Source organism: Gymnoscopelus microlampas, assembly GCF_963454915.1.
Source record: "Gymnoscopelus microlampas genome assembly, chromosome: 10".
Lineage (NCBI taxonomy): Eukaryota > Metazoa > Chordata > Actinopteri > Myctophiformes > Myctophidae > Gymnoscopelus > Gymnoscopelus microlampas.
In genome coordinates, this window is record NC_139947.1 from 34,099,043 (window position 1) to 34,243,221 (window position 144,179).

Consider the following 144,179-nt stretch of genomic DNA (forward strand, 5'->3'; position numbering starts at 1 on the left):
TAGTGGAGTAGAAGTAAAAGTACTGAAAATTGGAAATACTCCAGTAAAGTAAAACTACCTCAAAATTGTACTTAATTACAGTACTTGAGTAAATGTACTTAGTTACTTTCCACCACTGGTTGTTGGTTGTAGGTCCAACCAATTGCGTTCAGAGCCATGGAAGCTAAATATGCACAACAGCGCATGCATGCACTCAACCATACGAGTTCAGCACCATGGACAGCGATCATGCCATTTTGGAACCCACTTTAAATACTGTAAATTATCAATAGCTAGAATGTTTCGAATGATTGGCACGGCGGCCCATCAGTCCAAATCCCATTTCAAGTACAGTACTACTCACCGCTATGTCGTATTTCATGTGTTGAGCCCGACCATGCCAGGGGGCGGGGCCTGCACAGTCCTAACATAAAATAATGGGCCAATAGTCTACATCTTGCAACATGGAAGACGTGGATATCAACATTAAAGGTTCTATGACATTCATTTTCACTTTTTTTTTAAAATGTTTTTTTGGGGGTTTTATGACCACAATTACACCCAAAAAATCGGAACTTTGAACATTCAGTGGATTTTCTGTGGTCTGGGGTTTTCTGAATAATTAGGCTGAAAAGTAATCTGATCTTGGCACTTCGACAGTGAGGTCACTGTCGATTAATCCCGCCCACTCTCCTCCTCGCCCCTCCCCTCCCCTATCCTTTCCTTTGGGGGGGGGCGGAGCAGAGGCGATGATTGACAGGCAAAATCCCTCACCAGCGACACCTGCAGGCAAAGATTTCTTTTTTCATTGCAGTTGAAAAGGCTTTAGAAATGTGAGAGAAAAACACCTGCCATGGATCAATGGAGTGGAATCTTTTGTTAAAACTTTCTATACACGTTTGAAGGACCATGACAAAGACTTTTAATGTGTGGTAAAACTGAACGTCATGAAACCTTTAAACACAACACAGAAGAATTATTAATTATTTACCTGCATACTGCAAATACTAGAGATAAGGCCATTGTTGTTATCACATATTTCTTATCTCAGGTTATCATGATATTTGGTGACATGGAAAGGCATTTGTTGACATACCCTTGATGGACTGTATATAACGGATGGCATCTTTCACCATCTCTTCACTCTGTGAAGACCAACAGCAAAGTTAGCAACCATGAAGTGGCTCGTTGTCCTTTGTGCCCTGGTGGCTCTCTCTGAATGTCTCCACAGGTAAGTACCAGTTGCTGACTTAAGCCACCTCTACACCTACATTGGTAGTAATTCATTATTGTATAATATAAATGAAATGTAATAATTGTATTTGACCTTGTCAAGGCTATTCAGACTCGCATAAGTCTAAAGGTAGGACAAATTATAACAAAGGGGCCTGGTATTTTTAGTCTACTGATCCTTTTCTCACTGTGTAGGATGCCCCTGATCAAGGGGAAATCTGCCCGGGAGTCTCTGGAGGAGCAGGGGCTGTGGGAGGAGTACAGCAAGAAGCACCCATACAACCCCATGGTCAAGTTCCTCCAGTCAGGCACTGAGCCAATGACCAACGATGCTAATGTAAGGACGGGCCAGCAAGGACAAACTAAACTTAATTTACATTTCATTGTACGACCATATTGTTTGCTGAAAATAACAAATTGGCCACTAAGTATAAATTAGACTTTAGCTCATCTCATTGTCTATAATAATCACCATCAAGCCACATATTGTAAAAGCAGGGGACATTTTAGTCACCCCAATCATCAGTCCTTTAGTGTTCATATACAGTTACAGTTACGTATACATGTTCTGTAATATTATTGTACATTTCTGTTTCAACACCTTGTCTATTGCTGTGTGTCACCTCCAGCTGGCTTACTTTGGAGTCATCTCAATCGGAACTCCTCCCCAGTCCTTCAAAGTTATCTTTGACACTGGCTCCTCCAACCTGTGGATACCCTCTGTCTACTGCAGCAGCCAGGCTTGTCGTGAGTACTACTGTTTTTCTTGAGAGGCAATTCTTGGCTAAGGACAGTACAGGCAGTCTGGGGTGTAGGTCTTCCATAAAGAGCCTGGGTGCAAAAATAGATGTATTATGGGGCGGGTCTGGTTTTATGGTCCAACACCTGCAACACCAGTTTTGGCCTATAGGGCAGCGGTGGCCTAAAGTTTAGAGGAGCGCCCTTGTTGCCACAAGCCGGTTACCGGTTCGATTCCCCGGACTGACAATACAATCTGTGAGGGGAAGTGCATGGTCACCACTCCCCCATCACACTGAAGTGCCCTTGAGCAAGGCACTAGACCCCGAACTGCTCCAGTGGAGCTGCTTAGTGACCAACAGTATAAGACTGTGGTTGTACTGGTCAGCTCCCAGGTTTTAATGTGTGTGTTTCTATGTGCAGGGCGTTGCTGAAAATGAGCACTTGTGCTCAGTTACTACCCTGGGTAAATAAAGAACAAAAAAACACCCATACTTTGCAATGCATACAGTACCAATTTGCAACCTTCCCTTTTCAACAATTGGCAAAATGACATTCTATGAGATTTGTAGAACTAACATTCTTTCATTTCAATCCATATTTATTTATTTTTTACCCCTTTTTTCTCCCCAATTGATTCCTGCCCAGCCACACACATTTCACTGTGTTGTCACTGCTGTTGTATCCTACTGGCTCACCTGCCAGCAGTGAGGAGCCCCCACCGGGGGAACGTAGCACCTCCATCCTACTCCTCCCATCCAACACTCCCCGCTGACAGGTGCCGCGCCAGGCCGTAGGAGTATGTGCAGTGACAAATATCATTCCCCCGCCCGGCATTCCTCTCCCAAACTTCAACCTTTATCTAATTCTCAGAAAGAACACTAACGGTTGAGACCCTCTCTCTAAAATAAATGAAATAAACCGAATTTAAAAGAAAAATGTACCGCTAAAAACATTTCTTTATACAGAGAACCACAAGAAATTCAACCCACAACAGTCTTCCACCTTCAAGTGGGGCAACCAGGCTCTAACCATTCAGTATGGTACCGGCAGCATGACTGGATTACTGGCCAGTGACACTGTTGAGGTAACCAAAAGCAGCCAAGGCTATCACTTGGTAATTCTGACAAGTATCTGCATACTGTACCTCTTCACTGACAAATAAATCAGTGGAATAAACTCACCATTGCATAGTACAGTAAGTACTTATCCTTGGGAACAAACAGTTACCAAGCCATGTGGCCATTAGGTCAAGAGCATATCTCCTGTCACTGTACCTGAGGCAGCTTGATGTATACCCCCTGGATATGACGCTAGTATGTCGCAGGGTATTACCCTTAATCCAATCCTCTCTCCTTGTATACCTTCTTGTCAGCTTTTGTTTTGTGTTGTTTTTTTCTTGATAGATGCTAGTTTACTATTCAGATAAATCTTGGTCACTATTTGTTTTTGTTTAGTTTTTGTTAAAGCATGATGTTTAGACAGATGCTACGTTCATTGTTCACCTGGTATCCTAGTTTCTTTTACGCACTACATTGTTCTCTCTGAACTCTACTTACAGTATGCAACTATTATCCTTTTGTTTTTTGACTAGAGTTCATGCTTACTCTGATCTCGCATTTGTCACTCTGGATAAGAGTGTCTGCTAAATTCCTCAATTTAATGTAAATAAGAACGTTCAGTAAGCACTGAATTTCGTTTCCAGGTTGGTGGACTTTCTGTGGCCGAGCAGGTGTTTGGAATCAGCCAGACGGAGGCTCCTTTCATGGCCCATATGCAGGCTGATGGTATCCTGGGACTTGCCTTCCAGTCCATTGCCTCTGACCATGTGGTGCCCGTCTTTGACAACATGATGAAGCAGAACCTGGTGTCTCAGCCCCTCTTCTCTGTCTACCTGAGCAGGTACTGAAACATTATGAAAAAGTGATAAAAAACAATCTTAATTGATGCATTTTTGTAAGCTTTTTGTTATTTTATTTTGATCTTGGATTTGTTGCTACTTTAAAGCACTTTGTAACAAAAAGAGGACTCCTGCACATCCAAAAGGGATGTCCATAAGGAAGGGACTGCACACTCCAGGGAACAGAGATGGACAACTTACTACTGCATTAAAGTGATTTATTAGCACGACGCGTTTCGCCGTGAGCTTCATCTGGTGCTATGACCTGACGAAGCTCATGGCGAAACGCGTTACTCACTTTAATGCAGTACTAAGTTGTCCATCTCTGTTCCCTGGAGTGTGCAATCCATTCTTTATGGAAGGTCCATCCCTTTTTTTTTTTTTTACAGTGTGTGTGTATATATGTGTGTGTCTGTGTGTGTGTGTGTGTGTGTGTGTGTGTGTGTGTGTGTGTGTGTGTGTGTGTGTGTGTGTGTGTGTGTGTGTGTGTGTGTGTGTGTGTGTGTGTGTGTGTGTGTGTGTGTGTGTCTTTGTATCTGACATTAAAGTATTTGTCTTACCTGCTCCTATTAGCAACTCAGAGCAGGCCAGTGAGGTAGTCTTTGGTGGTTATGATGGGAACCACTACACCGGACAAGTCACTTGGATCCCCCTGACTTCTGCCACCTACTGGCAGGTCAAAATGGACAGGTGCAAACATAATACAGTCTACTGACAACAATTGACTTTTTAAAAGACAGCGGCAAAACCTAATGCCTATACACACAGGACACTCTAATTCACACTAATTCTGCGTCTCCTATTGCTGTTAACAGTGTTACCATCAATGGACAGACTGTGGCCTGTGCTGGTGGCTGCGAGGCTATCATTGATACCGGCACTTCCCTCATCGTTGGCCCACCCAATGACATAAACAACATGAATGCCTGGGTTGGAGCCGCCACTAATCAGTATGGAATGGTGAGACACATACAGTTTCTTGTTTGACTGTTTTATTTCCCCAATTTAGAATACACAGCAGTGATCAAATTGACACCTCATCAAAAACGATTATTAGTACAAAGTATACAAATTTACCAAGTTAGCACACCTTCTAGGTTTATGTTAATTATATGTCTTGGTGATTTGTGGGTAGGAATGATGGCTATTGTATGAGGCTCATTAAGCAACTTAAAATAAAAAGATGGACAACCACAGTTGCTACTAACATGGCATTCTTTATACAGGCCTCAGTGAACTGCCAGAACATCCAGAGCATGCCTGATGTGACCTTCACTCTCAATGGACACGCCTTCACCATCCCTGCCTCTGCCTACGTTTCCCAGGTCAGTCTACACACACTCTAATGTATGCTACATGCACGCGCGCGCGCGCACGCACGCACGCACGCACGCACGCACGCACACACACACACACACACACACACACACACACACACACACACATACACACACACACACACACACTGGCACTGGCACTGGCTATACTCACACAAGTAAAATTGTGTAACACAACAACACTTTCTCTCTCTAGAGGTCCTATGGTTGCAGCACTGGGTTTGGCAAAGGTGGATTTGGCCAGCTCTGGATCCTGGGAGATGTCTTCATCAGAGAGTACTATTCGATCTTTAACGCCCAGACTAAGTACGTTGGACTGGCCAAGTCTGTGTAATAAAACCAAGCATCCCGATGGATAATCAAGAACTCTATATGACTTCAAGGGGGCTGTATGATTCATGCTCACGTAGCTGTTAAACAACTTGTACAGATGAAAAACTGTGTAAGATGTAATTGTGAATTTGCTATAGCTGCTTTTGAATAAAATATTATTACAGTTATTGTGTCAAGTAAGGCATTACTTTAGAATATCAATTATTTACAGTTTAATCTAACACATTCATGAACACTAATGACAATACAGTTGGTCTATATACAATTTATACTTTTATTCATTTCTTTGCTTGTTTATGTTCAAAATATATGCCCACCGATGATTATGAGTTTCATCATGTGAATATAGCCTGCCGATTCTCTATTATGTAGCCTATCCTGTTCCATTTAATATTATGCCTAGTTGGCACGCAAAGTAGTATTGTAACAGAACAATAATAATTTACAACATTTTGAAAGTGACTTCCCCAACCTGGGCAATAATAATAACACTTCATTTGGGTACTTATCAAATACAAAGTTGCAAAGTCCTTTCAGAGAATCAATCATAACATATAGCATCTAAATGAATAGAGATGCACAGATGTGACATTTCTGGCTGATACAATAAACAATATCGACATTGGTGTTATGGTCAATAACCGATATTTTCCAATGTATGAAAACAAATTGTGTCCATTCTGAAAAACACAAAAAGCAATGCCTCTTTATTCCAAAACTAGGGATGCAAGTAGATGTTGAAACAACTTAAATGTATTTTGTATAAAGTATTTTGATTAAAAGAAATGTGTTGACCCTTTTGAAAGATTCCACGGCAAACATTGTTTGAATCTGCAGCCTTCAACATCACAAAAGGCTCTTTCAGCTTCCCATTCAATAAAATATTGGCTAAAACCAAACCTATATATTATTTTGATATCGGTTCGATACTGCTATTGCATTTTTAAGGCGATATTGCAGATAGGCCTACCGATATGATGACCGATATATTGTGCATCCCTATAAATCATGGAAAGGTCTTTAACCAAAGCAATAAGAGATTCAAGAAACCAGACAGCGGGCTCTCGGGTGGCGCAGTGGTAAAGTACCTCCCCATCACGTGGAGTCTGGTGCATCCGGCTTTGTCGAGCGTCTACAAACACAATGGGCCCGTGTTCGGGGGAGGGAAGATGGCCGGTGAGGGTGATGTTTATCATTGCGCGTACTCCGTCTCCTACGGACTAGGCGGCACTTGTAAGAGGAGTAGGACTGAGGCTTTACATCCTCCTGGTGGGGGTTGCTCACTGGCAGATGAGCCAGTAAGGAGCCCAATTTCTGTGACAATGCACAAAAATGTGTGTGGGGAGAAATCAGTAGGCATAATGACTAAATTGGGGAGAAAAAGGGGTAAAAGGCAAAAAAGAAAGAATGAAAGAAAATAAACCATACTACATCATGTGTCCCTAGTCCATACACCCTCAATAGGGCAAGGAAAGACTCCTAAGAAAAAACCTGCTGATTTCATATTGATGGGATAGTAAATAATAGTTTCTATAATGTGAATAATAGGATATTAAATCATTTTCTGAAGTGGTCCCAGTACTATTTCTTAAAGTTTACTTAAATAGGCTAGTAGCTATCACTTAACACAATGGTTAAGCTGTGATTAGTGTGTCTGTCAACACTGATCAGGGTCAGATTTCTTGTGTACGCTTTCAACATGCCAATCCTTGGCAAAATCTAATAAATGTAGCTGCTATAACACATAAACAAAATAGGACAACTGTTGTTTTTACAATGCACATTGTTGGTACAGAAAAAGTCACTGAAGTGTAGCAACACATGTGGATAATGTTCATAAAGTAAATTTCAAAACGGTGAATGTTTGGTTGTATTTCTTATTTCAAGTGATGTAACAGGTAGAACACATCTGAAGCTAGAGCTGCTTGGACAAGACAAAAAAGTAAACAAGCTCGACGCTGTATAAGTTTACTAACTCCAGAAGATGGCAGCAATGCAACACTTGTATGCAAGCTAAATCAGACATCAGCTGTTGGCGAAAAGCCATTTCCAAAGAAGAAGAAGCACTAGCCCTGCTGCTAACAAGTTAGCATAACCAGGCAAAGAGAGTTATGTGGTGTTTACTGAGGTCAATTTAATCGTTTCTTGGTAGAAATCCCATCACTTCAACACGCATCAAGCTCCATAGAGTCAGAAACTCAGCAGCCTCTGAGACCCAATAGGCTCTAAAGTGGGCCTCGATGAACCCAGAGGTCCGATTTCTTTCCAATATGGCTGCTGTGCATAGAGCCTATTCGTGAAGCAGGATGCCAGCACAGTGCACCTTCTGATGGCTGGCAAGACCCAGCTGGTGGAGTGTCTAAGCGGAAGTACCGGAATTTGGCGCAAGTACCACCATCTTGAAAGAACTACAACGCAATAAGTATAGTAAGCATCAGTGCGCGTGACCAGTCATCCTGCTAGACTGGGATCAAGTCACTTATGTAATTTATTTTGCATATTATGTATTTTCATTTATTTTGCATGTGAAACTATAAGTCATCTGTGTGTAATGCTTACATTGGTTGGAATCATTTGATTGCCACTCACAACCTGTACTTAAAGAGTGACTAATCACCCTGTTGAAGACCTAAGTGTTGAAACGTGTCGGTCAGTTGTTGCCTTGCTCATCTGACAAAATAAACCCTTATATTTTTTCACTTGAAGACGGTGTGCCTCAGTATTTTTTCCTCAGTCTGCAACTTTGGTTTCCTTTGCTTCTATTCCTATACCTGTTCCACTGAAGAGCACCTGTGTTGAGCCACTGTGATTGAACTCCGGCAGCGCTTCCTTGTTCTTTTGCTTTAAACAAGTCACTTTGCAGGTTTCTGTTCCGGTCTGGCTCTTGAGCAGATAAGAAAATGGTGCGTGTATGTACAGTATGTGTGTGTGAAAATTACTGGATATGGATGACAGAATTAATTACACTAGAATGAAAACCAGGCTTTCCACAGGGAGCTACTGCAGAAAGCCTGGTGACACGAGGTATACCTTCCGCTTCTATCTCAGCCAGGTTTTTTTTACAGAAAAATAGTGTGGTGCCTTAATGTTAAGTGTAATTAGTGTAGTACTTGGACGACTTTATTTTTGTATATTTACCCCAACCCCAAAAGTTTGGCACGCTACTCCTACCATATGTTGGATCGACCGGATTCATCAGGAAACGTGTGCTTCCATTTTGCTAAGAGATAGTTTATAGTTTATAGTATAGTGTATAGTTTAATTTATATTCCCTCGTTTTGCTCACCCCATCTCCTCTCTGTGCAGCCCTGATTGAGAGACTGTTTTCCACCTGGGCAACCCAGCTGAAGAGCCTTTGTTTAATGGGACTTGATGTGTATATAGTGAACTTTGTGTTATTGGTTAGGTCGCTCGTTTATGTATGTTCTCTGAGCTTGAGTTGGTCTTTGAGAGATCGTTGAGTATAGTGTATGTTTATATTCCTCTGTGAAGGTGGACCTGAGTTTGTTTACCTGAGTTTGTTTTCTAAGTAAAGAAACTATCTGCACGTGCAAATGCACAGAATGACCTTTCCATGCAATGTAATGAATGCGGATGGAAAGCAAGGTGACACATACTGTACCACAACTGAATACAGTATACTCCACTTGCTGCAACCGCTATCGCCAGAGGAAACGAGAAACTTTCAATGACAACATTTCTGGACCACAAAAACATTACATTTTCAAATGTTTACATTTTCGTTGCTGGGTAAGGTATAGAGTATATTGCATTATTTGTTCATGCATTCATGAGATAATGATGTATCCCCCAAAATCATGATGGCTGCACTTTGTATGGCAGCATAACATTATGATTTTCTTAATCCGTCTCGTCTGCAGCTGTAAGGTCATCTGCGTTACATCACGTTAAAACACTTTTGGAGTCATTTTAACATCTACTCAGCCTATGCTGTGCATCCCAGACAGTTTTTAAGTTGCTTGATTCAATATTTAGATATTTGATATACATTTTATGAGACACACCCCCTTCCTATATAAAACCATTGTGACTTCAAACTACAAACAAAAGGTTGGATTGAGGGTTGACTCTCAATAGATCGTGGTCATACAGCTGCTTTGCTATTTACCTTTTTTTGTTTTCTCTTTAGGCGTGATCTTACCAAGGTTAAGGTTAGGAATAATGTTCGGGTTAAGGTATAATTTTACTGAGGTTAGGGTTAGGAATATAAAGTTAGGTTTAGGCATAATTCTACTGAGGTTAGGGTTAGAAATAAGGATAGCTAACCTTATTAATTCAGAGTCAAAATACAACCCCTCTGCACCTGTGCGCCATATGCCTCAGTTTGTGCTCAGGTAATGTGCTGTTTAACTCAGTGGTTCTCAAACTTTTTCATGTCAAGGACCCCCAAATTGACATTTATTAGCCCGCGGACCCCCATTTGTAAAGATAAGCCAGGGACCCCCATAAGAGAAGATTTTTACGGCTCTAGCAGTGACTCAACCATTTTAATTTCTTGGACCCCCAGTTTGACATGCATTAGGGCTACGGACCCCCATTTAATGACATTTGCGATGCCGTTCAGTTCAAGGCCATTTCTACATAGTACATATGTGTACATACAATGTGACAATATACCCAAGTTATCTGATTGCTTTCCGTTGGGCCTGCCCTTATGGTGGCACTTCAGCTCTTGGTTGTGGCGCCAGGTGTATCTTATGTGTTGGAGGGTTGCTGGGGCTGCAGTGCTACACACAGACAGAGACAGGGAGGGAGGATCATCATGAAACCAGAGATGTAGACACAGTAGGTTTGATAGGGCAGGACATATGTGACTCCATGTTCCATTGCTCACATACTGTATGATTTGTCTCCTTTCCATGCCTTGGGAGACTTCTCTTTCTACATCCTCCTGGTGGAGCACCTCCTCCACAACCAGGTGCTGGTGTTCGGAGTAGCCTTTTTGCCATGGGGGTTATTTCTCCCAAACCAATTCCAGCCTCGCTTTGGTACATTTGTGCTCCTCCACCGGGATCACAATTGGCCGAGAGAGGGCTCTATTCCCGTACAGGCCTATGCTGCTAAGGCATCTCGGTAGTTCTATCCACTTCCTCACTTGCACATTCACAAATCTTTCCAGTTGATTGCAATGGCATAGAGTGACCTCATAGATGGAAATTTGCCACATGAGATGGGGCAGCAGTTCAAACTGAAAGCACCACAGCTTAAACTTCTCTGGGAGAGCACTGATTGTATCCTGCAAGTTTTGTTAGGTCTCTACTGTACCAGCGACCAAGGCTTTTGATTGGCTGCTCCAAGATCTGGTTTGTGGAACCTCTCATTGGCGAGCCGGCCTTTGACAATGGAGATACTCTAGGATTTGCTGGGTTTGATCTCCATTCGTGCCCATTTGATGTTTCCCTGCATGGAGTTTATCTAGCACAGGGGTATTCAACTAGATTAGGCAGGGGGCCACAATTGTAAAATGAGTTGAAGTGGGGTCCACAAGACCATTACAACAAAAATGATCAAAATGTTCATGGTTAACTGTGCTATAGGTTTGATTGATTGATTGATGTACTTTATTTAGTAAGACATGAGAACATCAGTACATGGAAGTACAAATTCACAATACAAGGTCTACTAAACTGGGAGACTCATTAAGCACTGAGCTTGTTTTAAGATGAGATCCCCATAAACAAATAATGATCACCTCAACGCATTGTTGGGGACAGGGATCGAACCAGCAACCTATGGATTCACAGGCTGCCTCTCTTCTCATTGAGCTAGAGAGATGGCCTGATGAAGGTCTGATAGGACACACCAATGGACGACATTATGGTAAGTTATTAGGGCCTGCTTCTGCATTCATGCATTTTGATGTTTGATGGGATAATGTTTGTGGCAGTCCTTTATAGTGCACAGGCTTTGAATTTGATATTAATAAAATAGGAAGTAGATATTTCAGTATGTTCTGTGCACGGATCCCTAGCATTCGGCGTCTTTGTGAAAAAAGTATTAGAGGCAGACTGGCAAGGCGGAGTGTTTTTGCATTTTGGTTATGTCTGAGCACCCAGCTGATAAGAACTCAAGCTCTTAGGATGTGTTTCAAGAACCATTAGTTGAGCTACCATTGTTCAGCCCAGGACGCTATTTAGGATGAAAGAAACTTTCTATGTACAACCTTCAAATGGATGCAAATGGAGAAGATGGAAGACGGACAAAATCCACTCAAAACAAGCTAATGGCTGCAGAGGGAGAATGCTTTCTTTGATGTAATGGACTACATCCTCTCAAAACTCAGAAATACAGTAGCTACAAATGGATGGCATGTGTTGGACGGACTGCACTCAAAATAATCTGATGTGCTCTTTTATGTTGATGTGCCATTGAAAATGTTGCGTTGCAGCCAAGCTACCTAACTACAAGGTTATTGTCTCCGCCAGGCCGAAAGGCATGGCGAGAGAGTATGTTTTACCCTCCGTCCGTCCGTCCGTCCGTGTGTGTGTGTGTGTGTGTCCGTGTGTGTCCCCGTCCGTCTGTGAACACCTAATCTTCGGCACCATTGGCTGACCATAGAGACGCATGACGCTTGGACAAAATCTGTAGGAGTACTGTCAATGTTATTTAATTGCAATTGGCTAAGATTCGCAGGACGTACTGTGATTAGCTAGCGAGACACATGATGAAATTAATAACTCATAGAAATGAATAACTCATAAATATCACCGCTCACTTCACACTCTACCTGCAACACACTACAAGTACCATAGTAAGTCATTGTCAATTGCTATAAACTGCTACTCAATATATTATACTGCATGCTATAGAAATGTACGAAACCTTAATGCCATATAAAACGTATATTGTTACAAACATAACACAACCTCTATTACAACTTCCTGACCTGGCGGAGACCTGTGCTCCGAGGAGCACCTTTTCTAGTTATGTTTTGTTTCTTTGTACAATGAAAAAGTCTTTATACTGTACTTTTGATAGGCCTACTAATTGTACTTTTACTTTTGATACTTAAGTACATTTTAACGCGAGATACTTTTCAGGGTCAAATACTTTGACCCAAGTGATTTTCTTATGAATGACTTTAACTTTTATTGGAGTAAAACATATCTCTATATGTACTTTTACTCAAGTATGGTTTTCAAGTACTGTATACACCAATGCTTATTTCTCCATGTTTAACGTGTTAGGCAGAATCGGGCAGAAATCATAAAGCGGCTGGACAGCTATTCACACCAAAAAAGTTATAAAATAATAAATAATTACATTGGAATCTGGAATAGGGCCACAGTAACTCCACAGGGGCCGGATTTGGCCCGCGGGCCGCCAGTTGAATATCACTGATCTAGCAGATGTTTGGTGCAGCATGTGTTGTTCTTATTGTCATCATGTCGTCCATGTGCCCTGATTAGAGAAAGATGCAGTCGGTTCTTCAAACGGAGGTCCACTCATGAGACATTCAGATTATTTAACAAAGTTGTTTGGGGAAGGAATTCGGTCACAAGCCTGATCTATAAAGAGCAAATTGTCTACAGGGTTAATTAGGTGTTTACTAATCTAAAAATGTGATCAATCATATGACGATGATATGTTTTTCAACCATCTCAGGCAACACAAATTCATGACATCATATAACTACATTTATAGCCGGTTGAAAGTGATATGAGGACTACAGTGGTTTATTATGACTTTAGTGAAGTGATCATTTTACTGTGAGTATGGTTAGTGCTAAGGTGTACTCACTGTATTTAAAAATCCTTTGTAAAAAATAATATATGTATCTTCAAACAGAAGAACAATGAAATCTAAATGATTTTTTTTTGTTAACAAAATACTACCGGTATATAAGATTTTTCTATTTGTAATATTAATATTATTTGATCTGAGATTTTGTGACACGTTAATTACCTAGAATTAGAGCAAATAAGATCTGTCTGTGTGTTTCTATGTGCAGGGCGTTGCTGAAAATGAGCACTTGTGCTCAGCTACTACCTTGGGTAAATAAAGAACAACAAAACAAAAAGGTTGTTGTCATATTATATGTTGGTGTTAAGCTTTTCTGAACACAATGGAAAAATGGACAAACATTGGTTTTATTTCAATCATTATTCAATTATGGTTATCTTGATTATCTTTTAATAACACAAATATATTTTTTCCAAGAATATGTTATCAACTACCGTAGCGTAGCCTAGTAGCCCGGGCAAACGGCCAGAGTCTACATCTTGCCACGCGGAAAAGGTGGGTATCAACATTAAACAAAACACAAAAGAATGAACATCAAATCTTCTGATCTGAATGTAAATATATAAAAAGCACTTCCTAAAGAAATTAATTATTTATCTTGCATTTTCAGAGATATGGCCATATAATGCATCATCGTATCACACATTTCTTATCTCAGGTTGTCATGCTATTTTGTGACATGGAATGACATTTCAGGGACACAACCTTGATGCACTGTATATAAAGGATGGTGTCTTTCAACATCTCTTCACTCTTGAAGTCCAACAGCAAAGTTTGTAACCATGAAGTGTCTCGTTGTCCTTTGTGCCCTGGTGGCTCTCTCTGAATGTCTCCTCAGGTAAGTACCACCTGGCTGACTGAAGCCACCTCTACACCTACTTTGGTTAGCATTATTTTGTGATATGAATTATTCAAGATTCAAGATCTTTTATTTGTTACTCACTCAACAATTATGTGTAGTGAAATGTTGCTGTGACATGCTCCACAGATTGTGCTAATACTAACATATAATAACAGAGTATAATACAAGTTAAGAAAGGAAAGAAGTAAAAACAAGTTTTTAAAACAAGAAATAATGACTTGTGCAAAGTGCAATATGTGCAGGATATTTGACCAACAAAGTATAGAAAGTTGTGTATATGCTCAGTTGTGAGCATAGGGGAGTTTACCGATGAAAAACATTTGACCTGGTATTTCGACTATCGTTAAAGGCTTAGAAAAAAAACTCAGATATTGAATCCTTCTAACCTTGATGAAAATCATTGATGTAAATTATAAGACATTTTGTTTGACCTTTGTCAAGGTTATTTAGACTCGCATAGTATAACGTAGGGGGCTGTTTCCTTACTGGGAACATACAGACAGTGCATGATTGCCTAATGCCTACATATCTAAAGTCTTTCTTTGTGTTAAAAGGTTGTCCCATACTATGTACAAACTCAACAGTTGTTGTTTTTTTTTTACTTTTTTACTTTTTAAACATGATGCCTGTACAGTGCTTGGTTGTCAGGTTTCACAGCTATACTTTCATAGGCAGATTTTTTAAATGCATACGGTATACATGTAAACACAAACATCAAATCAAGCTATTGTAGGTCAATGCATATACACACTGTCAGAGAGTACAATTAACACTCATGATTCTGTGTTGCGGACAAGGTGAATAAAATAAAAATCTGATTCTAACCTCTTCATCTATGGCACTGCAAAGGATAACAAAAAAGGGCCTGGCATTATTAATGATCCTTTTCTCACTGTGTGTAGGGTGCCCCTGATCAAGGGGAAAACTCCACGGGAGGCCCTGCGGGAGAAGGGACTTTTGGAGGAAACCCTCAAGAAGCACCCATACAACCCCATGGTCAAGTTCCAGCAGACAGGCAATGAGCCCATGACCAATGATTATGACGTAAGTCCAGGCTTACAAAAGGACACATTTTAAACCTAATATACACGTCATCATCAACCATGATAAAAATAACAGGTGTTCCCACCTGTTGTTCTTGGTATGACTAAGAATAAATTAGGTTTCGGTTCCTCAAAATGTCTAATAATCACTGCCAAGGACATTGAATGAAGCCACGTATTGAAAAAGCAGGAGAAACTTTAGTCAGTCACCCTGATAACCAGTCCTTTAGTGTTCATGTAAAGTAATGTTCTATAATGTTATTGTACATTTCTGTTACGTCACTTTGTCTTTTGCTGTGTGTCACCTCCAGCTGTCCTACTATGGCGTGATCACCATTGGAACTCCTCCCCAGTCCTTCCAGGTACTCTTTGACACCGGCTCCTCCAACCTGTGGATCCCCTCTGTCTACTGCAGCAGCAGCCAGGCCTGTCGTGAGTACTGTTACAGTACAGTTTTTAGTGGTGCCAGCCGATCTACATTTCACTTTGTGTGTTTGTCCCTCCGACAACATGACAAACAAATTGACAATAAAACGACCGAACTACAATGCAAAAAGTTAAGAAAGGGAGTACAAATATTTAAGTAAAGTAAATAAATTGAGTAAAAACACTTAAAAGTTGTTAAAATTAGTAAAAAATACTTAAAAGTAAATAAATTCTGACAGTCCAATCAGACTCGGTGACCATTGCTCTAATCAGCACAAATACAGTAATACCGCCTCAATGCCAGCACCCACACATCAAATACAGTAGTACCGCCTCAACACCAGCACCCACACATCAAATACAGTAGTACCGCCTCAATACTAGCACACACATCAAATAGATTAGTACCACCTGGATGACAGCACACACACATCAAACAGAGTAGGCACCTCTTACTCACACTGGGTGTGATTTTTATTTGATCTCCGAGAGGCAAATCCAGGCAAAGGACAGTACAGACACTGACAGTCAATGTTGTAGGTCTGCTATACAGTATGACACCTGGGTGCGATAATTGATGTGGTCCAACCTGGTTTTATGGTCCAACCACTGCACCACCCCTTTGCACTTTGCAAAGCATACAGTACCTATGGTTCTGATAACAACCTGTTGGATAGTGTTTAACCATAACTAGTTATTGTTTCCTAACAATGAAAGTTTGTATTAGTATAAGTAGAGACACTTGTTTTAATGATTCCAAGAATAGGTACGATTTAATTGGTCCGATTTAGCTTCTCAAATGCCCAGCTAAAAACACATTTATTTACAGAGAACCACCAGAAATTCAACCCACAGCAGTCTTCCTCCTTCCAATGGAACGGACGCTCCCTGTCCATTCAGTATGGTACCGGCAGCATGACTGGATATCTGGGCAGTGACACCGTTGGGGTAACCAAAAGCCAGAATCGTCTTTGGCAATTCTGAATATTATCTGCATACTGTACCTCTCAAATACAAAATACAAACCAACAAATAGAAACTTTCATTAACCGTTGACTTTATCTTCCAGGTTGGTGGAATTTCTGTGCCCAACCAAGTGTTTGGGCTCAGCCAGACAGAGGCTCCTTTCATGGCCAACATGAAGGCTGATGGTATCCTGGGACTTGCCTTCCAGTCCCTTGCCGCTGACCAAGTGCTGCCTGTCTTTGAAAACATGATGCAGCAGAACCTGGTGTCTCAGCAGCTCTTCGGTGTCTACCTGAGCCCGTACGAAAATTAAATTGAATAGTGTTTGTATTTGGTTGTGTACAATGGCACGTATAGGTATAGTACATGCACATGTACTGTATATGTATTGTATATGTATACTGTATGTACAGTATCTACATATAAGTATATTTACATGTATATTTAAATGTGTGTTCAAGGTTCAAGGTGTATTTCTTGTTACATCTTGGTACCACTTTACATAAGAGTACATTTATTTTGTTCTTGTTCCTCATATCTGTGTGTGTCTCTGTATTTCTGTCTGTCTGTCTGTCTGCCTGCCTGCCTGCCTGCCTGTCTATGCTTTTCCCTCCCATTAGCAACTCAGAGCAGGGCAGTGAGATAGTCTTCGGTGGTTATGATGAGAACCACTTCACCGGACAACTCACCTGGATCCCTCTGAGCTCTGCCACCTACTACCAGATCAGTATGGACAGGTGCAAACACATCACTTTACTGACACAATTCACTTTTTAAAAGTTGACAGCAGATAAACCTTGCCTAAACAAAGTATACATAGTATACATCTATTAATTCTGCTTCTGCTATTGTTCCTAACAGTGTTACCATCAATGGACAGACTGTGGCCTGTAATGGTGGCTGCCAGGCTATCATTGACACCGGCACTTCCCTCATTGTTGGCCCACAGAATGACATAAACAACATGAATTCCAATGTTGGAGCCACCACTAGTCAGTATGGAATGGTGAGATACAAATTTTTCTTTTCTTGACTTTTTATTTCTCCAATTTAGAATACACAGCAGTGATCAAACTCCTCACTGAAACAACAAGACACCTCATTGAAAATACAATATCTGTCTCCTGCCTGGCAAAATGACTCGCCTCCTAGGTTAATTATGTCTTAGTGCTCTGTGGGTAGAATGTTAGAGTTTATGTGAAGATGCTCATTTCGATTGAGCAACGTTAAACAAAAAGAAGTACCATATGTTAAAACACATTGCATTCTTTATACAGTCCTCAGTGAACTGCCAGAACATCCAGAGCATGCCTGAAGTGATCTTCACTATCAATGGACATGCCTTCCCTCTCCCTGCCTCTGCCTATGTTTCCCAGGTCAGTGTATACTACACACACACACACACACGCACACACGCGCACGCGCACGCACACACACACACACACACACACACACACACACACACACACACACACACACACACACACACACACACACACACACACACACACACACACACACACACTCACGCCACTTGCAACACTGGCTGTGCTGTATTTAAGCTAAAAGTATTTGTGAGTGAAGTACACTTTGTCCCCTCTTTGTCTCTCTAGAACTCCTATGGTTGCAGCACTGGATTTGGCGCCGGTGGCCAAAGCCTCTGGATCCTGGGAGATGTCTTCATCAGGCAGTACTATACCGTCTTTGACGTCGGCGCTAAGTACGTTGGACTGGCCCAGTCTCAGTAATCAAACTAAGCATCCCAATGGATAATCAATAACTCTATGATTTCCTGTGGGGGCTGTATGATTCATTGTTGTAAAGTACTTGAACTGTCTAAGTTTTAATGGTAAAGGTGCTATGTCTGCTTTTGAATAAAATATATTGGAGCAAAAAAGGAATTCATTTACATTTGTATGTCTGGGTTTGGAAACAGTAACCATACACGGGTGTGTTGCATTGCATTCATGGAGTAAAGACCACAGGAACAGCTTTGTCCGATTTGTTTTGTCCTTTAGCTATGAAATGTCACAGGAATGAGAATGAACCCCTCAGAATGCCCATTCTTGCTCTCCCATCAGAGAAACACAATCCGAAATGAGAATACCCAAAGGATGGCCACTGCCCTTTCCCTGTAAAGGAAGACCAGACCAAGAATAGAATATTGAGCTGAGCTCTCAGAATAGTGGAGGGTCAGGTATATTCGAAGGTTGTAATCTAGAAGAAGCTGTGACAAGGCACCATGGATAAAACATGTGATAACCTGATGACCAGATTATTCTGTTCTAGCTCTCTGAATAGAAGTGAATAAAACCAGCTTGTGAAAGGGCAAGTATCAAAATTAAAGGAAACCTTAGAGAAGTTGAGACAAATCCTTTTATCTGTACTTCACAGGATCATGCACAGTTACAATGACACATTTTTTTCTTTTCATTTTTTAACAACCCACACAGATCAATTTTACACATGGAACATGAAACAGATATAATTAGAAAAATGTCTTATGCTTTAGTCTAGACAATATCCCTATCAAGCTTGAGGAACTGAATAGAACATGGCACTACTTCTCCATTGAACTTCAATGGACGCGGCCGGCATTTTCTTTTCTGCCGCCCTATTACTTTGAATGGTGTGCTCGATCTTGATATAATCTACATAATTGTATATCGTATATTGATGCCTGATCAAGTCATCAATATGATGTCATCGTACTGATGTCATAGACATCTGGACTGGACCTGGACTCCATATTTTGGCATGCCTGACACGTTACTCCATATATGGGCATAAAAGGGACACAGACAGACAGACAGACAGACAGACAGACAGACAGACAGGGACACTGACACGGGTACAACAGGTATTCCATATCCTAGTATGGGTTTAATATTGAACCTCCCAAGGTTCTGGTGAAATAGTTGAAAACATTTCAGGGAGACAATAATACTGGCAAACTGATTCCCTTTGTTTTGTTTTTCTTCAACTATTTGACATGAATCTTGGGATGCATGCTCCCAAATAAAAAACGAACTATTCCTTTAATTATTTTCAAGCACACTCACTGCCTGATTGCCAGTGTGGTGTATTCAACCATCCCAGCATGGTCTTCTTCATTCCTGTCAGGGGCTCTTGCTCTGGGGCTGTGCACCGACAGGTTTGCATACAACTCTGTGGGTACCGGGTGGGGTGTGAAGTCCACTGTTGTGTACACTATACCGCTCACCTCCTGTGGAAGTCATAGAACAGAGTATCAGGTCACATACTTATTAAGGAAGGATGAAGCAAAAACACGAGTCTCCCTTTCTGTCCACTCTATAAGAAAAACAACAAGTGACTCTGAGTCACAGAGGGTGGATGTCTGAATTTAGCACTCACGGAGGCTCTGTGTTGCGATGACTCACATAGAGTTTCTTCACATTCGTCTAGGGAAAAAGGACAAAAAAATGCATTTTTTTGTTTTTACTCATTCAAAAGGATAGTATAGGCCTACTATATGTCTCATTAACCTTAAAACCTTAGTAAGGAATTGTCAAAAAACAACGAACGCCTCTGATACATTTAAATAAATAAATAAAATAAAAACATTAAAGCAACTTTAAATCATGTCAGACAGCTTACTTTTTGCCTTGACTCTGTAACACACAGCAGCAGTCACTGAAGTGATGATCATTAGAACTGCTATGGACACAACTACAGTCAGTGGCAGGCCAAAGCTCCATGGGACCCTGGTAGAGGGGCAGAAGAGTCTGTATTGATTGACCGTTGCATTGCCCTCTGTAGTAAAACACTGTTTGGCCTGTGGATAACTGGAAAAGAGGGAATTGGAAGAGTACATACTTGGAATTTTCACTGACATCCTTGGCTAAACTAGCCATGGTGGCATCTGGGAGAGTTTTAGAAGTCTTGTATGGTTTGATGGTCGTCATCAAAGGAGTTGGAGTTGTTGTCAAAGGAGTTGGAGTTGTTGTCAAAGGAGATGGAGGGAGGCTGCGACGTCTTGAAGGTTCTATAAGTGTCGGAAGATCATGTAATTTCATGTAGTTACATTATAATGCCTACTTTACAGTCCAAAGACAAGCAAATTGACTGAAGCATAATTATGTAAGTCACCCTATTTGAATTGCAAAGCACACTTGTGTACCTAGATCAAACTGTGTGCTATTTTACATGATAGCAGAGATTCCTTACCAGATATTTCGACATAATAGTCCTTGTAGATGTGGTTTTGGGTCCCAACCACAATGCACCTGTAGTACCCTGTGTCCCCTAACTGTGCATTCCATATTTTGAATTCAATCCAGCCATCACTTTGAGCATTGGTCACTCTACCCTTGAGAAGATCACAGACAAATCCCCTGTTGTCAACCAACTTGTAGCATCCTCCTGGATACAGTTTGCAGCAGAACTTTTCATAACCATTGTAGAACGAAGGGTAGGAGAGCTTCAGCACAATGTGTCCAAACACCTCAGGTTTCTGCTGTCCTTTTGAATAAGGGATGTCTGGAAGACAAACATTTCCAATCATCATATCAGGCCCATGGGGGGAAAATATGATTTTATAACAAAATGTCATACCATACCTAACAGAAGAAAAAAGACAACGGCAAATTTCATCTTCAGATATTCAATAAGGCTCAGTGCCTTTTCCCATTACAGTTGCACTTGTATAGCTGAATAACCCCTCCCAGCTAAGGCAGAAGTAACAACAATGAGACCATGTGCTACTTAAAGGAAACTACAGACTTTCTTGTGGTGCACTTCCGAAAATACTTTTATTTTGAGATTTTTCTATTACAAAAAGTGACTAGATTAAAACATTTAACAAAACGTTTTTCTTTTTAATTCTAACTTAAATAATTTATACCGTTTCAAAATAAGTACATGGAAATTTGTGTAAGGTTTAGTTAAAATGTTAAGCAATGTTTTCTTTAAAAGTACTGGTTCTAATGCAATGCCAGGCATTGTTTAATTCGATTTAAATTCTTGCGCGGTTTACATTATTCTAAGGAGGTTCTAAGAGGTTACACAAAATATATCTCCCTGAACTGTGACAGATGCCTTTCAGCTAATGATATGGTGCATTGCTTTATGCCCCAAAGTTCAAATTTATTGGATCAATATCTTCAATTTAATAACTGAAATATTTCAAATTAAGTTAGAACCGGATCCAATGTATTAACCATTGCCCAGCAATTTCCTATCTTATGGTCTCATTATTGCAAGGACGTTACTAAGATACTTAGAGATAGAATTAAAGGGAAGAATTAGGAGAGAATATATCATTCCTTTGTTATCCCTGAGATCGACAACTGCACTTTATTTTTATTTTATTTTATTTCTAATTATGTCTGACAATCTTTTATATTTGTGTAAGAAACAGGGAAAGGGAATTCTGATTCAGCTGTATGATGCCAGGCCTATTCCACAGAGAGGGCGGGTCCCTAAACTCAGGCTGGGGAGGTGGTAGGTGGAGTGTATTATCCTGTCCAGGTATTGCAGCCACTGGGAGCCTGGCAATGGACTCACCTGCAGCCAGTCAGGCAATCAAGGGGAGCCTTTAAATACCCGGCTCAAAAGCCGACTGAGTCAGTTTGGAGGAATGAGGGAGCAGGCCACGTCACTCTGTTCCACATGGAAGCTAGTAGGAAGGACATCTTGCAAGTGAGTACAAGACTTCACTCCAACACTTGGAACCACCTTGGATGTGCTTATACTCTTGTGGCTCACCTCGTTTCTCTCTCTCCCTCCCCCTAGGCCGACTGAGCTCCAAACCTAATGAACCCTGAAACATGGTAGTCACTGCTCTCTCTGTTTACCCCCAGGATTGTGGAGCCCCCACCTGTGTGTAGCGTATGTACAGGCCCAAGCCCCGGACGGGAGGATTCCTAAGTTGCTTTTGCCACAATTCCCATTTCCCCCTAATCATTTGAATAAAAGACTATTTAATTTAACAAGCCAACTGACTCTGAGCCTCTTGTTTTATTGTGAATCTCACCTGTATTCCCCTGGGTTGCCACAATATGTACTGTATTTATACTGACTTATAGAGTATATGCCTTTGATTCTTGTCAATCTCAACTTGCTGAAACCGAAACAATTGGGAACTGTTTTTAAAATGATGAAAGTGATTTTTTTTGTTAAAAAGTTAAAGCTCTATATTGCGATAAACATTGTTTGTTCAGTAATATGGGTCTCCCTTTCTCTCCAGCTCTTAAGTTAACAGAAAATAGATTTTCAGGTGTGCAGGGTGCCAATTTCATCCTATCAGAGAATCCCACAAAGACCATCTATTTGTTGCAATTTGAGTGTTCCAGAGCCTTCTATTAGAGAGTTGCGCCAATGAGGGGTCAGAAATAGCGTCGGTCACGTGGTTCATGTAGCTGGAAATAGTGACAAGGAGCCGTCGACTTCAATGCATTCCATGAACTTCCGGTTTAGGGATTTGTCACTATTCGCCTATGTGTATGTAGAAGACCTGGCCCGAAGAAGTGAACGGAGTTGGCGTAACTCTCTAATAGATGGCACTGGAGTGTTCCAGTTCCAATTTTGTCCTTTCTTTTGTTCTTGTTTCATCACTTCCAATTTCACTTTTCAAATACTGTATCAGGTAGGTTAATGATTTCTCTCTCCTGGTTGAATACAATTGGTGTACCGACCTGAAAATATATTAGATATTTTGTTTACTAAAGATCTGGAGAAATGGCGAGACCCCTGTTACTGAACAAACGTGTAAATAAATCGGAATATAGAACTATTTAACTGTATAAAATAACTTAAACAGTACCACAGAGTGGAGTTTATATTATTTAATTAAAGTTGTCACTCATTTAATTTCTGATGGCTTTTTATCGATGTATGCCCCCATAGCGTGCCCCCTCTAAAATCTCAATGTATGCTGATTGGTCGCATGACACAATGACAAAGTGGGCTCTGTATTATGCTAGCTAGACTATGATGACACGGCCGGATGTATGAAAGTTATAATCCGGCAGCCGGAAGTGGGGTCTATAGTTCTTCCAAAATATTGTCTATATATCTGCATTCATGAAAGCACCCGCTGACCAGCTTTCAACATTGGGCAATCTTTTTTAATAAGTTCTCTTAAGTTCTCTAAACATTCCGATCCCACTGAAAGTGGGTGGGAGAGGAATAACAAAACCAAGTCCCTCCAGCCAGTTACAATACAATCCCACAGACCAGACAAACTGCACCAGCCTTCATCATGAAGACAGTGTGTTGTGCTTGTGCAGCAGAAACTCCATGCAAAGCCCATGGCCTGTGGTTGAGCATCAGCCAATCTGGCTTGCAGAATGTTTACACAAGGGAGATCTGTGTGTAACAATGAGAAAACAAAGCAACTACAAGTCAAATATTCTGATGAAGTTGATGACTAACAGTGAGCCATATAAATTGGGACTACAAGTATACACACAACCTAAAGAAAAGTTTATTCTCTATTAGAACCTTGTGAATATAAGCAATAAAAGTGTAAAGTATGTGATGGTGCTAGTATATATGGTTACTTTTTCTTTCCATTTCATTAGGCTGATCTCAGATGAAACCACCAGTCATCTCGGTTCTCCATGCATCTGACAAGCTCGCCAATTCTTTCTGCTCCTTCATCCTTCTTCAGAATGTCCACATATGTGGGACACCTTTTGTAATCAGTGCTCATGTGTAGGCCCCCATAGCACCTGTTCCTTAGCTGGGAGCTCATTTTGATGTTTATCACTTCTCCCTCCTGATACATGATAATCTGGAGAGTAACTGACTTTTACTTTCGAGTACATATGTTGGTTGCAAATATTCAGAACATGCCTTTTTGCAAGCCTCTGTAATTGTAACATAATTCTAGGTATTAGGAATGATAGACCATAGGAATGATAGCTACGCTTGCACCTCCCAAAATCCATGTATTCTAATGTACATAAAGTGACCTTATGCTGAAAAAACTCTCAAAAGGCCAAAAAAGAAGGCCAGCAGTTGTAAAATGTATATTAAAGTATTGAATGAATGACCTAAAACTCGGCTGAGAGAGCAAGGCTACTGAGTCAGTGTTGGGGTAATGACAGGTTATGTAATAGTAGTTACTTATGAACCGAGTTCTAACTAGTTACTGTTTGAAAATTAGTAAGACGACAGTGCTTCATCATCATCAATTTGCTGTAGATGATGATGAAGCAGTGCCAGACTAGGACTAGGACAGTTATGGAACTGTTCGGGATCAAGTTTGTTTCCTGTCAACTACCATCCACCTAACACTGCAACAGGAAATATATATATATATGTTGTCTAATGTGAAAAAGTCTATTCATATCTGCATTACTGTGATCAATTTTTGACTTGCATCATTAAAACTATTATAGTAAACATAGTAAATGTTAGGAAAAAAACCCTGTGTGAAGTGAGTGGTGCCTTGCTTAGCTTGGCTAACATGTCCAATGTTAGCTTGGCTGATGGCACTGATGTCACTTTGAAACATGTAAACAATGTTTCAAAGTGACACACCTATTTATAGGGCTCTATTTCGTCATGCGTCTCGCTAGCCAATCAAAGCACACCCTTTCAACATATTGTCACGTGTCACGTGATGCTTGACCAATGTTAGCTTGGTGGACACACGGACATAGACATACATACATACATACGGACACACAGACAAAGCCACGTATAGGAGTGGTTGCCTTCAGCACCACTAAAAAACACAGTAGAAGGGGAAATGAAACGAGATTGCTTGTTTTGGGATGAAAAACTAAACAAACATTATGGACATTCCATGACTGAATATAATAATCAGGGCATCTATAAAATATATATATCAGTTGTCCCACCATTAAACAACACATATTTAAACAAACTAATAGCGATTTATTTGGTGTAAGCGTTTAGCTTATTCAAATGCATTCACCAACCAAGTCAAACATACTCAATCATGGAACAGGAGACAACTGAAAAAGTTATGTACAAGTTTCTAAATTATGCTGCAGCATTATAATAACTGACAAGTTTCTTTTTACAGATCAAAAATAAACATTCACTTTGCATTGCCTTGCGTTTGAAAATTTAAATATCCACTTTAAAAACTGGCTTTTTTCCCCTCCAAAACGTAATATTTGCCACGTCATTTTCATAAACAACCGTCTTGCGAGTCAAAGCAGCTACTGCACATGATTACCAATCACCTTCAATATTTATAGAGTACACCAATCTTGCTTTAATTTAACTCTTTAATGCACAGCCCATATTAAATTAGAAGCGATGGGTGCAATATTCTAAATGTACAAAAAGCTGTTTATTTAAACAATACCCAAATGGATGATACCATCCAAACGATTATCGTCACGTCAGGTAGCTGAATGCCAAAGCAGAGGTCACTGATTATTTATCAGCTCATAGAGGTTCTTAAGCTGTGATTCATCCTGCTATGCATAGGTCTGTAACCAGGTAGCCAATAGCAGAGAAGCTCTATAATCTGTTGCATCTAACCTCGTGTCACCAGGCTTTCCACAGTACATAGCCTGGTTTTCATTCCGAATCAACCAGTGTGATCCGGTCTAGAGCCCGCCTTCCGTACCCGGTAATTTGCACACACACACACACACACACACACACATGCATGCATGCATGCACCGTTTCCATATCCACTCTAAACCCAGACCAGACCAGCAACCTGCAAAGCAACTTGATCCCAGTCTAGTTCCATCTATAACGTGATGATATCATAGCGGATGCCCTGTTGCTGTAGCTGCTCCAGTTGTTCAGGTGTAGCCTCAGTGTAGACAGTCTGCGCCTGAGCCATGGCTACATCCGCTACTGCTGTAGGACAGGCAATGAATGGACCAGGTCAGTGAACTAAACAACAAGAAACACTTTAAACACTGATACTGTGGGTATTCTTGCCAAAAGGTACTTCACTCAATATTATGGACACATATTACTGTTGGCACAGTGCTTTCAGGACTCGAAAAATCAGTGCTAGGGATTTGAGCTTATGATACTATTGACCACATTCACATGGCAGCCACTTTTCTCCTACATCAATCCACCCCAAAAAGGTTTCCCCAACCCCCCCCCCCCGCCCCAAATATAACATAGGACATAACATAATGTAACATATGAGCAAAAATGACCGCGGTGTGAATAGGGTCAACTGCAGTGTAACTGGATCATCACAAACCTATGTATAGTAGTTGGGGTGGTGGATAATTCTAGATTAAAAAACAAAAAGGTAGGCATGATCAGTTGAGTGAGAGAACCAACCTGTGACAGCAGAGTGAGCAGCAGCCTCCAGGTCCTCAGCGCTGACTATCTGCTGTTCTGTGCTGATAGGCAAGTACTGGATCTGACCATCATGGCTTACAGCAATCTGAAAGATCAACAGTGACATGCAGCAAAGTCAGCCTTCAGATGCTTTCCTTTTTTTCCCCATTGCATTCTATAGAAGGTTACGACATTCTATTGTTGCTATGAGACATAAAAGCGACGTCAGCCTGCTTTCAGCTGTTTACACCCCCCCCTAGTAAAACATTAAAAATACATCTTATTGACATGATTTGTAGACTAGCTAGCTAAGTCAAAGAGATTCCAGAACAAGAGACAAAACTCAATTGGTCGTCCCATTACAACAACCAGTGCCCAGTAGCAGAGCTTTGCCTCCACCATATTGGAGTGTTGTGACTTTCGGTTGCTTAAAGAAACATTAAAAAGTCATGCTGTACAAACAAAAAAACTTGCTTTTATTTTATTCTACAATCATATATTTATTGCTTCTACAGGACTGGTCTGTGTTGAACAGCGAAAAAGTATTATAGCTAAGCATACTACTATAGCCATTTACTCATTTATTTATCATATTTATGAATGAATCAAAGCAGAAATTAGTAATACATTAATTCAGAATGTCATGGCGCATGTGTGCCCATGCATTATGTGAGTGCACGTGCGCGACTGTTTATGTATGTGTATGAGATGTTACACTAACATTCATTCAGAATGTCAGTATGCGCGTACACGTGTGTGGCTGTGTGCGCGTGCACGATTTTAATTCATGGAAAAAAAACGAATCTTGAAAATCATGGATTCATTGATGATGGTTTCTGTATTTGTGATGTAGCTACCTGCTCTGTGCAGCACTTTGGTCAAAATTTGCTTCATAAATAAATGTGACAAAAAAAGGACTAGACGACTCTATATAAATGGACATTTGAGACAATGCATTTAAAACACTAGTGCAGTAGGTAAGCCAGTCTCTGCTGACAGGTAGATTAGACTAGAAATCTGGATGAGCTGTTAGAACTTCACTACGTTTTATATGACATTATATTGATGCAAAATACACAGGACAGCATCAAAATGGACAGTCAGTTGAAGGAAACAAAACAGAATGGTAAATCAACAGAGCAAAGGCAGGGTAGAGGATTGCATAACATTGCATTGCAATATGGCGGCAGCGCTGCCTTTGCGCCATCTACTGGTGATGCCAGAAATGTAAGCACTCTCGTCTCTTGTTCTGGAATCTCTTTGGCTATTTCTCTGATAATGGCGTTTCCCAGGGCAAATGTCACAAACAGGATGTTCACAAAGGTTGAACGTTCAAGTTAAAGTGTTATTATTTACAGAACAAACCATCTATACCGACTGAATGGAGCTAAAACCCTGCTCACCTGTTGCTCTTGCAAAAAGGTCCCATCATGCTCATATTGTATGATCTGTCCATCTGGCATCTGGTGGGCAGAAGGACACTTTAAAATTGAGCATTGTAATTTCTTTCATTGTTTGAAAGGCCTTCTTACATGCAATGCTAGACTCACCTGTAGGTGGTTGCCGTCAGCTAACACAACATACTCCTGAGGTATTAAGTGCTGCACGCCATCCTGAGAGATGACATACTGGATCTGGGATGGGATCAGAGACAGACAGACAGGCTGAGATGACTTATGCAGAGAATAAGGAGTCAGTATGATGATTTAACAGTAAAGGTGGTGTCAGCTCAGGGTCCAAAGTGGCCTGTAATGTACCTCAGCCACCTGGTTGTCCCCTGACATTAGGTGCTGGACCGTTTGTCCATCTACAGTGGTTATCTGCTGAATGTACGTGCCATCCTCCTGACCAAAACAAGGAGTACATATGAATTAAAACACATGGTTCCTGCATATATCAAATTGACTTACCCGAGATGAGGAAGTGCTTTGCAAATAGTGTGGGTTTAGCTTTTTTCATTTTGTTTTCCCCTTTACTGGAAAGACTACACAGTGGGTCCCATTATGCAGTATACTGTAAGGTCTTACCTGGTCTGACAGTGCCTGTTCCTGGGCTACAATGATGTGCTCTTGGCCGAGGGCCTGCAATCGCTCTGGGCTGATTATTGCCTGACCAGCTTGTAGGGCTGTAATGCACATATAAAAAAGGTAAAATAGTGAAGTTTATGCTGGTCATTCATAAGTAGTAGATTTCTCACCAAAAAAGAAAAGCGCCTCTACTAGAGTCCATGTCTCCAAGTTAGAGAGTTAAAAAATATATCATTTTCATTGGATACATGAGTATCCTCCTTACACTGTAGTGTGGCCAGGGCCTCCTCATCACTGTTGACTATGATGGTCTGCTGGGAGGTAGCGGTACGAGTCTTGCGAGTGGACTGATCCTGGCTGTGTAGACGCTCCATGTGGAACTTCAAATGGCCGTTACGGTTAAACCTGAGCGAGGAGACAGAAAACCACGGATGTGCCATCAACAAGGCTATTCAATGACACTATGAAGCCTAAAACAGACATCATCTTGGTGTTAATGTGGTTATTAGTAGGAGACGGAGTGTAATGAATATTACACTCATTTTTCATCCATCCATTTTATTGTGTGAAGCACTTTGTAACATTTGTTCTAGAAGGTCCTATTTAATTAAAGTTTACTATTATTCATGTGTGTATTTATGTTTTTAATTATATTTTTTTCCAGAGTAAAGGTCTGCGAAATGTGTTGTCACCATTGGTTACTTTTCAGAACAGTTCTTTTTTTTCTTATCATTTTTATCCCTCGATTTTGTAACCCTTTTTTCACCCGGTGCCAATTTGCTAAGTGATCCTGGGCACTACACTCCCCCCACCAGCCTAGGGAGGCCAGGGCCGAGCTCATGCCTCCTTCAATGCATGAGAGCCAACAGCCAACATGAGAGAACAGTTCTGTATTAGAATATCATTGTGTCCCACCTTTGTCCACACAGTTTGCAGGCGAAGGGCTTTTCATTGGTGTGGGTCATCATGTGTCGACGCAGGTCTTTCTTGTTCTTGGAGGCAAAGCTGCAGGCGGGGCACTTGTGAGGGCGTAGGTAGGAGTGCAGCTCCATGTGGTCCTAAAAGCAAGATTTTGGCCAAACTTCATTTTTACACACTGGTGGAAGTGACTTCTCTTTCAACCTCCGTTGCAGAAGTGATGAGTTGTTTTTATCTCATGCTGGCTACAATAGCATAGCAATACAGAACTCTACTACTATATAATGAGTAGTCACCAGGTTAAACTTCTCGGATTTAGTAAAGTTGTGCGAGCCCTTGTAAGGGACAGGTTGAGCTGTGTGGCGACATACCTTGACCTCAGGCCAGGAGGAAGCTGTGAAGTCACAGTCAGGACACTTGAAGGTGTTGGTGTCCACGTGCGCCCTCTTGTGGTTCTCCATGTCAGAGCGGCCATGAAAAGACTCCATACAGACACGACAGGAGAACCTCTTTGCACCAGGGGAGCTCACCACAGAGGGAGAGGTAGGAGCCTCACTGCTCAGCTGATGGCACATAGAAAATCACAGGAAGTGGTGATGATCTTTTGTTGTTACAGATACACTTTTGAAGGACCACCCTGCGTGACACTTTATTCCATATTCACCTCAGTGCAACAGGCCTGTTTTATTGGCCACTGAGCTATTTCCCCAGAACAACTTTGGGATAAATGCCTTGCTCAACGTCACCTTGGTGATCGTTGAGGGAGGAGAGAGCATTCACTACTCATTTAAGTTCAGCATCTAATCATTATCTAGACCATTTTTGCCTACATTTCTTTGGATATTTGATTTATCATGTTTACATTTTCTACATAATCAAAACTTTTTTTTACAAAACTATTTACCTGAGACATTGAGTGAATGTTGGGTAAAACACAGTGATGTTAAGCCCTCTTCATGATAACAATAACATTTGGAATGCAGCATTTGAAAGGAACCAATTTACCCATGCATATTACAATTCTGCATTTGAAAGGAACCAATTTATTCATGCATATTAAAATTCTGCTCAATGGCTCTATTCGGCTTTGTTGTGATAGGTTGTGATTCATAGGGCAGAACCAGAGTATAGTGGAGGATTGACACATTGGACCAGTGGGTTAGTACTGTTGCCTTAAAGCAATGTCCCGGATTAAAACCTGAAAGGGGCCTTTCTGTGGAGAGTTTGCATCTTCTCCCCATCTTCACACATGGGGAGGAACACATGTTCCACACCAAAAGACATGCATGTTAGGTACTGGCCTTAGAGCTAGAGCTGCTCAGCTCTAAGTAATGGCTGCTAATAGTTTCAAATGGAGAGGATTACTTTCCCCTTGGGGAAGTAACATAATCATAGGTCAACGATTGGCTGAAAATTACAGTGTGAACTCGTAAACAAGAAACCGAGTAGCTAGTTTGTGTATCCTTGGCAGTAAAACAAGGTGCACTTGTTATTGAGCCCGGCATACACTTAAATGAGAACTTTTTGAACTTGATATTAGTGGCAACCTCCACCTACTGCCACTTACATGTACCTAGACCCAGTGACTTACATCTACCTAGACCCAGTGATTACAAAAACTGAAGACATTTTATTTTACAAATCCAAATTTGTATGGGCAGCATAGAGTTCACAAGAATGAATAACCTATACCTAGTAACTTTCCCACTCAGAGTTTTTCCCAAAGCTTTTCAACATGAATGACAGTGAATGCAGTTTAGTTATGAAGCAAATGTAAACATACAATAGATCTAAAAGGTTGGGTGGTCTAAATGTATGTAAAATATGTGGCCGACATTGAGTTTCACAGGTGTGAGGTGTGATCCTACAAAGCGTTGGAGGCTTCCAGACTTACCTCCACCTGCTGTAGAACACCATCTGTGAGTGCTGAGGTTAGGTAGTACTTTTCACTTTTCAGGCTTTCTGATTCAGAGACCTCAACAGGCTGAGATGGACTGCTCTCACCATTGCTGTAAACACAGCAATCATACACTGGTTAATGCCAAGATGTCATGAAGGTGACAAGGAGATAAACAGCATGTAAACAAATGTTTGTCTGGTTATGTGCGCGCTATAATAGCGTTTACATAGGCTATCTTCGGCATGCGACACATTCGTACAACAAAGCCGGGAAAGCATCTGTGTCATTTTAAGATTTCTTTGGGCTATTCAAAAATAGCAGATATACAAGCTCAAAGCTCTTATTTGCAATTTGAGTAAATCTTTGAATATATATATATATTTTAAAGCAAACCAATATTTGTTCGTCGGGGGGGCGGGGTGTCCCTGGAACAACATATTTTGAGATGGGGGGTCTGTGGCCGAATACATTTAATTTTGGGTGGTCCTTGACATAAAAAAGTTGGAGAACCAAAAAAAGAGGGGAAAAAAACCCAAAACCCACTCATATAGCAACACAGATTTTCTCAGAAAACTGTTAAGATTTAGAAGACATTTGTAGAATCTGCCTCAGCTCGGAAGAAAAAGTAATAGCCAAAACTATAAAACAACGGTTATAGCTAAAAATCTAAAAATGACACAGATGCGTTCCCGGATTGAGTGGGTTAAGCATTACCTGTACCCAGGGTCGGTGCTGTGAATCTCTTCAGCAGCCTGCTCCACCACATTAAATTCCCCTCCAGCTTCATAGGCTTCCATAGCGATCTGGGTGAGCTCGCCTGTTTCAGATGGGGCAGCCTCATAGGCCTCCTCCTGGACCACCGTCTCGCCATTCTCTGACACATGGAAGGTCACGACCTTCTGCGGCTGGCCCGGTGTTGAGGTCACCCCACTCCAGGTACCCCCCTCGAGGGGCTTGCCGTCTGACTTCAGTACTGACACCTAGGGACGTGTGCATGCATGAGCTCACAGTGAATGAACAAGCAGTCCCCGTCTGCAGAACGTCTTGGGGCTTTGTTGACAATGAAGTGCAATCAAGTTTATGTATAGGTGGTGTAAGTGATATTTTATAAGTATTATTTATTTATTGTTAAAAAGTTGAATAGCTACATATCAGGAGAGAGAACTCCACAAAGATCATTTATTATATTATCACTTAGACCACCTTTAAATCAAAATGTTAAATAGGGTTTTCCCCAAAATGACTGACTTCCTACAACAGAATGCAATGTAGTACTACCTACCTGTAGTGAATTTCCCACCAACTCCCGAGCATTGCTCATATTTAGCAGTAGATCAAGTGCGTTCTGGGCGGACAGGTCACTAGAGTCAGCTTGAGGAGAGGACGGAGACAAGTTAACTCTTGTTATGACAATACTGTTAGGTGGGGCAACATTACAGTCCTGTTCATTCAAATCTGCCATATTGTGACAGTCATTTTCTCTAGAGATGAACCACTGCCATACGTAGCTCTGTGTTGTGAAATGTCAACCAAATACATTTCAAACAAAAAACAAAGAAATTAAATCAGAGTACAGCCGATCAAATGTGTAGCTGATCTGACACTAACCATGCTCATAAATAATGGTGGTGTTTCCCATTGCATCTTGGGTGACTGAGGCGTTCTCCATGCCCTGCATGGCTTGTAGTGTCACTGCATCCACTGCCACCTAATAGGGTGAAAAACTGTTACAAACATAACCCCGCACCACCACAAAACTCTCAAAAAGCAAACACAAACCTGATAAGCATTGAGATTAAATACTAGTGAAATAGTACTACTATTGAAATACTAATGAAATACTGCTACACTGCAAAACAAAGCAATCATTTATCCCACATGCCACAAAACACACACGCACGCACACACACAGTTGATGGACTCACAATAGTGTTCTGGAGGCCCTCCTGTGTGTCATCATGGTGTTGCTTGAGCTCCTCTATCTGCTGCAATGTGAAGAAGGGTCTCCTGCGTCTCCTGATGGGCTCCTCGGGGTGGGCAACGCTCCAGTCCTCAAAGGCCTCCGGGTGGCGACACTGTACATGCAGACGCAGGTTCTTCCTGTGCTTGGTCGTGAAGTGGCACATATCACAGGAGAAGGGCTTCTCCCCTGTGTGAGAGGGCACACATGCAAGTGTTAGGGTTGATCTCAGCAATGCAACAAGAGAGGGCCACAAAGGAGAAACAACAAGGGAAACAAGTAGTCAGAAGAATGCCACATCACATACTGTAGGTCGAACAATCAATTCAAAATCCTAATTAGAAAGAAAAAATGTTTGCTTAGTTCATTTCTTTGTCAGAATTGCACTTCACTTTTAATGACAGCCCTCTCAGTCATATTGTAATTACTATTATTATTATTGTTATGATTATGATTATTATTATTATCATTAATATATTTCTTATTTAGGGTAGCCAATTTATTTTCTCTTTAAAAAAAAAAACTATTTAGTTGTTATGCCAATTAAGCCCACACATTTCAATATTAATAGCTCTTATCACAAGATTAACTCTTTTTATAGGTGCTTCTTGCATTTTAAACAATTTCTCAATTGTTTTGACAGAAAATAAGGAAACAAAATATCTGTATCTATATGGCAAATTAACGGTAGTAGACAGGAAAGAAAAATTCAAAAATAGCAAAAAGGCGAAAATTTGATGAAAAAAGCCTTTCTTGTATCACTGACCAGTGTGTTTGATGGCTAGGTGGGAGACCAGGAACTCTTCCTTGGAAGTGGAATATTTACAGTAGTCACACTTAAAGGGCCGGTCATTGGTGTGGGACAGCTGATGGTTGAGGAGCAGTTTCTTGTTGTCACACATGTAGTCGCAGTACTCACACTTGAACCTGGCAATATAGGCACCCGGAGATTTGTACACAGGTAAATACTCAGTGCTAAGTTAACTACGAAAAATGTACAAAATGGAACGCAATGGACCAGTAAGGGTCCTCTGTAAATACATAGGATTTTACTGCATATTCAATTGGTTAACAACAGTGTTGTAAAGGTGGTCTTAAGTCATTGACAATGTTTAATGATACAAACAAAAAAACATAGAATACTGACTTGCTGTCATCAAGACATTGAATGTGGGTTAGCAGGTGCATTTTGAATGTGTACCGCTTCTTGAAGGACTTGCCACACTGGAAAGACAATAAAGAAATGTAGACATGAGAATAGAAGATAGGAACTAGGCATCTAATAATATAACACCACCATTAAAAATGCTACATACTTTACATGATTTTCTTAGTAATCCAATTTTGTGAAATGTGCTGCCATCAATGACACCATTTAATGTTTTTTTGATTGTTTTGATGTCTAACCTTATCACACATATGGGGTTTCTCTGCGCTGTGAGTCTTCATGTGCTGCGTCAGTCTCTTCTGCATGGGGTAAACCCTGTGGCACACTGGGCACGGGAACTGGGAGACCTTGGGCACCTGGTTGGAAAGCAGCAGACACTGCTACTACTGCATAACAGGCACATGGCTGACTACTTTAAAAGGTGGGATTAAGTCTCACACTGGATAGTCATTGGTTATATCATGGATTGCATGTTTCTAACTGGAAATCAAAACAGAATTTCTTCCCGACATACCAACTCAGTCTTTCTCCTCCTGAGGAATAGAGAGAAAGAAGGCAAGCATCAATATCTGACAACCTATAGAGGGCATTGTTTTCCATATTAGGAGACAGCATATTTACCGTTTTTGGTTTAATTTCTTTGAGGCACTCACTTCTCTTTGTTGTGGACTGCTGAATGTCGGAGGACATCTTTCCTGTAGACACTACTGTAGTCACATTCCTCACACTTGAATGGCTTGGAACCCTCATGGTTGAACATATGCTCCTGAAATAATACAGACCAGAATGTTTTATATAGATGAGAGAAACACATGACTATAAGTAACCAGTAATAATCTCAATTACTTGTGACCTTAAATGACCTGTGAGTGGTGGCCCGCACTATGGAGAGACATTTTAACTGACCTTGAGTGAAGACCAGCGTTTGCAGCGGTAGTTGCATTGCAGGCACTTGAAAAGCTCAGGATCGTTGCCCTCGTGGGAGTCCACATGGAAGCGTAGGTCATCTTGGGATAGGAACCGTGAGCCACAGATCCAGCAGTTGTGAGGCCTCATGAGGGGTTTGAGGGATTTATAGTATCGACTGGAAGACCGTTGACGACACAGTAAAATTCAGTGTTAATTTAACTCCACAAATGGATAAATCACACTGAGAATTTTACTGAGAAAGCAGGCGCAGTGAGCTTGTTGTGAAGTTTATTAGATAATGTTGTAAAATATTGTCGTTATGTAATAACTGGATTCTTACCTTCGATTTATATACTTTCTATACTTCTTGCGAAGGAACCTCTTAGATGGTCGACCTCGTTTCCTGGGGAAGAATTCCTCGTGTGGCTCTGTGTTTGATGATGGGTCTTTGTTCTCGGAGTCTGATTGGCTTACTGCTACCTCTATTGTGTCTCCATTGGTCAAGGTAGCAGATGAGCTGGCCTCCTCTGGTGCACCTACACCAGCATCCACACTAATCCTGGGCCTCTTAGCAGCACTCTCTGCTTCTACAGCACATACAAATATAGAAATAAAGAACGGAGTGAAGTAGGGAATATCAGAAAAGCTGGCTGTCTAAAAATACTAATCTTAGCCTTTTCAAAGCTCCCATGCAAGCGAAAGTTGACTGCTGTTTGTTCCTGACCTACAAGACAGGGCAGTGGTTTAAAATAAATGAGCTGTCTTCATTCATCAGTTACCATGAACATGCTTCAGCTACACTGCTTTAACAGCAGTGGCAAGAAGCTATTAAGAAAGTTAATTAATATTTGTAGAGAAATTATTACTCTTCAAGATCTTGTAGATTGTACAGGCATTTTGTATCTCACATTGCATTTCCTTTCTCTTTTGGATTCAACACCACCATGTTAAAGTTATTTAATAATAATAGAATTAATCATAATAATAACTTTATAAAAGCTTCACATGAAAAATTGCCAATAAACATAATGCCAACTAGAAAAGTGTCTCCATCAGGCCGGGTTGCCTGCTCAGGGCCCGCAAAATTTGGAAGCCAGTTATAGACAATTGGAATGAAATATGACAAATCTGATACAGTACATCTTGATCATATGACTTCAAAGATAATGTGCACTGATTTGTGTGAGTTTTGGACAAAAGTTGTAATGTGTGGCAGAGGTTCTTCCCTGGCCTACTGGGAGTGTGCGTGCATAAGTGTCACGCTGATTGGTCCAACGGTGCCGGAGATTAGCTATTCACAGACATGTTGTTGGAAGAACCCACCTTTATTACTGTAGCCTTCTTCCACAAGGCTGTACTTCCTGGGACGGCCCACCTTGCGCCGAGGACGCCCATGAGATGATGAGGAGATGGGAGGAGGTGGCCTCTTCATAATGGCCGGTGGTCTACCCCTGCAATCCTCATCTGCTGGGTTATAGTCACTGTCCTCTGGATAAACAGAGGGGGAGTAAGAGATCAGTAACCTTGAGTCATTATACATTAAGTGAGTGGTTGAATGATTGATTGCTCAACTTCTCATCACAGACCTTCCGGGTCATCAATAGCCCCAGCATCCACAACTCCATCATCTTCTTCTTCCTCTGCTTGTTGAGGGGCCTCTGTCTTGACTACTACTGCCTTTCTCTCTTCTGCTGCCTTCAGTTCTGCCTGTCGGCGGGCCAGAGTCTCACTCTTAGGGGGCCGTCCTCGCCCGCGCTTCTTTGAAGGATCCCCTGAAATGACCAACACAGTACCACAACCAATAAGGAAATTACCTAATTATCCAAATGATGTGTACTTGTACTTGTAACTTTGTTCCTTATGCCACCATAGTTACCCTACCTGCGGGTTTGAAGTGTCTGTCTCTCATGTGGTTGATGAGGGTGTCTTTGGAGGCACTTTTGTACGGACACATCTTGCACTTGAACTGGTGCACAATTACCACCTCCATCATCTCCTCCAACTCAGCCAGGTTTGGGGGTCGGTTTCCACTGACTTCTGCCAGAATTGAAGTCCCTGACTCACCTACCAGGCAAGCCTCATCCTGAGGCCCCTGGGAGCCCTGGGGCTCCTCTTGACTGGGAGAGCACTGTGGGCCTGCCTCAGTCTCTGGATGAGAAGTGTAAGTTCCACTGCTGCTGATGAAAGGCCCAGACTGGCTCTCACTGCACTCCAGGGCCTCAGGAAGCCCCGCTGAGCCCACGGTGTCTGCAAGGGGATGGTCTGAAGAGGAGCTCTCATCAGCGTAGAGAGAACCCTGGGGACCATTGCTGTTGTCTGCGTAACAGGAGTGCTGGGGCTGCTGTTGTGAGTGCTGTGGTTGATCAGGGTCCTGATTTTGATCATCATCATCATCGTCGTCATTGTCCTCATCGTCATCCCGCTCGTCGGCCTGGTACTGAGAGCAGCCCGGCTGCTCGGAGTCTGCAGCCGCCATGCACTCCCCGCCATACTCGGATCCATACTGCCGAGTTGTTTGCGAGTGGTGGTCGGCGCTGCTGTCGATGTAGCTGCGTGAGTGATGCGGGCGCTCCTCGTCATCCACCGCACACTCGAGGTAATCCGCACTGCACTCCACCACGTAGTGATCTCGGCTGGTAGGGTTGGAGTCGGCTCCGCTGCATTCGACATAACCTGGTAGGTCCTGGTCACACCCGCTGTAGTCGGGGAACCCGGACTGGGAGCGCGTCTGGTCGGGCTCCTCTCCGGAGCATTCCATATAAGAGGAAGATGACTCACCGGTCTGGTCTGGGCCATCAGCACTGCACTCCATGTACTGGGAGGGGTGCGAGTGCTGGGGCTGGTCAGGTTGGCTACTGCTGCTACTGTCCTCTGGATAACCCGAGTGCCCAGGCTGGTCGTCAGGTTGGTCTGGGTCCTGACTGCATTGCAGGTCTCCCTGTTCCAGACTAGTGGAGGTAGGACCCTCTCGAAGAGCCTCAGCTATTCCTCTGGACAGGGCTGAGGATGACATATGGGCTACCATAGGAGCACCTGTAGTAGATGCAAAATATACTGTAGGTGAGATACAAAAAAAAAATTCACACATAACCACAAACTTTTAAATGCCTTATATAACAAATGGATGGATAGTAAAAAAAAAATACTAAAGAAGTGAGAGGCTTACCATCATCTGGTCTTTGTAATATCAAATACTGGGTTGTTTCTGCACCTCCATCTTCTGCACTGGTAACCGCTATGCATCCTGCAAAACAGTCATAGGAATAGATTTCTACTCCATTCGCTACAGATATCTCATCTGAAATCCTATGAAAATATTGATCAAAATGACAAAAAAAAATCTGCTTTAAGCTCTGAAGTTGGAAATAGTCTATTTTGCTACAGGCTGAAAATCATAACTCTAATACTTCTCAACTCTTCTCCTCCACCCATACCATTCATGATGTCAGGACCAATAGTGGATTCTATGATCTTGTCTATGGCAGAGCCCAGGTCTGAGGAAGTAGAGGCTGTTGAGTCGGACACCATCATGGCTCCCTCAGACGCGGCACTGGAGTGGACCAGCACCTGGGCTGACTCAGACACCAGCACCGACTGTGTCACAGTGGACACGCTGGACACACTAGTAGACTGGGCCACAGAGGACGAGTCAGGGAGGTGGACCGATGACACTCTGACATCTGTGCTGGAGCTGGTCTCTGGGATGAATACCTGGGCAGAGGGGGAATGAGTTGAGTCACAGAGAAGTGATGTCCCAGTGCTTTAGCAGATCATTCCGCTGTAATGTAATTGTATTGCCACTTTTCTCCCACAAGACAAATGGAGTATTTATGGGGTCGTGTAAGATGAAATCTGTGCAATGGTCAGCTATAATTGTGTAATAATCACAGCATTCAAAAAGAGGAAAGATTTAGCGTTAGAATCCAAACCAACAGGAAATAAAGCTGTTGTGATTTCGGTTGACCGACCATGTGGTCCCTTAAAAGTCTCCCTTAAAAGTGATGTTTCACATGCGCACAGAACAAGATGACACCAGGCACAAAAGTTTATTACACACATAAATAGTCGTGTGATACTGCCTGGTGTTATCTTGTTCTTAGTTAGAGAGAGACTCTTAAAAGGATCACATGGTTGGTCAACCGAAATCACAACAATTTGGTGTCAGAACGTGGGATACCAAACTGAGGTAAGTCACTTTATGATTATTTCAAAAAGTGCTTTCCTCTTGCTTGGTATTGTACAATTTTAGCATAATGTTCAAACATGCTGAGAGATGATGATTGACCAACTGTAACTTATTTAGGCATCAGAGCCTCCGTTTGGACGTTTGTTTTTTCCCCCTCACTTTCTCCTATACCCAGGTATAGGTTTAAATACTCACCACTAGTCCCTCTGAGCTCTGTCCCACATGACAGTCAGACACTATGGCCTGTGCCTGTGAGGAGGCAGCATCACTGCTGTCAGCAGACATGGCCTCCGATGACTCCATGCCCATGCCACTCTCAGAGGGTTCCTCCATCCCAGAGGGGCCTGCATCACTGCTGCTCTCCACCTCAATCTCCTCTGAATCCATAGCTGTTCATAAAACAACACAAGTCACCACATCACCATGAGCATACTGTACATACTAACTGTGAAGTGTCGTGTTGATCCTCAAACCACACATTCAGTACTTTTATATAGTTCAAGAGGAAACAGCAATGAGTGGTCACCAGTTGTAAATGTTATTTCTGTGGTACGACCATGTGCAAGTATTTAAAACACGTATAAAGATTGTCCCACCTCATAATCTTTGTTTTCTCATCGCCTACCCTTTCAACTGCATATAGCAGGGGTGGGCAACCATGTCTTGAAGATCTGCTGGGTCATTTTGATGGGCAATGGGGTGCCCAAAAAGGTGGCCACCCCTTTTTGGGGGTAAATTGATTAGTTATTCTTTGCTTGAATTATATGTTTTAATTATTCTAATCAATGGTTTGTGGTGGAAAGTAACTAAGTTGATTTACTCAAGTACTGTTTTTAAGTAAAATGTTGTGGTACATTTAATTTACTTTAGCCCATTTCTCAGCTTTAACTTTAGAATTCCAATTCAGTCTGCTTATGTTTTTGTTTCACCACAATTTCACTTGTTTATCCTGTATCCTGGATGAGTTCTCTCTCCTGATTGGATACAATTGGTATCCCAACCTGAAAATGTATTCATGTTTACTAAGAGCTGGAGAAAGGTGGAGACCCCTGTTACTAAACACTCTGTAGTAGTTATTACAGATCAGAATATACCTAAAGATATTTAACACAAATCACTTACAGCACTTTTCAGCCTTGGATCAAGACTGTCATAGATGAATTTTATCAAGTCTGACTTTTACTTTCGCATCTATGATATGCAAATGTCAAAATCAATCAAATACATATTTGATAGTCTTGATCCAAGGTTAAGCACTTTTAATGTACTTAATGGCACTGAATAGGCTCTATGCACAGCAGCCATATTGGGAATGAATTGGGCCCATTCCTTACTTCCTTCACAGGTGTTACCAAGGATACCAATTAAGGCTCTGTTCCATTTAATGTGGCATAGTGCTTGTCTTATTTTCAAGGACCCCATAACTCTCAGAGTTACACACCCACCATAAGGACCATTTGGGAACCAAAATGGAGTGTTTCTAGAGAGCCAACATACACGATATCAGCACCCTGACCAGAATGGAACAGAGCCTTCATTAGTACCATTGGTAACACCTGTGAAGGAAATAAGAAGAGGCCCAATGTCTTCCCAATATGGCTGCTGTGCATAGAGCCTATTAACTCAAGTATGTACAGTTTTGAAGTTTCTGATGTGAACCAGGTAGATTCATGCATCATATAACTAGGATATAGTATTGTATATCATTGTGTGTTGTTTAAATGTCTCTATGAATTGAATACACAGGACCTCAATGGAAACAAGTCCTCAGGACTTTTTGGGGTTATCCTTTTAGACCAAGTATATGACTGTACTGTGCTGTTGACATTTCTGTCTAATAAATTATTCAATCAATCAACCAATAGTAGATAAACAGAGTAATTACACCTCCTGCCATATTGTGTCATATTCCATGTTTAATGCTGAAAACGAGGAAAGCTGTGGCAACAAAACATTTGATTTGCAGGCATGCGTGTTTTGGATTCACCAGCATTTGGCTACAAGTGACAGACAATTCTTTTTAACATTAGTTTACTTTGCCGTACCGAGGTAAATGGGACACATAACTTTTTACGCCATGTTTTTTCTTTGCTTATTTCCAAGATTCCATTCAATTTGATTGCCTGTATCACCGAGTATAAATCACTCCCTGACCCTGGGTCGGTATAGAAGCTAATGAGGTTAGCAGCTGCCTATGTTGTTTATCATGTATGAACTATGAAGTTGCAAAAGAAACCAGGCAAATGTTCCGTTTTTTTACAGCATTGTTTTGACGTGGGGGTTCCATCTTAAATGAAAAAGGGTCGTCAAGTCACACAACTTAGTTGTTCACCCTTCACCCTCCGACCCCAACATCGCAGTATATACTGACTGTTCAGTTCGCTAAGCAGGCAAGTTAGCCCTATTTAAACAGGCCTAGCTGTCCGTCTCTCTGCCTGCTCCTAACCTCGCGTCACCAGCCTTTCCACCGTGGAGGAAAGCCCTGGTATTCATTAAACTGAGCCATGTGATCCGGTTTAGAAAAAAGAAAAAAAACAACATCGTGTTCCGGTGGCATCTTCCGGTTGGCGTCGCATTGTTTTGTTCCCCACATAATGCGAATCAATTGGTTCAGTCTCGCTAGTCGCGCTAAGAGTTAGAATAAAAGATGGACATACCAAACAATTATTATACCAAAAGAAACGAAACGATTTAACCAAACTAAACAGATTTTAAACGAGGGGAATCGTTTTGGAGGTGCACGGCACCGGATGTTTCGGTTGTGTGTTCCGGTCACCTGATGACGTAAGGTTATTTCCGCTCCAGACCGGATCAGAACCCCGAAAATGGTATTGATCCCAGGCTAGCCTGCTCCGCGCCGCCATTAAACATTATTTCCACTCAGGCATTCTGAGAGCTCTACTGGGGGACCTCGAGGGCCTGATCTGAGGTACAACAGTCCGCCCAGATTCTGTCCCTGAAGAAAATGAAAATATTTTCCGTCTCTGGCGAAAGATACGCCGCTATTTCTCCTTACCGTTTATTTGTGAGTTGAAATGTTAAATCTCGTCGTTAGATACGCCGAACGGAATATGACTTTGAAGGCGATAATTCTGGCTCCATTCTAGTCGGGCGCCATGAGTATCTCTCTCCTTGCTTCCAGTGTTGCCATGTCGGCTTATTATAAGCGACTTTGGGCTTGTTTTTCTGTAAAGTTGCTTGTAAATATTTGTATATTTGGTTGCGGTTTTTGGGGTCTTGTTTCTAAAGTGTAGTTGCTTATTTTGGGCTTGCTGCGTAATGTTGTTTAAACCAGTGGTTCTCAAACATTTTCATGTCAAGGACCTCCAAATGAATATGTATTTGTCCACAGACCTGAAAATATTTTGTGCCAGGGGACTCCATACAAGATTTAGCCTCGACGACCTTCCAGGCTTATGCAAAGGCGAAAATGTAATTTAGATAGCATGTTATATAGACAGATGCCAGGTCATTGTTGACCTGTCATCCTACTAGTGTGTGTATAGTTTTAATGTACAGACTATTGATTTTGTTTTTGGATATTCTACTGACTGAGGTTATTGGTTTACTTTTGATCCTAGATTAATTTCTATGCATTCTATGTATTACCTTGTGTTGTCCTTGCTTACTGTAAATCGCTCTGGATTAAGAGCGTCTGCTAAATGTCTAAATTGTAAATTGTGTTGATTAAATGTTTCATCAATATTTCACATTTGACTTTTTTCCACAAGATTTTTTAAAAATAGCAGATCATGTGACGTGTTGTGAGCTTGTAGATCTGCTCATTTCAAAATAGCCAACGCGCATATAGGTTTTAACACAAAGCACTTTCAACTTTAAAGTGCTCATGTGGCCTATTACGTTGCTTCTTTTGAGCTTGTTTTCCTAGACCTGGTTGCTTATTTCTCTCACAAAACCTGGCAACACTGCTTGTTTCCGTACACGGATTGCCCTACTACCGGATCTTTATTTATCGTTTTAGTAGAAGAGTGGCTTATTATTTCATGGCGTTGCTCTACAAATACATATGCGCTCGTTACCAGCATTTTAGACATTACATTTTAATACAGGTTCCTTGGTAAAGAAGATATTTATTATTATCATTTGGTGGACTATTGTCTTTAGATGAAGGCGTATTACTCGATTTGCTGCGGAGTAATATGATTCAGCCAATGGAATGATTCAATATTTTGCAACAAGCATAGGACAACACACACACACACACACACACACACACACACACACACACACACACACACACACACACACACACACACACAATTTCTGTTCGGCGATAATAATAAAGTGGACAAGGGTAGGTTAGGTAATTCTCACAATGTTTATTGCATTTAAAGTTTAACTTCAATACAAAACGTGTCATAAATAATTTCAGTGAAGGAGACATGCAATGTCGCCCAGTGCAAGTAACTGGCCTCAACTAGGCCATTTTATAGAAATAAAATCCACAGAATTATAAAACAGACAAAAAAATGGAAACACAAAAACATTCTATAAATAACTAGTTTAAATCAATACTGTTGCAGTCTGAGCCTGTCAGACATATATAAATCTAGCCTTGGATCAAGACTATCATAGATGTATTTTATCGATTTTTACATTTGCATATCTATGATCATAGATACGAAAGTAAAATACTCGATAAAATACATCTATGATAGTCTTGATCCAAGGCTAATATAAATCATTCATCAACAAATAAGGAATGTACTCTGATGCAGAGATACTGCTTTGGAGTATTTGGACTATGCTTATAGGTCTAACCTTTTAGACCACAGTAACTTGATCCGTTCACAGATTATTCGATTGAGAGCTTGTGATATTTGGCTTTCCTGAGCTGAGAGCCATTGCATTGCTTGTAGGCCATTTAGGCCAGTTGAGTTCACCATGTCAAAGCACACACAAATCATACAACAGGCTGTGCATGAGCATATTCTACGTGAATGCCACAAATGTCCTACATGGGAGACAGAAAAGGATGACCTGACACAGATTGTTCAGCACATGAGGGTGTTTTTCTATCTTTCCCTCCTCAGTAGCGAAAGTTTGAGGAATCTGAACACTTCAGAAGGTCGTACTTCACATAGCCCACGCGGTCCACCTGTCTGCGACTGTTCATACGCCAGTAGAAGCGATCCCGACAGAAGTAAATGTGACCTGGAATTGAAATATTATGTATTACAATGGATTCCTTCATATCGAATACAGTATACTGATAGTTTTTAATTTTGATTAAATAGATAGGCCTATTTGTTTTACCTTTGTACTGGAACACATCATGGGCATCATTGGGTACGCCACCAAAGACCAAATCCGTGTATCGGGGGTACCCTTTGTCAATCTTCTGGCCCTTCACATCAAGCCTGTTTTGATCAGACACATGTCAGACAGTGCAGAATGAAAATGTAACAAACACTAACAAATAAGTTCCTAGAGAACATGGTACAGTATGTACCATGTTCTTTAGGAACTTATTTGCATAACTTAAAATAAATAAATATAGCCTTTTAACCAAAGGAAAAAAACAAAGACAGCTCTTCCGGTAGAAAAATAACTACTACTACTACTAATGAACTAGAGAAGAAATAAAGAGGCTTTCTATATTTCTGCTACCAGAAGAGCTGCCTATTGGTTAATGTTTTGTTTGGTATCTGCAACACTACTGAAGAGCACCTTCTGGGTCTCTGTTCATACGGTGTCCCTACGTAAGAGCACTGTTTGTAGGTTTGTTGTTTTCTTTTCTGTTTTCCAGATATATTTAATTAGCAAGCAAGCTAGTTAAAACATTGTTGTAAACAGTGTTTACAGCCTAGGAGAAGTTGCAGATGATTCAGTCTCTTGCTCAAGAACAGTTTGTCGTTATTGAGGGAAAGAGGAGTTCTTCCCTTTGCCAAGAGTGCGAAAATTATAACGGGCAACCTTTTAGTTACAGACCTGCATGCCTAATATGGGCAGTCCAAATTAAGCTCACCTCCAATAGTTCTCCCCACTGAAAAGCAGGACTTTGCCTTTCCCTCTCTGCAGTGCTCCTTCCACCTTCTGAACACTATTGGGTAGGCCCAGCTTCTCTATGCCTCGGGGACCCAGCAAATTTGTTCCTGTGTACACCCAGAATCGAGACCCTATGGTGGAAAGAATATCAATTAGGTGAGTTAATTATGACTTAATACAAAGCACTATTAATGAAACGTTGAAGATTATATTACCATTAGAAAACATACTGTATAGTTGTATGTTACCTGAGAAGAAGTACAGTTTTTTGGTCAGGAGATCCTCAAAGGCGGTATCAATGTCAGCGGGCAGAGCAGGCCATCTCTGAGATGTAGAAAATGGACCCTTGAGCCCTCCATTGTTCTTGCTGGACATCTTCCAGTAATGTCTGTTTGATCAAAGCACAAATGAGTGCAAGGTCACAATCAGTTTGCATGCATGTTTTTTTCCTCTATGGTTTTTATCAACCATAGAGGAAAGACTATTTTATTAAACAGAAAAGGGAAAAAAAACACTGCTCATCTGCCGGTAAACTCAGGTACAATATGTTATTAACAAATATAAAACGAAAATCCTATTACATTTTTTTCAGACAATAACATCCTACATAATGTTAACAACACATTATACACATACTCATTGTAAAATAATAACAACTCATAACTGTACATAAGATTAAGGAAGGAGAAAAGAAAGAAAAAGGTTTCTTACCCGTCCTTGAAGAAATGCAGCTCTTTCTCGATCTCGGTGATAGCGTCGAATGAGGCTACCTGGCAGGCATCTTTGGTTGGATCAACAGGTGTTGTGGTGGCGGTTGTGGTGGGTTCTGTGGTAGCTGGAGTGTCAGGCTCATCACTGGTGTCTGGGGAGAAGGTGGTGGGGGCAGTGGGCTGAGGAGGAGTGGGGTCAGGGCCTGTTTTAGGTCCTATGGAAAAGAAATCACTGGTAAGAAACTAGAATTGAAGTTGAAAATAATGATTTGTTCACCTCTTTGCATGCTGAGAAAAAATTGATTAGTGTGATTATGTAGATATAGATGATTCTAATGAGTTTCATTTATACCAAGTAAAGTGGTTGATATATACCATATAGATACTGAATGCCTTCAACATCATCTTGGTTCAGGGAAAACGTCTCTATATAGCTGTACATCGGGTACATGAGTGCATCTCTGATGTTGGAGTGGTCCAAGCCCAAGGCGTGTCCAAACTCATGGGCTGCCACCAGGAAAAGACTGTAACCTGTGAGGCATAACAGTTATTATTGTGTTGAACATCTGTGGGAATGGGCAACATTAATACATATTCTACTTAGTCTTCCTCTACATGCTTTTAATATTAAGCCTAGGTTACACATAGCCTATTTTTTGTGCAACAACGTATAAATTAGCCTTTACTCACCATTGTCAGGACAGAAGCCCCATTTCTTGTCATCATCATAGTCATCAGTAGTACCACACCATAGCTTGCCGTCTCCTCGTCCCTCACTGGTACAGGAGTCATACGATTTCCCCAGGAACACAAAGGGAAAGTGGCAGGGCTCTCCTTCAGAATTTCCGCCAAGCGTGGCAGTCTCTGTTCAAACAACAATAAGGGATCAAGCCATTGTGAAAGCAAGGTGCAATAATTCTTCTTCATGCACGGCTATGACTGGCACTCACCTCGAGTAGGACAGAATCCATATTTCTTGTCATTGTCAAAGTTGGATGTGGTGGCACACCAGCGGTAGTCATCGCTGCGTCCCTCTGTGGTACAGCTGTCATATGTGTCTCCCAGAAACACAAAGGGAAAGACACACGCGGCTTCGTTGCTGTTTCCTCCAAACGTGTACAGAACTGTCAGGGATTCAAACCGTGAGATGAGTTTGTGACTTGAAGTCAGTCAGCAATCAGCATGCAACTAAAGCAAAAACGTTTTCTGGGAACATTCTGAATTTCTGACCTATGATTCGTCTTTAGAGTATAAATTGTCCAACTCACGTTCACTGGGGCAGAAGCCAAATTTCTTGTCCTGTCCATAGTCTGCTGTGGTGGCACACCACGGCAAGTTGTCAGAACGGCCATCTGAGGTACAGCTCTCGTAGGACTTTCCCTCAAAAATGAAGGGGAAATGGCACATGGCACCCTCTGCATTGCCATAGCGAGTCTTCACAGCTTGGGTGATAATAACAGACATTATACATTATTTGGTTGTAATTAATAAATGCAACACTAGGGGGAGACGCTATTCCATGACTGCTAGGTGGGTAGGTTGCCTTTACCTGGTCCTTTGCCCAATGTCCAGTACTCATCATCATCAAAGTGGGCATCTCCCTGCAGCCCCTCACCAGGTGGATAGGCATGAGCCAGCAGGCCATCTTTACCATCAAATGGATATGGATCTCCATGGTCTAGTACAACAATGAAACCCCATGGATTAAAATATTACACTACTTTTTAATTTATCCTGTCATTTGATTAGTTAATTTAATTGAATATACCACATTTCAGTTATGTTGCATAAATTATGTATCAAATGTATTAAATAACTCATTCAATGTAGCAAATAACTCAGGCTATAATAACAAATAAATCTCATTAATAATTGACAACAAAGTTTACTTTAACACATCCTGTCATTTGGGATGTTAAATGGTGCATTCTGCTATATCTCAGACAGACTTGAATGACGTTGATTAAATTAGAAACTTTAACCACTTACTGGCTTTTCCAAATGATATCATGATGTCAGCAGTGCCGTCAAAAAGTCGAGTGAAGGTCAGTGGAGTGACCTCACTCCATACCTTGAAGGCTCTGGCGAAGGCATCGTCAATCAATGAGCTTTCCATGTCTGGAGAGTAGTTCAGGATCCTTTTGAGAATAGCAGAGTGATTAATACAGACTCATTACAGCTTAATGATGAGAAGAAACATTACAATATGTCCACAGTCAGATATTTATGGTGACTTATGGTGAAATTCATATGCCACTAGCATAACAGTAACACAACCATCAGTTTACACACTGGGCACTATTTGCATTCAATCCTACAGAAGGAAAAATATTAATAACATTAACTACGAGCATGACTAATAGCCCAACATAGTGTAGAATATTGTTGCTATCAGGCAGAAACCTATGTATATATCTTTTACATAAATTAATCTCTTCATTGTCGTATGACAGTTTCACGCATAAGCAAATAGCCGATCTACAAGCTCACAACGCATCTCGATGCAACACGTTCTGAGCTTGTAGAAAAGATCAGCTGAAAAACAATCTTGTAGATCAGCTGCAAAATGTTGAAAATATTTGAAATGTTAACCTACAATGAAATTCCCAAAATAGGGATGTGCGGTTGAAAGTGGTTAAAGGGATATTTCACTTTCAAATAAAATAAACATAAAAAATATATATTAAAAATAAATGAAAAAAACTAGTGGAAAAATCATGGCTCCCTCAGGCATTATAATGTCCTTTTAATGCGTGAGGGGGCCATGATTTTTCCATTACTTTTTTCATTTATGTTTTATATTTGTTTTTAATGTTTATTTTATTTGAAAGTGAAATATCCCTTTAAGTCCCTTTATGTGGGTTTTACACATATTTAACCAATGAAAATTATTAACAAGAGATTGCTACTAAGTAATAACTACATCTTTATTGGAAAACGTAACAGTTTTGGACATACAAGTTTTCATCTTGAAAATGATTATATTGACGGACGCTTTCTCTCTCTCCTCACCTGTAAGTGATGTCATTATGGTCCCATTTGAGGTCACCCTCAAAAGTCTTGTAGCTGCGTACGTCAGGAACTCCACACCGAGGATGCTTCATGGCATCCAAGGTGGGCTTGTCCAGCTGTCCAGTTTCCTCTAAACCCATCTGCCTCTGCATCCTCTTCAGGGCTTTGGAGGTGGACACCATGGACTGAAAGCCACTGCGTTGCATAGTGTTCATGTAGCCAAATCTGTTAAGGTAACCCTGCAGGGGAACATGTCAAAACATGAACTCGTACAATGAGGTGAAATATCAGCCACAGTCACTTAATTACTGACACATTTCCACATCACAGAACACACAATGTTGTGGGAACACTAATCACTCCAAGCAAAATAAACCATCTGCTACTCACTTCTGCCAGTTCCATATCAGTCATGTTGTTATTGACATCGTTCGGGAAGGTGACAAACACAGATTTGAGGGGAAGGCTCCAACCATCCAGTGAGCACATCCCCAAAACAAGTAGAGCTGAAGCCCAGGATCTCATATTGAGATCGAGAGTGAAGTTAAGTTACAATAGAAACCTATCCACAAACAAGAACTCAGTTGGATGAGGGAAAACAAATCCTTGCTTCTAAAGTGAAGATCTATGAATATCAACAAAGTGTCCACGCTGCAGTCTTGGCTCCTCTCTTTGTTTTGACTGGTCACACTTGTTGTCGTTCTCCTTTGTACCCATGGAGCAGTGGAATCTGTATTTATGCTACATAACGTCTTAGTCACTTAACCTCGCCCCCACATGCAACTAACCTCATCCCTCCCACTTGAATGTGTGTTGAAAGTAGTGGGGAAATTCCAAAACAGCTACATTTAGCTATATCTACTGTACTGTAAGAACTAATGAGTGGTTAGTTAATTGTTCCTTATAAGGAGAAATGTAGAGTGACTGCTTATGTTACCATGTTGATCTACTGGGGACTTAATGCTGAATGTTCTGATAGTATACTTCCTTTAGTAATAAGTGAGACCCTAAAGCTCCAAAAGTATTATCTCAAGATGCTTGACCATTTAAATTGTCACCAGGAAATGACAAAGAATTTGCTGGAATCATTTTGGGTGAAGTCAGCGTTTTGGTCTGTGGGAAAACTACTAAACATGTTTTACTCATTACACCTGCGAGTGCATATGGCTAAGGTCATTGCATAATAAATGGATGGTCAGACGCATCAGAAGACCTAGCCAGACATTTCCATTATTCCCACAGTCTTGTTAGTAACGCGCAGTATGCAGTATATTACTTTTGGCTCCACGTGTCTGTACTCTGTGGCCATACATAGAAACCTGTTTCCTCTTTATCCCAAGTTGGATCCTGAGTAAGATGTCAAACTGGGTCGAGTCAAAGCCAGAACAACACAGACAAAGAGAACAACTCTGTATATACACATCTAGTACAGTAACTGATAATGAATGAAGTAATGATTGGTGCATCCAGTGAATATGTGCTCAGCTTTATCAATGCCACAATCTATATACTGTAAAATTATGTATGTTATAGGATTGTTATTACAATCTAATCCATTTCTCAGTTTAAGTAATTCACTGACCGCCTGGTCCGCCCAGTCTATGTGTCAAAGTGTCCTTGAGCAAGACACTTACTGTAACCCTTAACTACTCCCCAGGCACTATACTGTATTACTGTAATAGTGCCCAGTACTCCTAATACTGTAGTTAGGATGGGTAAATGCAGAAGACAAATTTCACATGGCAAATGTACTGTGACAAAATCATTGTTGTTGCACCAGATTTTAGCATATCATCACAATCTAATGACACAAGGTCCCCAATATATCAATCACCAGATGACCAAATCACATTAGTCTAGTACAAATCGTTTGTGTTTTTCCTTCAAAGAGGATCTTGGTTATTGCCCAATTCGTCACCTTCTCTCAAGTCTCTCTCACCTGTCATCTGTAGCCATATACATGGCATGCTATTAGTGAGTAGAGACAAGATGCCTGTGGTTAAGTGGTCTTCTACATCTCTTCTATTGTTTGTTGTTTATTTGGATCCCCATTTGCTACTACCTTAGCAGTAGCTACTCTTCCTGGGGTCCACACAGAAATATATTACATTACATACAGTAACATGAAAACATTTTACATGACAGTATATAAGAAAACAGTTAAAACTTAAAAGGATGTAGTAAATCAATGCATAAATATAACATCTAATGATACCTCAACAACCATAGTTACAATTTCAGATATACTATATAGAAATATTCAACTATATATTTTCTATTCCAGCATTTGATGCATTGCACACTGCTCTTCCTGGAGAAGTGAGTAGAGACAAGATGCCTGTGGTTAAGTGGTCCTCTATGTCTCTTGTGTATCTTCTCTACGCCAGCATTTGGTGACTCACTTGGCTCCCACATAAATGACCAAAGCTGCACTAGAGGGGCTTTTTTCAATGAACTCACTGCTGACGTCCCATCTGCCCTCACACTCATGTTTACTTGGTATATGGCCTAACTTTGGGCTGCAGAAAAAAAACATAACTCGCTCTTCAACGGTTGTGCCAAGTTTAAACAGACACAGACAGCAAACAAGGTAGAGTGAACGCTGTCTACAGCTAAGCAAGGCCTGTATCATTCCTGACTTTAGTGCTTGTGTTTGCCACATGGCCTCTGGAAAGGCAGATAGAAGACAGTGCTTGAAATTAGCAGGGCTGTTGTAATTTAGGAAATTGCTTTTCTTTTATTGGTTCCCATGTGCCTTGACTTAATAGCCAAAGGAAATATACCAAATGATGTCCTTACACAAGATGAGGTGTGATTACAGTATTGAGAAAGACCTGTGGTTTCAGGAGGTTATTAAGAGGAATGTTAGTTTGGGTGCTGCAATTTAATTGGCTTGCTCACTGGTTTACACACTGATGTTGATAACTGACTGATGATAACGGGATATGACAGAGAAATGTCTCCATATCCTCCTCTCAGTGAGTATTGCAACCTTGCATTTTAGCAAACGCAATAAAGAGATGAATTACTTAAATAAAACCGACAATACAGTTTGTTTTTTTGCGTGACGATGTTCCATAAATGGAAAACACTTGACCCATTAAAGCAGGAACATGCATCAAATTCTCATATTAACCCACGCATTAGGTTTGCTAAGAATATATCTTGAGGAATGTGTACACACAAAATGAAGGTCAGCAAAGAGTAACAAGCACTATAAACCGAAGGAAATTAAAACCATAGAATCCCTCTTAAAACCAAATGTCTTTTATTGACTTTCCCATGTAGTCTACAAGAAAAGCACTGTGTCCTATTGGGGCAGTGTGTCATTTTACAGTATATTTAAAGGGTAAAACCATTATATCGCTTCAAGGTATATTAATAGTTATTATAAGAGAAACAACTTATTTGTAATTCCCCATGATGCAAGCATAAGAAAAGTAATCTGAATTCAGTGTCTGAATTCAGTGCTTTCATTTTCTAGCGTGTTTGATTCAATACTGAAGTACAGGCTAGGAAGTAACCTCTGTTAATAGGCAAAATGTATGCAATATATTTATAGTCTCTGCATGTACTGTACATGTAATGTATTTTGGGCAGCAGAGATTGTGTTTCACCCAGACTGAAGCTGCTCTGCACATTTTCAAAGAGAATGCTGAGCACGGGATCTTGCTCATTTTATGCAGCGCTTTCAGACACAATCATATGGTTATTTCTCTCTCTCTCTCTCTCTCTGTGTGTGTGTGTGTGTGTGTGTGTGTGTGTGTGTGTGTGTGTGTGTGTGTGTGTGTGTGTGTGTGTGTGTGTGTGTGTGTGTGTGTGTGTGTGTGTGTGTGTGTGTGTGTGTGTGTGTGTGTGTGTGTGTGTGTGTGTGTGTGTGTGTGTGTGTGTGTGTGTGTGTGTGTGCGTGCGTGCGTGCGTGCGTGCGTGCGTGCGTGCGTGCGTGCGTGCGTGCGTGCGTGCGTGCGTGAGGATGTTTTTCAGAGGATCCCCAGGCCTCCTTTGAAAACATCTGCCACTGATTTCACATGGCGTCAAAGGCTTAATGAATATGGCTCCATGGATGTGGAAATGCCACATTTCATTTTGTTTTGCCACTCTACCTTCAAAATCACGTCTGGCACAGGACCTCACAAAAATACACATTTTTATTTTGCCATCGCTCCCGAAAACCATGTGGCTTCAGTCACCATGCAGCATGTTCGCCGAGGTCATGCAGCTAAAGGTGATGTGGCCAACTGGCGTCGCCAAGGACTCGGAGCTGGATAATGTCATGCTAGAGTGGCACGAATGTCACAACACAATATGGCCTGGGTGTGTATGGCTAGGTTAACTATGCATGTACACAGTAAAACACTGAATGTTAATTTAACTCTGAAAGTGCACAAGTGGAACCAAATGGACCAGTAAGGGTCCATTTGGTTCCATTTGTACACTCTGAGTTAAATTACTGTAACACTCAGGAGTTTACAGTGTAATTACGGGGAGGATGTTCACCATAGGTCTCGCATCCAAGGCTCATCATTACTACGACCATTTTAACAGAATGGATATTAAAACTATTTATAATAATAATAGTTATTACTTGTGTAGTGCTTTTCAAAACAAGGTTGCTAAGTGCTTTATAGAGAACAGGATCAACTCAAACAACACACAAGCAGCAAGACAAGGGGAAGAAACAGGACATTTAGGACAAAGACAATAGTGGAAATAAAATAGATAACAGAATTTGGAAAGAAAGTAGAGCAAAAAGAAATACAATAGTAAAACAATAAACCGAAAAATAATAAAACAAGAAGGATAAGTGGTTAAAGGATTATAAAAAAGGCCTTCTCATAAAAGTAAGCTTTGAGAAGACATTTAAAAGGTACTGGTTTTAGACTAGTTTACTAGTCTGAGACTTTCGGGCAGGGAGTTCCAGAGCTGGGATCCCTGACAGAAAAAAAGGTCTCCTTTAACAGAAAGTCGACCCCTGCCTGAGGTACACAGGCAGTGTTCTGGTTCATAAAAAAACTAACATGTCAGATGTAACTGGGAGCCAACCGTGTAAAAGGCTTTCAACGTTATCAGTAAAATCTTTAAAGCAGTTCCAAAACAAACAGGCAACCCAGTGGAGAGAGGTCCTGGTGGGTGTAATGTGGTCATGTCTCTTAGAGTTAGTTAAAAGAATAGCAGGTGCATTTTCTACAAGCTGGAGTGAGATGGCTTTCTGCAGGGCCGTGCAAAGGCTTTTAGGAGGGCAGCTGCCATACTGCACCCCACCCCCACAAACACATAAGCAAAAACAAAAATATATATATAAATACACCTACAAAATGTAATCAAACTTAAAAAGTGACTAATGACAGAATTAAGAAGAAGAAAATTGCCTATTAATTACTGAAAGATAAAAATATGGATCATAATGATTAATGCATAAGCCCTAAGAATTAAGCCGTGAAAAAGCCTATCAACAGAACCTAGTAAATTCACCATTTATGGCATGATGTGCATGAGATAGATATCTCATGTCTAGCCATGTCCTAAAACCAGACTTCACACCCACATACTGAGGAAACGCATCTATTTCCTTCTGCTTCGGTGCGTTATTAAAAGGGTTACATACCGGTACTTATTTGCAAGTGCTAATGACTTCATTTGTGTAGGCGCTCATCAGACTTTTGAGATGAGCACACCAATTCACTTGTTTCTTGCTAAAAAACAGACTTAACAGGTGGAGAAAACAAAAGGACCGATAGCCTTTCTATGTGAGCAGGGTGGAGAGCTACTGTGGTTCAGCAAGAGAGATATAAATGAAATCAATTATGTAGGCATAAAAGGACACTTTCTGTGCTCCGGCACTAGTTGGCTCCTATGTGTGCATGCTGTGCATGTGCCTGGCTTTCTGAGAAAGGTCATTCTACGATGAATTGCAACAATCTGACCGTAATGAGATGAGCTTCTCAAGGTCAGCAGCAGAGGATAAGCAAGACATCAGTTTAAAGATGTTCCTTCGCTGGAGGAAACAGACAGAATCAAACAAACGCCCAGAGTTGTAAATCACACCCAAGTTTCAGTCAGCATTAGAGGACAAGTTATCAAGCATACCCTTAATAATGCAGCTTTACTCTGAGGGCCCAAAAAAAAACTATTTTTGTCATTCAGCTGGAGGAAGTTCTTTAACATCTAACACTGGATGTAGAGCTGAGTGTTGTCTGCATGAATTATGTGATCCATCATTCACAAGTGATGAGAGACTGGGAAGAAAAGGCCTCTCCTACTACTATGAGAATGTTCTGCCTGTGAGGTAGCAGAACCATTAATTAGCTGAGTCCCAGATGTGATCATATTTTTCTGCAGATTGATTAGTATATTGTGGTCAATAGTGTCAAGGGCAGCAGAGTTAAGGTCTAAAAAGGATACAATTGAGCAGTCACCAGAATCAAGACTGCAAGAAGAAGATCTTTTGTGACCTTGACTGTGACATTCCTTCTCAGAAATATTGCTATAGTACAATTGGATTTTTCCTGATTATAATGATACAGAGACGGTTACACATCCTTAAATCTTCTGGTCTTTTCTACTGTAAGGGCGCGCTCCCACCGCACTTTTATTTTACCTCTGGGGCAGAATCTGCCAATGCTTTGTCAATGCAAATGTGTGGATTCTTGGAAAAAATCTGCAAGACCAGGAATACATGCATTTGCATTGACAAAGCATTGGCAGATTCTGCCCCAGAGGTAAAATAAAAGTGCGGTGGGAGCGCGCCCTGACGCACTTTTTAACTGTCTAAATAAAAAGGAACTGGATTGGCTCCAGTGTGTTGAGAATGCAGCTGCAGGGCTTTTAACTAGAACAAAAAAATTAACTTCCCCTGTTTTAGAGTCTGTCATTGCCTGCCAGTTCATTTTAGAATTGATTTTAAGATGTTTAAGTCTTTGCATGGCTTGGCCCCAAGTTATTCTTCTTATCTCTTGATAAACTATACTAACAACGGTCTCCCTTTCCCTATAGGGGAAATCAGCTGGGTGAAGCTGAAACAGAAGCTTTGTTTGTCCCACAGGGACCAGAACAACACAGACAAAGAGAACAACTCTCTATATACACATCTAGTACAGTAACTGATAATGAATGCAGTAATGATTGGTGCATCCAGTGAATATGTGCTCAGCTTTATCAATGCCACAATCTATACTGTAAAATTATGTATGTTATAGGATTGTTATTACAATCTAATCCATTTCTCAATTTACTGTAAGTACTTCACTGACCGCCTGGTCCGCCCAGTCTATGTGTCAAAGTGTCCTTGAGCAAGACACTTACTGTAACCCTTAACTACTCCCCAGGCACTATACTGTATTATTGTAATAGTGCCCAGTACTCCTAATACTGTAGTTAGGATGGGTAAATGCAGAGGACAAAATTCACAAATGTACTGTGGCAAAATCATTGTTGTTGCACCAGATTTTAGCAGCTAGTACCAACTGGTAGCCTCGATCTCCAGGCTTTTATTGTTTAGTTTTGCTAAAAAAGAAAAGCCTGGACCAACCATAGCCTGTCCTGGGTATAAGGAAGTGGGATTTCCCCAACCAACCAGAGTGCAGTGGGCGTCGCTCGTAATGTTGTGTTAACGGGGCGGGGGTTGACGGACAGATCGGTGAACCAATGGGATCAGGCGCAGTCTCTCTGCGCCTCTATACACCCGCCCCTCTATACACGAAATCAGGAGCGTTGGAGCAGGCTAAGCAACTGGTAACCGCAACATTCATTGTAATTTTAGACGGCTGAGAAAGAACAGCTTCCTAAGAATTCCTTTCTAATTCTATGAGCAAGTATTGAACATGTGGGTCTTCTGCAATGTCTGCATCTGTACAACTGGTAACGGTGGAAAGAAGTACTCAGATCTTCAAAGTACCACATTGTAGAAATACACTGTTGCTATTAAATGGTCTGTATTCTAAATGTTACTTGAGTAAAAATACAAAAGTATTGGCATCAAAATATACTTGCAGTAGGCCTACTCATTATGCAAAATATCATCACAATCCAATGACACAAGGTCCCCAATATCTTAATCACCAGATGACCAAATCACATTAGTCCAAATCCTTTGTGTTTTTCCTTCAAAGAGGATCTTGGTTATTGCCCAATTCGTCACCTTCTCTCATGTCTCTCATCTGTAGCCATATGCATGGCACGCTATTAGTGAGTAGAGACAAGATGCCTGTGGTTAAGTGGTCCTCTACATCTCTTCTATTGTTTGTTGTTTATTTGGATCCCCATTTGCTACTACCTTAGCAGCAGCTACTCTTCCTGGGGTCCACACAGAAATAAATTACATTATAACATGAAAACATTTTACATGACAGTATATAAGAAAACAGTTAGTTAAAACTTAAAATACAAATATTTTTTTTTAATCAATCTCGATTATATGATGTAGTAAATCAATGCATAAATATAACATCTTAATGATACCTCAACAACCATAGTTACAATTTCAGATATACTATATAGAAATATTCAACTATATCTTTTCTATTCCAGCATTTGATGCATTGCACACTATTAGTGAGTAGAGACAAGATGCCCAGACGGTATCTCTACCATTCAGCTATGATGTGAGCCAGCATGCAGCCTGAGGTCCTCAGGCAGGAACCTTCTGACTGTTCCTGTGTCTAAGACCAGAGGTGACAAAGCTTTTACCATCAGGGCTCCACAGCTTTGGAAAGACTGCCTGAGGAACTCAGAACTTATTGCATTGATTTTATTGCGTGCCTGATATGTTTTATTACTTGCATTGTTGTAGCTGAAACCTTATTTTATTCAATTTTATTACAAGTCATAAAAGAGATCTGTTATCTAATCTAAGGGTTTTTTATTAAGAAAATGGGGAAAGTTTATACAGTTGGAGGGTTACAGCATTGTGTTATACAGAGCTATGTCACATTGCGTCGTTATATACATGTTATATATACAGGGTATAAAGCTTTTTGAAACAAATAACTTTTTGCAGTCGCTTTTGGGACAATTAGCAGCATTAAGTGCTACCAAACTATTTAAATAAATAGTATACAAAAAAAACTCAGATTTCAAATGTGTTTAAAGGTAGCAGCTCTGTTTATATGTGCAGTAGGTCTTGAGGTCTACTCTGTACAGATAGTGCGGGAAACTCAATGGTTAGTAGTCCTTAGGGTGGTTGTATTCCATTGGCTAACCTTCTTTTATGGCAACAGTTCACAAATCTTGCTGCTGTGTTCGCACATTGTTGTATTTCTCCCAGTAGGTATGGGAGTTTTTGTTGTATTAGAGTCATTGTATTAGAAGTTTCATTTGAGAGGACCCCAGAATCTACTGGGGAAAACCCCACAAAGATGTTTTGATATCTGATTTCACTTACAGTATAGTTACCCTGGCTTTTTGAATGTTTACAATTCAACACTTTGCTATAAGTCTTAGGCCTTGGTACTTAATTTGTGACATGGCCTGTTTGGTCTCAAGCTGCCTTGTTAAAGCAATGTTTATGTCTTGCACTATGTTTTCAGTGTGGGGGTCATAAATGCCAAAATCACTTCCTGTCTGACAGTTGAGTTGAGTCCATGATGTGGTTCCTTGGCTGGCTGTGCTGTTCACAATCCTTCAGCTGAGTTGTGTTTTGTAGTGGCTGGTTTGTTGATTTTGTGGTGGGACATGGCGACTGTGCAACACGCAGGTCCCAAAGTGTTTGATGTGGAAGGCATTCTTACCCCCCTCACTATGTCCAGGTACTTTACCAAGCCTTGCTAAGCATGATGTATTGTGCAAGTTGTTCTGGGAAAATTGTTTTGTTGTTTTAACCTACATAGACCTTGCATCATTTAATACAAGCTTGCCAAAAGCTTGTTTCACGTTTTATATTTCCTCTTTTTAGAATACCCACAATTTTTATTGTCCCTATTATTATTACTGCAACAATTAAATCAGTCATTTTAGGAAACATTAATGAGCAGAGTAGTGGTTTCTAAATATTCAGAATCCCTCTCTCTCTCTCTCTCTCTCTCTCTCTCTCTCTCTCTCTCTCTCTCTCTCTCTCTCTCTGTCCTTCTGAGGGAGAGAGAAAGAGCATAATCTTGGTGAGGCGAGCAATACAAAGATCCCAGAAATAAGAACGACCAACCAATGCCTGAAATAACACAGGTTGAAACAAAAACAAAAGTCATTAAAACAAGTTATATCCTGTATAGAGTTTTAGCTGGTAAGTCCAAAGGCGTCACACATATAGCACCTAGCTGTCCAATGAGTCAAGTCAAATAGGATAAGCCTTCATTTCAAGAACAGGTTCTGGTTGCCATAAATTACAGTCATCTGAAATGGACTGTAGTAGCATGGCGAACAGAGACACTGACTCATCGTTCTAACAACAGACAGGAGTGGTTACTTCTGCTTTGCTGAATCTTTTATCAAAACAGGCTCTTTATACAGTATCTGAAACGCGAGACAGTTAGTCATGACTGTACATTATAAACGTATTCTGTGCTAGTGCTGATTGTACATAATGTAATCCAGTGGTTATTTCGTAGTAAGCACCCCCACTTATTTAGGGAAATTAAATATCCGAGCCATAAAAACAACACAACAGTCCTAATAGTCTTTTGTGCCCCACATACCTGAAAATAATATAAAAAACCATTGTAAATGGACTTATTACTGAACTTTCAAGGCAGTTTCTGAACTATTTTCTGAATGTGTTAGTTTAATGCAATTGACTGAGAGAGAGAGAGAGAGAGAGAGAGAGAGAGAGAGAGAGAGAGAGAGAGAGAGAGAGAGAGAGAGAGAGAGAGAGAGAGAGAGAGAGAGAGAGAGAGAGAGAGAGAGAGAGAGAGAGAGAGAGAGAGAGAGAGAGAGAGAGAGAGAGAGAGAGAGAGAGAGTTAACAACATATTCCATTATATAAATAATTTATTTAATTTTGCATTTGTACATCAATAGCATTTGTGGAAACATAATAGCACAGTAGATAGACCTTTAATGGTTCTAATGTGGTCATTATAAGCAGGGGGAAATCGACAAATACAAGCATGTTGTAGATCTGCTATTTTCGAAATAATGTAGAATGTTTTGTGGTTAAGTGGCTCAGTAATTAAATCCTAGAGTCAGCACTTGGTCCATCTGGATATGGAAACTGATGTGCCAGCATGTTGCCCAGGGATCAAAGCACAGCTTTTCACCTAGTCAAGTCAAGTTTCATGAAATGTTTTTGGACCATTCATTATTATCCTTCTTTTGTTGTCCAGCCCCTCTAGCAATATGCATTTCATGGTGATAACGCTCACATATACTACGCACACACACTTCCTCTGTTGCCAGCTAGGTGCTGTACAGGATTAGTTCACTTGGGTTCCTGTGAACCAAGCAGGAGGTGATGTAAGCCCTTGAGTGATGGAATGACTTCCTACGGATGCATGTACTGTACCATTGCAGCACTTAGGTCATATACCCTCTCTCTCTCTCTCTCTCTCTCTCTCTCTATATATATATATATATATATATATATATATATATATATACATGCATATATATATATATATATATATATATATATATATATATATACATGCATATATATATATATATATATATATATATATATATATATATATATATATATATATATATATATATATATATATATATATATATATATATATATATATATATATATATATATATATATATACACACACACACACACACACACACACACACACACACACACACACACACACACACACACACACACACACACACACACACACACACACACACACACACACACACACACACACACACACACACACACACACACACACACACACACACAGCATAGCAGTTAAATAGACAGACAATCATGGAGGCACAGGGGATTAGACCTGGCCCCATTCCACACTATTACTGAGAATCAGAAGATGGATTTGACTGAGGGCCATTTAATAGTGTAGACTGTGGCTGCTGAGGCCCTGGTTGCCAGCACTGCTTAGGACTAGTTGGGCTGTGCTGTATGGCTGTGGTGTCTTTATGGAAAGCCATCTCTCGCCACCGCAGTTAAATGCTAATTACTACCAGGCAAAGGCAGTAGCCTTTATGGGCGTGCCATCTCTGTCAGCCAGAGACAGCCACAAGGCAGTGACAGCATGGACCACGATGGGAGCGCTTGATTGCTCCAAATATTATTATTGCTTATTTAACTCTTTTTGTGTATAGAACAACGCCTTCATAACCTTTTTTAAAGAGCTGTTTTTCAAAAGTGTGTTCGCTCAAGTAGAAGAGAGCCTCCAAACCAAAACAGACTCAGAAACAGTTCTTAGAAGAATGTGTTTCTTGGCTCATTTTGTCAGTCCTCACCCAAACAAATGCTGTATTGTACAATTACGTTAGTCCTTTTCTTTTTTCACAGTTTTTCTGAATTTGTTTGCATGCTCATTTGACAAGCTTGAAAATGCACTCTTTCCGAAAACAGGAAAAAGAAGGATGGGAATTTCCCCCTTCTGAAAAAATGACAAGCGGCTGATAGCATGCGGGAAGTGATTCAGCCTCAGCGGTTCACTTGCCTCCCCGTAGCATCTTGTTCAGACTTGTTGAGGTGGCCAATTATCCCTCATTATGGTATGTTTACTGTGACGCCTGACAGCAGAAGGTCAGGACGAGGCCAGGGGGACAATACCAACACAAATACCTTATGAAGATGTTGGCACATCAGTAGGCATACTGTAAGATAGTTCTTACAAAGAATTTGTTTTTCTATATTGTTAGAGGCAGTCACTACAGGTGAATATACCATTGATTAAGAAGCAAAGTAAAGGAGTCAAGACTTAAATTATGTCATTCACACTCACAGACTGCAATTAAACAAATATTGTTATTAATCTTTTGGATGAAGAAGCTCAAGCAGACCTTCCCATGTATATAAATGTTTTTCAACTGTTTTTCAAAGGATTTTTCTCTTAACCACTTTCAACCTGGCGTCCCTATTTTGGGCATGTCATTATAGGCAAAACTTTAGAAAGCATTTCAGAAATGTTCAAACATTTTTCAGAAATGTTGAAATGCTTTCAAATGTAGCCAGCTGATCTATGCTCACATCATGTCACGATGCATTGTGAGCTTGTAGATCTTTTTTAACATTTCTGAATAGGGCTTAAGTGGTTTATTATATCATATTGATGATATAGTTTTGACCCAGATCTGTGATCTAATTCAAGCTGCGTCTCAGAGATGCATTTCTCTGCTCATTAATGAGTTTCGTTCAAGTAGCCAAGCAGGTCTTTTGCGATTTGCGAAAGACTGGAATAGAAATATTTGGATGGAGATCTGACCAACAGGACATGTGGGAAAAGCTTAATGAAGGGGCCAGCTGTGACCCACCACGTGTGCTCTATCTCAGAGACAGTCAGACATTGAAATCTCCAGGCATTTGTACTGTGGTAAGTACATATGACACCAAAACGTCACTAAATACCAGCAGGTGGCACTGTGTGACTAGGATCCTCAGTGGGTCAAGAACATGGGGGTGGGCGGGTAGGCGGTAGGGGGTCGCCAGGGTCGGTCTGTCACTTAAGCCTACATATAGTAGGCTTAATTGAGAGGTCATCCTTCTTAAATAGTCACATATTTGAGCATTACACTCACATTGGTATTGCCAATTAATTGCCAAAATATTGTTGTTGATTTGCTCCTAAAGGAATTCCTTTTCAGATGCAGTTGTATGAGTCATTTCAACCATCTTCAGAATCAGAATCAGCTTTATTGTCACATCACAGGTTTACAGAAGTAAAAGAGTGGGTGAAATGAGTTTTCGTGCCAGTTCTATCGTTTTTGTTCTAAACCAAAGCACGAAACGTTTAGTTTGAGAGTGTGGAAGCACCAATCCCTTCCCACATTTTACAGCCTTGCTCCAAGGCTATGTTTTCACCACATTCTCTAAGGCGGAGATTTGTTAAAGATAAAAAAAAGGAGATTAAATATTGATGCTGTCCTGATTTTCTACGCCATGTTCAGTGAATAATTGATTGTTGAGGGAAAATGTATTTGTTTTATTTCTTACACCCAATTGTTCGCTCTTATTAGGGGATTCTCACATGCTGCGAGACCTTGTTGTGTTTCATTCATTAGTTCACAGGGATCAGAGTGTGTTGTTCTGAGCAGGAGAGGAAGAAGATTGATCACCAAAGGTTCCTACAAAGACACCTATTGATTCAAGGCTTTGAATGAGTTTTGATGTGTAATTGCTATACTACCACCCAAATAGTCAGTGTGGCATTATATCTTAATGGCCTGTGTATACTTCCATCTCCTGGACATCAAAAGATATTCATTTGCTCCCTCTGTGTGCATGTATGTGTGCTTGTGTGCATGTGTGTGTGTGTTCTGACAGCAGCTGGGAATTTTATCTCTCCCACAGCTTTTATCATAGCACAGATGCGTATGGCACATAATGCTCTTTTGAGCAAAGGGAAAATTCAGCTCTTGTGTTTGTGAAATATTGCACACGCAATTGAAGTAACACCAGCAACAACAATAACCACTCAAAAATAAACATACATTTACTGTATCATAGCACGACACTCTGGAGCATTGCAGTTTCATGTAGTTGTTTTTAGGGCGGTGGAGTTATGCATGACGCTCCCTGAGCCAGGGATAGTGATGGCCTGTGGAGATGTTCTGACAAGGCCCCCTGTTTCGTGCGGCGTGAGCAGCCCCTGGGGGCACAAAACGCCTGCTTTATTCATGACTACTGATCAGAGCTCAGGTAGATCAGCCTGCTGCTCCATTTTTAATGTGAAACCCCCTTTAGTGGAGCATAAATACCATGCCATGCGTTTTCCCCGTAGCCTGCCCCAGTCCAGTGAGACCTCTGGGGACAGGATGTTCAGTGCCAGTTTGATCCTCTGCTAATGGGCAGAAAAAAATATTGACCTGAAACATTGTTTAAAAAGACTGCTTGGAGCATTTCACAAAGTAACCTGAGCAGATACTCTATATGCCAGAATGGAAGATAATAATAGCCAGGTTTAGCACAACAGAAGAATTTCCTGAGAATTTCCTATGAAGATGTTGGCACATCAGTAGGCATACTGTAAGATAGTTCCAACATAGTTCCAACATCTTCATAGGAAATTCTCAGGAAATTCTTCTGTTGAGCTAAACCTGGTAATTATTATCTTCCATTCTGGCATATATAGTGTCTGCTCAGGTTACTTTGTGAAATGCTCCAAGCAGTCCTGCTGGGAAGAAACTTCAACTCCTTTGCAGGTTTAGCAAGTCCTTTGTACTTCCAAGCAATGAAACTGTTAAATGAGCGGGACAGCACTAAACAGGATCTGATGGTATTGTGGTCAGGGTGTGCAATAATTGACATATAGAGCTCATTTGTGGCAGTGGGTTATGTAGCCCACTGCCACTGAAGTATTTTAGCATGTGTCAGTCAATGCTGAGCAAGGGTGTCGGGAAGTGCTCTGACTGTCAGGTGTGTGTGTGCGTGCGTGCGTGCGTTTGTGCGTTTGTGCGTGCGTGCGTTTGTGTGTTTGTGAATGTATGCTCTCTCTGTGTGGGTGTGCGCAAACGTGCACATGTGTATGAGTGTTAAGGAGGATGGAAAGGGGGGGGGACTGAATGCTCTGTGTGTATATTTGCATTTATATGTGTTTTATGATTTTTTTGTGTACCATCTAAACCTTGACCACCCATATTTCCCTACCCAGGCCAGGATGATGAATTTGAACTTACCTCACCCTACAGATATACTTCCATCACACGTTATACTCATTCTGGACCATCACTTGCTTATCGGCACATCCTTTTAGTTTATTGGTATAAATGAGCTACATCCATTGAAATACTGTATTATTCTTGCACATGCAAAGAGAGATGGTGATGAGACCACAGTATTGGCTCACTAAGAAGAGGAAGATATTGCTGAAGAATGTGAATTTTAAATTGTGGAATGAGAATAACATCTCTGTTTCCTCAGGGATCTGCGGTTAACCCACACATAAGCCCCAAGGGCAGAAGGTGGGTGCAGAGAAAGGTCACCTTGACTGTTCTGCTAGAGATACGGCACTCCAGGGTTTCCTCTTGTCTTTATTTGTGGTCCTTATCTGAAGTCTGCTTTAAACTTGATATCAGTGGTAACCTGGAACTTTTTGACTTTGCCCGAGAAGCCCAGCCAATATTGCAACATATTCTCACTCTGAAGCAGTACTATAGTGACAACATCTGACCATCCTGCATAGTCCCGATAGTCCCGTCGACACTGGAATGTGGCAGTGCCGTTCTCAAATCCAACTCGTAGAGAGGGTGACGACTCCGTTAAAAAACAGTTGAAACGACAGAGGCAGACTTGAGCCATGTGAGGCACCCCCAGCGAGCCGCAGGCAAGAGAGTGGCCACGGCCAAGTAAGTGGGGAACATAGAACCCGGGGAACATAGAACCTGGCGAACATAGAACCTGGCGAACATAGACCAGCGCTGTTCGATTTGCATACCAATAGGGACAGAATCGTAAATCATCAAGTCCCCCGTCAACATGCGACATCACAGGCGTCCCCTCACATCAAATGTTGCAGTATGGTCAAATCCGGCCCAAGTTGTCGCCCTTTTGACGGCACGGGTGTGAGAATGCATTGAATATTACAATAATAGTATAATAGCAATAAGTAACAAGTAATACTCAAAATATTGAACCAGACTATTGGTCAATATCTGAGCAACACTACATTAATGATAGGGTCATGACTCATGTCTGGTGTCTTTCCATTTAGATTGATTCAGGACTTTTAGTTTCTGAAAGATTAGCCTCAAATTACCCTGTTTATGACTTCTGAGACCAAACGTGTGCAAGTCAGTTACAGTTGAGTTAAATTAACAGGATTTTGCTGTGCATTCATAGCGGACACAGAAACAGACTGAAGTTGGCACTTGGATTCTGTTATCTGTCCAGGAACTTCATGCGCGTCCCAAAAGATCAACTTCAAGTGAATTAATATCCTGTGGGAGAGAATTGTGCTGTCAGGGCTGTGACAATTTGGCTCTTATCTCAGAGGCGCTCACTAGATTGTTGGACTGTAGTGAGCCAAGTAGGTAATGAGAATTCTGACAGCAGGAAGGTGCTATTGCAGCGTTGGAAATGTCTAGCATTAAAATATTCATTGTTTTGAACGATAAAAATAGAATTTAGGAAGCGTTGACTCACTCACTTACAGTACATCATCTTCCTCTATGTGCTAACAGAAATAATGAATAGATATGAGCTTAATACATTTTCATTTTCTTGGATTATTTTAGTTTAGCATATACTGCACATTGTCATTCACTCCTTGGCTTCAGGTCCTTGAAATCTCAAAGACCAAGCGCTGAACCTGGGGCGATAGGTCATTTTGAGTTGCTGCCCCCTCCCTATGGAACGCACTCCATAAAAGAGGCCTCCACCCTCCCATTCTTCAAAACTGGCCTCGTCTTCATACTTGAATTTCCAAGCTAACCCCAGACCCTTTTTTTTGTTGTTATTTTTATGTTCTACTTAATAAAGTTTATTTCTCTTCCTCCCGGGAGGAAGAACCTCTATTAAGGATCGTGAAGGCACTAGGAAGCATGAATCTGCCCTAAGACAGTGCCCAAGCACCTGCCTGACTTCTTTCATAAGTGCCCCTTTCTATGCCTACTTTCTGTCATACCTTTCTGAGCCATAGTTGCCCTCCACCCTTCTCTTGTTCAATAGAAAGGCTAGGTTGTTTTGATTTCTCCTTCTGCTGAGTCTGTTTTTTAGCGAGAAACAAGTAAACTGCATGCTCAACTCAAAAGTCTTCAGATTATGACGGGTGCCCCCACAAAAGGCACAAAAATAGCTAAATATTAAGTATGTAAAACTTGTAATAACGAACAGCAACAGAAGGAAACAGCAACAGAAGGAAACAGGCCCTACTTCCTGTAGTGTTTCTGTGACATATACTGGGTGTGAAATCTGGTTTTAGGACATGCATGTCATACCCAAAAGTGTGAACTTGCTATAGGTTCTTTCCCCCCCCCCCTTTTTTTTTGTTAAGTTTAACCAGTTAAAATTCTTAGGGCTTATCAATTAATTGTTTCCATATTTTTAACTAATATATTTATAAATGAAGTATACTTTTGCTTGACTGGTCTAGATTGTTTAGCTTCTCTGGTTTCTAGATTTGCTACTGCACTGTCCTCTAGTAATCAATAACCTATTTTCCTCTTCTTGTAAATTCAGTTTTTATTCAGTTTGTGAGTTTGCAATTTTAGTCAACATTGACTCAATTATTCAGGAAAGTTCAGTAATATTTTAATGACAGGAAAACGCCTGTTAACTGTTAAACTTAATTATTGAGCTGGACAGGGTAAAAAACTGCAGCCTTGGCCTTTAATGTCTTAACCATAAAAATAAAAATAAAGTATAAAAGACACCATATTTTTGGAGGTACTCCTGTGGCCAGCATCCATACACATTTTGGCACATTATCAATCCAGTGATCCAGTTGGTGAGGTTAGCTCCGAACACAGACACTCAGCCATGCTGCAAAAATACACCCATATTAAATAATTAAGCAGCCCATTGGGATGTTTTCTTCTTTAAACAGTTAGTGTTTTGTTGCAATAATTATGACCTGCAATGTTATAATCCCTAGGCGTTAACCACTTGAATGCTACAGTGTCCTTATTCTGGGATGAACTAACATTCTGCAAAAATATTTAGTGTAGAGCACAAACATGAGGGAGCCTAGTATGGAGCCCTGGGGGACTCCGGTCAACTAAAACTAAGGGTTTAAGTGGTTTTAATGGTACTGCTAGGGGTAGCATGGATGGCCCCCGGTAGCATCTTAGCATCTTACGCTGACAGTACCATGCTCTAGAGAGCATACTTTACTTATTGAGTCGGTAACCGGCAGGCTCGACCCAAAACACACTCGCCCCAATGTTTTCGGTGGACCACTCGCCCCCAGCGGTTCTTGTATTCTTGTATTTATTTTACTGAAGTTAAGTTTAGGAATACGGTTAGGGTTAGGCATAGTTTTACTGAGGTTACGTTTAGGAATAAGGTTAGATTTAGGCATAGTTTTACTGAGTTTACGTTTAGGAATACCTGCGGTGACCATTCCGAGGTCGCCGGATTTGACCCGGGGCGAGCGTGTTTTGGGGCGAGCGTTCTTGTATTCATTGAGTCACATTGCAGAGAACCACAGCAAATCGCAGACATACTGTAATTTTCATACAGCATTATATAATATAGATGTTTCCACTGAAACTAGTATTTCAAATTCTTGAGGAACACCAACCTAAAGAAAAACATGATACTATAATATCTTTATTAATTCATTCACATTTTATCCTAGGTGTGTACAGTACAACTGGCCTATATACTTCATAGACACATTAAAATAAAAGGTAGTGGGGATTGCATTAGTTTCCTAGTGTCAACTCGTACTCTCACTCCTTTCCTTTCACATTTTCAACTTAAGAACTTACAACTTATAAACTTTCAAAAATGTGTGTGATTTTGTAAGAAGTTGAATGTAATGTTTTGATATATACTGTATATATATATATATATATATTATTTATTGTATTTATTTAATGTCTGTTCATAGAGTAGCAAATGCAAAATATTTATATCATTTTGGAGCTCACTAGTACCATATCTTGCTACCAAGATGTTTACACTTTTGTTTGGAGTTTGGAATAAAACTAAAGAATGTCCAGTATGTTTGGGAATAGAGGAGCAAGTGTACAATTGATATCATCCAAGGGCTGATTATGTTCACTTTGTGTTGCGACCAGTTTGAGATAGTTGTCAAGAAAGCGTCAAGAAAAAGAAATATTTCAGCCCTACACAAGAGATTGTCACCCACTTCATAGAGTATCAGTAGTACACAGTCTTAACATGGTGTCCAGAAAGTTACAATAAACGGAATTACTTTACATTCTCATGAAGTGCATCATATTATGCAAGTGAGATTATGCAACGTCAATGATACTCCAGTTACCATCTACAGATGCAGCTGCGCTAGTCAGGGCATTATGCAAATTGTTGAGATAACACTGTAGTAAAGATAATCGCAATCTCACGGTCATCTTCTCTGGGCCTTGACAATTAGTCCACTCCACACCAGTTAAAATACCGATTAAGGCGATGAAAGCCACTGTCTTTAGTGGCAAGTCATTATTCATAGTGTGTGTTGGAGGGGGAAAAATAAACTCACTGGAACCACTAGCTGGCATGGAGGCTGTATACAGTACAGTTCCTTCCTGTCTCCCTCTCAGCCATGGATCTGATGCACATATCTACTGACAGGGCAGAAGAAGGTATTTGGAATGAAACCCCCCCCCCTTTCCTTGCTGCCCTTTTCTTTTCCCTGGTCGCCGCCTTCTCAGTAATGGACCAGCAGTGTTGGAGTGCTGAATCACTTAAGCCCCAACTGAAGAATTCAATTGAAGGGATTACAAAAGCTTGGTTGGTGTTGGCATACACCCTCTTGTCCCAATAGGTTGTCTTAGTGGTGCTTGTTCTACCACAGTTGTGCCTTTAAGAAGACCCTGAAAAGAGATGAGTGTTCACAGCTTTGCTGCTACAATTTGTCATGTACACGATTATTACATTCATATTCTTAATCCACTGTCAGTTAAAATGAACCAGTGGTTTTACAGTTGTAAGACAACCCTGGTCTATTGACAGTACAAACATCTTAATCCTACAGAATGTCACATACTTCCATTAACATTTGATAATTTTATACTGATAAAAGGTATATTGCACATTTTGAATTGGCCACACCAACTGTTTTATCATGATAAATAAAACCAAAAAATGTATGTAATATCTTAAGTCAGTTACTAAGATAGACACATCTTATTGTCAAAAAGACATATTATTGCAAGTTTATAAATACCCTTTTTACCGTGATTCTTTTGTACTCCTGTTCTGAAAACCCTTCTACTCCTGCACATCTCCTGAGTGTAGATGCATGATCCCCCAGTGTTGTCAAGAAAAGGTTTAGGCTGCAAGTCGCCACGCCTCGCCTCGATCGCTACAGCATCCTGGCATTTTGTACCATGTCACAATCCTCATTAGAATCCTTTCAAAATGAGGAAGGGGCAAAGAATGCTCATGCAATTATGTTCACTAACCTCCAAAGAATTGTCTTTGTGCCGGGTTTTAGATGGCATTCTGCTCTAACATGGGCGGTTGCTGTTCTTTAGGCTGTTCTTGTTGCGGGTCCAGCTTCTGGTCCTGCAGCAGTTCAGGTGGACCTGACTGTTGTTGTGGTGTGTCAGGGTTTGAGATCTCCTTATGAGGCGGTTGAGGTGCCACTTCAGTTTGATGCGGGTCTGCATTGGGGTTCTCCTTCCTCTCGCTGGGCTGGAACTCCAGAGCTGGCGTGTCCTTGCAGCAGAAGTACTGCTCCCAGATCTTCAGGAAAGCCATGCGGAACTTCTTGATGCGGAAGGCGTAGATAATGGGGTTGACGGCGGAGTTACCGTGAGTGAGCAGGATGGCGATGTAGATAAGGGGCAGGGGCTTCTGGCACGTGGGGCAGAAGAGTGTGATGCAGTTGATTATGTGGAGGGGTAGCCAACTACTTGCGAAGAGAAAGAGAACCAGGGCCAGAGACTTGGCGAGCTTCAGCTCCTTGTCATAGTACTTGTTGGGGTCTGTGTGGCTGGTGGTGATCTTCTTCTTGTTGAGCTGTTTGTGGATCATGTAGAAGATCTCCGCGTAGATAACCAGCATGAGCAGCAGCGGTGGCAGCACCCAGCCAAAGAAGTTAAAGTAGACCATGTAGTCCATGCTAATCACGTTCTCAAATTGGCAGGTGATCATGAGGTCAGAGCTGATGGAGTCGTTCTGCTGGAGGCGCCACAGGTTGTTCCAGCCCAGCATGGGGGTAAGGCCCACGATGAAGGCCACTGTCCAGCATACCACAACTGCCAGCCCGGCCCGCCTTGTGGTTACCACCCGCTTGTAGCTGTAGAAGAAACACAAGATTGCTGGGTAAGCACTTATTGCAGTAACAGGGTGTGAATGATTTTTCCCCCCAAGATCATTTCATTTTGCAGGCAAGTCTGTTGGCTTACAGATAGCTGGAGTGACAATAAAAAAGTTGGCATTCAATTAAAAATGTTCAGTAGCTGCTGTTCTTGCAATATCACTTGCAGTATATATTCCCACATGACACAAAGTCTCCTCTAAACCCTTATCATTATTCCTCACGACTCTCAGCACTCCTGCTTTTCAATGCCTCTTTTGTCATGGAATATAGGATTTATGGCTCTTCAATTGACTCCATTATAATCTACTAATTTATCAAAGCAGCACAGTGAACACTGACTGCAGCTTGGTGCCTTACTACAGTAGTCCCTCAGTGTGTGGGTTTAGTTATTGGCCTTTTTCATTGTTATCCATGTTTTATGGGTTGACTTTTTACTGGCAGGTCCACAGCCTGCAGTAAGGTGACAGTGGATCAGAAGGTGATGATGTAGACTAGAGTCTCTGAAAGCATGCCAGAGCTGGGCTGTTGACTTGTGACCAGAGGCTGACACACACACAGAGAGTCTAGCCTGATCATGCCTGCAGTCACTGATGAAAATGCTGTCAGATAGTCCACTTCATGTAACAGAATGCTTGATATTTATAATAATGGACACTGCAATTGTTGGGGAAATGTTGCATTGAGAATAATGTGACCTTTGTGGAAGCTTAGCCTCAAGCAAACCAGAACATTGTAATTCAGTCCGACTGTCACAGATGGCATGTGCTTAATTTAATTATTGATTAGACATTAAAGTGTTATGATAAGTCAAGTTCTTAGGAGCAATCGTTATTCACACTTTGAGCCTGTCAGCTTGGAGATTTTAAACAATACAATACAAATGCCTATCAACATAAACACTTCCCTCTCTTTAGGTTTTGTGACTTCTGTCCGTACTGATGAAGAGATTAAAGTGTAGGGTGAGAGTGAGAGTATGACACTGATCTGAATAAATCTGTGGGCAAGCCCCAGCTGTACATGAATAGTACTTAACTGTACGCAACTGATCATTATTTCAGGCTCTAATGTAGCTCTATGAGAGAAAGTGCAGCAAATTGTCTTCAATTAAATGAATATCTGGGGATTAATACAGTATACTAGGATAATTAGCCACATGAAATACAGAGTAAAAACCTTGTAAAAATGGCCTGGGGCAGGGATGATGTCATTGACAAAATGTAACATTTTACAATGCACAAGAGCATCAATGATTAGGAAATGTATAACCATTTCATTTGCAGTCTCAAGCTCTCAAGCTCAAATGTGTGACAAATTTCAATCAGAAATGAAAAAGAAAATAAATCTCATGAGCCAATAAAGACTCAACAGCTTCTTGAATGGAAGATCAAAATGTGAAGCTATTGTTGACAGTATTCTTAGACAATTGAAAAACACCATTTTTCTTGTAAGCTTATCTTCTCTCTCTCAGACTGTCTCTCCAAGTCTTTTGTTACATCTTGGCGTGATAAACTACTGGTGGGCGTGTACATCAAGTACAAAAGGTGGCAAACTGAACAGCATTGATTGGAAATGTGTTCTCTTTTTAGTTAGTCACACAAAAACACATGAAAGACAACCTCCAGTCTTTGTCAGTGTTCCTACATGCACGCGCGTGCACACACACACACACACACACACACACACACACACACACACACACACACACACACACACACACACACACACACACACACACACACACACAATTCAAAGATTAACAAATATTAAAGACTTGACACTACCACAGAGATTATTCTCTTCCAATCCGAAGGACAGAAGTGCAAATTAAAGTTGATTGTTAATCAGCTATGCTCTGGTAAGCTGTCACATCAATACAGGAGTGTCAGATCCTCCACGTCTATAGGGGCCTAGCAGGATGTACTGTAACTGTAGGCAGCATAGGGAAATAAGACCTATAGCCTTGGAGGAAATCAATGCCAGGAAACATGCTGGGGTTTACCTATATTGTGCCTGCAGAAAAGGTCAATCAATATGATCAATTACCAAGTCAGCTCAGTATTTTTTTTAAAATTATTTGTGTATATTGTTCTGTGTGGACCGAAGCAAGAGTAACTGTTACCATGTATAAAAGCTATGGGATCCTAAATAAACTAAACTAAATTATCAACACTGTCTGCACCTAACACCTACAGTAGGCTAAACCACACCTAAACCGCCACGACAGCAGCCATTCACTTTCATCACCATCATCATATGTCACATGCACACTCCACCAACATACTACTATCAACAACTGCAAACACTATAGGATCATCATCAATGTCATTGAATTCACCATCACATCATCATCATCATTATCCGCAGCAGTTTCCTGTATTGTACGTTGTAACTTGTAATTAACCACTTAAACCCCAGCATCAGTATTTTGGGGAAAGCTTTGTTGAAAACAGCAGATCGACAAGCTCACAACACGACACGTTGCATCGTGTTGTGAGCTTGTCAATCGGCTAGCTTTCCCCTCAATAACAGAAAACAGAAAATGTACTGGTATTGAGCCCTGAGGGACTCCGGTTACCCATATCGGGTTAAGTGTTTAAGCATATGCAAAATTATGCACCATCATCAGCATCATCATCATGTTTGTCAGCATCAGCACCCTTTTCAATAGACAGTGCCCCCATCCCACCCCAATCCGCTCAGCTCTTTTTGTATTGTTGTGAATGTTAAAAAAAGTCCTGTCCTGACTATGCCGGTCACAACTACTACATATTTGTCTAATGATTAGACAAATATTATCTCAAATAATTGTGATTAGACTCTAATGGCAATTATTTGAGATAATCACATGCAATTATTTTTGCATAATCGTTTCCATGTTGAAGAATGTTCACACATTTTCAAATATTAAAAAAGCAGTAATAGCAGATCTACAAGCTTACAACGCATCACTTCTTGACACATTGTAAGCTTTTAGATCAGCTATTTCTGCTATTTGTACAAGTATAAAATTATTAAATATGCAAATAATTTCTCTGTATATTTAAGTTAGCCTATTTGTCATATCTGCCCTGTGCAATTTTTGATTAGGAAGCCTAAAAGGCAAACAGAAATTAAATAATTCATAATGTTCCAATGTCCAATGCCAAACACACAATTAAATCGTTAATCGCAATTATTTGAGTGACAAATATTCGGCAACTTAAATTTGTGTCACAGCCCTAGTAGTCCTGACAGCATCATTACCTGGTTGGGATCTTGACCCTGAGATAGCGGTCGATCGCGATAGCCAGAAGGGCCAGGATGGAACTTTGCGTTAACACGAGCACCGTGCACGCCACCAGCAGGCAGCTGTAAAAGTGAGTTTGGAGTCCGATGCTGATAGTAATAGCCAGGGGAATCACGAGGGCTCCCACCGCAATATCCGCCAGAGCCAGGGAAACGATGAAACAGAACGTGGTGTCTCGCAACGACTTGTTAATTTTCACAGCCCAAACCACCATCACATTGCCCAGTACGGAGAAGACGGCAATGATCACTTCCATTCCTATATAGAGCAGTTGGGCAGGTGAAAGTGTGTCGGGCATCCTTGCAGATGATTTGTTTGTCCTTGATATTAAAGAAGATTGATTCCGGTATTAAAAAGCAGGCTTTGGAGAGCCGACAAAAGCAGTTGACTATTATGTTACTGTCTTCCGAATTGACTGTGCGTCCATCATCAGTTCTGCTGCTGTGCTCACATTCCTTTGATTATTAGGCTGGCTGCCAAGCAGAAGTTCTGTCAGAAATCCATCTCGTAAAGTGGTGATCTCGTAAACTATTAGGCAGTAGTAGCACCACATCTATGAGATGATGGTTCTATCCTTTGGAGCAGGTGTTGTGGTCCCGTTATTGTGCGCTGCCCTTGTTCTGTGCCCTGCGCCTCCAATACACCTGCTCCCAACAGGACCATCCTTACGCACACGTGTGTTTTAGCCTATCCAACAAAGCACTTCAGTATCCTTTCGCTTTACATTTCAAAACAAAAATTAAAAAAGATAAAAAATATTAAGAAAAAATAAATTTAAAGAAAAAACCGTCAGAGAGAGAAATAGCCTACGCTTTGGACAAAAGAGCGCACGCGATGCAGGCTCGCATATTTTTATAGGATAGGCGGGTGGTGCTCTTATCCTTTGTGCTTTAGATTAGAATAAATGAACAATAGTGCTATGACCTATAGTAACAATAGCTCTCTGCTTTGCTCTCCTTTCTGTGATCCATAGATGCGTTTTCTGTGTTTGAATGAAATTATAATGTGTGGTTTCTGTGGATTCTGCTCCATCTGGTGAAAACATGCACTGCATACTGGAGGTTATTTTCCCCTTGCAGTAATAAAAAAAAAAACTCGTTGCTGCAGGACCGTCCCAAAGAAGTCCGTTGGCGCATAGGTGCTATTAGAACCAGTGGTGTAAAGTAATTAAGTACATGTACTCAATTTTGAGGTATGTTTTACTTTCTTCAGAATAAAAAAAAATCAATACTTTTACTTCGACCCCACTACATCTTGAGGAAAATATTGTACTTTTACTCCACTACAAAACTTACTAGTTACTTTGTAGATTTTGAATATAATTACAAAACACACTAACCACTTCAGCCCTATATCATACAGACCTATATTTCGGCCATTTGAAAATAGCAGATAGGCCTACCAGCTCACAATGGATGCACCAAATTGTGAGCTTGTAGATTGGCTATTTTCAAAAGATTTTCTATAGGCTACATTTTTAACTTGTGAAATGGGACATTCTGGCACATTTTGAATACGGGACTCTACATTTCAGTATTGATACTTTTACTTAAGTAAAAAATGGGAGGAGGCCTACTTTTTCTCGATTTGAACACACACTATTACGTTTTGGAACTTGACGTCATTATTACGCAAGCTCCTTTTCACGCCACGCCTACACTCAAACGCCACTCCCTCGTCTGCCTGACCAGTCCGATAAGAGCTGAGTGGTGGCAGTGCAAAAGACTACTAATAATCAGTGGTGGACTCGCCTTTGTTACCTAAGTAAAAGTATCAATACTGCAATGTAGAACTAATCTAAAAGTAGGCTACTAAAAGTAAAAGTTCTCATGCAGAATGTCTCATTTCACATTTTTTTAAATGTATAAAAATCATTTCATTATTTGCTGTGGTTAATGTATGTTTGTTTTGAAATCAACAAAGTAACTCAAGTTTTCAAATAATTATAGTGGAGTAGAAGTACAATATTTGCCTCAGAGATGTAGTGGAGTAGAAGTAAAAGTATTGAAAATTGGAAATACTCCAGTAAAGTAAAAGTACCTCAAAATTGTATTTAAGTACTGTACTTGAGTAAATGTACTTAGTTACCTTACACGACTGCTAATAATGGAAATGAAGAAAATAATTGAGATACATAAATTAAATGTGATTTCTTAATGAAGAATACACAGGACCACAATGGAAACAATCCCCTAGGGCTTTGTGTTATCCTTTTAACAATCATTGTAAATCATACCTCTGTAGGCTACTAATTGCAAACTGTCAATCAAGTATTCAATAAATCAATCAATCAAAAAGACCAGTGCCCATATGGGATGGCTAATTCCCAAACCCTGTATAGCATGTGGGACATTATAGGACAGCTTTGTTATCTGTAATTGGTTAAATAATCAATACTAGAAAAGGGAATTATTCGGTTCTCTAAAACTCAACTATTTAGTAGGAAAATACATTAATTTATTATGCATTATTATCATCAAGAATCCTCTAAACATAAAATGTTTTACATGGTGAGTATTTAGGGAGATTTGACTGTTATGTTATTGTATACATTTTGATCTGAGTCCCCCCTTATTCATCCCATGACTGTATACACGTACTTTGCTGTTAAAATAACAATTTTATGTTGTACTTTGATTTGTGTAAATCTATAAATAGACCAGGTAACAGTAGCCTATTATTTTTGGAATAATCTATTGATTAGCCTTTGCGTCTAAAATCTTTACAAGAGGCTAATACAATCCTCCAGCCAATGTTTTTCCTACTCAGGGCAACCATGCAGTAACAACGGACCACCCACTCATTCTCAAATGATAGATCAGATAATTCTTTACATACATTAACATGCATTGTTGCAGGTATAGAGCTCATTCTGTGTGGTTCAAAGGTCCTTGCAGGCAGCTGCTTGAGCTCTGTCCCCAGCAGGGATTGTATTCGCTGGCATCCAGGCAGGAGTGTCTGTGTGGGCTGGCTCCAGAAAGGACCCAGATGGCACTCTGCACTCACTGACTACATAAGTTATGTAATGAGTGTAAGATGTAGGCCGTTAGGTTGGCAGACGTGTAATTCAGAATAAAACAAAAATACAAGTCACAGCATGGCTGCAGTAGCAGTGGTGGTTGTCCGTCAGTTTGTGTGTGTGTGTGTGTGTGTGTGTGTGTGTGTGTGTGTGTGTGTGTGTGTGTGTGTGTGTGTGTGTGTGTGTGTGTGTGTGTGTGTGTGTGTGTGTGTGTGTGTGTGTGTGTGTGTGTGTGTGTGTGTGTGTGTGTGTGTGTGTGCGCGTCCGTGTGTGCGTAAATTGTGTTGATCAAACACTCAGATCTATAAGATCACAGCTCCAACAACCTCTAGGTTACTACGTACCATCTGCTCGTGTGATGGGCTTTAGCTGACTGTGGATGTGTGATTCAGAACGACACAAAAACAGGAAGCGTAACAGGAATAACCGTGTTCAGCATCCAACAGCATCCTCACACGATGCGATGTGATGATATGTGATGATAATGGATTATTCGAATGGCTTGGCGATATTCTCTACTCACTTTTTGATTGGTTAGGGTGTGGACATTACTCACTTTGTTCAAGTGGGAAGGGCCACTGACAGACAATTCTATTACACCATAACAACCGTGGTCATACAGCACAGACTGGAGATCTCTCCAATTTTTCCATTCGGAAAAATGTGACCAGTCAAGTGTAGGATGCACAGTAAAATCCTGAGTGTTCATTTAACTCTGAGATTATGTAAATGGGACAAAATGGACCCGTAAATTCCATTTGGTTCCATTTGTGCACTCTCAGAGTTATAATAACGCTCAGTATTTTACAGTGACTGAATTGAATTTCATGACATTGGATGTAAAATGACTGCAGGTCGCCCAGTAGCAACGGTTCAGTGCACACTCGCTGTTACTGATAGAATCAAAGATGAAGTCTCAGCAATTATAGCAGGGGGTAGGTACTAGCTTCACCTTTACCATAAGCGATGCGGTTTCAGCGCTCAAACTTCTTGCACCAACAGAAAAGAAAACTGCTCAGTCATATGGTAAACTGCGGTGAACTGTGCACCCGAACTTAATTCATTAAACATACATTATCCCATTAGATGGCTGCCAGTGACCCTAATGGGTTCAAACACAGTGTGCTGCCAAGTTGTGCCAACCTTCGACCTGCAACCTGTGGGAACTGACAGAACAGTTTAAGTCACCCAGGGAAATGTTTGGGTGAAATAATTTAAATTTTAAACCCCATCTATATTCAAATGTGATGGGCGGAGATCAAATAGCAATTCTCACCCCCACTGTGTTGTCTGCTTAGCTCCTACTGGGATCTGAAACAATATTTGCTCAGTCATTAAAAAGGCGAGGCGATGAACTGGTGCAGTTCAGTGGGACACTAAACCAGACAGTAGTGACATTATCAAAGCAGACAAAGTCTCGAGACACTGTCGTATTTGCCAAAATTGGCACTAGAGAACTGTGGAATTGCAGTGCTATTCCATGTGGCATTCTAGAGAAGGCAATAGGCCTATATGATGGATGGCTCGAGCTATGTCGCTCAAAAGACCTTCAGAGAAAATCTCTCCCAGAAGGCAATATGAGAGCGCTCAGGCATTCACATGTATCAGAAAGGTGTTTGAACTGTTTGTACACCATTACAGACCCTTGTGTGACCTATGGTAATTTACATTGAAATTTACCCGAAGGTGGTGCCTCAAAGAAAAGCTAAACAGATTGCGTTCAGCTTTACATTTCTTTTGCATGTTTAAGGTTTCTAACCCCTTTATCTTATGGACCATAAGATAGAGGGAGAGAAACATAAAAATGCAAAAGAAATGTCTCTCTCTCTGCCTATCTCTCTCACTATCTTACAAACGTGCGCACACACTCACAAAAATAATTCCATTGCTCTCTTTGTTTCCTCTATGCAGGCAATTTAAATGTTAAATGAAAGATTCAGCTCTTGGTTTTTAGTAGCTGTTGAATTGCTTTAACCCTATTAGTTGACCGGTGTCCCCCAGGGCTCTATATCAGATCTTCTAGTATTTCCCTGTACAAATCTCTTGGCCAAAAATAGCCAATCTATAAGCTCACAACGCAACTTTATAGACTGCATGGCTATTCATCCCATGGCTATTTTCGGAAAACGTTTGCCCCATTATATGCTAGGGTTCAAGTGGTTAATGACAATGTTTTTTAAAGATTATTGTTCTGTCATGGTGTTAAATATGGATTTCACATTTGAAAATATCACAAATGACACGTAACCACACAATTGTACAGATCTGTCTGACAATCTCCCAAATGTGTCACAGTGACTGGTTGAATTCCAGACCTGTTTGTTCTAGTTCAATTTCAATAGAACGTGTTTAAAAAATAAAATAACATTTATCGTGTTGTTTTTGAAGCTGGGGTCAGTTGTCAGCTTGATGTGTGGAGTGTTCTCCTTAGCACTGCCAACTGGTTGGTCCTTGATGCCATGACAAACCCACAGTGTCATCATGGCAGTTAACCACCAGCCCCCCCTTTTAGCCAGAGCTGACAAGGTGAAAATGAAAAATGTTGACAGCTCACTATCAACACAGATTTCTTTTTACCTTTGACTAAATCCATGCTGTGTCGGTACTTTAACACTATGCACGGTAACAATAATATATGAAAACAAACTTTATTCATGTAACACTTTTCAACTCCTCAGCTTGTGATAACATTTTGTCCCCTTCTGTATTCTATAAATCATAATGTGTGGTCATCATTTAGGAATGCCTTCTTATAGTGCTGGCTTATATTTTGCTTATCAGTGCTGTTTGTATGGAGAAATGCAGTGCAGTGTTTTCCATTCATGCTGGCTGTAGTAGTTGGAGGATTACTTTTCATTATTAACTCTCCTCTGTGAGGTTCCCCCTTGGCTCCGATTGCGATTAGGAAGGCCCTTGTGTGCGCGTGTGCGTGTCTGTGGGTTGGCAAGTAGGGCCGTGATAGGAGAGTAATGTCTGACATTAGCCACAGGCTTCCTGCTGCAGCTTTCAGGGGTGAGCCTACTGTCATGCAACACCAGTCCTAAATAAGATTATAGTGGACATAATACTGGCCCACTCAAGTGCTCCGTTGTATCACACATGGCTCTTAGATTTCATCCATCCAATGCATGGAGAGGGAGGGAGCCCAAGGACATGGAGCAAAAATCTGGTTTCTCAGATTTCTCGAAAGGTCAAGGTTAGATATCTGGTTAACTCATGTTGACATTTAGACACCACCCTGTATGTTAATGAGCAATTGATTAGGGCGAATACATGTCCAACGCACCGCACCCGCAGACAGTTTTAACAACCTCTTCAACAGCCTACTCACCAATTATGGATCATCCCCTTCTGATTACGTGCAAAGCTGTTATTGTAAGACTGTAAAAAGTAGAATTAGGCTGATTGAACCCACTCTCTGTTTTGGGATATATTCAGTGTCATGGTCATAATTATATTCAGTTCGTGTGATGCAGTTCAGGGCTATTTGTGATGTCACTTAATTGGGCCACCAGGAGAACAATATAGCCCACGGTGGAAATGTGCAATTTGCCTAAATTGTCTCCCCTGTGGCTGAGTACAGCATTATGAAAAAGCTACTGGATAATGAGGAGGAACACTGAATGTCATTTTCTATGTATGCCAGCCTGTTGCTTCTGATTAACAATAATTGGAAGCAACTCTGAACAGCATGTTCGTAACGCCCCAACCACCCCCCCCCCCCCCCCCCCCCCCACACTTCGAACCCCCCTCAGTAGCATGTGCATGGAGTATTGATGTTCCAAATCACGGCGATCGTTCGTTGTAAATTCCAATTTGTAAACATCGGCTAATATGTATTAATTAGATCAATGCAGTGTGCAATGGCACACATGCTAATTGTTATTGTTGAAAACAAAAGTATCAGGCTATGCAATTACATCACTTCCCGATCACAAGAGCGATTGCAAATGCAGACATAAAACCCATCCTCAATAATTACTTGGGCTTTTCACAATGCAAGTCAGCTCTTCCCTTTTAAATGTGGCTCCCTCCTACCCGCTCTCATTTCCCTGTGCTGTACAGAGCCTTTCTTCAGCTCAGCCTACAGGAAGCTCCAAGGAAATCGGTGGAGAATCAGTGAAACCAGGCAGATACAGAACATAATTAGGGGAGTGGAGTGGGAAAAAGGCATCTGCCCAATTTTGTGACTGGAGATGGGAGGGGAGATCAAGAGAAGTGGAGCGGAGATGGAAAAACTGATGGGCGCTTGATAAAACACTGAATCATATGTATGGTAAAGGTGGGGTCAATCCTAAATCAAAAAACAGGATTTATTTTGGCCATCCTTGAGTTGTAAAGCCTAAGTGTTCTTTGCCTCAAACTGCATCTTTAAAATCACAGTCGACAGTGACTGTAACTATACCGTGCTCTATAAAGGTGCTTGGTTCTCAATGTGGGGTTCGGGGACCCCCAATGTGGGGCCCGGGGAACTCCTTAACTCTGAGAGGGTAAATGGGGGTCCATATGGTTACATTTGAACAGTCTCAGAGTTAGTATTTTACAGATTGGTGTCCCAGAGATAAAAATCATATCAAATGGGGATTTGTGGCCTAAATTTGAATATCAAACTAGTCCTTGACATTAAAAGGGTTGAGAATCACTGCTTTAGGGTATAGGATTTTGAACCTGGACGAAGAAAAGTGGGTCAAGTGCAGAGATTCAGCACTCTGTGGGAGAGGATGATCTGCTTCAACCTCAGCGTCTTTGATGTTGGTTTGTTGATTCTAGAATGTGACATTCAAGCTCAGTGTCAAATTCAGAAAATATATGCAATTAAGTCATGCAGGGTTGACCTGAACCAGTTATAATGCCTTGTGTACCTGCACTGTATTGTACAGTGTTTATGTTTGAATCCTGGTTACTATGCCATCACTATACTATAAAAGGAGATAGATATCCCACTCAGTTTTTTCTTTCTTTCTTTTTTTCTTTTATGTAGACTGTAGAGTAACATTAGGGCAGCAGTTGGCCCTTTTCCACAGACTAAATGAGGTAGGTTCTTTTCTTGGTAGCTTTCTTGGATATGTGCCACATTCACACATCTCTCCAAAATCCCTGGAGATTCCTATGTGGAGAAGTGGATCCATACATGGCGGTCACATGGCACTTCTGCAGCTTAAGACACACACGTTGTGGATGAAAGCTTCCTCTTCTCTTGGCTGTCACCAGCAATAGCAAAGACCCCCCCCCCCCCCGCCCCCTTAAAATATTTTAAACGCATCTTGATTGATGCCGTGGTCCTTGCTAGTGAACTGTTCATTTGTTTTGATTTGTTTATTGCCTGCACAGAGAATACTGCAGAAAACGGAAATGGGTGGTTTGAAGTACTTTATTTCCATTGCCATTTGAAATTAATGGACACACTGTATCCAATCTCCACTTGACACAGATATTAAGTTCACACTGTGGTTTAGTAGACAATATTCATTGTGTGCTCTATTAAAGCCCACGTGCAACCACAAAACTATGTCAGAGTTATTGCAATATTTAAAAACAGTCCAGCAGTCAAGGCAGGCGGAGACAGATGGGAGTGTGGTGTGGCCGGGGTGTGAAAACAATTTTAGAAATGTGTTTATCCTCACAATAACTTACCACCTACCTTCTCAATCGTCACTCGGCTCAACTGCTCGCTCAAAGGATGCTTTTGAAATGCTCTCTTTCCACAAGTTCCCCTCAGACCCTACATGTGCCATGTGAGGCGTGATAATGTACAGTACTGACGAGTTCAATCTCACAGCTCTATGACCAGCAATTAATTTCAAGAGCACTTCAAGAGCAATAAATGAAGGAAATTGATTGTGGAGCTGGGATTATTAAGCAGATGTGAAAAGTGCTGAGTGTGGTGTCAGTACATGCAAAAGTAATCTAGATAGCAGGTTTGTTTTTATAAAACATGTTGTGGGAGTTTTTATGGCGTTGTAACTATTTTCACTGCTGTCCTTGATGGATTTTAGTATCTAGGTGGATGTTAGGCACAGGGAAAAAACATTGCCATGTGAGTGTTTTCACGATTGGGGGAGGGTATAAACCCCACTAAAACATGAAAGAGCATCAGAAGGACACAAATGTATCCGCCATTTTAGTCTATGATTTGAATTGCCATGATTAGGATATCAAAGCAGTCATCAGTGTATCCCACTGTGCTACACATTAAAATGCCCTCCATCTTCTAAATTGAGATAATCCCGCTGGGTTTATGTTGCAATCATTTGCGTTACAATCATAGAATTGTTGTTATAATTTGATAAGAGCTTAGTGACGGCTGAGTGGTGATGTTCTGTGAGAGATAGAATGTTCAATTACTGGCATAGATCTGGATGTGGGTATGTGAAGATATTGATACATTATTGAAAATCAGTCATCCTTAGACCTTCACTATTGAACAGTCCGACCATCATATACTACTAGGTCCTATTGGTATATTGCTGCTGGCAGGTGGAAATCGTGTATGTCCAAAACAGTTACTTTTCAGTAGGAAAGAAGGACCTGTATTCCAATTAATCCATTGTAGTTATTATTAACTCACAAGCCCTTGTTAGTAGTAAAAAAGTAAAAAAAATGATATTTTCACATTTTTTAAAATTATTTTAAAATGGACAACGAAGATATGTTAGATGTTGACGTGTGGTAAACTAAATCAAAGTCACCCACCAGGATAGATTCATACTAATCTGGACCACAGTCAGAGGTTAATGTGTGTGCTGTCCCTCTTTAGCGAACCATTTCTTTACACATATTGCTTCTTGCCCATGCATGTTCATGAGGCATTCCCTCTGATGAGTTCAGTACCCAGTACGGCCCCCAGCACTGGTGACATACTCTCACAAGCTTCTGATTGAATGCTTTGTCTGGAGCCTGGTGCATTCTCCATGCAGCTATGTATAATCTGCTCGCACGCACAAACGCACGCGCGCACACCTAAACTGGAGAGGGGAAAAGAGCCAAGGATGACACAAATGCTCAGCTTTGATCTTTAGATGTCTAGGCTCGTATTTCCTCGCCAGTCTTGTAGTTGGAAATCCAAATAATGCCTGCTACACTTCCAACCACTGTTGTTGAACGTGATTATGCCTGCACACAGCAACCTCAAGTAATGCTGCACCAGCACCAAAATCATTGTTATAAAGGAGGCCATGTATAAATCTGGTTTCCTGTGGGGACATGAGGGAGCAATAAGACATGGATGGTCTTTTGTCAGTATGAACACGCCATCCTTGAAGCTCAATGTATTCTTTGTTGTATGACGGCGTCGGGCGTCAAAAAAGCAGATCTTCAGTATAAGCACACAATCCGTCCCAGCCACGGCACTTTGTGAACTTGTAGATCTTTTTTAAACGTGGGACTCCATCGTACGACAAAGCATAACTCAGGCATTAAGGTATATGTGTTTGGATTTGGGTCCTCCCAGTGATCTGGGTGAGAAGGGTAAAATTCCTCTGTGGTAATCAGTCAATGGAACTTGAACTAGAATAGAACTGTAGACCACGAGTCAGCATCAGTGATGGATGGAGCCACTGTCTGCCAGCAGTGTGTTTATCCTGATGAAAAGACTCCAGCAGTGGATAGCTCATTGCTTAAAGCAAGACTGTATACTCATGCATAATTTATACTCAGTCGTATAACGGTGTTGTGTGTCAAAACTAGCCGATCTACAAGCTCACAGCATGTCCCGCATGCCACGTATAAATCACGAGTGCACAGTAGAAAAATAGGTCATCCCTAATTATGCAGTAATTTGCCTACTACAGCTATGCTGGTAAAGGTTTATCAACATTTATTGTAAGAAACGAAGCATCTGATGCAACCAGGTGTAGACTAGAGTACATTTATACAAGGACCTTTTCATTTTAATAAACTGCAATGGTTGGCCTCAACATAAGGTAGGTCTAAGCCTCAGGTTATCTTGCCACTGCAGATTGACAGTGCTATGCATTCACTTGTGTTCAGACACCACTACTACCTCCATATGAAAATGCTAATAGAGGAGGTGGCTACAACTCTGGGAACATTCAATCAGTCAGCAGTTTGTCTGCAACCGACAATGATTGGTTGGGAGGTGAGGAGTGTCCTTATTACATTTCAAAGTGCCCGAGGCATATTTTAAGAAGTGAAAACTCTGTCTCTCTCTATCCAGTCTAACTTGGCATAAGTTCCCACATCGCCACAAACAACTGAACACATAAACTGTCTATTGAAGGAAATGCCAATGATACTCCTGTCACTGACAGAAAGTCTAGTTAAATCCTTTGCGTGCCGAAAACGGAGAGACAGCGTGATCCCAAACCGACTTGGCAGTTGCCACGGCGGAAAGCGTACTCAGTTCTCCACAATGCATAACATGTATTTATTGACTAATACTTTGCAGAAAGCCTAGTTAAATCCGTTGTGTGACGAAAACGAACTCAGTTCTCCACAATGCTTAACATGTATTTATTGTCTCTGCCAGGCCGAAAGGCACATAGTACATAGTATCATTGGCTAAGGTTGGCTTCCAAAGATTGCTGGATTGGTCCGTTTTCAACAAAATGCCTCAAATCACGAATGCAGCTTGTGATTTCTGTGAAATTTCACACACACATTTCCACTAGGCCGAGGAAGAAATGGCACCCTTTTCACATTGGCCTGTTATAGCGCCACCAGGAGGCCACAATAACGTACCTGACCTGGCGGAGACCTGTGCTCCGAGGAGCACTTTTTCTAGTTGACAAATGCTTTTTTTCTCATTCCAGAAAGCCATGTAAAACCCAGAGCCTAGGATCCGATTCCTGTGCACATACTTTACTGTACATCAACTATCATTAATGGATTGTGTACACCTGAAAACCCCCAGTATTTGGAGGGCGTTATATTAGTACATGTAATTGATAGTGTCTATAAGGTGAAATGCTGGATATTAATAAATGCTCATCTGCAACTGTCCATAGTGTCCATTTAACATCTAAAGTAGCACATCACATGTTAAGCTGATGATTTACAAAAAGCGGTTGTAAATGTAGATGCATGCAAGAGCAATTCACAAATTTACATTATAGACACTCCCACTGACTGTCCCACTAATGTTATTTTCATCCCTTGTGCTGCTCATCACATAGACTGTGCTCACATTAAGCCTACGTTTCAGCATCAATTCATCCATTAGCAGGGCTAACAGACTCTAATGCCTAATTGTGCACACAGCCTCTCTTGCAGTCCAAGGTTGTTGTCACAACTTGCCTAGAGTACTGTATACACAAATCCACAGAGCGCTGTACTGTTTTTTTTGCACAGTCATTCCTGCAGCAATCTGGGAACCCATTCGGTAAAAAAGGAGAGAAACAAATGGTTTTATTAGTTTTTGCCTCTGGGGGGCAACCACCTCCATTTTTGTGTAGAAACAGGAACTTGGTTTGACTTCTCCTCTTTCTTTGTCCACTTCCTCTCGGGTGCTTCTGTGTTTAATCCTACTAACAACAGCACTACATGTTTAAGGCAGTGGCGTCTTGAGAGATTATTCCTGCGTTGGCAGACTGCTAGAATCAGAATCAACTTTATTTGTCACATCACAGGTTTACAGGTGTAAAACAGTGGGTGTGCACCGATGCTTTACCTGCTTACCTGCGACTTAACTACGTCGTCAATCCAGCTACCCATGCCGTTAGTCACTGGCTGTGTCAGTTTGGCGAATAAACCACACTGTGGTTTATGTAAGGCTGATAAAAAAGCAGGTAAAGCTAGCATGGGTCAGGGTTCCCACGGTCATGGGATTCCTGGAAATATTTTGAAACTAGAAAAACTTCCAGGCCTGGAAAATGTTTGGAATGAATCAAATGCTTTGGAAAATGTTTGGATATACATTGTTTTTGGCTATTGATTTTGTAATTTGTACATAAAAAAACATGTCCCAAACATGTGAAATACCTGTGGCCTAATGTGTGCAGGACGTCACGTGACAAAAGGAATAGATCTACAAGCTAACAACATGTTGCATTGTGATACGTTATAAATCTGTTCTTTTTGTCACGTGACACCTTCTCTCAAGTCAGTCTCGGGGCATTGATAGCCACAGGTGTAAGAGCCTCATTATTGGTTGCACCGTATGATTGCTATAGGCCTTGAAATGTGGTAAAATACATTGGAAAAGTTATGGAAAAGTTTAGAAAATTAATTGTTACAAATGTGTGGGAACCCTGATGGGTGCGCACCCCGCAGCACCAGTCTACCAGCGCAGTAATGACTGCACAGAACACAGTACAGCATTCTGTGGATTGGTGTATAGTCAGCTGATCATAGATATACTGTATGGCTGGCTGGGCCCCTGACACACACACACACACACGCGCACGCGCACGCGCGCGCGCACACACACACACACACACACACACACACACACACACACACACACACACACACACACACACACACACACACACACACACACACACACACACACACACACACACACACACACACACACACACTCGCTCCCTCTCCCTCTTTCTCTCGTCCCATCGCCTGGTTATACAGGCACATCCCATTGCCCGCAGGGACAAGTGCCAGTTGACAGGCCAATCCTGTGACTCTGTCCTCACAACTGACCAATCATGTAACTCTGTCACCGTAGCAATGTCACAACTTTGTCGACGAGTCCTGTAACTCCATCACTCACTGGAGCATCTGTAGGGCTAGGTTCCGCCCAGCGAAAAACATTCTTTATACTTTGTTTGTTTCCACTACCACTAATCAGTCTTTCTTTGCTGTGGGAGTAACCTTAAATTGCCCACATTTAAAACTTCAAGTTGAGTCAACAGAGGGAAAACGCTCATAATGTGCTTTTGCAAGACTAAAACAGTCTCATCTGTTTTTCTAGGTGCCCCCCTAACCACACAGCATGTGTGTGTGTGTGTGTGTGTGTGTGTGTGTGTGTGTGTGTGTGTGTGTGTGTGTGTGTGTGTGTGTGTGTGTGTGTGTGTGTGTGTGTGTGTGTGTGTGTGTGTGTGTGTGAGAGAGAGCTTATAATGCTCTGCATGAGGGTGAATGAGTGAATAAGTGAGTGTGTGAATGACTGACTGTGATTGATAGAATCATCTTCACATATTTTTCCCCCACTCAAATTTAAAAATTAATTCACCCCTGAATTTGTAACTGTTGCCATAGAAACTAGCATTCCTTCCCATTTGCATTTTTATACATGCACGTGTGTGTGTGTGTGTGTGTGTGTGTGTGTGTGTGTGTGTGTGTGTGTGTGTGTGTGTGTGTGTGTGTGTGTGTGTGTGTGTGTGTGTGTGTGTGTGTGTGTGGTTGGTTGGAGAGGTACTGTACAATAAATGTATAGGGGCATAAAGAACAATTCCTCTGCTGTGACATGCACCACCAAAGAGAGCAGTGAGCCGATTTAGTTAGCAGGAGTCATTTTTCAGATCGGAGCCAATTGGCACCTGACGGTATTCGTATTGAGTCCACATACGATGAGAAACCAGGATGGCTGCCAGGTTTTCTATTATTCATTTGCATTCATCTTCTTCAGATTGTTTTTTAAATTATTGATTTTTCTTTTGGAGTGGAATTTTTGTGTTTTGGCAGGGTAAAGTGGAACCTTTGTCCTCATTTACATAATCTAATTATGAAGGATCAGATGATCCTGCCACACCTTTCTGGGAAGAATCAGTCTTGATTATGCTAGAGAAGAACTGAAAGCTCTATTTCCATTCCATGTTAACCCATAAGCCTGTTTTCAAACTTTTTGTGCCCAAGGGGCAATGGGCAAGTCAAAATCTCAATAATTGCGATCTTCAAGCTCACAATGTGGAGATCATGCTATTTTGTTGATCTATATGGTCACAATGCCTTTAAATGTGTGATTAAATTCATTCATTTATTAATTAATTAAAAGATTTCACTTAATGACGTGCCCATAATACTGTATAGACACCAGGTTGAAATACATATATTTCTTTAGGGTATAGAATGTGCCTCTGTATTTGGGAAATGAGTAAAAGGAAGTACTGATATAGTATAAATATATAAATAATGAATAACTTTTTGTATCTTTGTATATTGCAATAATAATCTGTGGTCGTCACAAAATCCCAAGGCACACCTGGACTTGCCTCGTCACACCCAAGCATGCTAAAGAATGCTGTACAAAAACAAAACAATATATGGAGGCTGTCATATTTGACAAAATTTAATATTCATGCCAAATGTTAGCATCTCATCTTCCAGTTTACCCTGGGCGTTGGTTTCTTGTAGTTCTGTTGGTGCTGTGATACGCATTACACCACCAGAAATAATTTCCTGGGAATGAAATCAAAGATCGATACAGTGCAGACAGCTTCTTCCAAATGTTAAAAGTTAAATATCACAAGGCAGATGGGGTTGGGTCTTACAACTCTTTGGAGACAGTGACCAGCAAAGATTTATGATGCATGCCATAAGAATCTAGACAAGAGTTTTCTGTATGCTTTCACCAAACTGTGCAAAAGTACGCATCCTTCTCATCAGTGCCAACTTTTGCATCATAATATTAAGTAGAACCTTTGTATGTGTTCAAGTACAGAAATCTGCAACGGGATGTTTGTTTCTATTTCTGGTGTTTTTCTCCAAATGGCTTACCCCCAAATGGTGCTGTGTTATGCTGAAATATACAAGGATGTTGAAATAAGAATGCTGATATTCCTAGATATCTTCGGTTGTTTTCCCTTCAGCTCTGCTGGTATCAACATTTATTGTAAGAAAATAAGCAACTGAGGTTTAGAGTACATCTATACAAGGATTTTTTTTTTTTAAATGAGCTTCAATGGTTTAACCTCAACATAAGGTAGCTCCGAGCCTCAGGTTATCTTGCTGCTACATACTGACATCACAACTACCTGCGCATGAAAGTGCTGATAGAAGAGCTGGACGCCTTTGGCTCTGCAACTCTGGGAACATTACCCCAAATGGCTTGCCCCATCAGGGGCCATATGTTCATATATGGACATCATGGACTGATGTTCGTCATAATAATGCTCGCACAAACATGCAAAGAGACAAATGGGCTACACATCCTTTTTTAGACTTCTTCTCATGGGTTTGGACAAAACACTTTGTTTTCCCTGGCAAAACACTTAGTTTTGCCTGACAGAAATCGCCTTCACATATCTTGTTATTTGTAGCCGTAATATTCTCCAAGGCATATTCTGTACAGTGGAGTGTTGTTAAGAAGACGGAGAATGTCTCTTCTGTTTTCCTGTTGTGAGGTCGCCTGACATGTAAGAATAGAGCTAAAGACAACAGATGGAGTCTATACGCAGTTGCTGTAATCTCAGGATAATCCCACTGATATCTGAAGAAAATATTTGATCTGGTCAAGTCTGGGGTTACATATTATACAGTATACTTGTAATGGAAAATATTAATATCCAGTCAGGGTGAAGTGTTGACAATTTATTGAAGAAGATTCAGGTATAAAAACAGCATTACAGCAGCCCCAGACCTCCTGGCCTGGGGGACAGAAGCCTCCTGAGGTGTCATATGGGACACCTCTTATACCCAGAGCCGTTATCCTAAATGATCTATAAGGATATTTGCTATACTAAGTGACAGTACAAAAATGCTGACTGGTAAGAGCATCCATTCACTAGGCAAAGAAAACACACCTTTATGGACATTTAAGGGTTTTATTGAATAAGATGGAATGAATGAAATGGAAAGGAATGGAAATAGATAAAGTAATGGAATGTGTTGTAATGTAATATAGTAATGATAATGGAAAGGAATGGAGGGGTGGAGGGTTCCGGGGGAGGGTCGCCGACCCTGGAGTCTTTGGGGAGGAGGTCGTTAGCGTCGTCGCACGGCACACGCGGACGGCCGATGGCGTAGTCAGCATGGCACAACGCGGACAGCCGATGGCGTCGTCAGCACGGCACACGTGGACTGAAACCCCCCGGCAGGAACCTGAGAAGTGGGAGAGAGCGAGAGAGAGAAGGACGGAGAGGGAGAGACGGGGAGCGAGAGACAGGGAGGGTCGTAGAAGGAGAAAAGAGAGGAGTGGTGGAAACACAACCTGTGGAGGTGAAAGGGGTGGTGGAGGGATGCTGAAAACGTTATGAGCTTGAGTACGGATGTACGAAAGCGAATAAGGGGTTTCTGGGTAGTTCTGACAGGGTATAAATAGCGCCAGGTAGATTGGTGTGTGGGCGGAGTAAAGTTGTGTTTCTCCGCCTCCTGAACATCTGTTGTTCCAACGCCATTTCACTAGGCAAAGAAAACACACCTTTATGGACATTTAAGGGTTTTATTGAATAAGATGGAATGAATGAAATGGAAAGGAATGGAAATAGATAAAGTAATGGAATGTGTTGTAATGTAATATAGTAATGATAATGGAAAGGAATGGAGGGGTGGAGGGTTCCGGGGGAGGGTCGCCGACCCTGGAGTCTTTGGGGAGGAGGTCGTTAGCGTCGTCGCACGGCACACGCGGACGGCCGATGGCGTAGTCAGCATGGCACAACGCGGACAGCCGATGGCGTCGTCAGCACGGCACACGTGGACTGAAACCCCCAAAGAGATACAAAAGGGCAACTACTTGATCATGATACTGACGAGATGAAGATGTGATACTGATCGTGATAATGGCATAATACTGACGTGGAACTGACAATGATACTGACGGTATCATTGCGGGGAGCGCTGTGGGGCAAGAGCGCTGCGGAGCGAGCTATGGGGGCGAGAGAGCTGCGGAGCGCACTGTGGAAACTCTGAGGCAGGAGCCTGTTGGAGTGGAATGATACTGACATGATACTGACCATGATACAGACATGATAATGACTATGGTACCAACATGACACTAACGTGATGTTGGACGCGATACTGATGTGATACTGACACGGATACTGACCATGATACTGACATGATACTGGTACTGACATGATACTGACATGATACTGATACTGACATGATACTGACCATGATACTGATACTGACCATGATACTGATACTGACCATGATACTGACAAAATACTGAAATGATACTGACAATGATATTGACAATGATACTGACGGTATCATTGCGGAGAGCTCTGTGGGGCGAGAGCGTTGCGGAGAGCAATGGGGCTTGAGCGCTGCGGAGAGCGCTGCGGAGAGGGCTGTGGGGCGAGAATGCTGCGGGAGCGAGAGCGCTGCAAGAGCGCTGAGAGGCGAGCGCTCTGTGGAGAGCGCTGTGGGTGCGAGGGCTCTGTGGAGAGCGCTGTGGGGGTGAGTGTTCTGTGTAGAGTGCTGTGGGGGTGAGTGTTCTGTGGAGAGCGCTGTGGGGGTGAGATGGCTGCAAAGAGCGCTGTGGGGGTGAGTGTTCTGTGGGGAGCACTGTGGGTGCAAAATCGCTGCAGAGAGCGCTGTGGGTGCGAGAGCTCTGTGGAGAGCGCTGTGGGGGTGAGTGTTCTGTGGAGAGCACTGAGGGGTTGAGATCGCTGCAGAGAGCGCTGAGGGTGCGAGAGCTCTGTGGTGAGCGCTGTGGTGGTGAGTGTTCTGTGGAGAGCGCTGAGGGGGTGAGATCGCTGCAGAGCACTGTGGGAGCGAGGGCGCTGCAAGAGCGCTGTGGGGGTGAGTGTCCTGTGGAGAGCGCTGTGGGGGTGAGTGTTCTGTGGAGAGCGCTGCAGAGAGCGCTGTGGGGGCGAGAGCTCTGTGGAGAGAGCTCTGGGTGTGAGAGTTCTGTGGAGAGCTCTGTGGGTGCGAGATCGCTGCAGAGAGCGCTGTGGGGCGAGAGCGCTGTGGGAGCGAGGGCGCTGCAAGAGCGCTGTGGGGGTGAGTGTTCTGTGGAGAGCGCTGCAGAGAGCGCTGTGGGGGCGAGAGCTCCGTGGAGAGCGCTCTGGGTGTGAGAGTTCTGTGGAGAGCACTGTGGAGAGCACTGTGGGTGCGAGATCGCTGCAGAGAACGCTGTGGGGTGAGAGCTCTGAGGAGAGTGCTGTGGTTGCGAGATCGCTGCAGAGAGCGCTAGGGGCGAGGGCGCTGCAGGAAGCACTGTGGGGGCGAGGGCGCTGCAGAGGGCGCTGTGGGGCAAAAGCTCTGTGGAGAGCGCTGTGGGGGTGAGAGTTTTGTGGAGAACACTGGAGAGCACTGTGGGTGCGAGATCAACGCAAAGAACGCTGTGGGGCGAGAGCTCTGTGGGGAGTGCTGTGGGTGCGAAGCGCTGCAGAGCGCTGTGGGGCGAGCGCACTGTGGAGGCGATAGTATGGAGGTAGCAGACTAAGGATTAGCCTGCTCTGTTTGACGGGCCCCCAAAAAAAACACAAATAGCTGGTCTAGACTGGGGAAGAAATTTGAAAATGACCGAGTGGCTAACTGATGAGAGAGACTGGGGTGTGGAGGAGTGGGAATGGAGGATGGAAGAAAGTAGCCGTCGTTACCGTGTGGCAGGGCTAGAGTGGGGGGGGAGAGTTGGGAAACAGTTCCACTGTTGGAGTGGAATGATACTGACGTGATACTGACCACGATGCAGACATGATAATTACTATGGTACTAACATGACGCTGACGTGATGTTGGACATAAACGCGATACTGACATGGTTACTGACCATGATACTGATACATGAAAAGGGTGGGGGATAGAAGGGCGAGGCAAAGGAGTGGCAGGGAAGGATGGTGTAGCTCTGGAAGCCGTCACCAGCTAAGGCTGCTGGCCTGAAACGGCTTTAGGAGTGTCAGGGAGGGGATGGAGGGGTGGTATAGTGCTGGAAGCCGAGTGGACAGACACTGGCTATGGCTTCAAGGCAGCCATGTCTGTGGCGGAAACAATGTTAGTAGCACCAAGCAGCCATGTCTGTGGAGGAAACAATGTTTGTAGCACCAAGCAGCCATGCCTGTGGAGGAAACAATGTTCGTAGTAACCAAGCAGCCATGTCTGTGGAGGAAACAATGTTTGTAGCACCAAGCAGCCATGTCTGTGGAGGAAGCAATGTTAGTAGCACCAAACGGCCATGTCTGTGGAGGAAACAATGTTCGTAGCACCAAGCAGCCATGTCTGTGGAAGAAACAAGTTAGTAGCACGAGGCAGCCATGTCTGTGGAGTATGCAATGTTAGTAGCACCAGGCATCCATGTCTGTGGCAGAAGCAGTGCAGTACAAACATTGGTTCGGGGGGGTGCCTGGGGTGCGCTGGTGCGGCCACGGCAGTGCTTGGGTTTTGGGTGGTAGGAGAAATGGAAGGAGACTGAAATGGATGTAGGGATGGGTAGGGATGTGGGGGGAGGGGTTATTGAGAGGAGGACAGGACAGCAAGGAGGGTGGTAGAGAGGCGATGCCACCGCTGTTAGCGGCAGCGATGTTTGGCTGGGTGGCATGCCCTGGAGTGGAAAAGAAATTGAAAGCAGGCGTGGCCTGGGTTGTGCTGGTGCCAGGTGTGGCCACGGCAGCGCTAGGTATTTGAGAAAAAGTGACAGAGGAAGACTGAGGTGGATGTAGGGATGGGTGGGGGGGAGGGGGGGATGAAAGTGCAGCCTGCGGTACGAGGGATGATAATGCTTGGGTTTTGGGTGGTAGGAGAAATGGAAGGAAACTGAAATGGATGTAGGGATGGGTGGGGTGGGGTGTGGGGGGGGGATGAAAGTGCAACCTGCGGTACGAGGGATGATAAGATAGACAAGAAAGACATTAGGGGTGACATATATTACGGAATATATTACATATAGCATATATTACATGAATTAGGAACGCTGTAGCGATAGCAATAGCAGCTATAACCACGAGAGCAAAGGATGGCATGTATGGTAACTGCTAGCATGGGAGCATGATGCTAGTATCGCGCATGAAAGGAGGGAGCAACAATGCTAATAGCAGTGGTGCAGTAGTATGCATAGTATGAATGCTAGCGTGATAGTATGAATGGGTAGTGATCGATGCATTTGTGGTGATAACATCCAATTGGTGGATGAATAAGCGATGGAAGGCTATGAGGGGAATAGGGGGAAGATTGGTTAATTATTGAAATATATCTAGATGGATGATTGGATTTACTGTATGACGCAGAGGAACAAGTGTAAGCCTTTTAACACCATTATTTATGGCCTTAAATATTCATTTATTATTATGGGGGAAACAATGTTAGCAGCACCACGCAGCGATGTCTGTGGAGAAAAACAACTGGAGGAACAATGTTAGTAGCACCAAGCAGCCATGTCTGTGTGGAGGAACAATGTGTGAAGTGAACAATGTTATAGCACCAAGCAGCAATGTCTGTGGAAGAAAAGAAACAATGTTAGTTCGGTAGGAACATTGTAATAAAAGCGGTAGCAGCTAACAAAGGGGGCGATATTGGTAGTATGTGTATGGATGCTAGTATGGGAGCATGATGCTAGCAAGCTCATGAATGGAGCGAGCAGCAGTGTTAGGAAGGAAACAATGTTAGTTCGGTAAGAACGTTGTAATGATAGCAGTAGCAGCTGTAGCCACGTGAGCAATGTTGGTAGCATGTATGGTAAGAAAGCTAGCGAGGGAGCATGAAGCTAGGCTACGGAAATAGCAAATGTAAACATTTCTGAGCAATGGGTGGGTGGCAGGCACAGGGTTAATGGTTGGAAATGTATTGGAGGAGTAGTAGTTGGAAAAGAAATATGCAGGCTGGTGGAGGCGGTGTTATTCTGGGCAGGCGCGGCCCGGCCATCCCTGAAGCCTCCCGGAGCAGCGGGTGACGTCGTCCGGAGTCGCCGCGGTAGTTTGTGACGCGTGACGTCATTGGACCGCGACTGGCGCGACGAAGGCCCCGGTGTTGTTGTGCCGGCTGTTGTAGTTAGCGTTGTGGCTGTAGCTGGTAGCTACTAGCTAACAGCTGGATGAGCCATGGTGGCACGGGCCGGGGGAGCTGCGAGGCAAGCGTTTCGGGGATTGTTGCGTTCCAGCGTTGCTGGCCGTCGGGGACGCCGAAGCTGCTCAGTGGTTGGTGGTGGCCTCCTTGCGGTTCGGCCCCGCTCCCGTTCCCAAGGAGTCGGGCGATGTTGTGTGGATGCGTGGGACCGACCTGAATGATGTCGCCGTTTGGCTGGATGGTGGGATGATGGTAGATCGGCGTGGAAGTTGAGGTGTCTGGAGAAGCAGGATACGGAGGTGCTGGGAGAAATGGGACGGCGGGACTGGGACTGGCTGGAAGAGGTAAAGTGCTCTAGATGCTCCTGCTGCTGAAAACGTTATGAGCTTGAGTACGGATGTACGAAAGCGAATAAGGGGTTTCTGGGTAGTTCTGACAGGGTATAAATAGCGCCAGGTAGATTGGTGTGTGGGCGGAGTAAAGTTGTGTTTCTCCGCCTCCTGAACATCTGTTGTTCCAACGCCATTACTAAGACATACTGTACAGGCTTGTTACACTTATGGACATCAATGGTATTGCTGGATCAGCCAAAAGAGAACAATGTCGTGCAGATAATGATTATCGTATGCCCTCCGAAAAAACCCCAACCTAGAACACACCACTGTGTATTCTATGTAGTCTGTCTCAGCCTTTATAATGTCTGCTGATATATGTTACACATATCATTTCACATTATTTCGTTCAAATTGTCCAAGCTTCACCCTGCTTCACCTGTCTCTCAAAAAACTCTGCCTCCTTTTTCTCCTTAACTCCAAATCTCTTTGGCGAAAACATCTATCTACAAACTCACAATGTGTCACGTTGAACTTGTATATCCCTATTTTGGACCGAAAATTCGTCCCCAGAAAAAGGACGCCAATAAGGTTCATGTGGTTAATAATCACTCCATTGTAAATCCAACAAGTAACACAATATGCTGATTATAAATCTAGTGGAAACACTCAAAGTCAAGGTCGTCTATAAATCAATTTTAAGGGCACCACTTACCTGAGTCATTACACATGGGCAGGGTATTATGACTGCGCATACAGATTACTTCCACATGTGGTCACATGATGAGCCAGTGGAGAGGAATCAAGGGATGGAGAAGTTAGTTGAACTAATCAATTTTATCAATTATAAAAAATATCTATTTCAATGAAATTAATACATTTTCAAAAATAACTAAAATGACTAAAATCTACAAGCTCACAAAGCGTTGTGATACGACACTTTATGAGCTAGTTGATCAGCTATATATTTTTTTTATAAAATATGTTTTTCAAGTTGATGTTCAGGATAATACATTTTTCATTATAAAAAATAATTTGATGAATTGAAGAAGCAATCGAAAGAATCATGGTTAAGAAAATAATCAATAGTTGTAGCCCTATAGTGCTGATTTTCACTTATTCACAAAAGAATGCCATTCCCATTTCTCTGCCTTCTTCATTCCAGTTAACACTACATTTGACATACATTGTGGTATTCTACTTACCAGCGAAGACAGGGTTTTTGTTTTGACACCCACATGAAGGAAATCAATGAGTTTAAAGCTTCTGGGGGTATAACAAACGAAAAAACATTTTTTTGTTTACATCGCAGACAAAGAAGACAGACGAGAACATGCAAATACACTAAGTAAGCAACTCTATGGCACAAACTTGCTAAATATTTAATCACATGGACAACTTGAAGTGCAAGCCCTCTTAATGGAGAACTTTTTTAAGCATTTCAGAGAGATAGTGAGTGGGAGGAACAAATAGAATGAGAGAGGAACAAATAGAGAGCGAGAGAGAGAGCTTTTTAGAGAGGAAGCACTGTACCAGAGGCGAGGCGCTTATTTTGGAATGAATATTTAATCCTTCTCTCTTTATGTTTCTCCACTACCGCTCCTTCTCTCTCAACCTCGCTAACCCTTTCTCATTCTCCCTCCCTCCTTTTCTGTCTGTGACGGAGGAGTGCTGCTTGAGAGCAGCATCTGCAGTTCTCCATGACCCTCACAGGCCAACAAAGCCCAGCCTCGGACTCTCTCTCCTGCTGAGACCAATCAGAGTTCAGACCTGTTCATGGCAGTGCTGCGCTGTGCTGTCAACCAGCCAGCTGATTTAGTACTTCTTAATACTTCGCATTTTCTTTCCTTTCTACCTTCCTTCCTTCCTTCCTTCCCCCCTCCTTCATAACTTCCTTCCATCCTATACCTACCTCTTTCTTTCTTTCTTTCTTTCTTTCTTTTTTTCTTTCTTTCTTTCTTTCTTTCTTTCTTTCTTTCTTTCTTTCTTTCTTTCTTTCTTTCTTTCCTACCTACCTACCTAGTTGGTAGGTAGGTAGGTAGGTAGGTAGGTACTAGGTAGGTAGGTAGGTAGGTTGTACCTACCTACCTACCTACCTACCTACCTATACCCACCTACCTACCTACCTACCTACCTACCTACCTACCTACCTACCTACCTACCTACCTACCTACCTACCTACCTACCCACCCACCTACCTACCTTCCTTCCTATCTTTCTTTCTTCCTACCTACCTACCTTCCTTTCTTTGTTCTTGCCCCTCGTCCTTTCTATTCAGGTTCCCACCCCATTATCACACCTTTACAAACCTCATCCCTTTTATTCCTTTAACCATACAGGCTTTTTCACTCACATCTTTAGACTGCTTTTCTTGTACTCAGCTCCCCATCTGTGTGTCTGAGTTTTATCGTCCTCCTTCAGTTTTCTACTTCACTGCCCTCTCTTTACACCTCTTTTATTCTCTCTCTCTCTCTCTCTCTCCCTCTCTCTCTCTCTCTCTCTAACTGAAGTAATTAATCTTCCTGAGCAAAAACAAAACTAAAATAAAAAACTAAAATTCACTGCGCATCAAGTTTTTCCTCTTTATATAATGTAATTAATCTTTCATGGTTACGCCAACGTTGCATACCCCAACTCCCACACCACACTCTTATACGCTCTTAACCCACCTTATGTTGTGTGGGAGTTTTATTTCAATGGCTGCGGCTGTTACACTTGTGCAGCTTAAGCATTTAGCTGACTCTGGGATGAGTGCATTGTTAATTAGAATGGACTGTAAATGGAAAACAGTGGGGTACTCTGTAAAGGAGGCAGAGTGGCACCCCAATCACAACCTAAACGCCAAATGCAGTTCACCAACGCACCAGATGACAGCCAGTCCCTGACATGCCACACTACGCAAAATATATGCTGCAGTGATGGCTGAAATTAATCTCCCTTGTCACCCCACTTCCACTCTTTGCATTTAAAGTTTTGAAAGATTTTTCTTTATTTTTTACTTTTTACTCTGTTTGACCATCGGTCAAAAAGAGTTTGACCATCCTGATAGTTAAGACCGTCAATATGTGATAAGCCTAATTTATACTTGCTGTACATCTGAGTAGCTCTTCCTACGTTCCTGCCTTCCTTCCCAACACCCTTCCTATTATCCTTCCTTCCTATCTTCCTTTGTACCTGCTCCACTTCTTTTCTATCATTCAGGCTCTCATTATAATATGGTTATGTAATAATAATAGTAACTAGTCCATACCGGAGATGTGTTCACTCAAAGTATTTGCAGACTTTGGGATAATGTGCTGTACAGCAGGAGTCCCAAACCTTTTTGGCCCCTTACAATATTTTCAAGACCATATTCCTTACCAACCATCCACAATGTATGTCAAATGTAGTGTTGAAGTAACGATGAAACATTTATCCATTATTAAGCAACAACGTAGATGACATTTTACTTTTTAGTTGCATAATGGAAATATTTGATATTGGTATGAGTATGTGACTGCACCTCGTTAAGAGTCATGCCACGCTGCGAGCTTGTACATCTGCTATTTTTGACTTTTTTTTAAAAATCTTAAAAGTTTATGTAGAGTAATAATTGTGTCCCCTGGTAGTTGGGGAATTCAGGATTGGGTTCCCAGATTAGAGTATTTGCTAGTTGCACATAATTAGGCAGAACTTGTCCTTTTATTGCATTAGGAGCAGTGGCTTCGATTAATACGGCACCCAGGGAGCAGTTAGGCGGTAATTGTCTTGCTCAGGGACACTTCGACAAATAGAATGGGTGGTCTGAGCGGGCCAACCAGTAACCTTTCGATTCCCAGATGGCCGCACTACCCACTCAGCTATGGCTGCATTCCTCACCCATTTTATACTTTACTATATCACTGCTTTGTTTTTCCTCTCCTGCTCCAACCCCCCCCCCCCCCCCCCCCCCCCCCCCACACACACACACACACACACACACACACACACACACACACACACACACACACACTGTCTCTTGACTGATTCTCTTGTTCTTAGCTCCCCATCTGTCTTTTTGTATCACTTTTATCTTCCTGCCTCAGATCTCCAGTTCACTGCCCTCGCCTTACCCCAGAGCTTTCTCTCTCCCTCTGTCTCTCTCTCCTTCTTTTCTCTCTTGTTTATGGCGAGCAACGTGGTAGGCTTTAGGAACGGTGCTGTCATTCTCCTGCTCCATATGGTGTCAGGTCTAACAAGCAGCAGAATTCCTCTGAGACTCTCTTCCTGCCCAGCACTGGTCTCACTAGTCAGGAGAAACCGTTTGTTGTAAGCAAGCTTCTATCCAGAGAGGAAAACCCCCACACCCCCCCCTGCCACTAACACACACACACACACACACACACACACACACACACACACACACACACACACACACACACACACACACACACACACACACACACACACACACACACACACACGCACCACAATACAGCTGGTATAGGACCACTTTGTGACAGCACATTCACTCACATTCCCAGTCTCTCTCTTGCGCACGCACGCAGCATACTTTACCCAGTAAATTAAGTGATTAGCTGTGGTAAACACCTCCTGAAGAATTACTGTATAAAGCTTTGGTTTTATTCATTTTTGTCTGTACTTTTCTTCATTATTCTTTGAACAAATTGTTACAAAATGTTACATATGTATGCTGCACTGTTACACATCAACCAATCCATGTGCTGCATGAATAATTAATGCTCACTCAACGCAGTTCTCAAAATAGAGCACCGTCGACATAGCAGTCATGACGATAGGATGGTATCGAATATTGGGTTGCGTCTCTCGTTGCCGCAATCAATTGCTGGCGGGTCATGATCACTTCACTCTAAGAATCTGATGCAACCCAATTAAAAGGATATTCAAGGTTATAGAGATTCTGGTGAAACCTATAAGTCTGGGGAGCAGCCCTGCGGAAGTACCAACTGTAATGGCAAAAAAACCTAAAAAGTGACTGAATAACTCATTAATATTGATATATGAATCTCAGTGAAAACAAGGCAAGGACACAGATGGCCGCCTGGAGATGTAGTCAAATGTATGTATTCATCTCTATCCCACAGCAGCCTTTTAGCTATTACTCACCATGAGAAAATCTGGCCTTGAGGAAAACATTAAAGCTAAGCCTGATGTGTGATTAAGTAAGGCTGTGGACCTCCCTTGTGGGATTGCTTCTCTGTAACCTTAATTGCACAAGCACTTCTTCATGAGTCAAACAGTGCAAAGAGAGTTGCTGTATGGCAGAATTATTGATTCACTTTCTAGCCCTAAAAATCCTCACTACTTTTCTATAGGCCCTCCTTGGCGGTTGTTGTTATTCACCGCTTCCTGATCAAGATTAAGTGTGAGAGAATGGCTGAGGCCTATCACTGTCTCTAGTATTTACCAGGTCATAGCAGTGGTTCTCAAACCTTTCACGTCATGACACCCCAAAAGAATCATATTTGAACTGGGGACCTGAACAACACTGCCCGCCACCAGTCATCACTCCTAACAAATACAATCTGAACAAATACCAAAAAAAAGAAGAACCAAAACTCATCTCTATTACTTCCTGTTTGCACACAACTCAAGGCCTCTGTCTGTTTGAATAAGGCTTGGTTGAGCCTTGTACAGTACATTGAGCTATCCACAGAGATAAGTGTAGTGGCTGCTGATAAGTACTGAGGTTGTACGTTCTCAGGGTCTATTTTTGCCCGGTCCCACCCCATGAGTCCAGTGGGCTAATCCTTGCCTCCATGATAAAAGAGTATGTTTGCCAGTTCAATATATCATCCCCTGACAACCCCTGATGGTATCTTGTGGATATCGTTGGCATATGGGCTGCATTGGGATCACTACAGACACTGCCTTGTATTCACACAAGTAAACTTGGTCTGGCATTAAATAACATTTGACTACAACTAATTGACACAGTAAAATCCTGTTTCCATTGTTAATTTTCTACATTTTGTCAACGGCAACATCTCTTTGAGAAAGCAGGGACTTTTGCACACTTGCCTTCACTTGCTGAAGGATATTTAATGGGCAATGTTTTGTTCAAGCCTTAAGAAGCCTGAAGAATGTCAATGCCTGAAGAAGGTCCTTCACCGAAATCTCTGATAAATCTTTATTGAACAAGTGAAGACAGTGTGCAGGTGTCTCTGATTCTGTAAATTATATACTCTACCAACACACTTGTCACAAACTAAAAAAAAAGCATAAAACATGAATATCCTTGTAAAACCCTTATACTGTACTGTACTGTAGATCCCCTTTAACAATGAGTTAAGTTATCATTTTGTCCTGTGGTTATGGTTATGTTGTGACCATCCCTAATTTCCACAATGATATTATTAGTATATTCTAACTAGAAACAGTCTTACAAAGCCCTATAGACGGGTTTCCTGTTAGTAAACATGAGAGGATATGACCGCGCAGAGGAGGGGTAAGCCTATAGAGGGCGCCATTACCCGCAGCAGCTCTGGTCAAATGTCCATTCATAAAAGAAATGATCTTCACCGGGTTTAATGAAAGTAAATTAAATTATGCAGTTTGTAATACCTGGTTTACTCAATAAAAATGATTTGTCAGAAGTTGGATCTGTTTGTATATAATAGCAGCATTATGCCTATTATGCCTATAATAGCAGAATTATGGCTATCTAACTCCCGAACACAACAACAGAGTGAACGGCGCAACAATTCGTTTCCCCCGAGCATGCGCAGATTGCGCATTCTGCTCTGTGATGACGTCGCGCGGAAATCCGTCTATAGCAATGCAGCTAATTGGCCCAGAATTCTAACTTGTCGTTATTATTAGAACATTATTGTTCTATCCATTAACTCCATTTACCCTAAGGAACTATGTTGGGATCTGCAACTAGAATAGGTACCATTAAGTTCCCAATGGTATTGATTTCTCAGCCTGTAATCAATAGAAACTTGTACTTTCTGAAAACTCTTTTGTCTAAGTCAAATGTTGTAGATTTGGGAACCCATTGTGTTATTGTCATACTGTGAAGGCAATAAACTCAAGGTTATAAGAATCCTTTGCTCGCCTTTTGTCAGAACACTTAACGACAATCAAATAATCCATGGCCTTTATTGACTGTAATTCTGTTATCTACAGATTTGTTCATTTCTAGCATACTGCATATTGTGTTTCTGCAGCTGCTTCAGACTCAGAAGATGCTAAAAATATCTAGGGCCAACTTCTGAATTCTGAAGTGAATTCACTCTAGTGGTGTGCCAGGCATACAGCACTCATAAAATGGTAATGAGAATGCTGCTCTGCTGTCTGCTGACAATGAGGTAGAGGCAGCTAGTGCAGATACACCAGCAGCAGGCAGAGGCTGACTGCTCATTTTACTGTTCAAAAAGTGCTGCATAAGAGAAATGACTGGTTAGAGAGAAGTATTTCATGAGGTTACTGTCGCCCTCCTGAGTACAGTATTTCAGTGGTTCCCAACCGTTTATGTTAGTGGACCTCTGGACCACTAACATATTTCAAACAACTCTCAAGGTCCACCACACCCCATGTCCAACAATATATATACCTTCTTAGTATAAGAAGGCATAACACAGTCATTTCTATTTTATAGCATTTAAGTTTTAGTATTAATATTTAACATTTACTGATCTCAAAGCCGGATTTATACTTAGTTGCACGCCAGTGTGTCATGCAGCAAAAATAGATGGCTGCCTGCTGCCGGTGTGGAAGTGAACTTGGGAAATAACCTGGCTGGTAAGCGTGTCTATCCTGATGTACAGTACCACCATCACTGCTGGGTACTTCAACGTCTTTGGTGGGGGAGCCCAGCAAGAGTGAATATCCCAGTGTCTCCAGATTGTGTGTGTGGTGACACAGGCCTCGGGCTACAGTATGTCGAGGCAGACCCAGGTGAAATTGTAAACAATACAGTAAATGATGGCGTCCGTGTGCTTCTGTACAGGGGGTGGTCAGGTTCTCCTCCATTCCTGGTGGCAGCAGGGGTCGAGTGGGAGCTGACTGCACCGACCTCACGCGAGACATTCCGAGCCACCCGAGAGGCTGGAGATTATCTTAAGACAATTGCCCATATATGGACATATACTGATGACATCAGGGATCTCCATTTATGGGCATAAAAGGGAAATTTGTTGACAGACAGGAGGGGGCGTAGAGGGGGGGGCGAGAGAAATAAGAAACCAGATCTCTGTCCTAAAAAAAGATATTCTGTCCACAAAAACATTTATTTTTACAGAATCTCGGTCCGTGGCATAGCTCAGAGAGCGATAGACCAAATGGTCCCAGATTTGGGGTGTGAGCTTCAGATGACCCCTTGATTGAACGTGCCGATCGACATCTGGGTGGGGCTAACGTATTTGCCGTTCTAGTAACCATAAACAAACCTGATACGCCCATATATAGGCAGGACCACGGCCATGTCACTATGACTCAATTGTCGTGTGCATCGTCAAGCACTATAGAGGAGGTGTGGTGCGTTCGGAAAAGCGGATGTCCAGAACTGCCGATCTGACCGATAATTCTGTCCATAATAGTATATACAGGCAAGGGCATAAAACCGACAAGGACTGACACATACAGAGATCTCATATATGGGCATAAAGGGGACACAGGTAGACAGACAGATACAGAGATCTCCATACATGTATATGGGCCTGAACCTTTAGTGTTGATAAAATACCATTCTGTTGTATATTCAATTGTGCCTTTGTCTCCCCTTTGTTACAAATGTGAGCCAGGTGTATCAAATGGTGTGGTGACCATGATGACACACTGATTTAAGCTGCCTGTGTCTACACATGGTTAAGAGCATGGTGGCTCGAAACGTTACCTAATAAATCTTTGAAAACGGGACACTGGTGTGCAGATCGTATTCATTTTGATCATGTTGATGTTTTGATCCAGCACCCAGCCTAGATTTAGCTTTTTCTCATGCACCAAAAATAGCCCATCTACAATCTTTTCACAAAATTAGTTTGTACTTCTGTATCGGCTATTTTCGGTGCATAAAGTATATCAAGCCCTAAAAGTCACTATTTCATTTCAAGCTTTCCCACACCACACCTTTAGTTCAAATTTGTTCTTAAATTGCATAGACTTATAACATATTTTTGATACATTTAACAAAGGTACAATCTTTTTATTTTACATTTTACCATGGACAACCTGTAATTATGCCATGGACCACTACTGGTCCATGGACCGCTAGTTGAGATGGAAAACTATTCACTCTGAACGGAGTGTGCGCTTCCTTTCACTGACTGCCACAGCCTGCCAAATGTTAAACTTCTGTGCCCCCTCTCCTGCTACCACTGTACTTAAGTGGATTATTTTTACTCGATGGCAATAAAATGAAGGATGGTAAATGTCTTTGTCATAGCTTGTCTGTGTTGGAATAGTAGTAAACAATACTAGCAGAACAAATGCATGGCTTAACTGAATTTAGAGCTAAAGAAGGCTCTTGGCGTGTCTTCTAGCCAGTCCCCAGTGAGTAGCACACATGCTTTGTTAACAGTTTGAGGATGAGTCCGTGCTAAGGCTATGTAAGACCTCAACTCCCTAGGGGTACATGGAGTATTAATATTGCAATCACTCCAGGCTACACAAGACCCAACTTAAAAGGCCATCAAACTGACAGGCATTGCTTTTCTAAACAGATGGGAGAGATGAATGTGGATCCAAACCCGTCAATGGCCAAAGTATAGGAGGAGCGTATGTGCAGTAAATCTGCCCACTGCCTTGTGTGTCTGGGGGGGAAGGAATTGGCTGTCTCCTGCTGTGGAAAAGGTCTTGTGTGCTGAACAAGTGAATAAGCAGTGAAAGAGGCAGTCATCTACCACAGAGTGTAGTTCATTTCTAACCTGCGGGCAACACTGGCCTGTGTGCTCTCCTCCTGTGATACTGATCAAGGTTCTTTGTTGTTGTTACGCCTTGTGTACAGGTAGGCTACATAAGAGTAAAATTAAACTTTTGTTCGGCTTCTTGGATATTGCAGCATTATAGAAACAGTGATACAGTGATGCAGAGAATTGTACTCCTGTGTACTCGTATATGAGATGTAACAAATAAAAAAACTCTTGAATGTTGAATCATTCTTCAGATGAAGACCTGTCTGTGTGACCTTTGAAACGGATGTATCAGAGGTCTCACATTTCAACGGGGGCTTGGCATTTACGCCGATTCACCTCAGTTTACACTGGCAAGTGATACAGAGAAGGCCATCTATTAACCTTGAATGTGGGCAGACCGTTGTGTAGCCCCCACCTGTCATCCACCAAGGCTGATAGTAAAGCACACAACAGGAAGAGAAAGAGAGAGAAGGCTGAAGATGAAAGAGCATATTTCATTAATGCCCCTCTCCACAGACGGAGCATTTGAATGCCTAATTTATGCTCCGTATGACAAATTATAGGCTAAATCAGGCTTAAGTGATATGAAGGCTAGTATTCTTTTTGTTGTTTTTTGTGTTCACATCTAACTATTGGAAAGACATAACTTTAATTGTTGGCACTGATGTTGAGTTTGACATTGCCGGCAATGGATTGTCAGAGAAGAGAGCAAACTGCTAAATTTGAACCATAAAACAGGAGGATGCTAAAAATATGATACGATGCGGTGAGACTGAGAGAAGACATGCAGATGGCAGGAGTCAGAATCAGAATCAGCTTTATTGTCACATCACAGGTTTACAGAAGTAAATAAGTGGGTGAAATTCGTTTTCGTGCATAGTTATTTCCATAGGAAAGAAAGAAAGGGACGAAGAAGAAGGGGGGGGAGGGGGCAAGGGGGAAAGGAGAGAGAGAACAAACGAGAGAACAAAAAAAGGTACACATAGTACCTGAGATAAAAGTGCTTGAGCAGCAGAAGTATACTGTGCATGATATGGACGTTAGTTAAGGTGCTAGAAAAACACAAGTCACAGAGGAAGACGCAGAAAACAGAACCATGAAGGTCTTTATAGGTAATCAGAACTTACCCCTTGTTTTAGTTCTCATACTATAAATATTCAGAAATAGGACTGAAATTTTAGTACAGGATTTGAATTTCTGTTTTATATAATTCCATTGCCTGCAGGTGGCTTGCATACATTTGGTACACCAGAGGAAAGGAACTTGCACTGGGCTAAGATGCTGTAATGCTGTGTGCATTTTCAGCTCCAACAACACGTCCTCCCTCTCTTGTAATGGTATTATATTATATTGTTCACACCAGAATATGAGATTATCGACGGAACATTGTGGTCTCAAACATAATACTGTAAGCCAGATCAAAAAGCATACTGCTCTATTGTGATTTTAGAAAACTGAAGGTGATCTCAAAAATATTAAAAGAAAGACCAAGAATAGAAGCATCCCTGAATAAAAGAGAGAGAGAGAGAGAGAGAGAGAGAGAGAGAGAGAGAGAGAGAGAGAGAGAGAGAGAGAGAGAGAGAGAGAGAGAGAGAGAGAGAGGTGCTACAAATGTCTCTCATATTGGCTCAATTGGATCAGCGAATAACAACCATTATCTATTATTATACTGCATGAATTCTATTTTTGTCTACGCCAGGCCGAAAGGCTGGCGAGAGAGTATGTTTTACCCCCTGTCCGTCTGTCCGTCCGTCCGTCCGTGTGTGTGTCCATCTGTCCGTTAGCAGCTAATCTCCGGAACCGTTGGCCCGGTCGCTGCGAAACTGTGCACACACACTCCCTGGATGCCAATTCAGAACCTCTGGCCCAAATCTTTCACATGGGCCTGTTATAGCGCCACCAGGAGGCCGATATGTGCAAAATCCATTTTTTGACATTACTCCTACAGATTCAAACATCATGCAAATTGGTACCCAGCATCTCTACAGTCATGTGATCAACACGGATTTGTCAGATTTCCCATATTCCATCCTGATTGGCTAAGATTCGCTTCCAAAGTTTGCAGGATTGCTCTGTCTTGAACAAAAGGCCTGAAATTATGCACGCAGCTTGCAATTTCCGTGAAATGCCACCCTTTTCACAATGGCCTGTTATAGCGCCACCAGCAGGTCTAATTTAGCAAAACACATTTTTGGAACAAAATGCCCCAAATCATGAATGCAGTGTCCGCTTGCCGTGAAAGGCCTAGGAATAAATGGCACAACTTTCACATTGGTCTATTATAGCGCCACCAGGAGGCCACAATAACGTACCTGACCTGGCAGAGACCTGTGCTCCGAGGAGCACTTTTTCTAATATGATCTAATTCAGTTTGCCAACTGCATTACCAAAAGGAAATGCATGTGTATCATTTTACTTTCATCTTACTTATTCTCTAAGAAGCCATATGAATCATGATGTTGATTGAGGTGACAGCTCCTGACACTTTGATTAACAACACTAAGTAGCTTCTATTGTCAAATTTGTATGGATTACACGAAACCTGACCTCAGCAAAGATACCTTAATCCATGACCGATTCACAGACTATTCCTCGCCTTCCCACAAACTCACTCACTCACTCACTCACTCACTCACTCACTTACTCACTCACTCACTTACTCACTCACTCACTCACTCACTCACTCACTCACTCACTCACTCACTCACTCACTCACTCACTCACTCACTCACTCACTCACCACTCACTCACTCCATCTGTCTCTCCAACTCTTTCTACTGTACTGTATCTTCTTCTGGGACAGTCTCTCATCCTCTTTCTTCATCTAACTGTCTCTCTTCCATTCCTTATCTCTCCATCTTCATTTCGCTCTATGAATATCCACAGCTACCTAATCCCGGGGGAAATAACTGATTCTAATAGCTGTGAATAGAGTGGTGGGAGCTATTGATCCCATCTTTGATATTTACTGGCTTAGTGGTGCATTAAATAGTTTGCTCTCCCAAAGACTGAGGTCACTCCGTGATTATCACTGTGCCATTACATTTACAATACAATCTCTACTGAGTATTTCCAACCCCTGTGACAAAAGAATCTCAAATAACTTTCTTGCAGTACAATGTGACTCCATTGCTGATAATGTACACTTATCTTGTTATCACCGAAGCTGAAGCTTTAGCGTGAAGTCTGCAGTAAGTCAAGTAGCCGTTTAAGTTATTGCAAGTCTATTTGCAAGTATAGAGCCATGGGATTTCATATTAACTCATTGAGTGCCAGAATTTTTTATTTTATTTAAACGTTTGGCAATTCTGGCACTCAATTTTACTACCTATGAGTATGTAAAAGAACAGAAACGAATAAACAAAAAATATTTAAAAATGATGTTGTCCCAGTGCCAGAGTTTTTTTCACAGAAAACAAAAAGTGCTTAGGAAGCGAGATACAGCCTTTTTCAGTTCTAAGTTAAACAAGGAGTGGATGGAGCTGCACACCTTCAGATGATGATATCTTGGGTTCTGAACATGTTTTAAAAAAAAAAAAAAAAAAAAAAAAAAAAAAAAAAAATTGTTTACTTATGCTAATTTTTCAAAAACACGTGAAACACGTTAATGGCACGTTGAGCCATAGCGCTAAAAACACGTGAAACACGTTAATGGCACTCAGTGAGTTAAAATGACTAGATCGTTAACACAGGGCAGGCAAATGAGAACTGGATAGCGGCCTTGGATGCCAGGATTCAACCTGCAGTTTTGCTTTTGTTTTGTCATGTCGCAAAGAAACGTATGAAATGAATGATAGTCTGCCTGGGCTTCTAGCTTACGGTGTTTACTTGTCTCATTAGCAGCCGAGTAGCGTGATATTCTGACAACATTCTGTTTCACCACAGAGTACTAATAGCCCTGAAGAAGCCCCCCATCTCTCTCTCTCTCTCTCTCTCTCTCTCTCTCTCTCTCTCTCTCTCTCTCTCTCTCTCTCTCTCTCTCTCTCTCTCTCTCTCTGTCTCTCCCTCTCTCTCTCAGATGTTTCTCACTCTCCTTTGCTCTCGCTCTACATTCTCTCCCTGGCACTCAAAACACCCACACCCACACGCACACGCACACGCACACGCACAAAAAGATTTAAAAGGCAGCTACCCACTAAGAACAGCACAGTTTACTCCTACCTATGTATCCCAGTTGGTAATGTTGCTACAAATGTATGAAATTACAACAACAGCAACATCAAGTAGTTCTGCAGTATCATGGGTGCTCTACGTGTTACGGCTGGAAAATGATTAAGCAGTTCCTCCGCAGTGAAGGCAAATCTATGCTAGGCAATTCCATATGTGCAATAATGCATATGGGGAGCACTTTGATAAATCATGAGTGCAGCATGACTTGTCATGCGAATTGATACACTAAAACATATTATGTCTCTCTGAGCAAAGCGTCTTTAGGTCCTGCAATATCAATTATTCATCATGTCTCCTGGTGTACAGTGCATAGTATTTCTAGCACAAATATGAATTTCTTTCATTCTGCTACATTTATAATTTGCATTTAATAGGAAGCAGCATTTGTCCAAGATATCTGTAGAACTCTTTGAGCGTCTGTGATACTAAATGAGTGCAAGAAATAGGTATTTCAGTATGCTTTCTAAGTTTGTATATTATATCAGTATTACTTTAACAGGGGCGGACTTAGGGATCTGGAGGCCTTAGGCGAACCGTAGTATGTGACCCCTGGCTCAGCGTCACTAACCCCGCCCCCAAGCTGGTTGTCTGGGCCCCCCAGAATTGTTTTAAGAGAGTATCACTTAGAATCTAAGTTCTAAGTCTGATCTAAGTCTTAGATCAACTGATTATGAACTAGGGACCACCACCCTGACTGAGAATCAACCTGGGGACCACTGTTGTGTTGGGAGGGGGGATATGGGTGTGGTGTGGGGGGAAAAGCTTGAAATTAAATAATGACTGTTAAGGGCTTAATTCAATTTGTTAGTAAATAATAATAGTAATAGTAATAATTCACCTCAAATTGAGATATGCTAGTGGTCCAGAGCAAAAAAAAAGATTGAGAACCACTGATCTATTCCTTTCCCATGGTTGCCCTTATTCTGTTCTCTTAACCTTCCTTATTACACTCATGTTAACTGCTTCATTGCAACTGTATGAGCAAGCAGAGACATGCGATTGATTTTGGGCACATTTTCCTAATAATGGTGACTCAGCCAGACAATCCAGTACAGTTTCCCTTGAAGTTCTAGCTCCCATTTCTGTGGAAGTTCTTGACATCCGACTTCCCAGTAACTGACAACATTGACGTGTACATCACACGTCACCAGGTCATTTACTGCACTGTTGTGTGTCTGATTTCGTAAGAAGTCGGGTTGTTGTGATGCGTCTAGTGTGTTGGTGGAGTGCCCAGTGCCTGTCACTTCTCACTGTCAACCCTCACCGCTGGCTAGCAGAATGCGAACGGGAGAGCCGAGTGTGTAAGCCTCTCCCTGCCAGTACATAGCCTCTCTAACAGCAAGCCCTATGTGCCTCCTCGTGGCGACACACGGTAGCTGGGTACATTTCGGACCCCGGCTGAACTACAAGGGACTCGGAGGAGGTTTGGCCCCCAGACGTGCGGCACGCAGGCCTACCGGTGTATGGACATGCCCTGGTGCCCACAAACCAGCCCCCAACTATGGGTTAAATAGTACCACTGCCTAGTGGGTTCCTTGGGAGAGGAATAGGCTAAGGGAGGCAACCCCTACAGAAAATCAATCCCTTTGGGTTGGCGTCAGGAAGGGCATCCGGCTGTAAAAATTCGCTCCAAATATTCTCATATGGCTGGACAAACACAGAAGAGGCGGGGTACAGCCTTAAGTACCCCGTGGGCATTCTCATCAGCCTACGACAAACAGAATGATGAAGAAGGAGGCCAAGCCGCAGGTAGATTACATCCAGGAGATGACGGCCATCGGCTCGATGTACTGCGGGGAGGTCAGAAGCGGAACAGAGAGAGAGAGGAGCAGGAGGTGCGTGTCAGGGTTGCTACATGGAACATCGGTAGCATGTCGCGTCGGTCAGGGGAGGTGGTCGATGCTCTGCACAGGAGAAGGGTGGATGTCTGCTGTGTTCAGGAGTCGAGATGGAAGGGTGGAAGTGCAAGGATGTTGGGCGTGATTGGTAGAAGGTACAAGTTCTTCTGGCAAGGCTGAAATTAAGGGACAGGTGGTGTTGGAGTTCTTATCGCTGAAAAGTGGATAGACCAAGTGCTAAGTGTCAGTAGGGTGAATGAGCTGATCCTCTTTGTGAAGATGATTCTTGGGAAGCGCCTGACAAATGTCATATCACTCTATGCCCCTCAAGTTGGCAGATGTGTGGATGAGAAGGATGTGTTCTGGGACAAGGCCATTATGGTGTTGTCGGGGATCACTCAGGATGAGGCTACAAATCTTCACTTTCCTACATTACTAAATGCATGGTCAGGGACCACATGCAATACCTTCATGGGCCACCAGTGGTCCACGGACCACCATTTGAAAACCCATGACTTTAGATACATGGTACTGTATGTATGTGTACAGACATAAAGCGACAGTAAAAGTGTAAAACATTATTCCCACTCTCTCAATGATGAGAGAGCGAGAGCAAGACAGAGTGTTAGAGAGATAGAGAGAGAGACCATTCTCACCTTCCAACAAAAAACTATCAAATACCCTACTGCCATTGTGATTTGCATGTCAAAAACCCAAGGATGAAGGTTGAAAATGGGTCCAGTAAATATCTCTCTATCTCTCACTTTCTCTGTGTCTTCTCTCTCCGTGACTGTATCTCTCGCCTCCACGCTCCAACTACACACACCCACCAGCAGTTTGCTTATTTCCTAGAATGTGCCATGACGTTCTGGGCAGCTCGGCTTGCAATTGGCTATAGAATAGACCGCTGCAGTCTGAACTGAGGGGGGCCACAAGTGAAGCTTATAAAATAAGCGGTCTTGTTGTGGCATTTTCACGCTGATTTTTGAGGGTTTATTTAAAAGAAATTTGGGGTAAATCTCATGAGGCCCCCTGACTGTTTAGGCCCCAGGCAGACCCCTAACCTTGCCTAGTGCAAAGACCACCCCTGTACTTTAACCTAGTGACCTTTCCTCAGGGACATACTGTAATTGACCTCTCCATGGGGTTTTCCGGTTCAAAACCGTCCCACATTATGAAGACTTTATGAGACCAGTATTGATTTCTGCTTCATATAATTCTCCCTTATATATTATTTACAAATCCCTTTTAATTTTCTATAGCAGCATATAGCCAGAAAACCTCACAGACTGTCATCAAGAGCCCTGCTTTAAAATCCACTTTGCACAACTGAATGCCAGTAATATTCTAATGGCATGGTGCTCAGGCACTCATTGTCAGTGTTTATTGTACTTATTGTGTGTTAGACCATCCTGTTGTGTTGACTCAGCCAGTTAATACATCTGGGTTTGACTCCAACTTCAGAACCAATGTCACCTCATTATAAATCCACTTCTCTGCCTCCATACTCCTGTCTAATAAAACATGAATGCTAACAGGTGCATGGTGAGGTTAAATGAAGTGGGAAAAAGTCATGTCAGACTTTTTAATTCTCTAATAATAAGAAAAAAGCTCCAGTATGATCGGGTTTCATGTCTGAACCCCACCATGAGATTCAAAGTATCTTATAGAGCCCTGCAGGAGGACAATCACAGTTATCCCTCTCTCTGTATGCAGTGCTGCTATGACAGCCAGCTGTGAACACATTGCTAAGCATTTATGCAGCTCCCTTAAGTCTATACCCTCGACCAGCCCATGGGGGATCTTCAGCAGACCATGCTGTGTTACCATCCTCTTTACCCAACCGAATACCAGTAATATTCTAATAATTTAAGTGGATGGTGCTCAGGGTCTCTTCATTGGATATCATTGGTCATCTGACCAGTTTCATTGGATTTCATTGGATCAAATCTACAGGAAGTGGAAAACACACAGCCTAGGAAACAGGTGAATAGAATTCTGTGTTAGGCCATTCTGTTGGCTCAACCAGTTAAAGAGGTGGTGCCATGGTTTTGCACTTTTTCTGTTTTTCATGTGTCTATGAGGTTGATAGAATTTCATTAAGCCCCCTGGTGGTGTTTTTATTGTGTTTTATGTCTACTCTGACTATTTTGAGTTTCTACCTGGAGGCTGAAACCTTGAGGGTAAAACGTGCCAATAAAAAAACAGCCCATTACTGACATAGTAAAAATATACCCTCCCCCTCATTATCATAACACAACAGGTGTGGGCATGAGGAGGAGGAGGGACTAGGACAGGTGGGTGGTGCTAAGGTGGTGGAGGAGGTGCTAAGGTGAGAACCAGGTATACTTAAAGGTAGGGTAAGTGATATTTTTTGGATAAAACAAAAAGTATTTTGTTAAAACGTTAAAACACTATATTCTGATAGTAATCATTGCTATAGAGTGTTTGTTCAGTAACAGGAGTCTCCCTGTCTATCCAGCTCTTTAATAAACAGAAAATACATTTTTCGGTAGGTGTCAAAAACTCAGCCAATCAGGAGAAAGTACCCATTTTTAAGCTTAATTTGTATAGTGTTCCAGTTCCAATTTTGCCTGCTCATTTCTTAGTGTCATCACTTCCAATTTCACTTGTTTAATCTATATCCTGATGGAGTTCTCTGTCATGGTTGGATAAAATTGGAAATGAAACTGAAACTGAAACGAAAATGCATTTTCTGTTTAATAAAGAGGTGGAACAAACCCTTTATAGCAATGAGTACTATCAGAATATAGAGCTATTTAACACTTATTTTAACCAAAGAAAATCACTTACCCTACCTTTAATGAACTGGAGGCGTGTCCACATAAAAACATAATTTTAACAATTTCTGTACACTTTTTTGAAAAAAATCTTCCTCCTAGTATAACCATAATACCTGATGATTATGTTTTTTTGGAGGGGGGGGGGGATCACTGAAAATCACGGCACCCCGTCTTTAATATCTGTAGTTTTGTCTCCACCTCAGGACCAATGATACATAATTATGCTCCTCTTGCATAAAACATAAACGCTAACTCATTATCAGGTTAAATGATGAGTGGAAATAAGTCAGTTTTGCTAAATGTATCGCAGTGTTAAATTAATCATTCTATAAAAATAATATAAATAATCATCTATCTATATCTATATCTATATCTATATCTATATCTATATCTATGCACGCGCACACACACACACACACACACACACACACACACACACACACACACACACACACACACACACACACACACACACACACACACACACACACACACAGGGGATCAGGAAGACATGTATACAAGATGAGTGATGAGTGAGAATCGATGGAACCCTGTTGGAAATGGGAGATGAAAAAAACCCTATAAACAGAGCTAACCAACCATGTGCAGCATGTCTACCAACTGAACTGTGTTATATATAAATGCAATAACCACATGATCAGATTTTGCCTCACTCATGTGGAAAAGGCATTTCACTCCACACTCCATCACAAGTGTCACACTATGGGAGTGTGAAAATCTACTGTACGGGTAATTTTGTTACACTCTCAACGTAAATTAACACTCAGGATTTGTCAGTGCATATGAAGATTCATTTTCTTGTTGGTGTAGACAGCAGAGCTGTTTGTAGCTGTCAGGCTTGTCACGTGTCTTTGAAAGGAATCGCATATTTCTCTGTAAATGTAACAGAGACATCATATGCCTGAATGTTTCAGCATGACTGGAATGAATTGTAGGAACTGATTTTCTTTTTCTTTGTCCTAATTTGTTCTAACTTCACAGTGCTTAAGCACTTTCACAAAGCTTAGGGCAAAAATCAGTCAAAGAATCAGTTGTGACTTTGCCAGGAAGGAACAGACATTACACACAACATTAGACAAATTCCGTACAGCGATGCCATGCTAATATTTGCAGAGCTAGTGAAGTAAACATTGCCTGAGTCCCCTTGGTACACCAGCCTTCCAACCCACCAGTACTATAGCATCGTTCCTATTCAGGGGCGATTTGAAAAAATAAATAGACGATCTACATTAGACCATTGAATGTAAGGTCCATGCCACCTCAATTAAAATAAATTCACATTAATTCTAGCATGTAAATGCTTTAGGAGATAAAGTGATAAATCACACATCCTCTACTACTGTAGTATTTCTGATGCAGTGTCGAATTAACAATAAGGCTGTTATATACAGTACAAATTTTATAATTATTAATGCAGTATAATCAATTAGCATAAACCACTGGGAATTTCAATATACTCTTCTGTATTCTAAACAGGTGCCGACTATCAGGTCTGTAGGACAGCAGGGCCTACATAATCTATACTCAGAGTCAGAGCTTGTAAATCAGGTTTATGGATGATAAATGGACCAAGGTCTGCCATTGCTATAGAAGATAATTAATGACTGTCTCCAGCCCAGTTCAACTCATAAAGCTTATTAGCAGCCTTCTGTCCACAAGAGAAGTCTTGTCAGCTCAAGTATGATTGCTCCATGCCTGGGACCTACCAAGAGTCATTCCGAGTATCCCAGAGCCCTGCAGGAGGACAATTACAGTTATCCCTCTGTCAGTATGCAGCACCACTGCTATGATGACAGCCAGCTATGAACATGATGCTAAGCATTATGCAGCTCCCTAAATCTATATCCTCCACTGGCCTGTGGGGGATCTTCAGCAGACCAGCTGTGTGGCACGCCACTCAGCACACTTCTCAAACTGTCTAATGAACTGAGCTAATCACATCAGTTGACTGGAGGGAATCAAATGAAAGTAGTGAGCCGTACTGTGCCACACAGCACGGTTACAGAGTGAAGCCAAAGGATGGTGCACACGTTGCACTTGGATGACTCCACCGATCAGGGCAGCAACCCTGATCCTGTGTGTGTGTGTGTGTGTGTGTGTGTGTGTGTGTGTGTGTGTGTGTGTGTGTGTGTGTGTGTGTGTGTGTGTGTGTGTGTGTGTGTGTGTGTGTGTGTGTGTGTGTGTGTGTGTGTGTGTGCGTGTGTGTGTGCGCACGTGCGTGCGTGCGTCAAAGAACATGAGAGACAAGTGCTGTAGAGCAATACTGGTGGCGAACAGATATGGAGAAAGACATGCAGCAAATGCAAATATAGTATGCCTGTCTTATTTCGGGCGCATGACTGCTTTGCCAGTTGTTCTCTGGTGACGTGACATCCTGCACTCTGTACCCAGGGGACATCTTTGTCTTCTTGCACACCTCCATAAATATCTCTGCAAGATAAAGAGAGCGTGAGCAGTGGCACAGCATTGTCCCTGGGGGGATATAAGTGATAGAGCACCTCGTCGCTTCTTGACTGCACAATTCTGTTGACTCAGATGAATGGTTGCTACAGAGATATCTCACGTTTCTCATTATTCAGCGACAATCAATAAACGGCAATGCTGGTGGTAAGAGGCCAGAAGAAGCACGAAATGGAACAGTTCCTGGAATAAGGAATAACATTCTAGAGGTCTCCTTTCATACCCTGTGTTCCTCTCTTTATCCTAGACCTAGACAGTTCATTCTTTATACACTACTGAAAAGAGCATAACCCTTGATTCTTCCTACTGTTTTATTTTGAGCTGGAGTCGAAGAGATTTAGAAAGAAGTTTTGACTTCTACAGTACACTGGCTTTTTGACAAAAGACAGTCAGTCGACCTCACTGCCTCACTCAGATACCAAAAAGAAAGAGACACCCTCTGTCGCTTTCATCGCCTCAGAATAAGATTTAAAAGGCACAGGACATTGGTCTTTTTGCTGAAAGAAATACTATGGAAAAGATCACATTAACATCACATACTTTGTCATACTTTGTATGGAGGATGTAAGGCATCTCTTTTATCTGCTGCCCTCACATCACAAACAGTGCAGCCATCTGGCTTGCGCACTATCACTGCCGTCATCCTCATTTGGTTTTATCGGCGAGGCAACATGAAGGGGCAGACAGCTCATGATCTTGACCTCAGTCAGCAACCTTTGGTTTTATAGTAAACAGTGGCACTGCTGATGTTACTAATAGACCCACCCACTTTGTAAGCAGCTCTGGTATTGTCTATATATTTTTTTTCATTTGTTAACTTGCGGTGGCTAATCCCTGTTGGGATGAATTAAGCTATCAATCAACCAATCAATCAATCCATTTTTTTCAGTGATGACCAAACCCTCACACCTCTGTTCACGTTAGGGGCATATATCGACCAATCATAACAGGGGCAGAGCAAAGTAATTCTAACTCTCTCACTCTGTACGACAAACTGTTCAAAATGTATGGCAAAAGATAGAAACTATATGAAATAACGACCAATCAGAATAGGGGGCTGGGCTAAGTAACTCCAATGAAGGATAAGCTCACAAAAAATACTGAAGCTAAAAAAAGAATTCATATGCTCCAACTGTAGGAAAGCTTAAGAGATTTCATGAATATTGCATTAAGTTTTCAAATGTGCACTGTAGAAAGCGGTGTTTGTGTGGGCGGAACAGAGTGTATAGAGTGAGGGTGCTTGGAGATGCTCTGTGTGGTGTGCGTGTGCTGCATTAAGTTATGCGCGCATACAGCGCATGTGCATGTGTGAGTTTATGTGTGTGAGGGTTAGGATGATGGAAGGGGGTACTGTATATTGTGTACTGTGTGCATATATATATACACACACACACACACACACACACACACACACACACACACACACACACACACACACACACACACACACACACACACACACACACACACACACACACACGTTTCATTACGTACCTTACGTATTTGGCCTGTGTAATCACAGACTGCAAATTATGCATTGAAATGCCTACAGATCACGATCTAGATCACTTGATGGGTTATTATTATGAGCTCATGCTTTACTGATCTTACAGTATTCAGGCATATACATTAAATATCAGATTCTCATTCTTTGCATCTCATGCCCCAAAATAAAGTTGACTTAAAAGTCAGAGTAAATTAAGAAGAAATAAAACGTTAATAAAAAGCAATATTAATAAAGCAACATTTATAAAGAGCAAATATATTATAATAACGTCCAACCTTTTCATTATAAACTAACTAATTACAAAAAACTAAAAATATTCGTCTTCTGTTCTTTCTTCTTGCTCCCCGTCCCCCCTCTGCTTTTTTCTTTTTTCTTTTCATGAAATAACAAAAATGCACACAAAAACAAAACAAAAATTCCCCACTCTGTTTTTACAGCTGTAAACCTGTGTGTGACCTCTGATTATGATTATGATAAGCTTAGTCGCAAATTAGTTTCAGTGTGCGTTTTTCAGTTAATCAACAGTATAGGCCTATATAGTCTAATATCACCCTTAGAGCGGTTTCTCCAGGCTAGAGCAGAAAGCCACTGGGATAAGAGAAGGTGGATAATTAACTATATGAGAGTAAGATTAATGAACACCACACCACAGTACCAGTGGAGAGTGCGTGCTGCTGTATGTTATTGCTGGGACTGCTATGGTTTAAGACTGTAATAGTGGGTGGTGTGCAAACGTGGGGGGTGGGGGCTATTGTAGTACACTGTTGCCAGGGAACAACTGTGTCCCATTTAGTGCACCTCTATGCTGCCATCACACAGCAGTTTCCTTGCTCATGGCGCCATCTTGTGCATGACCGAGCATAATTCTGTTTCCTTTGAGGCCATACTGTATTTGTCATTTGAAAGTGTTTTCTTAATTATTTCATGGTCATAATTTGTGTCATGTATTTATTTTCTGGTCCCTAATATCTATTTATTGTAGAGGACTGTTAATGTTCAAACAAAGTGTGTATAACTTTATAACTAATTACAAAATAACGGGAATAGTTTTTTTTTGTAAGCAACATTATGTAAATCCTTTGAAAAGTGACAGCAATATGATATGTCCTATCTCTAAAGAAACTGTAGTTTCTTATTATTACCTCAGTTATTACCTAATGTCACAGACTAGTATAGTTTGGATCAATACATAGAGATTAATATAAATCCTCTAAAAATAATGGTTTGCCTTGGTGGTTAAATTATGAGGGCACCATCTAAAGATTATCCACAACAAGGATTAGTAAATGGAACACTAAAGGGTTTTTATTGGCATGGTAGGAGAATATTGATCAGCTACTGAAGACTGCCAAAACTCCTCACCCAGTTTTGTGTTTATTTGTTTCTGTGTAGCTTCAGAATGCCTCGAGTGAATAACTAATAACATTCACGCTTAAAGCCTTTACGAGCCTTGTGTATAAGAGCATTACTCTTTTTCAACAGTGCCCTGCTTCAAGTGGGACTTAAGTTTCTTGGCTATTAATAAGCATTCATTTGCTCCCTCTAAATGTCACCATTCCTGACATTAAATTAATCTTAATTTAAAACGACCTAATCAAGTTCTCTAACCAATTAGTCATTAGAGCATGCAGTATACTGTGGTTTGAAATGTGTGGGCATTTACAGCCGATTTGTTTGAAGAAATATTTCATCATTAATTAAAGCTACTGTACAGTAATAGACTTAGTTGACCGAGTCCCCCAGGGTTCTACTCTATACAGGGCCGATAGCATTTCCCTCTACGCCAAATCTCTTTCCAGAAATGAGCCAATCTACAAGCTCTCAATGTGTCGTGTTGCAACGTGTTTTAAGCTTGTAGATCTGCTGTTTTTGCTGAATGTTCGCGCCAGAATAGAGTGCATGTGAATATTGCATACAATTGAGTTATTAGAGGCCATGTTTCCAAATGTCAGGAAATTCAGTGGGTGGAGAACTACAAATGCTTGAATGTGAGGGGTCACCAATGTTATCCAGAAAAAAACTCTAACTACTAAACTATTCTTTTTAAGACAACAGACAGTACAATTATATTAAAACATCCTACCTTCACAATAACTGTGTTATATAAGTAGAACATCCATGTTCTGTAACAGTTCTGTACATATCCAGAGGTCAGAGGATGATTCTAAGCAGAAGCTCTCAATAACTGTCTGGAATTTTAAATCTAACCACCCCTCCCCTCTCTCTTCTTATTTACTGGCTGACTAATATCTTCGACCCCACCCTCATCCACATTAACTGATCAACATCCGTACATTTCAGAAGTACAGTTAAATACAAGGTCTGTTAAGACGATTTTAAACCCAAGAAAGCACCATGGCTTGTTTCCATTGGGGTCCTTTGTACTCAATTCATCAAAACATTAAATGACAGACAAATGCACACTACCATGCAAAAACCTCATATTAACAGGTAGAAATCGAAAATAAAATGATGTACAGGAAACAAAACGTCTGCTGCACAACATAAAATCACTGTCATTCCATTCACTGCTTGTTTATAAAAAAATATGATATATATATATATATATATATATATATATATATATATATATATATATATATATATATATATATATATATATATATATATATATATATATATATATATATATATATATGTATCGTTTTCAGTTTCAGTTTATAGACCAATTATTTGTTTACTAACATTGAGCCTGGACGCACAGGTGATATTTTCACGCAATCAATTCCCAACCTGTTTCGGGGTGCACTGGTTTCAGCACACCCCAACCCCCTCTTGTGTGTGTTGGCTTGTGAGACGCGTCCTAACGAGACCTGATATAATGGGTTTCGTTGCGCGCATACTGGCTGCACGCAGCCAGTATGACGTCGTCTGTTAAGGGGTCTATTTGTAATGGCCGCACACAACCAACAGGGGCACTGCTTTTAATTTGAGTCGTTTTATTCTCAGTCAGTACCATTCAGTTCCTCATACAAAACAAGGAAGACAAAACATTACAAAAAGGGGGGTGTGTGTGACTCTACATCTTAGTGTAGAGTTATAATATATCGCATTACACTCATTCAAGCAGTACTGTGCAACCTTCACGTACGGGATACAAAATGGCAAGTAATACATTTTAAAGCGGGTGAAAATAATGAATATTAGGTTCCTGTCCTGAAAATAACGATACACGATACATGTGTCAGAGTGTCGCAGCAGCAGCGATGTTAACGTTAACATACAGGAACAGGTGACAACCAACTTAGCCCGATGTCGCTAACTTACGCATACGGCATTTCTATGGCTTTGTCTCTGTTTGTTAGACTTCACTGTAATGATATAGCTGGAGAAAATATAATTTTGCCTGCATGACATTCGTGTTCAACTGCACCTCGTTTATAGAAACTGAACTGGTTCTACAGCTGACATATGGTGGTGTGTGTTGATTGATGTAAAACAGAGGTGTAAAGAAACGAAATACATTTACTGTACTTTACAGGAGTATTTGCATTTCTCAGTACTTTTATTTCTACTCCACTACATCATCTCAGAGGCAAATATTATACCTTTACTCCACTACAATTATTTGAAAACTTTAGTTACTAGTTATTTAGCAGATTTTGATTATTATTACAAAACATACAAAACAAAACATACAATATACATTAGCCACAGCTCTAAATAATGCGTGGTGATGCTATGCATTGTGAGCTTATATATCTGCTATTTTCAAAAGAAGATGTGTTGTGTATACATTTGAAAACTTGTGAAATGGGACACTCTGCATAATGAGTACTTTCTACTTTTGGTAGTTTAAGTACATTTTGATACCAGTACTTTTTTGTACTTTTAATCAAGTAAATGTTGAATTCCGGACTTGTACTTGTTACATTGCTGTATTGATACTGTGAAATGTGAGTACTTTTCCCACCACTGATATATTACAACTCTATGGTTGTAGGGCCCAGCAAAGCTGTGAACATGGCAAATGGCAAAACCATCCCTGATACTCCACTGGCAGTGGACTTTTGGCAGTTGCGCAGATGCCCCCTGGCTCGCCTCTTCTTCCTGTCTCACATGCACAGCGACCACACAGTGGGCCTGACTTCCACATGGTGCAACTGGCCCATTTACTGCTCCCCAGTCTCTGCCAGGCTGCTCAAACTCAGACTTCAGGTAATGAATCTAAGTATGAAATCTATGCTTCTGTTTGGTAACTGGAACAGTGGGCACCAGGTATTTCTGGGCACCATTTTTTTTAGAAAACATTTATTTAGTATTTGACATGTTATACTTGATTTTAGATTTACATTTATTTCATAAATGAGGGGCCAAATACATATATTTTTAAATTACATTTAAGCCCTCATACAATTGCTACAAATTGCTGAAAAACATGTGATATCCAGTCATTTCGGGGATAAACAAGAAACTGATGGGTAAATTTAGGTCTCATAATGATGTACCGTGCATGTTCAACTCATAAAAGCTTTACATTACACCCTTTTCCAAAGCATTCTTTTTTTTGTTTACATTTCGGGAAAAAACAGTGGTGATGCTGGACCTGTATCCTTTTTGGTTTTACATGTGAATGAAGTTACGCAACACAAGGGAGAAGTTTGCCGTCAACGCTTTCTGCAAGTTCTTCCTTGTTCTTCAAAAAAAAAAAAAAAGAAGAAGGAAGCAAGCACTCATGAGACGAGTTTTCGACGTTTCAAAGTACAGGGTGCACGGTTCGAGTAGACAATGTTCATAGAAAGGAATACCAGCACTCACTTAAGTCCTTTTAGGCTCTTATTTATTTAGGTCATAGCTCCCCAGCAAGCAGCGTCAAACCGGACGTTTCGGCCCAGAGGCCTTCCTCAGCGTATAGTTTGGTTATACGCTGAGGAAGGCCTCTGGGCCGAAACGTCCGGTTGGTATTCTGGTATTCCTTTTTATGAACACTTCCTTGTTCTTCCCCATAGACATACAGTAATGTGTAGACGCCTCATTGGCCACTGGGCCGCCCGTCAACACCGCCCCCATATTATGTAGGGAAGCCTGAGACTAAAACTTTACTGTTGCATAAGATAAGGTGTTTTGGTAGTATGAAAACCACATCAAAAATAAAATAAACCAAGTAGTATCCTACATATCATAACATACAGTAACCACGTGTCTGACATTTGTAACAAACAAAACCACGTCAAAATTGGTTGAGAATTCAGTGAGATATGATAACTTTCATGTGGAGAGACCTCCTGTTTCAATAGACATACATGGAGTATAAATGCACTTGGTGTAAATAAATAAACGTCCTTGCGCACCATCTGTTTAGAAATTGCACGAATGCTGTAGGCAGCAGGACGTTCAGTAATTGAAAACGAGCGCTTCCTAACTCGAACACATAAAAAAATAATTGCTGCACAGAGTTTATTGATAGGAAGTTGCTCATAACATGACAACAGTGGATTTTTATGAAACAAAGACTTGACAGAGACAAAGAGGATAACCCAAGATGTCCGTACAGGTTCAATATTGGGGAGTTTATTGTCATTTAATACAATCGGATAGGACTTTTCTGTTTCATGAATGGGCTGTCAATGGAGGGTATTGTGGCTAGTTCTTCCCAAGGAACTTAATATTAAAGAATGGAATCGTTCGAGGCCAGGCATGCAGCATTGACACACAATGCTGGTGAACGATAATAAAGTAAATGGCCAACTCTCACGTGTTATAAGCATAAGAAGTTAATTTACAAAGTTTAACTTCACGACAAAAGGCTTATAAAACTTGGAATGGATATTATATACTATGCCCTTTCTACTGAACAATCGCTCACCCACCTTTGCCGAGGTAAAAAGATGATGCTGGAATCCGCCAATATCCGATATTTTTTCAGCAGAGCTTTATTGATTACTGAGGGGAAGCTGTCCTTTGGACGAACATATCCCCACTGTCCTACCTCAGAAATGGAGTAATGGACACAGCTAGATTTCATCCATACTATCCTCATCAGATGGTAAGACTGCATTCATGTGGTGGTCAATATTCTAAATTAATAGCGCGACATTGGAGTTGGCATGAAAGGCCAACTGCAAAACTCTGGCCACACTTGCAGAAACGGCAAACACGCCGGGGTAACTAATAATTCAGCCCTAAATGCGTCAACTGAAAAGAAAAAAACTGAAATAAAGATTGATTGAATTTGCATCATGTCTATAATATGCATACAAGCAATATATCGTTTTGATTTTTTTTTATATGTTGACAAATGTTGGGCACATTATCATACATATTTTATTTGAGGTTTGGCACTATCGTAATTGATCATTCTGCCTCCGAGTGGACGTGAGAAAGAGCAGACCTGTGCCCTAATTCTCACGGACAAAAAAAGATTATTGAATCAGACTGGTAATGTGTGACGTTGCATAAATTCCTTTACGTTCAAAATATGGGTGTTAACAGCTTAGTGAATCTGGCCCATTGACTTAATTGACTTGCATTCCATCAAACTTCGGCAGTTTGCCTCCCAGACCCAGCGTCACAAATCTGCCAGCCGAAATTGCTGGACAGAGTGAACCAGTTAAAGTGGCCACTGAGTGTATATCTACTTCATACAGACAGTTAATGTACAGGTACATACCATCATTTGCTTGTTTATTACGTTATAGCCTACTTTATTTTTATTATTATTTTCAGGTCAAAGAGCAGTGGATCCATCCACTGGAGCTGGGTGAAACACACATGCTTCCACTAGATGATATTGGCAAGGAGAGGCTGACAGTCACACTAATTGATGCCAACCACTGTCCAGGAGCTGTTATGTTTCTCTTCGAAGCCTACTTTGGTTCTATATTATACACTGGTCAGTGTCCATACTAAATAATACGTAATACGTTCTGATTATTACTTAGATTAGCGATTACCTTGGCCATATGGGTTGTTTTGAAAGTAACTTTTCTGTATTGAGATCGGTGTTATCATATAGTTCCCATTTTGATGTGCAGTAAGTATCTGGGCCATGAAATGATGCACTTGAAATTCTTTATTTTACAACACACAAAATGTGATTCATTATTAGATTATAGTATGTTCCTGTTTTTTATTTTCTGTTGAGTATGTTGAATAATAGCAATAAAGTCAATTTAAAATGTGTTGCTTTGCATAATCTAAATGGATAAATTGTCAACATACTGACTGTATTGTAAATCAGAAATGTAATTGTAAATGCTTGTACTTTTAATCATATACTTTTTATTTTTTAATAAAACAAAATATCAAGATCTATTGGTATTCTATCTATTGATTGAATACCACATCAAGTAGCCAATATTGACACCGATTATTTTTAGGTGACTTCAGATACACTGCTACCATGCTTCGTGAGCCATGCCTGAGAACCAACATCATCATAGATGTCCTGTACCTGGACAACACCAACTGTGATCCCAGCCGCACCCTGCCCACAAGACAGCGAGCCACTCAGCAAATCAAAGAGATCATCCGCTGTCACCCCAACTACAATGTTGTTATAGGTATGTTTAGCTGCATACACTATAGCAGTGGCTCTCAACTCCATGTTGCGGGGACCAGACTACTATACAGTACATTCCAGCTACCTAATCATATGACTTAGACCTGCGACAAATTGCAACTACATTACCTAATATGAAAATATTAGCGCTACACGGTTAAAATGGCAATCCAGATTTTACTTGATATTCATTTCACAATTCATTTTCACATGATTACTAGTCTTGCTGTTCTGGGGCACAACATTACTTTGTTGCCTTTTTTGCAACAACGTTTATGCTATTTTCTGCTAGATTGTGCTGTAAATGTTCAAAGATTTCTGATATTGTAATAATAATTTATAAATATAAAACTAATACAATAAGTAACTAATAAACTACAACCATGCTGTACAATAATCAGTCGGTGCATACTGTACCTAATTATTTGGTGCTCCACAGGTCTGTATACACTTGGGAAGGAATCATTGCTGGTGGAACTGGCCATGGAGTTTAAATCATGGGTCGAAGTAAGCTGTGAAAGGATGGAGACACTCCGAGCTCTAGAGCTTCCTGATGTCTTCACCACTGAGCCAGGAGCTGGCCGTATTCGAGTTGTGGAGCAGTCTGAGATCCGTTCTGCCTCCATGCAGCAGTGGAACAGTGAATACCCCACTCTGGCCATCCTACCTACCAGCAGGCCTCTGGTGTCCTTCCACCCCAACATCCACGTGGTGCCGTACTCAGACCACTCCTCCTACCAAGAGTTAGAGGAATTTGTCTCGGCTCTCAAACCTACGCGCCTGGTTCCCATTGTGGGAAAGTGCATACCCGGAAGCTTCTCTGCCTTGCTGCCTCACAAAAGGCGACAGGAAATCCTAGTGCCAGAGTCGGTCCGAAACTATATGCTGATGCAGCCTGAGACACAGTCTACCTACCCAGGGCATAGCAGTGTCCTCCGCAGGCCCAATAGACCTATTCCCATGGGAGTGATATTTGAGTCCCCTGGACAAGCCTCCTGGCCTTCCTCAGTCGGTTCCCCTGTGGAGGAAATGGACGCTGAGCTGGATGCTGAGGACCCTGACTGTGTGCTTTTGGACCTGGGGAAGAAACCCAGCCCTCCTAAAGCCAGAAGGCGGATTAGTGATTTGTGGAGTCCGAACATCGTTCAGACGATCTCCGATGATCTAGCAATGGAAGAGTCTCTAACTTTAAGTCAGTTCACACAAAGCAACTTTGCACCAGTCAAAGTACTGACAAACACTGTTGCCTCCTTGAAGCCCACTGTAAAGAAACGTGAAATGCATGCAGATTTGAACAGTGGCACGGTGACAGATGATGTGATGCTGGTGTGTAACAGCAATATGTATCACCAAAACGGCCATGATGCTGAACAGGAGAACAGTGTGTCATTGCAAATCAGCTCAGATAATGATGACTCCACTTTCTGTTTCACTGCGCTAAGTCTTGAGGAGAGTGAAAGCTATCTCCTACTGGATCTTCCATTCACAGAGGAGGACATGAGGAGTTGTGGCCTTCTGAGCCAAAGTCTTGTGAGACAGTTCCCTCTTACACCATTAAGAGTTACTGAGAGGATCTGAAGATTCTGAACCATACCCTTTCATTTGAAATGCTTCTGAAGATTGATTTTCAGACATCTTTGTTTTTCATCAGCACTTTAAATGCAAAACTATACTGGTAGCAGTATTTCCCTGCTGTATCTCTTCTTTGTTTATTTATATTGCCTCATCTGCCTGTGTTTTACAGTGCGGCTTCTATAGGATGCAGAGACATCTAGAATAGGGTGTTTCTTTGTTTGTCTGGGGCTAATCTTGTAAACAGCACAAATGTTACACATTTTTTTATGGGTGTGTTAGATTTAGTTGTGTCCAGAGCCAATGTGAAAGCATACAGACAGTATTGACACACCTAAATCTAACTTTGATTTAATGCAGCTGCATTGCTTAAGCCCCCAACACATCAACTCGACGGCAGCGGCGATAGGTGGTGGAAAGCGAATGTGACCAAAAATCTGTTGTTGAATTGGCGGTGTGTACACCGTTGTGTCGGGTCGAACCTTGAAGTTTAAAGCCGGCCCAGCAAGCTCGATCGGTTTCGACAGTCGGATGGCAACGGAGAGAGGACAGAGAGGGGGGGTTAGAGCTCTCTGGTTGGCTGCTTAGCCTTGCTAGGAGGGATAGCGGGGACCCTTTCTCAAATGCAATACAGAGATGAATGTATTTTGTCTGAATACAGCGCATACATGGTGCATCGCTACAGCTGCATGTGTGCTCAAAATGCAGACACAAAGCGTGGGACTTATATGCCGTATCTTAACTTACCAATATCATAATCGTGGATTTACAGAACATTTTTGCTGAAATGACAGGCTGTTGTGCCATTTCTAATCATTCTAGCTATTTATTATAATATATTGATGATAACTTGGTAAAATTATATGGACGTGTGAGCATTGTGCTGCTGCTTGCTGCAGGCACGCAGTCTTTATTGTTTTAATTAACATTAAATAATAAAGATATGATACACCAAAATAGTCTAAACACAGATAACCTTGTGCCCATGTCCAAGGCATCCTGTAGTGCCTTTATAATTTCTCAAATGATTTATGCATGCACATGTTCGTGTGTGTTGTTGAAAAGTGACATCAAGCCGTAGGCTATTTTTAGCACCAAAGTAGCAGTCTTTCGATGCGGTGTGGACTGGAGAGAGGTGCATTCAGCAACTGTTTCACACCTTTCAACTGAGTGATCTCCCGACTTCATTCGACTCAGTCTGTAGTAGTATGGACAACAAAGTTTTGTGTGTTGAGAGACCTTACATCACGGTGTACTATAAGGTCAGTCAATTTTGGCTCAAATTGTGACCCCAAGAATCAGAGTTGAATCGAGTAGTGGGATACCAAAAGATTCACACCCCCTAGTACATATGCTTGTTGTCTTAATTGTGCTACTTTGTTGTTGGAATTTGTAGAAATGTGAAAAGTAAGAATGATTGATCAACGTTGATAAGTTACCATTGCTTATTGCGTAGTACTGTATATGGACAAATACTCCATTTGTGTATCATGTTTGAAGTATGTAGTAACTTGTACAGTTGGGTTTATTCAGAGAACCAGTCAAGGTTTTACTGTGTATTTTTCTCATTGACTAACTGTATATTTCACTTCACATGTAAATTCAGAAGTGCAAGTTAAAGGAGACACACCATGAATTTCACTCCCCAGTGTCTCTTGTACCCAATTTTTTTTTTTTAACATTCAGTCATTCATTCTCATTTCAGAGTTTTTCAAAATGGGTGTGTCTAAACGGGTCATCTCAGAATTGCATGTTTGCTTACATCACGAACCATTCTGCCCATGTATTTTGACAGACAGAAATGCTCAGTAGCACCCCTCTGCCCAACAGGACGTTTTGGTATTGCAGCTGAAAGTGCTTTATAAGCCTGAGAGAATTGACTTGGGATGAGTATATCTGAGTGTTGATTTAGGCTCAAACCTTTTGAAAATGGTTTGAGGGACATACACCATATGATTAAATATCAAAAAAAAAAAAAAAAAATCATGGTGTGTCTCCTTTAAAGTATTTTAGGTGTCCATCCTTTGGATGAATATGAATAACCAACCTTTTTCATTGTTTCTTGTGTATTTTAATCTTCTTCATTGGATGTGGTTGGAGGTCATTTTGTTAAAGGATGGACCACTGAATTCATTCCAGTGACTTTCCAAACTTGAAGTGTTATTTGGATAATTATCAGTGAAAAGAAAACATTCTGTACATTAGCCCTGTGTTCATTTTGTGAGAAATATGGGCTGAGGTACAAGTTCCAAGCTTCCCATTGGCTTTAGCTGTGGTAGTTTCTATGCTACTCTCTCCTGTCAGGAACACGGTATACAGAAAAATGATTTCTTTGGTAGTGTCAGGAGGAGTCAAGTAGTTGAAATGTCTGAAGATTTAAACTAGAAAAGCCTTCACAGATATGCTATATCTGCTGCTCCACATGCTCTGTTAAATGGAATCAGATTCCATATTTTAGTGTCATTGTAAATATGACCAATAATGCTATAAGCATAGAGCTAAGCTGTGACCTTGATCTTTGAGTACAGGTCCTGACCCATACTCCCAAGCCATTTTCCAAGTTTGATTCAAATTGCATTAGAACTGTCTGAGTTATCTCTGTGACAGATAAACAAATGGATACACCATGCACTCCATGAGCTTCATCATGCAATTCTAGGGTTTCAAATCTAGAATGGAATGTGTGTTTATCTAAACAGTTAAAACAGTCTTTAAACTGGAACCTGTATCCTTCATTGTTGTTCCCTAGTGTTGATGCATGTATTTAAATTCAGTGATCTGTCCTACATGGATAGAAAAATAGATTGTTTTGTATATTTGTTTGTTTTATACAACATGATATTTAAAATCATTCACTGTTGTTCCATAAAGTTTCTGGGGTCTTTCTGTAGGGTTATTGGACAATAAATAGTAATAAAATTGTGATGTTGTAATTTTGTGTTTTTCCCCACAAGATGGCAGTAGTTTTCTAGCAATATAAGCTGATATTTCCACATTGGATGAGCACTGGGCAGTAATGGCCAAACTTCAAAACAAATTGACAGCAGCCCCCAATAGTTATGCTTGTAACATTTTGGTTGTATTGTGTAACATAATTTATGTAATCTACCTAACATGGGATACATTTGTCATAACTTGATTATGATTGTTTGAATTAAGTCAGATCAAGTAAATATTTTTTTTCTTTTGCATGGCACATTTCATGAACACACTAAAACTTAATGTGGCAGTTGCAAGATGTCAAAGCCAATCCCCAATTAAATATACCGGTACTCCATGTTTGTATCTGGTGCAGACATGAAACAAAATGAGAAAGGTTACTGTTTAGCTATTAGCATAAAGGCTGCATTCCACCGTAGTGGGCGGCCTAAATACAATGTGCTGCTGGCTCTCTGTCATTGCATTCTCTGCAGGACAGAGGATCATAGTTATCGGCATGTTTTCTGGTTCCCCATGGATAACAGCCACACAGTCTCATCACTAATGAAATATGACCTTTTCCTTTCTCAGATCAACACATTCTCACTCCCAACTCGTCAAATACGGCTGCTTGGACAAGAGACCAAGCCATCACTTTACAAGCGTGAGTGATGATTTGATTTTAGTATTGCAATGGCATGTACTGTAGGTAAGGCCTACTGTAAATATTCATTAGAACCTTTTCTTATAGGCCATATGTCAATGTCACACATACTGTGGATTGGAAATTCAAAAATGCAATGTTCGAGTGAGAGTCAAAGAATCAATTGCATGCATCCTGCTAAAGGGCTGTGAAGGGCATGCCCATTAGTTTTCATTATGGTAGTCAATGGATATTTTGAGCTGATCCTGGTTTCAACTTTCAGTGATGTCCACTGCTCTTCTATTCCCTGCCAAATTCACAAGTCATGGGGACATCATGCTGAGACGGCAAAGATTCATGCTTAATTCATCCTCCATGCGCCTTGTGAGCATGTAGATCGGCTATTTACGGTGAGTGACACTGTCGTACGACAAAGCATAATCAGGCTTTCAGTGTCAGATTGAAATGTGATGCCACGAGAAGTCTCTTGTGCTCATAAAGAATGAATGCATGGCTCCTGGGTGGTGATTCTCTGCATGTGGGACCAGGCAGAGATGGGATTAACAATCGACTGAGGTCTTTAGGGTACACAGTGTGGAGTTGAATGCTGATGGCATCTCTACCACCCTCTGAACAGCTGTGGAATGCCACATGCTGCTCCTATGCGTAAAGAGTTCTATCTCAAAATGCTATATGGCCTTTTTTGTGGGGTTCAAAATGACTTGAATATCACTTCTCACTACCTCTGAAATATTTGAGGACATGGTTTGTAAGTGCCATTGATTTAAAAACACTACTGCATGTAGTCTACTATGAATTTTGGTATCACACTGCGGAACAAATTCATCCCATGAATTTGATTACAATCCCGTCAATGATCACAATCTGCTGTACCAGGAGATAGATTACAGGTTAGGAAGAACTCTGATCCAACTGATTGTTCTGGTGTAGTAGACAGTATGGTGGTGATATTTAATCATTCTTGACATAATGGTGGGGCGATGAGATGGGCAGGTTTCTAATCAGAATGTGACAATAGCCAAGAATGTGTTTGTGCTCAGATTCCAGATCTATTTCACACAGACCTAGATTTTATTGTTGTCCCAATTGCGCGTTCAAAACAATATTCTAGTATTAGAGCTAGAGTATTAGAGCTAAAGTAATGGATTCCTCACACGCACCATTACGTTTCACAGAGGAAATCATATGGAAACAACCTGTTAGATTGACCGAGCGGTCATGACCCGAAGTGAGGAGGCAGAGGCAGGAAATATATTAAATGCCACTTGGTGGGCCTTTATTCCCAAAAAAAGGTTACAGTGTCCATAATATACATTCTAACAATAAAATCATGTGCTCTGGGCACATGTTGTTCTGACCAGCCCTATTACAGACTGGCATAGAAAGCAGCCTTTTATACTCCCCACCCTCAGGTGCTACCAACTACAGGGTTGCTCTATCATAATAATTTCCCATAAAACCCCCCCACATACCAAACCCAGCAATATACCTACTATGTAAACCACAATATGACATCACTTAACTGATATAAATGAACTACCGTCCCCAAACCCCACAATAACCCACAAACATAACTATATAACATTTTCCCCACCCCTGGCACAATCCTACGTGATGGAACCCTCCCGGAACTATAAAAGCAGCTGTTGTTTCCCCGGGGACTCTTTTAATGCTGCACCCTGGGAGTAGGAGACAGGAAAGGACAAGTAAGTTGTGAGAAACATAGCAATAACATTTATATTCTTAGAGCCCATAGCATAACTATTCTAACTTTGACATTTGTCTTTCACAGGTGACCCCTCCCCCGATGTCTGGAACACACATACATGGCAACAGATAATAAAGATTACAATTATAATCCATTACTTGTCTCCTACTCATTTATCATGTGCAATATATACCTGTATAACTGTGCCCCCCCTGACAAGTACATGAACATATCTCAAAGTCCTGTAACGTAACGGAGATTAAGAGGACCTCCGTTACATTACCTTCCTCCTCTCCCCCCAGAAGCACAGTACCTCAACATTCAGACCTACGGGACAACCAGTCAGCTACCTGGTTGGACTTCCCTGGCCGGTACTTGACAGTAAAGTTGTAGGGTTGCAAAGAAAGGTACCATCCAGCAATCCGCATATTTGCATCCTTCATCTTATGTAACCATTGGAGTGCCCGATGATCTGTCTCCAAGATAAACTTGCGCCCCAGCAGGTAGTATCTCAGCGTCTCAATAGACCACTTCATGGCCAGGCACTCCTTCTCAATTGTTGAGTACCGGGTCTCACGGTCCAGCAGCTTCCGACTGAGGAACAAAACTGGTTTCAGCTCCCCTTCAGCTTCCTGTAAAAGCACAGCCCCAAGGCCCACCCCCGAGGCATCTGTCTGAAGGGTAAACTGCTGGTTAAAATCTGGACTGTGTAGAACGGACTCGGTACTGATTGCCTGTTTCAAGTCTCTGAAGGCTTTGTCACTTTCTTCAGTCCACCGGACCTTGGTTGGTGCAGAGTCTTTAGTTAGGTCTGTCAAGACAGCAGCTCGCTCTGATATGTGTGGTATGAATTTGCGATACCAGCCAATTAGCCCCAGATAGGACCTTAGTCTCCTCTTCGTGGTTGGGATAGGATAAGATGTAATAGCCTCCACCTTACTCACTTGAGGTCGGATGACTCCGCCCCCAATGACGTAACCTAGGTACTCCACTTCCCTTTTCCCAAATACGCACTTACGGGGGTTGATTGTCAGCCCAGCAGCCCTGATCCGATTGAGGACCTGTTTTAGGTGGGCCAGATGTTCTTCCCAGGTTTGGCTAAAGACCACCACATCGTCAAGGTAGGCTGCAGAGAATCCAGGGACATCTCGCAGGACCTGGTCCATAAGCCTCTGGAATGTTGCAGGGGCACCATGCAGGCCGAATGGCATAACTCGAAACTGGAACAGACCAGAAGGTGTTGTAAAGGCAGTCAGTGATTTGGCTTCTGGTGCTAAGGCCACCTGCCAATACCCTTTACTCAGGTCCAATGTACTGATAAACTTTGCCTTACCCACCCTCTCTAGCAGTTCATCAATTCTGGGCATCGGGTATGAATCAAACTTAGAAATGGAGTTTAGGTGCCTGAAGTCGATGCAGAATCTTAAAGAGCCGTCCTTCTTCGGCACCAGGACCACAGGGCTGCACCACTCACTGTTCGATTCTTCAATGATTTTCATCTCCAACATCATCTGTATCTCTTGCCGCAAGGCTGGCATTAACCGCTCTGGGATACGGTAGCTTCTCTTCCGGCAGGGTGCCACATTTTTAAGGTAGATGTTGTGGTGGACTAGATTGGTGAACCCTGGTCGCTCTTGGAACAGCCCAGGATCTAGGAGAGCTTTCATCTCCTCCTGCTGTGGGGTTGTGAGATGAGTCACATCCACTGGGCTGGGTTGTGCTGTGCTGGTCGGGAACACCAGCTCCTCCACTTCCTCCACCTCCGCAGGTCGGATGAGGAACTGTTGTACAACTGGCTCTGGATCTGGATGGACATGGAATTCTTTTAACAGGTTAATGTGAAAGTTTTGATGTTTTTTCACTCTGTCTGGCATATAGATTTCATAGGTGACCTTACCGATCTGTTTGGTGACTTCATAAGGCCCCTGCCATTTTGCCAGCAGCTTACTTTCACATGACGGTAGCAACAGCAGTACTTTCTGTCCTGGTTGTAAGACCCTTTCCCTGGCATTCTGGTCATACCACGTTTTCTGTCTCTCTTGAGCAGTGGCCATGTTTTCTTTTGCCAGAGCAGCCATCTTCTCCAGTCGTTCCCTCATCTTCACCACGTATGAAACCACATCCTCCCCTGGCCCCTTTGGCTCCTCCCAGTAGTCCTTCAACAGGTCCAGGGGCCCCCTCACCTGCCGTCCATAAAGCAGTTCAAAAGGGGAGAACCCGGTAGAAGCTTGTGGCACCTCACGGTAGGCAAAAAGAAGGTATGGCAACCACTGGTCCCAGTCGGAGCCTGTTTGAGACACAAACTTGCGCAGCATATCCTTTAGGGTCTGGTTGTACCGCTCAACCAGCCCGTCCGTTTGGGGATGATAGGGGGTGGTTTTAATCCCTTTTACACCTAACAGCTGATACACTTGTTGCAATAATTTAGACAAGAAGTTAGTTCCACAGTCAGTGAGGATCTCTCTGGCTACTCCTACCCTGGAGAACAACTGTAATAGGCAATTTGCCACGTGTCTGGCTTTGACTGACCTCAGGGGGAATGCCTCTGGGTAACGAGTGGCATAGTCACAAATAACTAAAATGAAACGGTTACCTGAGGCGCTCCTTTCTAAAGGTCCTACTACATCCATGCCTATCCTTTCAAATGGTGTTTCAATAATAGGCAATGGCTGTAAGGAGGCCTTCGCTACTCTCCTCCTTGAGGTAATCTGACATGTGTCACATGAGCTGCAAAAGTGTGAAAGTTGGGTGTACATGCCTGGCCATGCAAATCGGCTACTGATTCTGCGCAATGTTTTGTAAAACCCCATATGCCCGGCCCAAGGAACTGAATGGCCTAGCTCCATGACTGTATGCCTGAGGGACTGTGGTAATGCTAAGGCCTCACTACTGCCCTGACACTGGTACAGAATACCTTTCTTAATTACATAGGTAGCCCCCCCCAAACAGCCCACATTTGCATGTTTGCGCCCCTCAACCTCTGACACTTTCTGAAACCATAACTTCAGTGTAGGATCCTGTCGCTGCAGTACACCTACATCAGGGGGAATGTCCATGTCTAAGGGGTGGTCGGGTTTGGGCAACTCTGCGCTTTCCCTAGGGGCACCCAAAAATTTGTCCCTTCGCTTTTGGGTCTTGGACCTTAGTGGCTTCTCTGGACCTGCCTTCAGTTCAGCGTCATAAAACGGTAGTTCCCTGAGGGCCTCCCTTGCACTCTGCGCCCTAGTGGCCACATTACAGGACTTTGATATGGTCCCTGAATCCTCCTCCAACTCGACCTTACAGAGTACTGACTCCTGGGCCACTTCTACTGCAGACACAGTTTCAATGGGAGTAAAAGACTTGTGACTAGACAGGCTATTTTGTGGCTCTGTGGGTTGTAAAAAATCTAATAAAGTGGGAACATCAAGTCCTAAAATGACCGGATATGGGAGCTTGGGTGCTAGTGCCACTGAAAGAAGAAATGTCTGCCCTTCCACTGTCAAATAGACCTCAGCAGTGGGGTAGGCCTTTACGTCTCCATGGATACAGCTAATGTTAGCCCTGTCATCCGTCCACTGTTCTCTGGGGACTAGGCTGGATCGCACTACAGTCTGAAAACTGCCTGAATCTACAAGTGCGTCCTCCCGCTGACCATTTATATGCACTGACACCATACGACCTCTTTCCTGACTGACAGCAGTTAGCCCAGTAGGTCTAGGAACAGAGCAGAGAAGAGATGTTTTATTCTGTCTAGCAACAGGACATGAGTACTGGGTGTGGCCTAACTCATCACATTGATAGCACCTCAACTCTGGCCTGTCTGGCTTTTTGGTATAGGTGGGTCTAAATGGGGGGTCCTGCCTATTGTTGGAGTTTCTACTCTGGGCCTGACCATAACCACCCCTCTCCTCCCCATAGGGCTTACTTTTCCAACCGGGGGGACCACTCTGGTTGGCGGCAAAGTTTTGGCGGCCCCTCCTGGCAGAGAGGAACACTTCCGCAAGACGGGCAGCCTCATCAGCAGTCTTTGGATCATGCTCCCGAATCCACACTTCCATTTCTGGCTGCACCATTCTCAGGAACTGCTCAAGGATCAAAAGTTCAGCCATGTCTTTAACGGTGGTGGTTTCTATTCGGACCCACTTGTTAAACATGTCCTTCAGGCGGGCGTACAGCTCACAGGGTGTCTCACCCGACTGGATGTTCAAGGCACGAAATCTCTGTCGGTACGTTTCAGGGGTGATTTCATATTTGACAAGAATCGCCTTTCTCACCTTCTTGTAGTCTTCTGAGTCCGCCATGTCCATGAGCACATATGCACTACGGGCCTTCCCCGTCAAGAGAGGAACCAGACGGACAGCCCACTCATCTGGAGGCCAACGGCATACGCGCGCCATTCTTTCAAATGTGGTTAAAAACTGTTCTATGTCATCTCCGGGAGACAGTGGCAACAGTTTTGGGTCTCGATGGACAGGTGACCTGCGCCTGGGCCTCACCTCCAGATCATCATCACCCCCACCGTCATCTTCGTCAATCGTTACTTCTTGCTCCTCGTCGTACTCTCCTCTCATGTCCTGTACTCGGCCCTCAATCTGCCGAAACTGGAGCTCCAAATTTTTTCCATCTCAACTCCTGGCGAGACAGTTCTTTGTCATGCTTCTGTTCTCTTGCTGCTTGAGTTTTCATGAACGTTTTCATCATGCCAGACAGCTCCTCCAGCGTGTCCCCGGTGGGGGCTGCCGTGGCCCCCTGGTCAGTTCCCGACATCACTTCTCCGTTATCAGGCTCCTCCTGTTCCTCATTTTTTCTTCCTCCTCTCCTCATCTTCACCTCCTCACCAAGGTAAAAAAAAAAGAAAGAAAAAAAAATCCCACTTCCGACACCATTTGTTAGATTGACCGAGCGGTCATGACCCGAAGTGAGGAGGCAGAGGCAGGAAATATATTAAATGCCACTTGGTGGGCCTTTATTCCCAAAAAAAGGTTACAGTGTCCATAATATACATTCTAACAATAAAATCATGTGCTCTGGGCACATGTTGTTCTGACCAGCCCTATTACAGACTGGCATAGAAAGCAGCCTTTTATACTCCCCACCCTCAGGTGCTACCAACTACAGGGTTGCTCTATCATAATAATTTCCCATAAAACCCCCCCACATACCAAACCCAGCAATATACCTACTATGTAAACCACAATATGACATCACTTAACTGATATAAATGAACTACCGTCCCCAAACCCCACAATAACCCACAAACATAACTATATAACATTTTCCCCACCCCTGGCACAATCCTACGTGATGGAACCCTCCCGGAACTATAAAAGCAGCTGTTGTTTCCCCGGGGACTCTTTTAATGCTGCACCCTGGGAGTAGGAGACAGGAAAGGACAAGTAAGTTGTGAGAAACATAGCAATAACATTTATATTCTTAGAGCCCATAGCATAACTATTCTAACTTTGACATTTGTCTTTCACAGGTGACCCCTCCCCCGATGTCTGGAACACACATACATGGCAACAGATAATAAAGATTACAATTATAATCCATTACTTGTCTCCTACTCATTTATCATGTGCAATATATACCTGTATAACTGTGCCCCCCCTGACAAGTACATGAACATATCTCAAAGTCCTGTAACGTAACGGAGATTAAGAGGACCTCCGTTACACAACCTGCAACGCCTAGATCTTATGGCAGGGGCAAGACTACATCTAGTAGGTCTGTAAGACAGCTATTAGAATTCGTTGGACCTTCCCTTCAGGATCAGGCTAATATTTACATTAAGGAGGACAGTGATCCGATTACAATGTGCTCCTATTAGCTCCTGATAGTTCCTGATATTATTTAAGCATAATAAAAAGTCACTGAGCACGCAATGGCTGTCATGTTTCCTCCCACCCAAGATTATTATGGAAATCCCCAATCACATATCCTCATACTATATCGCCATAGTTCAATCGAAATTCACCCATGCATGATTATGGCTGAGAGTTTGCACCGTGAGGAAGCAAATCATTCAGCTGTGTACTTAAATAGCTGTATTCAACCTCCTACAGCATTCTACCCGCTCGCCTTCTCTAGCAAGATTACATTTATAAGAAACTTGGATCAAATGATGTCTGGCACACCAAACGTCTGTTATTGTGCCTAGTATTACAACACTAACTCACAGGGATGTAAGACTTAATGCTCAAAGCAAAGCTTCACTGCTTCCTGAGTATTGAAACAGCATCACACCATTGCACACCAATGCTTTCAGATTACTGAGGATGTGAGACAATACAATACACTGATTGTGAGACCAAGGTGCAGAATGTCAGCTACGATTTAAGTCTGAGCAATTGGACAAATAGTCATACCTTTTTTGTTCATTGTTTCCTCATATTGTGTCCAAATACATAGATATATTTGGACATTTGGACTATACAATTAATCATCTATATTTATTAATTTGGATTATTATCAGTCACTTGGTATTTGCTTTGAGATTTTTGAACCCATGAAAATCACTCCACGTGAAATCTTACAGTAAGATTTTCATCCAGGCCTACTTGCATTTCAATAAGGAGGCACAATGATTATGTAACAATGGGGATCATGAATAAACATGATTGCTGCTCTGTGACTGTAATATCTGCTGGGGCTCACTGCATGTGAAAGGCTGTTTCAGCACCATGGATAGCACCATGGACCGCATGGATGGAGTTTCTACCGTTTTATCATTTAAAACACACATATAGATAATTTCATTAAAAAAACACAAGGCTTAGAATAAGGCAAAATATGTATCTGTTTGATGCAGAAAAAGCTGTATATTTTGAGAATCTCTGGAGTTTAAGCAGCTGCATCAGGTTGGCCTATTACTTGAGTTGACCCAGTTGCAACAAGGAACTTCTAAGAAGCAGAACTGATAAGCAATCGATCACAACTTCTTATCTGAGAAATGTAATTAAGAGAGATCCTTTTTCATCATATCTATTGGTCTCTGAAAATGTCTATTTGGTCTCTGTGCTCTATGTTCTTAAAGCACAATACAATACAGAGCAGTGCATTCCTCTCAATGAGCTCTGTGATGAAGCTTCATCTCAAAGCTCAACTTAGGTAATATCAGCCTGTGTTATCTGCACTGTGTAGTAAGTTCTGCCAGCCTGCTACAGAAAACTGGGGGAATGAAGGTGAGCTTTGTCACACCCAGTCACAGTAGCAGCAGCAGCAGCAGCAGCAGCAGCAGCAAGGGCATGCATTGCAGATGGTTTTTAACAATAACCTAAAACTCAAACAAGTTGTGTCATAATGAACCCTGATCATCAGTGAATCTAGTATTCTGTCAGGGGGGAGAGGTGTTTGCTGTAGACTTTCAACTTTTGACCTGCCACCTCTCCCTTAAACTTCAAATATTACCTTGAGTTTCTAATTAGTGTGAAAATCCTGGTGGCGCAAGAGAAAAGGAGAGGCCTCGCAGGTGGAAGGTTGGGGGTTTGAATCTTGGTCCTGGTAAATCTCTATCTTTGCTCTTTTTAAGGCGAGGAGCATGGAATCAGCCCGCCTCCCTCCTCACGCCCTCTTTTAGCTCCGGTAGGAGCATGGGTAAAGCCCACCTCCAGTGGGAGGAGCTTAATAAATGTACATACTAAGCAAAGCAATTTGTGTTGTATGTCATTGACATTATTAGTGTGGTTGCCCAACAGGGCAACCAGACTATAGTACTCTATACACTTTCCATCTTTATTAGTGTGGTTGCCCAACAGGGCAACCAGACTATAGTACTCTATACACTTTCCATCTTTATAGATAAACTTTTTTCTAACCGCTATTTCTCCCACAGTTTTTATCCCCTAATGTTGTGCCATATATCAAAATGACCGTCTTGAACGGGAATCGTGCGCTTGTATTGGTTGAATAGTTTAATTGATATTAATTTATTAGTGCCATTAAATGTCCCCATCCGCTTTAATGGAAAAGTGAAAAAACTCAAATTGAAGTATTTTTTTCTCAGAAACCTTAAGAGCTAGAGTTATCAGATTTGGAGGGAAAATTCATAATTAAGTCCCAAATTATTTAAAAAAATATCACACCATTCGGCCTCATGGTGGCGCTATAACAGCCCCCTTTACGTTTTGGCCCGTAACTCTTGAACCGTAGGTCCTAAAATCAAAATTTCTTTTCACCTGGATTCCTTGGGTCACGACGCATCTCCCCATATAGGCCACGCCCATTTGCGTCAGGATAGATTTTTTGATATTGATTTATTAGTGCATTAAATTTCCCCATCCACTTTAATGGGAATTGCAAAAACTCCCATTCAAGTATTTTTTTCTCGCATCTTCCCATATAGGCCACGCCCATTTGCGTCAGGATAAATTTTCCGCCATTTTGAATTTTCTTCAAAACACACTTTTTGCTCCTTTTCCTTCATTTTTTTTCCAAATCTCACACAAATCGGTACACGTGATCTATGGACCCATGCGATAAACCCATCCAAGCGGAATTTTGATAGTCCGTACCGTTCTTCCGTAAATGGCTTCCAAAGTTAGCGGGAGGGGCCCGTTTGACCAAGAATGCCATAAATCACGAACGAAACGTCCGGTCAATCCCAAATTTGAATCACATGTCGAGGGTGGTATACTAAACCAATCCCCAAAAGCATTTCTACTTTGATCAATAGGGGGCGCCACAAATGCGCAAAATGTAACCGTTCGATGCAAAAACATGATTTTTGGGGGGATCAATCCTCTCAAGATGAAACGCAAGCGATCTCAGGAGTGACGACACAATGTAATTGGCGCAGCCTCCGACGTTATTCCTCCCGGCGTATTCCTCGACCCGCGACCGGCGTCGGCGCAACCACACTTTGCAATTTCCCCGGAATTGCGACGCGTCTAGTTAGTGTGGTTGCCCTAACAGGGCAACCAGACTATAGTACTCTATACACCATCTTTATAGATAAACTTTATTTCGAACCGCTATTTCTCCCACAGTTTTTATTCCCCAATGTCATGCCATATGTCAAAATGACCGTCTAAATCGGGAATCGTGCGCGTGTATAGGGCTAAGAGATTGGTTAAATAGTTTAATTGATATTGATTTATTAGTGCATTAAATGTCCCCATCCACTTTAATGTAAAAGTGAAAAAACTGAAATTCAAGTATTTTTTTTCTCAGAAACACTAAGAGCTAGAGTTATCAGATTTGGAGGTAAAATTCATAATTAAGTCCCAAATTATTAAAAAAAATATCACACCATTCGGCCTCATGGTGGCGCTATAACAGCCCCCTTTACGTTTTGGCCCGTAACTCTTGAACCGTAGGTCCTAAAATCAAAATTTCTTTTCACCTGGATTCCTTGGGTCATGACGCATGTCCCCATATAGGCCACGCCCATTTGCGTCAGGATAGATTTTTTGATATTGATTTATTAGTGCATTAAATTTCCCCATCCACTTTAATGGGAATTGCAAAAACTCCCATTCAAGTATTTTTTTCTCGGAAACCGTAAAGGCTACAGTTACAAAACTTGGAGGGGAGGTTAATAGTTTTTTGAAAAATTATTAAGAAAATAATCACACCAGTCGGCCACATGGTGGCGCTATAACAGCCCCCTTTACCTTTTGGCCTATAACTCTTGAACCGTAGGTCGTAAAATCAAAATTTCTTTTCCCCTCGATTCCTTGGGTCACGATAGTCCGTACCGTTCTTCCGTAAATGGCTTCCAAAGTTAGCGGGAGGGGCCCGTTTGACCAAAAATGCCATAAATCACGAACGAAACGTCCGGTCAATCCCAAATTTGAATCACATGTCGAGGGTGGTATACTAAACCAATCCCCAAAAGCATTTCCACTTTGATCCATAGGGGGCGCCACGAATGCGCAAAATGTCACTGTTTGATGCAAAAACATGATTTTTGCGGGGGGCAGTCCCTTTAAAATAAAACGCAAGCGATCTCAGGAGTGACGTGACAATGTAATTGGCGCGGTCTCCGACAGTATTCCTCCCGGCGTATTGCTCGAGTCCCGACCGGCGTCGGCGCAACCACACTTTGCAATTGCCAATTGCGACG

At 41.7% G+C, this 144,179-nt stretch overlaps 6 protein-coding genes across 10 annotated transcripts; 2 read left to right on the forward strand and 4 right to left on the reverse strand.

Annotated features, from left to right (window-relative positions):
• Window positions 1-1,154: 1,154 nt before the first annotated feature.
• On the forward strand, window positions 1,155-18,329 carry LOC311054196 (uncharacterized protein; the record flags this gene model as incomplete). The annotated part of the gene is made up of 19 exons (XM_084070074.1): window positions 1,155-1,210; window positions 1,408-1,549; window positions 1,842-1,959; window positions 2,919-3,037; window positions 3,656-3,852; window positions 4,424-4,540; window positions 4,666-4,810; window positions 5,077-5,175; window positions 5,384-5,517; window positions 6,551-6,696; window positions 14,053-14,122; window positions 15,049-15,190; window positions 15,501-15,621; window positions 16,445-16,563; window positions 16,685-16,881; window positions 17,202-17,318; window positions 17,443-17,587; window positions 17,859-17,957; window positions 18,195-18,329. The coding sequence occupies 19 exons, from the start codon at window positions 1,155-1,157 to the stop codon at window positions 18,327-18,329; spliced, it is 2,418 nt and encodes an 805-aa protein (XP_083926200.1).
• Window positions 18,330-19,039: 710 nt separating this feature from the next.
• On the reverse strand, window positions 19,040-21,263 carry LOC311053715 (uncharacterized protein). The gene is made up of 6 exons (XM_084069385.1): window positions 21,162-21,263; window positions 20,770-21,081; window positions 20,419-20,587; window positions 20,200-20,306; window positions 19,957-20,003; window positions 19,040-19,807 (listed from the first exon to the last, which is right to left on the reverse strand). The coding sequence occupies exons 1-6, from the start codon at window positions 21,193-21,195 to the stop codon at window positions 19,640-19,642; spliced, it is 837 nt and encodes a 278-aa protein (XP_083925511.1). The 5' UTR covers window positions 21,196-21,263; the 3' UTR covers window positions 19,040-19,639.
• A 4,171-nt stretch (window positions 21,264-25,434) lies between these two features.
• LOC311054415 (zinc finger protein 335-like) lies at window positions 25,435-43,706 on the reverse strand. 3 transcript variants are annotated; one of them, XM_084070372.1, is made up of 28 exons: window positions 42,926-43,706; window positions 40,105-40,298; window positions 39,158-39,434; window positions 38,890-38,967; window positions 37,605-38,756; window positions 37,310-37,495; window positions 37,047-37,211; window positions 36,064-36,310; window positions 35,721-35,898; window positions 35,468-35,580; window positions 35,329-35,347; window positions 35,054-35,170; window positions 34,794-34,870; window positions 34,413-34,573; window positions 33,612-33,835; window positions 33,295-33,394; window positions 32,969-33,057; window positions 32,401-32,666; window positions 31,681-31,795; window positions 30,158-30,349; window positions 29,784-29,926; window positions 29,134-29,273; window positions 28,869-28,966; window positions 28,599-28,685; window positions 28,392-28,475; window positions 28,245-28,304; window positions 26,842-26,947; window positions 25,435-26,397 (listed from the first exon to the last, which is right to left on the reverse strand). In XM_084070372.1, the coding sequence occupies exons 2-28, from the start codon at window positions 40,294-40,296 to the stop codon at window positions 26,285-26,287; spliced, it is 4,779 nt and encodes a 1,592-aa protein (XP_083926498.1). In that variant the 5' UTR covers window positions 40,297-40,298; window positions 42,926-43,706; the 3' UTR covers window positions 25,435-26,284. The 3 variants fall into 3 exon arrangements, with proteins under 3 accessions (XP_083926498.1, XP_083926497.1, XP_083926496.1); XM_084070371.1 differs by lacking the exon at window positions 42,926-43,706 and adding an exon at window positions 41,955-42,188 and having other exon boundaries at window positions 32,407-32,666; XM_084070370.1 differs by lacking the exon at window positions 42,926-43,706 and adding an exon at window positions 41,955-42,188.
• Window positions 43,707-44,234: 528 nt separating this feature from the next.
• mmp9 (matrix metallopeptidase 9) lies at window positions 44,235-50,340 on the reverse strand. The gene is made up of 13 exons (XM_084068292.1): window positions 50,031-50,340; window positions 49,641-49,879; window positions 48,618-48,766; window positions 48,178-48,306; window positions 47,897-48,070; window positions 47,579-47,752; window positions 47,319-47,492; window positions 47,004-47,159; window positions 46,630-46,843; window positions 46,167-46,306; window positions 45,899-46,049; window positions 45,187-45,290; window positions 44,235-45,084 (listed from the first exon to the last, which is right to left on the reverse strand). Exons 1-13 carry the CDS (start codon window positions 50,163-50,165, stop codon window positions 44,960-44,962), a joined length of 2,064 nt encoding a protein of 687 aa, XP_083924418.1. The 5' UTR covers window positions 50,166-50,340; the 3' UTR covers window positions 44,235-44,959.
• A 20,480-nt stretch (window positions 50,341-70,820) lies between these two features.
• adora1b (adenosine A1 receptor b) lies at window positions 70,821-75,239 on the reverse strand (the record flags this gene model as incomplete). The annotated part of the gene is made up of 2 exons (XM_084070075.1): window positions 70,821-71,631; window positions 74,899-75,239. 2 exons carry the CDS (start codon window positions 75,237-75,239, stop codon window positions 70,821-70,823), a joined length of 1,152 nt encoding a protein of 383 aa, XP_083926201.1.
• An 18,695-nt stretch (window positions 75,240-93,934) lies between these two features.
• Window positions 93,935-131,758, forward strand: dclre1b (DNA cross-link repair 1B). Of its 3 annotated transcripts, none has more exons than XM_084070332.1 (5): window positions 93,935-97,101; window positions 123,711-123,925; window positions 126,434-126,599; window positions 127,087-127,269; window positions 127,708-131,758. In XM_084070332.1, exons 2-5 carry the CDS (start codon window positions 123,731-123,733, stop codon window positions 128,844-128,846), a joined length of 1,683 nt encoding a protein of 560 aa, XP_083926458.1. In that variant the 5' UTR covers window positions 93,935-97,101; window positions 123,711-123,730; the 3' UTR covers window positions 128,847-131,758. The 3 variants fall into 3 exon arrangements, with proteins under 3 accessions (XP_083926458.1, XP_083926460.1, XP_083926459.1); XM_084070333.1 differs by lacking the exon at window positions 93,935-97,101 and adding an exon at window positions 122,748-122,871; XM_084070334.1 differs by lacking the exon at window positions 123,711-123,925.
• Window positions 131,759-144,179: the final 12,421 nt, after the last annotated feature.

Excerpts from the sequence above, each read along its gene's own strand:
- LOC311054415 (XM_084070370.1), bottom strand. Across the intron at positions 37,496-37,604 it reads CAGACACTTCAAACCCGCAG|GGGATCCTTCAAAGAAGCGC; the intron begins GTAGGGTAACTA and ends TGGTCATTTCAG. Across the intron at positions 37,212-37,309 it reads GGCTATTGATGACCCGGAAG|AGGACAGTGACTATAACCCA; the intron begins GTCTGTGATGAG and ends CTGTTTATCCAG.
- dclre1b (XM_084070332.1), top strand. The coding sequence starts at position 123,731 with ATGGCAAATGGCAAAACCATCCCTGATACTCCACTGGCAGTGGACTTT. Across the intron at positions 126,600-127,086 it reads TGGTTCTATATTATACACTG|GTGACTTCAGATACACTGCT; the intron begins GTCAGTGTCCAT and ends GATTATTTTTAG. Across the intron at positions 127,270-127,707 it reads CAACTACAATGTTGTTATAG|GTCTGTATACACTTGGGAAG; the intron begins GTATGTTTAGCT and ends GGTGCTCCACAG.
- LOC311053715 (XM_084069385.1), bottom strand. The coding sequence starts at position 21,195 with ATGAAATTTGCCGTTGTCTTTTTTCTTCTGTTAG. Across the intron at positions 21,082-21,161 it reads TGTCTTTTTTCTTCTGTTAG|ACATCCCTTATTCAAAAGGA; the intron begins GTATGGTATGAC and ends TTTGTCTTCCAG. Across the intron at positions 20,588-20,769 it reads CTATTATGTCGAAATATCTG|AACCTTCAAGACGTCGCAGC; the intron begins GTAAGGAATCTC and ends CGACACTTATAG.
- mmp9 (XM_084068292.1), bottom strand. The coding sequence starts at position 50,165 with ATGAGATCCTGGGCTTCAGCTCTACTTGTTTTGGGGATGTGCTCACTG. Across the intron at positions 49,880-50,030 it reads CTGATATGGAACTGGCAGAA|GGTTACCTTAACAGATTTGG; the intron begins GTGAGTAGCAGA and ends GTTCCCCTGCAG. Across the intron at positions 46,844-47,003 it reads AGGCATTCAGTATCTATATG|GACCTAAAACAGGCCCTGAC; the intron begins GTATATATCAAC and ends TCTTTTCCATAG.